Source organism: Gracilinanus agilis, chromosome 3 (genome assembly GCF_016433145.1).
Source record: "Gracilinanus agilis isolate LMUSP501 chromosome 3, AgileGrace, whole genome shotgun sequence".
NCBI classification, from domain to species: Eukaryota; Metazoa; Chordata; class Mammalia; order Didelphimorphia; family Didelphidae; genus Gracilinanus; species Gracilinanus agilis.
In genome coordinates, this window is record NC_058132.1 from 58,128,955 (window position 1) to 58,243,109 (window position 114,155).

Genomic DNA, 114,155 nt, shown 5'->3' on the forward strand with positions numbered 1-114,155 from the left:
AAAGAAAGAAAGAAAGAAAGAAAGAAAGAAAGAAAGAAAGAAAGAAAGAAAGAAAGAAAGAAAGAAAGAAAGAAAGAAGGCTTAGTGGATAGAGCACCAAGCCTGGAGTCAAAAGGATTTGGGTTCAAATTTGGCCTCAGATACTTCCTAGTTGTGTGACCCCATCTTGCCTAGTCCCAACTGCTCTTCTACCTTAGAACAGAAGGGTTTGGGTTTTTTTGTTTTTGCTTTGTTTTTAAGGGAGAGAAAGTGCTGAGAACTAAAGGATCAGGAAGGTGTTGGAGGTAGTATCTGAGGTGTGCTTTGTTAGGACTCTAGGAAGCAGGAATGAAGAAGGGGTGCATTCCAAATATGAGGCACCAGTTGGGCAAAATGAGAGATGAAATGTTGTCTAAGGAGATTAGTTACTAGGTCTATTAGATATGAATAAAGAGTGAAGGAAAATGATGAGAGAACAAGAAATGTCTGTAAAGGTAGGTGTGGAGGGCTTTAAATCCAGGCTGAGGGCTTTGGATTTTTCCCTAGAAGCAATAGTGAGACATTGAAGTAGTTTGAGTGAGGGGGGAAAAGACTCATTCAGATCTGTGTTTTAGGAATTACAGTCTGACAACAATGGGGAGGATAGAAGGAAGAGACTGGAGGTGGGGGACCAATTAGGAGGCTATTGCAATAGCCTAGCTGAAAAATGGCTCTGACAATAATCCAACTGAGATGTGATGAAGATGGCAACAGGGAGGATGGGGACTGAACCCCTTGTCCAAACCTTTTATGTGACAGATGGGAAAACTGAGGTCCAGAGGGGAACATTCTTCATCTCTGAGTTGCCCAAGGAACAAGGGACTCAACCCCCCCCCCCATCTCCTGCCTTTCCAGTGATTCCTTGTGGTTGTTTTCAGTATCTAAAGAGCTCAGCAGAACCCTGGGGAACCTGCTAATCTGAGGGAGTTCTCGGATACCAGCCCTGAAGGGTGTGAAAACAGTTGAGGCCCAGATAAGGGAAGGAGGGAACCTAGCTAGAGAGAGAACAGGCTTGCCTACGCCCTGCTCTCCCAGGGGAGCATCTAAGTGCATCGATGCAGAAGGAGGGGGTGGGGTAGAGCAGAAACTCTCCTTGGGGTCCCCTCTCCATGGGGCTCCTTCTGTTATTCTCCTTGACCTCCCTTCTCCCTCTCCCTCTCTGTGCCTCCTGGGCTCCAGCCTCCCTGGAAGTCTCCAGTGACTTCAGGAGATTCGGGAAATTCTCCCAAGATTCATTTTAACTCACTCTTTCCCTGCCCTAAATTCTCATCACACTTTCTTTGTGCCTCTCCAATAGCACTTATCACATTTTAATTTGTCTTGCAGTTATAATAGGAGCTTGTTTTGATCTCACCCAAAAGCTACAAGGTCCACAGTGAAAGGATTAACTCCCAGTAATGGGCTGAGCGAGGGTGGATGGCAGGGAGTGACTTGTCCTGGGTCACAAGGCCAGTAAGTGCAAGAACTCCGAGTGGACCTAGGACGTGGGATCTGAAAGTTGGAAGGGGCCTTAGAAACCCTCTCATCCAACTCAATTTTACAACAGAGGAGACTGAAACTCAGGAAAGGGAAGTGACTTACTTAAGGTCACACAGGTAGTAAAACAAAATGGCAGGATGTAGTGTTTTGGGGAAAGCATTGGTTTTAGACTCAAAAGACATGGAGGTCCTGGCTCTCCCCTTCTATGATCCTGGGGAAAATCACTTCCTCTCTCTCCCTCTCAGTTTCCAAACCTGTAAAGTGACTTTTTTTAAATTTTCTAATGCAATTTTGAAATTATAATATACTATACAAATATACAAAGACTGGTGGGGCAAAGAGGGAACAAGTGGCCTGCTACTTGTCAAGCCCTGTGCTTAGCATGTAAAGTGATTTCTAAGATCATTCCCAGCTCTAAATACGCATAAGGAATAAGGAGCCTTTCGTTCTGGTCCTGGCTCTGACAGTGGCTCATTGGATGACCTTGAGCAAGTCATTTACAAATCATGATCACCGTGAAAGTTTTATGTTGCTTTCAGGTTTATACATCTATATCTACTGATTCTCCCAATGGAATGTACTACACATTTTATTATCTCCATCTTGTAGATGAGAAAACTACAGAGACTCAGAGAGCTTAAGTTATCCTTGGCTGAAAAGCTAGTTAAGTGGCAGGGAAAAAAAGATTGAGATTCAGGACTATTCTTTTTTTTTTTTAAACCTTTATCTTCCACCTTAAAGTAAATACTGAGTATTGATTCCAAGGCAGAAGAGTGGTAAGGGCTAGGCAATGGCAGTTAAATGACTAGGCTAAGGTCACACCACTAGGAAGTGTCTGAGGTCAGATTTGAACCTAGGACTTCCAAGGTCTAGACCTGGCTCTCAATCCACTGAACTACCCAGCTGCCCCCTCAGGACTACTCTTGACCACAGGTCTGGCATTTACTCCATGATATCCAGTACCTTCTGCCCACCTTGCTCAGCTCTCAAATGAGAGAGCTGGGCATGCATTGGATTGAAGGTTCAAGTGACCCAGGTTATGAGTTCCTGAACTCTCCCAGAGATTTTGTGTGACCTTAGTCAAGTCACATGTTGGAGGAAATGTGCTATAATGAAGACATCTAGAATCTACTCTGAGCCTCATCTTCATTATCTTGCAACATGCACTAATTGAGTTCAGAAAAGCCATCCAGCTCTACCCTTCTGATGTCCTAACATTGTCCACCTTATAAAACCTTGAGTTCTAATGCTATGTTCTGTGTCCTAATATTCTGTTGTTCTAAGGCTCCTTCCTGCTCTGAATTTCTTTGTTCTCAAAAGTCCTTACTCCCTCTAACATCCTATGCTCTAGGTCTCCTCCAGCTGATATCTGCCTTCTAAGGTCCCTTCCTGTTCCAACATTCTATGATCTAAAGCCCCTTGGAGGTCTGATGTTTTCTATTCTAAGCTCCCTGGCAGCTCTGACAATTCTGGGTTCTAAGAACCCTCCCAGCTCTGACATTCTGGATTTTCAGGGATCTTCCAGATATGAAATTCTCTGTTCTAAGCTCCCTCCCAGTTCTGACATTCTAGATTATCAGGGGTCTTCTAGATCTGACATTATTTGTTCTAAGCTCCCTCCTAATTCTGACATTCTGGGTTCTAAGGGCCCTCCCAGCTCAGACATTCTGGGTTCTCATGGATCTTCCAGATCTGACATTCTCTGTTCTAAGGCCCTTTCCTTCTCTCACTTTCTTTGTTCCCAAACATCCCTCTTCCCTCTAACTTTGTAGGCTTGAGAGCCTCCTCCAGCTGATGTTCTACATTCTAAGGTCCCTTCCAGTTCCAAAATTCTATGTTCTAAGACCTTGTTGATGAAGACATAGCCCAAGTGCAAAGCATGCATGGCATTCGGGGAGTTGCCCTGTACCTCCTTTTCCCAGGGATTGAAGATACTTTTTGTATGCCCCAACTCTCAGTCTAGCCGCCCAAAGTAAACACTTTCTCCCTCAGCTCTCTCTGGTAATGCTGTGGCTCACAGACAGCTTGAATTTGCCCTCTGGGCACTCGAACTTGTTAAAGGTTCACCATCACTGTTCTAAGGTCTTTCCCGGTCTTAACATTCTTATATTCTAAGGCCTTTCCCTGGTCTGACATTTGATGTTCTATGGCACCTTGAAGCTTTGGCATTCTATGTTCTAATAGTTGATAAATAGATTGGTTTTTCCTTGGGGACCCTCATTTCCCCTTTCTTGACTCCCCCCACTCTCCTTGAAATGCCTCCTTCCCCACTCTGTTCTCTCAAGTCTACGCCTTCTCTGAGAGATCTGGGAAATGAAATTGTTCAATATTTAACAAGTTCTTCCTCTTTGGTGGCTTTGCCTTTTCCACGAAAGGAGGAGGTGTTCACCTGGAAGGCATGAAGAGTCTTCTTTTAAGCTTCAGAGGTAAGGATCTGCAGAATAATGAGGCTTATTCCTCCAAAGCACCACTAGCTTTTGGGTAAAGGCCAGTCCAGGCTGGAGGCTGCCAGAGACTCAGGCTCTCCTGCCCACCTCCAGGCAGGTTTCCAATGAGGAGCAGAGGCAGAAATGAGCCACAGAGACAGAAAGATGCACAGCCAGCCCTTAAGTGTCTAGTGTCTAGCAGCAGAGGCCCCACATCTACTCACTGCATCCGGCTTGTTAAGGAAAAGACAGTAGGGGTTTGGGGGCAAGAGGTGGCCATTAGGAAGGAGGAAATGCATTAGTGGCTAGAGTAAGGTCTGCAGGGAGGGAGGAGATGCTTCTTTTCCGTTTTTTTCTGAGTCAGGATTCCAGAAGCCCATCATTCACAAGTGCTCCATCTCCCTGATCAAGGCCTCTGAAATTTCAGATCATAACCTCCCATCATTCCATCTCTTCCCATGCCTCCAAAACCCATTCCTCATCTTCAGGTGATTTCCTAGCTTTCCACCCCTGAGTGACTGTCCAGACTAGCATTTGGTCCAACCTAGTCCCCCAAAGCTCTTTCCAGCCAGAGCAAGAAGAGTCTGATGGCTACAAAAAGCAGCTCAGAATTGAGGAGGGAGAAAGCTATTTTACATCATGTAAACCAATGGGAACAGCTAACCACAAATGTGTTACCTGAATGGAACGGAAGGTTACCATGCTATAAGAAATAAGGAATGTGATAAATAGAGAGGCATGGAAAGGTTTACATGAACGGATGCCAAGTGGAGTCCGCAGAGCCAAGAAAACACTCTCCAGAATGACTACAACAATAAAAATAGAAAGAAGCACCACAAAATAATCCAAAATGAATATTGTAAAAAATACATAGAACAAGCTTGGCCTCAAAGAAAGGCTAGGAAAAGAGTAGGACTACCTCCACTACTCTCCAGAGCAGGGGGAAGGAAGTCCACAAGCATGGAACTTTACATTTATTTAAAGATTTTTTTTCCCATGAATTGGTTATTTTGCTGAGTGTTTTTTTTTTCTCTTGTTTTGAAATTTTTCTTTTTTCATACAGGATGGCTATCTGGGAGTGTAAAGGGGAAAAGAAAGGTATGCAAGGGGAAATTTAGGCAATATATAAAAAAAAGATACAATTACAAAAAAATAATTTTATGAATTGAATAAAATGTTCATTTAAGAAAAGAAGGTGGAGGCAGCTGGATAGCTCAGTGGATTGAGAGCCAGGCCTAGAGCTGGGAAGTTCTGGGTTCAAATATGGCCTCAAACAATTCCTAGCTGTGTGACCCTGGGCAAGTCACTTAACCCGCTTGCCTAGCCCTTACCACTCCTCTGCCTTGGAACCAACTCGTAATATTGATTCTAAGGTAGAAGATAAGGGTTTAAAAAAAAAAGAGGTAGTATTTAATAAACTATTGTCCAGGACTATAAAAAGAAAAAACATTGGGACATGGGTTCAAGTCCCACAAAGAAAGTAGGATTTAATAAACTATTTCTCCAGGATTATAAAAAAAGAAAGAAAAATTGGGACATGGGTTCAAGTCCCAGATCTATTACTTTCTGTAACCTTTAGCAAGTCACTTCCTCTATGTGAGCTTTATTTTTCTTATCTAATCCAATCCAACAAGCATTTATTTAGCATCTACTTAACATTCTCTTAAAAATAAGGGGTTGGCCTAAATAGATAATAAGGAGAAAGACTTATACAAAAATATTTATTGCCACGCTCTTTGTGGTGGCAAAAAATTGGAAAATGAGAGAATGTCCTTTCATTGAGGAATGGCTGAACAAATTGTGGTATCTGCTGGTGATGGAATACTATTGTGCTCAAAGAAATAATGAACTGGAGGAATTCCATGTGAACTAGAACGACCTCCAGGAACTGATGCAGAGTGAAAGGAGCAGAACCAGGAGAACATTATACACAGAGACAGGTACACTGTGGCACAATCTAACATAAAGGGCTTCTCTTATTAGCAGCAATGCAAGGATCCAGAGCAAGGCTGAGGGACTTATGAGAAAGAAAACCAGCCCCATTCAGAGGAAGACCTGTGGGAGGAGAAACACAGAAGAAAAACAACTGCTTGAACACATGGGTTGATGGGGATACAATTGGAGATGTAGACACTAAACGATAACTCTAGTCCAACTATCAATAATATGGAATTAGGTCTTACTCAATGATACATGTAAAACCCAGTGGAATTGTGCATCGACTAAGGGGGGTTAGGGGGGTTTGGGGGAGAGGGAAAGAACGTGAAACATGTAACTATGGGAAAATATTCAAAATAAAAATTTAAAAATAAAAATAAAAAATTTACGGGGTTGGACTAGATGATATCTAAGATCCCTCCAGGTTCTAAGTCCTATGATCTGAAGAATTCTAACACAATGCCTGTAAGCAACTTGATGACACTACCTGTTGTTTTTCATTTTTATATCTCTAGTTTCTTTCATATTTGTTCAGTTGTTTTCAATCAAATCCAACTCTTCATGACCCTATTTGAGATTTTCTTGGCAAAGACACTGGAATATCTTGCCATTTCCTTCTCTAGTTCATTTGACAGATGAGGAAACTGAGGCAAACAGGGCTAAATGACTTGCCCAGGGTCATACAGATAATAAGTATCTGAGGTCAGATTTGCACTCAAAAAGTTAAGTCTTTCTAACTTCAAGTCAGCCATTCTATCCATCTAGCTGCCCTTCTCACATATATTAAATCATAAATAAATGTTTATTAAATAAATGAATGAATGAGAAGATGAGCGATTAAGTCTATAGAGTTGCTGTCACCTCTAGCACTGATATTCTGGATTCTAAGATCCTTCCCATCTTTGATATTCTGGATTCTACATTCTGGATGCCCTGAGAGGGAGAGAAGTAACATGTGTCAGGCAAATCAAATCACCGCTGGCCACCATCTCCTTTCAAACGTTGAACCCAAGGACCTCAGGAATAGCAATATCCCCCACACCACCAGACCTGCTTCCAACTCAGGTCCTGAAGCCACATTTAAGGAGAGAAATCTTTGGGGTTAACAGAGCCCACTTTCCTTATCAGCACTAGCAACAAGTGCTAACCAACCACCCCTAATGGACAGACAGACACAAGAGCCCTGGTAATGGCAGCACCTCTCAGACAACTGGATCTTTTTCTAGCCCACTCCCCACAGCCATCATCTGGGGATGTGGAGAAAGAGCCATTTCTTCCCACTAAATGTCATTATTCACAAATAAGGGGCAGGTAGGTTGGCCTAGCTAAGTACCTTGGGAGGAAGACCAGAGGCAGATCAGATCAGTACCACCATGGCCACCGACTCTCTTCAGGCTCCGATTGGGGGCAGCCTGGGATCCTGAACCCACAAACCTTGGGAACATCAATGCTTCCAGCCCAGGCCCTCAGCCATCATGGGAAACTACCCTTATGGAGGTCCTACTGGTACTGAAGACCCAGAAAAAAAAATTTCTCATCATGGAAATCCTTGGGACTGTCACATATGTTGACATCAGAAACTGATATAATTTTATTAGTGGAAACAGTATTAAAGGAGAAGGATAACTTCCTGCTTTGCCACTGATCGCTAAAGACCAATAGACTTTCCAGCTGAAATCTTACATAAATGTTGTCTTGTCCATGTGATCTCCTGGAGAGCAGAAGCTGTCTAACTTTTCTGTGTGTGTGCCCATTGCTTAGGACATAGTAAGCACTTACTAAATGTTCTTTTTATTCCTTCATTGCTCTGACATTCTGTGTTCTAAGGTCTCTCCCAGCTCTGACACTCTCTGTTCTAAGCTCTCCCCCAGCTCTGACATTCTGGGTTCTAAGCTCTCTCCCAGCTCTAACATTCTCTGTTCTAAGGTCTCTCCCAGTTCTGACATTCTGGGTTCTAAGGTCTCTCCCAGCTGTGACATTCTCTGTTCTAAGATCTCTCCCAGCTCTGACATTCTCTGTTCTAAGGTCTCTCCCAGCTCTGGCATTCTCTGTTCTAAGCTCTCTCCCAGCTCTGACATTCTCTGTTCTAAGCTCTCTCCCAGCTCTGACATTCTCTGTTCTAAGGTCTCTCCTAGCTCTGACATTCTGGGTTCTAAGCTCTCTCCCAGCTCTGACATTGTATGAATCTAGATGCTCCCAGAAGTCAGATATGAGCACCAATGTCAGAGTATTCATAAGAGCTCAGAAAGTGCTAACCATGAATTGCCCTTGCACATGGTTCCATGCTCTAGACAAAAAGGGGGAGCTTTGGGGATGTTGTCATCGTCTCCTTCCAGGCCTGGGACAAGATGTTCTGTTCAAGGTCATTCTTCTCTTTCCCTCTAAGGAAAGTTCTCTTGGTCCAGTAGACACACACAAGCTCCTTCCCACCCCAGGAGGCGGCGTGTTTAGAATGGTCCAGCCCCCAAGGAAAAGGCGAACCCAGGCAAACACTGACATGGCCTGCTGATGGAAAGACAGGACAAAGGCCCTGGAGGCCTCGCTTGCCCTGCCCTATTTCCATCCAAACCACTTAGTAAATAAGTACTCAAGTTCAACTGCCTCTGGAAAAAGAAAGGCCTTTCCTTCCACTCTTTTCTTCTTCTTTGCCTCTCAAAAATACTTAATTCATTGTGGCTGCTGCTCAAAACTCCCCAGAATGGCCAAACTAGCTTTATAAGACCAGCATATAGCAAAGAGGATGACAAACATGCTGATGATGGCCCGACACTGTAGGGAGGTAGAGAGTGAGGGCAGCAGAAGGGAAAAGACTTCTGTGGGTTCAGTGATGGATGAGAGTGTTGGAGCTAATCAGAGGGCCTGGATTCAAATCCCAGCTCTGTCACTTACTAGCTCTGTGGCCTCAGGCAAATCAATTCCCCAGTCTGAGACTCAGCTTCCTAATCTATAAAACAAGGGAGCTCAGCTCCAAATCTCTGACTCTACTATCCCTCTGACAAAGTCCCGAACTCCAGCTTGCCATTTACAAGGCAACTTTGGCCATGTGCCTCACCCCATCTAGATTTCGGTTTCTTCACCTATAAATGATAAGAGGTAGTAGACTAGATGGTCTCTAAAATCTCTTCCAGTTCCAAATACCAGAATCCTATGATTTTTTTTGAAGGGTGGGAGGAGATAAAATTCTACAGGAAAAAAATCCATTCTCTAGTTATTGCCACCTTGGTCATTTTCCATTCTATCAGAGAGAAGGTGGTGACACCTATGACAAGGTGGGGAAAAAAGATGGGGTCAGCTAATCTGCTTGAGAGTGCCACCTTCAGTTTATTAACTGCGTGATTTCTCTGCCCTCAATTTGCTTCCTACTCTGAGAAATGGGATTGTTAGCCCAATAAAAGCCTTAAAAAAACATTTCCTATAGTACTTTAAAGCTTATGAAATGCTTTATCTCATTTGATCCCAACAAACATTGCACAGCCTCACCACAGGGTCTGTGAAGGAAAATGCTTTGTAAACTTTAAGACTGTAGTAAAAATCTAATGTATTAATTAGAATCTTGAGCCCTTGGATTCCATCTCCCAAAATTCCTTTTCTCTTTCGTGTACCTGCGTCATTACGTTGTTTGTATATAGTTTATATAGTATATAGTTGTATATAGTTTCAGGGGTCTCCTCCCCCTTGCTCTCTCTTCCACATGAGTGGTTTGTGGGAGCTCCCTCTGGATTCTAGCCTTTTTAGTTGTCCCTTTTGCTTTAAGTTAAATTTAATAAATCTTATTAAATATAATACTTGAAGTACTGGATATTAATTTTAAAATCTACATTTGGCAATGCTATTGCTTTTGTTACAAGTTTTTTTTTCCTGAGAGATGTAAGCTCCTTGAGGGCAAGACTTTTATTCTTGCCTTTGTGTTCCCCAGCACCCAGGACATTACCTGGCACCTACTTCTTAATAATGCTATGCTGTGATAAAATCTACCTTGTCCATCCTTAATCTAATCACCAAAGGTGAGAACATCCCCACTTAATTCACAAGTTGGGAGGTCTGTGACCCACCTGTACTAGAGTGAGTGAAGAATCAGAATTGACTGACTACCCCCTAGGCAGTCCTAAGAAAAGTGTCTGTTGTGATTGGACACATAAACTAAGAAGAAGGCATAGGAAATGACAAAAGAAATGGCCTGGATAAATTAAAAGAACTTCAGGGGCTCAGCCCTTTTTACCTCTTCTTGTTCCTGACTTTGACCTTCTACTTGGTGAGATTGTTCTTAAATCTCTTTCTTAGACATAGTCTAGTTCTTTAAACTAGATCTCTTACTCTACCCTCTTCTCATCTCTCTCTACTTCTACTCTCTCCTATATTTTATAAATAAATTACTAAAATCACTTTAAGAATTAGTATTTATTCAGTTCCTTGGTGACCACACCTTTAAATATTAATATATCAAACAAAAAACCCCTTTTTCCCCTCTTACAATGCCCAGGGTCAAATAACTGACATGTGTCTAAGGTAGGACTTAAACTCAGATTATCCTGACTCTGAACCCCCTTTCTCTATCCCCAATCCCTACATGTATCATCCATTTATTTATTTGTTCATTCATTCCTTTATGCATTTGTTCATTTATTATTATTACTAGCAATAATAATAATAATAATAATAAACTTTCTTGTAAAGGGAGCCTCCAAACCAGAAGGCTATAGCAAGAAGTTTTTGAACCAGCAATACTTCAAGGTATTAATTCCTAAGGCTTGGCCCATGAATCACCATTAAGACCAAATGATTCTTTTGTTGTTGTTTTTTTCCCAATTTAAAAAAAATTTTTTTTCAGTTACATATAGAAACAATTTTTGACAATTGCTTTTTGACATTTTAAAAATCAATTTTTTTTCTTTTCTTACCCTACAAAGCAGTGAATACTCTGATATGGGTGATATCCATAATCTCAAGTCATACATATTTCCATATTCCTCATGGTGTGATAAAAAAAAACCATGGATCACACATACAATAGAAATCTTATCAAGGAAATATAGTGGGAGATGGCATGCTTAGATGTGCACTCAGACTCTAAGAGTTGGCAGTGAGAACATTTTCATCATGAGGCCCTGGTGGTTATTTTGAAGACTTGCTTTGTTGATAATGGTTTAGTTCTTCAGAACTGATCACCATACAATATTTCTATTACTCTACACCAGTGATTATCAAAGTGGGTGCCACCACCCTCTGGTGGGTGCTGCAGTGATCCAGCGGAGCAGTCATGGCCACAGGTGCATTTATCTTTCCTATTAATTGCTATTAAAATTTTTTTTAAAAATTAATTTCCAGAGCCACTAAGTAATATTTTTTCTGGAAAGGGGGCAGTAGGCCAAAAAAGTTTGGGAACCACTGTTCTACACATTGTTCTCCTGGTTCTTCTCACTGCACTTTACATCAGTTCAGATAAGCCTTTTCAGGTTTTTCTGAACTCATCCTCTTCATCATTCCTCATGGTAAAATAGTATTCCATTACAACCATTTACCACAATGTGTTCATCTGTTCCCCAAGTGATGGAAAACCTCTCAGTTTCCAATTCTTTGCCACTACAAAAAGAGCTGCTAAAAATATTTTGGAACAGGTAAATCTTTTCCTCTTATCTCTGACCTCTTTGAGATCAGACCCAGTAGTGGTATTGCTGGGTCAAAGAAAGGGGATGCATATTTTTGTGGCCCTTTGAGCCTGGTTCCATATTGCTCTCTAGAACTGTTGTATCAGTTCACACTTCCACCAACAGTGTATTACTATCCCAAGTTTCCCACATCCCTTCCAACAGTTATTTTCCCTTTTGGTCACGTTGGCCGATCTGAGAGGTGTGAGCTGGTATCTCAGAATTGGTTTAATTTGCATTTCTCTAATTAATAATGATTAGGAGCATTTTTTCATGGCTATGGATAGTTTTAATTTCTTCCTCTAAGATCTGCTTGACCATTTTTTGATTGGGAAATGCTTTGTATTCTTATAAATTTGACTGTTTTCTATATATCTGAGAAGTGAAGCTTTCTCCAGAGACATTTGCTATAAAAATTTTTCCCCAAACTTGTTTTTTCCCCTTCAAATCTTGGTTGCATTGATTTTATTTGTACAAACCTTTTTTATTTGAATGTAATAAAAATAAACTCTTTCATTTTTTGTAATGTTCATTATCTCTTGTTTGGACCTAAATTCTTCCCTTATCCATAAAGACCAAAGGACTGGACCCATGAACCACCAGTGAGATCAAATGTTTTTTTTTTTAACCCTTAACTTGTGTCTCAGGATCAATACTGAGCATCAGTTCCAAGGCAGAAGAGGTGTAAGGGCTAGGCAATTGGGATTAAGTGACCTGCCCATGAACTGAGATAATCCTGAAAGACTTATGGTGGGGAATGTTATCCACCTTGAGTGAAAGAACTGTTGGGGTCATCTTTCACATCAGTGTACTTTTTATTTTATTTAGTAGTTTTGGTTACAGATGACTTTGCTCTTGCAACAATGACCAATATGAAAGTGTTTTGCATGACAATAAAAATAAATTAAGTGACATACCCAGGGTCACACAGCTGGGAAATGTCTGAGGCTAGATTTGAGTCTAGGATCTCCTGTCTTCAGGCCTGGTATTCTATACACTAAGTTATCTAGCTACCCTAAGATCAGAGAATTCTTAAGAATTGGTATAGGAGCCAGAAAAGACTGTTGGAGCACATTCAGGTGCATTGGAGAGTTAGTCAAGTCTTAGGTCCATAGCCAGAACAAAATAAGATGGAGATGAAAGTCTTCTGGCAGAAGGATCCTCAAAGTCCTCAATTACCTACTTCCATCTGCCTGGACTCATCTCTAATGGTTAGTGAATTCCCATTCCCTCTTCCTCTCCTAGTTCCACAATAGTGAATCCCAGCTGCTTTTCTCACCCTTTCCTGTTTTTTCACCCCTTCCCTCCTTAACTTTACTGCTCCAACATTAACTCTATTTACCCTCTCTGGAATATTCCATGTTGAACAAAATTCCCTTATTTTTAAACTCTTCTTTTCCTGTTCTTGACAAGTTCAAGAACTTTTCAGAGACCCTGCGCCTTCTGGATGACACTCTATCCCTGGCCATTCTATCCAGTAATGCTTGTACCTTTCCTCGGACCACCCTCTTCCCACTCACTGGTCTAGGAGGGGACATCAGAATGTTCCTTGAACCTTACATTGCTACTTCTGTGTTCTGTTGAAATTACTTGGCAAACTCTCTTCCTCTGAGTTTATATTTCACTGAATGGCTTTTCTAATTCAACATTTCAAACTCAGGGGGACAGCTGGGTAACTCAGTGGATTGAGAGTCAGACCTAGAGACCGGAGGTCCTAGGTTCAAATCTGGCCTCAGACACTTCCCAGCTGTGTGACCTTGGGCAAGTCACTTGACCCCCATTGCCTACCCTTACCACTCTTCTGTCTTGAAGACAATACACAGTATTGACTCCAAGACTGAAGGTAAGGGTTTAAAAAAAAAATCAACATTTCAAACTCATCATCAATCTCTTCTCTACTGCAGACTGATCATGAGCTGGCCCTTCTTGTCAAGACCAACATAGGCCCTTGAGCCAATTCCCTCCTATATTCTCCAGCTAATTGTCTCCACATTCATTCCTTTTATCTCTAATTTCCATTTAAAAAAATCTGTTGGTCCCTACAAACACACTCAAGTCTCCATCATCTTTAAAAATCTCCATTAAGTATCCATCTCTCAAGTTACCATTCTGTCTCCTTTTCTCAGGGAAACTAGAAAGAAATGTGCCTATTTCTCCTTTCATTCATTTCTCAACCTTTGCATGCTATCTGGCTTTAGACATCATAACTAAACGGAGGTATCCTCCCTCAGAAGTTATGAATGATATCTTCATTGCAAATCTAACAGTCTTTCCCCAATTCTTATCCCTCTTGCTGATCACTTTCTTCTCTTGGATACTCTTCTCTGGGCCTTCGTGCCATTGGTTCTCTAGGTTCCCCTCCCATCTTTCTAACCACTTATCTGTCTTCATGGCTGGAACATCATCATCATCCTATTATGATGTCTAATTATCTACTCCCCAAACTCTGACCTGGATCATCTTTTCTTCCCATACAGTCTCTCTGTGACTTTATCAGCTCTCATAAGCTTAATTATCATCTTTATTTCCCTACTGACATCCATCCCTGCACCATTTCTAATAGACATTTTGAACTATATGGTTCATCAGTATCTCAAACTCAACCTGTCTAAAACAGAATTCATCATCTTTGCTTGCTCCCTTCCAAACTTCTCAAATGTCAAGGGCACAGCCATCCTTCCAGTCCCCCAGACACACAATGTGGATGCCACCCTCAACTCCTCCCCTCTCCCTCACCACATACTGTCCAATCTTGTCATTTTGACTTCCATGATATGTCTTACCTGCTCTCCACGTGAGATGTCACACAGACACCTCTCTCCTCCGGACTCTCATCGACTCTCCTGGACTCCTGCCTTCTAACTGCCTTCTAATAGATTTCTGTCTCAAATCTCGCCCCATTCCTACTCAACAAACCTCAGGGGCTGGCTCCCTACTATCTCCGGGATCAAACATAAGCCTTTTGAAGCAGTCAAAGCTTCCCCCAACCTAACCCATAATGCCTTTCCAACCTTATTTCTTAAAACTCTCCTTCCTGTGCTCTACAATCCAAACTGGATTTCTTACTGAACTTCTTGGAAAGCATTCCATCTCCCTGCCTTTTCCCTGGCTTTTCCCATGCCTGAACATTCCTCCCTCCCCACAGTCTGACTCTTAAAACCTCGGGCTTCCTCGAAAGCTTAGCTCAAACGGAACCTTTCACAGGAAACCTTTCCTGATCTCACCACCCACTAGTGCCCTCTTTCTCCACATTTTATAGACATACACAATATATAAAATGTGCGTATATATATTTTTTGTTTTCTAAATATATATTTTTCCATTTCGTTTCCTCAAATGTAAAAATGGTATATATGTATGTATGTATGCATACATATATAAATGTGTATATAATATTGTTTCTATCACATATATATATAGATATCATTCTCCAAAATATCATATAGGTATATAATAATCTGTGTGACTATTAAAAGCAGGTATTTATTATAGTTATATTATACTTCTATGTAGCATTTTTATGCCTATATATGCATACACACACATATATATAAATATATATATACATCACTAAGCATCTATCTGCACTAAGGCATTCGGAACACTTTGTATCTGTATTTGTATCCAAGAAAACGTTGGCTCTCTGAGGGCATTCCCGATGCCTAGTACAATGACTATTGATTAAGGAGTCACAGGATCATAGAATTAAAGCTGGAAGGGACTTGAGTCATGAACTATTTTTTCTCTTTCACCCCCCATTTTACATAGGACGAAACTGGGGTCCAAGGGAACAAATATGTTAAGTACGAGGAGTGAAAAGAACAAGGGTACATTTGCGGGAGGCTACCCACTGAACCTCGTTTTCCATGCTCCTTGCCCTCTGCCAAGGGGCTCGGCATGCTCTCATCCACCATGTTCCATGTCTGTCACCCAAGTTTCTGAAGAATCAATTCATACTAAGGTGTTTGTGTAGCGCAGTGGATAAAGCGCTGTACCCAGAGACAGGGAGATGTGAGTTCAGATGCTGCCTTACAAGATAGTTGGGTGAACCTGGCCAAGTCACTTAACCTCTGCCTCTGTTTCCTCAAATGTAAAATGGAGATAAAGATACTTGACTAGGCTGTGAGGATCAAATGAGATCGGATTTGTAAAGCACGTAGCACCATTCCTGGCACATAGTAGGTCTTTCATAAATGCAGTTGCCTTGCCCTCCCCTCCAAAGGGTCTTGGTATTTTTTAAAAGGATCGAGTAATATGGGAGAGTTTTAGGATATGCTTTTTTGGTTAGAGCCCCCATGAGAGGAAGCATACTGTCAGTCAATGTGGCATTCATCTCTTCCCGAATTATTGAATATAACAACACATAGCAGAAAGAGCTCTGATGTTGCCAGAGGACCTGGATCCCAGTAATTGTGTGACATTGAGCAAGTCCCTTCCTTTCTCTAAATCGGAGTTTTCTTACCTGTAAAATGAATGAGTAGGAATTTCTTCCAAAACTAAATCCTCTGTAATGGAACCATCAGTCAACACTTTTCCCTATGACTAGCTCAATCCTTGTACCCATTTGCCTAGATTCACAGAATGATAATACAATCTGCCATTCTCTCCTTGCATAAGATTTGTCCTAATTTGCTTTCTTTTTTAAACACTTACCTATCCATCTTAGTAACACAGAAGGGCAAGGGCTCTGCAAATGAGGTTAAATAACTTGCCCAGGGTCACACAGGTACGAAGCATCTAAGGCCAGATTTGAACCCAAGTTGTCTTCTCTCCAGGCAAGTCACCTAGGTGCCCCTTCCCAAGTTTTCCTCATAGTCCAACACACACACACACACACACACACACATACACACACACACGTGCACACACACAAAAGAAGGCAGCAGCCTCTGCAATAATAGACTAAATAACTTGGACTCTGTGGGTGCCATCTTTTGGGTCTATTTCCAGAGTCTCTTTTGCCCTAGGTATAAATATGCAAAATGGCAGCCAAGCTCCAAGCTCTTCAGTCTCAGAATGGGAAGGGATCTCAGAGATCACCTCTCCAAACTGGTCCCCCCACCCCAATACCCACCCCCATTTTGGGTTATCTACAAATCTGATAAGCAAGCTTCCAAGCCAATCTGCAGTAAAGATGTCCAATGGGGCCACTTTACTAGAGCTCTTCCTTTCGGTTCCTATCAGTCCATTAAATCCATTTTGGGGGCTCCGGCCTTTCAACCTTCAAGGCAGGGATAGACTTTATTTTGGGGAGGATTGTCTTTAACTTACTTTGTACCCCCTAGCCTGGCACAGAAAAAGAATGATCACCTATTCCTAAATCCCCACCAACTCTACCTTCCATCTCCCCCTCTTATCCACTAAGAGAAAGATTTTGTCTAAGAGTTTACTGGAATCTTGGCATGCTAGGAAGCTCTCCAGCACCTGCCTGCCTTGCCAGCCTCGGAAGCTTGTCAAAGAGGGAAATGAGGTGACTTTGGTCTGACCTCTTTTTAATGCAGCTGTATCAGCAATTTGGAATCCCAACTCCCTTTCTAAAAGCTCACCAACCACCACTACTCTAAATGATGCTTTTGATTATTTTGCTATGGGTCAAAGCCAAACTCACTGGACTGTGATGTCCATTCTCTTCCCTTTTGGGAGAATCAAAATATTTGGAGCATGGAAAGAATCATGTCTCCCTGTTTCTATTTGTATGCCTGGTACAGTGCACAGTACTTGGCACATAGTAGGCATTTAATAGAATATTTTTCATTCATTCTATCTGAGCCTAATAGCTTTAATTCCTTGAGGGAAGCTAGCCACTCTTTTTTTTTTTTTAAACCTTTACCTTCTACCTTAAAATCAATATTGTGTATTAGTTCTAAGGCAAAAGAGAGTGAGGCATACTTTTTATTTTCTATCCTAGAATCTATTGCAATGGTTCTAAGGCAGAAGAGCAGTAAGGGCTAGGCAATGGGGGCTAAGAGACTTGCCCAGGGTCACACAGCTAGGAAGTGTCTGAGGTCACATTTGAACTCAGGTCCTCCCATCTCTCAGCCTGGCTCTCAATCCACTGAGCCACCCAGCTGCCCCTACCTAGGTACTTTCTGACTACTTCCTTACTTATCTTGGGCTAAACATTTGCATTCTACCTTTCCTAGGCTGAAAATTGTTCTCTTTACTTGGGAAGCAGATATCCAAAGCCAAGCTTCTTCTGAGGGGAGAACACAAAAGTGTATCTAGGGGGCATCCCCTGTGATCCTGACTGGATGCAGTTTACTATTTTCCTCAGTTCCTCCAAAGGCAATTCCTCCCACCCAGGACAGGAGTTTATAAGACTTGATGGGTAAACTACTTCCCTTGATGAATTGTCTGTTAATGTGCTGCAAATTTTGGTACCCCAGATTGTGGGAAGCCAATAAGAGAATAGATAAAAATCTGAGACTCCTCTTTTGACCCCTTTTGTGATCCTTGTGATTTCTTCTTGAAATGTATTGTGACCTTACTGAAAAGCTTTAAGTTCCTATCAAACCTGAATTTAAAGGGTTAACACTGTTAACACAGCAGAATGCTGCTGCCTGTTATAGCTAAGGCCAAAATACTCCCCAACTTGGCTTTCTGATAAGAACCTAGTCAAAACTCAGCCTTGGCCTTGGTCTATTCTGAAGCCAATGTTTTGTGTTTTGATGTGACATAATTTGTAACTTCTGCACATCTGCAAAGTTTTGGGGGGGGGTTCTTTTGTGTGAAATGAGTCTTGAAATATATATAATAAACTCCATGCTCCTGGAGCCAGAGCTGGAAGCATGAAGTAAAAGGCATTTCCCTTGTCCTGTCCTTATTTCCTTATCAACTAAACTGTCATAAGCTTTATCAGAGATGATAAAGAGATCTCCACATTTGGCGCCTGAACAGGTACCTTGGATCACTGGATTCAGGTAAATATTTGCTCTTCCCCTCAGACAACTCCCAAATTATTGCATTTTAGTTTCTGCCCAAAGAAGGGCAAGAAATCCAGAGTTTTCAGAACTCTCCCCTTAAGGGAAGACACTAGAAGTAAAAGAATAGATTAACAGGATGGGACACAGTGAATGAAAGGAAAGAACTCTTTTAATTGATATAACTAAGCACATCCTCAGAAAATGGGGAGTAAAAGTTAGTAAAAAAACAGCTCACTAAATTTCTTGATCTTATTCAAAATTGTAACCTGATTCCCTTAGAATTCTGGCAAAAAGTTGCCAATAACTTGAAAAATTATTATACTGAGCACGGATCAGGACAAATGTCAGAAAAAATTTCATCAGCTGCTGAAAAAACAACTATGTTATCTGGTCAGAATGAAGAGAATGAAATCTTTAAGGTTTCAGTGTTAGAATCAGAGGAAGAGGAAAAAGCTCATAGTAAATCAAAACGGAGCTTTAAAATTCAAATGAAAAAGTCACTAGCAGGAGACCTTCCCCCACCTAAAAACCTCTCTTCAAAAGAGGAAAGAGAGATAAAAGCAGAGGAGCCTCTGCCGCTTGAAGCTCCAACTCCGCTGCCACAGCCCCCAAATATAGGGTTTAAAGGAGCCCTAAAAAATGCTCAAAAGGATGGAGACATATCATTCTGTTTCCCAGTTATTTTTTAGAGCAGATGAATTGGATGATGATGAAGAAGTAGCTCCTACATGGGAGCCTCTTCCCTACAAAGTGTTAAAAGAAATTAAGACAGCTTGTGCTTCATATGGTCCTGCTTCTCCATACACTTTAAATTTGGTGGAAACTTTGGGGGCAATTTGGATGACCCCCTTTGATTGGATTCAGACCTCAAGATATTCCCTTGCTGCAGGGGACTACCTCTTTTGGAAATCATAATTTGATGAATTGGCAAAACAGAAGGCAGCCATTAATAAGAAACAGGGCATCAGAGTTACTAAAGAAATGTTACTTGGAATAGATGAATGGGAATTACATGCTGATCAGATTAATTTACCTAGAGAAGCTCTAGTTCAATGTACGAAGTGTGCCTTAGAGGCTTGGAAAAGGATCCCAGTAACTAAGAAACTGTCCATAGGTTTGGCCAAGATTAGACAAGGAGCAGAGGAAAGATACTCAGATTTTGTAGAAAGGTTAAATCAGGAGGTAAAAAAAATATACAATTGATGAATATGCAATTTGGATAATAGTCAAAAAGTTTGCCTATGACAATGCCAATAATGTGTGTCAGAGCATGCTTCAAAATGTTAAAGAATCTGGGACTATTAGTGACTATGTGAAAGCTTGTGAGAACTTTACTCCAGCATATATGCAGGGTATAGCCATCGCGGCAGCCCTGAAAGGAAAAACATATTCTGAAATAATTAAGGGCTCAAAGGCAGTAAAAAGCTCTTGTTCCAATGCCCCTAACTCTTTGTGTCCCAGATGTGAGAAAGGTTACCACTGGAAGAAAAATTGTAATTCCAAATTCCATCGAAATGGTTACAGATTACCGGATAAGAGATTTCAGGGAAGATGGAAAGGAGGCCAAACACCAGCCCCACCAATGACTAAATTTAATCCAAGAATTCATCCTTGCTAGAGTTAACCCATTTTATGAATACTAACCTTTCTTTTTTCTCCAGATTTCATTAGCAATGAAAGATATGATTTATTGATCTTTGATAGGATGTCTTATATTTGTTAGAGTACGCATGAAATGCCCGGGAAATATGTCCTTGATCAATCTGTGTGCCTATATGTTGTGTCTATGTGTCTCTGATCAATTTGAATCTTAAGTTTTATTGTTGTGTTTGTCTATGATCACAATGGAATTTTGAAGAAAATAAATCTCTCTCTTTCTCATTCATTCCAGAGGAATGGGAAAGACAGACAGAGGAGTTTGAGAAATTCAGAAAAATAACATCTCCAATGGATTTCTGAGTGTTTTAAACTCTAAGAGAATTTAATTGATTAAAAGAAATCATATTCTCTGCTCTCATTAAGGCGAGAATCAACAAGATAATTTGTCTACATTTCTTCTTCCATATCTTACTGGCCATAAGAAAGGGAACAAAAAAATCATAAGACAATAACAAGGGACAGATTTGATCCCACCACCAAATTATATCAACAGGTTAAATACTGAGATGTATATTTAATCAAATTTACCAAGGATTCTAAATGCAATCTAAGAAAAAATTTTATTCATACAGAAAAAGCAATGATTCTGAACTGTGTACTGAGGTACAGAAGTGCAATTTAAAACTTTCTTAGCTAATCAGAATCTGATTAAAAGATTAAAAGTCCAAAAAGAGCACTTTTTGGACTGCCACAAGTTTAATCTACCATTAATCACACAGATGTTAGTGAAAATCTTAACTTATAAATTATTGGAACAATACCATTGGCTTATATTTTTAATTATACCCCTTTAAACAGAGAATGGTTCATGAGAAAATTTTAAGCCAAAATTGAATCACCCATGCTGCCTCAGTTTAGCAAAAAATAATTTTGGAAAGTCAAAAAACATAGTTCCTTTTTCTCGAAACTCACAGCCCTTTCTCTAATTCATTAGGATACACGTTTGCTAAGAATTTGAATAGATACTGATGGTATAGTATAAATCTATTGACTACCAGTTAGAAAATGGAATTTCAGTTAATTTTAAATGTGCACAAACTTTATATTAGAAAAGTTATCTGTTAAGACTTGCAGTGTGTAAAATATGGATTAAAATAATCAAATTTGCCAAAAATGCTTATCAAACTGAATGAGGATTGCAAATGACAAGTGCAAATTATATAAGGATACTAGTTCATGATTTAAAAGAAATATTTAAACAGGTATGTAGATTTGTCCTAAGGTATGGAGAGGCCAGACTACAGGTTTTATTCTTTTTTAAGCAGAGGTCTGAAAGAATAACTGGTATATGTAGGAAACCTTGTTAAGAAGTTTTAATCAGGAACAATTTGGATATAGTGAAGTTTAAATTAATATTCATCTGGAAGTGATAAATCATCAAGGTTTTAAAATAATGAGGCAAATTTTATAAATGCAGTAACTAAAGAGTTAAAGAGCACATGCAGCCTTGGACATGTACCAAAAATAATTTAACCCCTTCTACAAATAGGAGGGAGAGTCTCTGACTATAAATATTTTCAGCAACAGTTTTTTACTAACTCAAACTCAGTAAAGTGAAACAATTAGTAAGAAGCTAATGTTAATTTTGTAACTTTCTGAAATCTGGTTCAATTTAAGTAGTTATCTCTATTTCAAATAATATTACAAAATGCAAAAATAATTATTGTGACAACTTAAATTTATGCTTTAAGTTACTAGATCCTAGTCAAATTATGTTTCCTATGTTCACTATTTCACTAGTATTTAAAGGGTAATTGAATAGATTGTATTCTTATATTTGTGATTTGTAGTAATGCATTCAAATCCAGAATATAAAATTATAACAAAATGCATAACCCTTATAATAATTTGATATCATCGTTAATATGTACTTGATTGTGATGGCATTAATATTATAATGTCTTTTACTTTGTAGTGATTTTGATGCAATTAAAACTAATTAACAAACTTGTCTATTATAACATATAATGAAGAATGCAATTAACTAAAAATATTGATCATCTCAGTAATCCTAAGGGACCTGAAATAAGACTATTATTTGTAAAAGAGGTACCTGGTTGAAAATTTTGAAGTTTTAAATCAATAACCTTTGAAGAGTAATTTTGTATCAAGATCAAAACATGTAAATCTTACAAGTACAATAATTTAATTAGTCATAGAGGATAAAAAAAAAACTGCTACAGAGAAAAGGAATTTTCCTTACTTTTTCAAAACTTAGAACTTCTAACAAACTTATTAACCCCTTCCTTACAATAAATTTAGAACCTAAAGGGGTAATAAGCAGTCTCATTGAATTTTGAGGTTATGTGGACAATAATTTTGCAAGCAACACTGATACAAATATTGGGTTTTAACAAAATTGTTATTGAATGTTATCAAAACTTATACTTTTGCTTTGTGAAAACTGAAAGCATATGTTCAAATGTAAAATTGATCATGCCTATTTGCAATAATATATTATTTGTATTGTGAATTAAAGTTTAAAGTAAACTATCGCAATAAGTTAAGAGAATAACCAGCCCCTGCCTTAACCTTCTCTAATCAAGATAACAGTAATGAAAACTTAATTCCAAGCAAAGCTGTTAACTCTTTTCTATATTACAGAAAAGAATTATCAGATAATTTATACATTGAGAAATTTGTTGAAAAGAAAATTTGTTTATCATATTTTGTAACATTATAATTTTTCATTGTGTATGTAAATCTTGGAAAACTTTCAAATGCTATTGGTAACAATTACTATTTAAGGTAAAAGTCATTGGATTTGCAACTGATATTACTCATTTATAGATTATTGATTTGGATTCACCATTCAAAAGAAAGATATCATTGATAAATAATCCTTGACTCTTACCTCAAGTCAAACAATATTATACTCCCTTCCCTCTTTTTCCCATATTCAAAGCAAAGTAACATAATAATTGAAGCCCCAGAAATTTGAATATGTAAAGCAAGCCAATATGTTCCACTGTTTACTAAAGAAACTGTACCCATCCCAACTGTTTCAATGAAAGTTAGTTTGAACTTCTTGTAAATTAATTTATTTGTATAATTTCTGACCATCAATTGGAATAACTAATTACAAATACAAAGAAACAAACAATACCCCAGAATTATAATATGGGGATCGAGGATTTATCTTATTCATACAGAAAATGGATCTGATTTTTTGGGTAAAAGACATTTTACTAAATCTAAACAATATATATAATTTTGATCTTTAAACATTTTTTACTTAATAAAACGTATTTTTCCCTGAATTTTTGATTTTTTTATTACTTTCTTTTAATTTTTTTAATATATAGAATTGACTTTTTTCACTTTTTCTCATTTCTTGCACTTAAATTACATAGTTTCAATATTAATCCTTTTTGATTTTACAGTAATATAAACTTAATATTAATGCATACCCACAAAGCCTTAATCTATGGAAACCTGCCATGAATTGGTAAATATTATGGGACTATAATTAATGATTCTGTCTGATTCCAGGAGACGGGAACAAAAGAGACACAAGGTCAAGGAGACCACCCAGTCCAATGGGATTGGTGAGAAACTGCACAATGCCTAGCACCACAAGGTCAAAAAATACCATATCAATCCAAGAATTGACAAAACTTTCTCATGCCAATACTGAAGGACTTAAACTTAGCGATTGGGTTCGGGGTTGCAGCTTTTCTGACATATGTTAGAGGCTGGACTTCCTTGAGCTTCATCCCAGTTAAGTACCAAAGGTTGGCCATCATCCTGGCTCAAGTACAGGCAATTCAGACCAGGGAAAGACACTTCCCTTTCTCACAAAAAATTTGGTCCTTTTTTTTCTCTTATAAGTGTGGTAACTTTCTATAGTCCTGGCTTCTAAATGGGTAATTGCACCATTGCTAAAATCACTTTACTTGGGCCTTGATTCAAGGACCAGCTATAAGTTTATTTTTCCTTATATTTTTGCACATAAGACTTTGATATTTTACATTTCATTCGCAACTTATTTTTTCTCTTTTATTTGGATTTTTTTTTTATTTTTTAAATTTCTTTTGACAATTGATTCACACAACCCAAAAACTCAGCTATGTATCCTTAACTGATCTGGATGTTTGCCTTAACCCTCTTCAGAAAAGAATGTATGTTTTATAATCTATAATGTAAAGTTGAAATTCTTTTGACAGTAATTTCAGGACAAGAAATTTGCCACCTCCCCAGAATCCAGATGATGAACCTGTTTGAAAGAAGACATCATGTAGATGCCTGCAGAGACCTACACTGCATCAAGAAGATCCAAAAATAAACTTTGGGGTGCAGTTGATTTAACTACGGGGAATTGAATGCATTTGTTTTGAATGTACACTCTTGGGCCAAAGGGGACTGCCCCCTAATTGGCTTTTTGTCAATGCACCTAGCAATCATTGGATCATTGTTTTTTGTCCTCTTTTCTTTTAAAGTAACTTTTCTTTTAGAGTAAGTTTCCCTTGGCCCTCATAAGAGAAATTCACACAGCCCAACAGGTGGATACCCTTTTCAATTTAAAAGAAAATGGAGAATATGTGGGAAGCCAATAAGAGAATAGATAAAAATCTGAGACTCCTCTTTTGACCCCTTTTGTGATCCTTGTGATTTCTTCTTGAAAAGTATTATGGCCTTACTGAAAAGCTTTAAGTTCCTATCAAACCTGAATTTAAAGGGTTAACACTGTTAACACAGCAAGAAATGCTGCTGCCTGTTATAGCTAAGGCCAAGATACTCCCCAACTTGGTTTTCTGATAAGAACCTAGTCAAAACTCAGCCTTGGCCTTGGTCTATTCTGAAGCCAATGTTTTGTGTTTTGATGTGACATAATTTGTAACTTCTGCACATCTGCAAAGTTTTGGGGGGGGGTTCTTTTGTGTGAAATGAGTCTTGAAATATATATAATAAACTCCATGCTCCTGGAGCCAGAGCTGGAAGCATGAAGTAAAAGACATTTCCCTTGTCCTGTCCTTATTTCCTTATCAACTAAACTGTCATAAGATTATCAGATTATCAGAGATGATAAAGAGATCTCCACACCAGATCAATGAACTCAAGAATAAGGACAAATGTATGGGGCGAGAATTGATGGTAAATACGGGGGTATCTAGACTCCCCACTTTGTTAGCTTCTAATGGGCTAGATCAGCTAGTCACTCACCCACTTCAAATATGGCCTCAGATACCTGCTGGCTATGTGACTCTGGTCAAGTCATTTAACCCCCACTGCCTAGTCCTTCTTGCTCTTCTGCCTTAGAATCACTGCAGATTCTAGGATGGAAAATAAAAAGCATGCCTGGTTCTAAACAAAAACATGGAGATACCTGTAAGAGCATCACAGAAATCTAGGGGAATAACAGGAAATGAGAACTACAGGAGACAGAAAAGAGAGCCTAAGGCTCTTAGAATTGAATAAACTAGACCCAAAAGGATCTGCTGGGATATGGAATAGAACTGTTGTCTGAAAGGAGTCTGGGTGGCAGTTTGCAAGGGGCAGCCTGATTTTGGATAAAGCCCTGGAAAGCACAGCAAGAGACCTACCTTGCTACCCTGCTGTCTGACCATAGGCATTTGGTTAAAGATCAAGGGAGTGAGAGACAGCAGCAATCCAGGCCTGCATTCTAATGACTCCTGGACAGAAAGATGTCACAGAGAACTGGGGACAGAGGAGTCTCGAGTTTCCTGGACATTTGCAGGAGCTCACCTTCTGCCAACGGAAGGATCCCAGCATCTGGCTTGCCAATGAGAAACCATGGGAAAACCCTATTTTGGATTTGATTTTTCCCAAATAGGAAGAACCAGTTGAGAGTGGAAACAATGGAAACTTTGGGAGGAAGAGACCAGGGCCATCTGAGAATCTAGGTAGAGAGGAAATCTGGGGGTGATCTGACATGCAGCCTAGGCTTTGGGAGGAAAGATTTCAAAGGGTTCATAGAAAGGCAAATCCATCCTTTAAATTTCTACAGAAGTCAGTTCGGGAGGAATGAGAAGCTCTTAAAAACGAAATTCAAAAGATACAAAGAGGAAGAAAATGGGGACTAATTGAATGAGAGCAATATGGATTTACGGGGAATTCACCAACAAACAGTTTTCTAAAAGACATGTACAGAAGATGAAAGCAAGGGCAGGCGACGGGATGAATACAAAAGCGTGGCACTGTCTGGGAAGGGCAGTGTCAGGAATGATCAATCTCAGAGTGAGCTGAAGCTGGCAAGGAAAGCTAAGGACAACAAAAAGTGATGTGTGTGTGCCGCTTATGTGTGGGTTTTAAAGCTATAGTGCGGAAAATAAAGAGCAAAAGAAAAGGACAGCTGCTTAGGGTAGATGGGACAGTGAACAGTAAAGAAGCCACAGCTGTACAGTATTTTGTTTTCTTTTTCTTCATCAAGGAGAGAATGATTTTCAGACTACAAAGGACAGGAAAAAAGTGGATAACAGGGGCAGCTAGGTGGATAGTGGAACAAAAGCCAGGTCTAGAGATGTGGGGGTGCTGGGTCCAAATGTGATGTCATAGACACTTCCTAGCTGGGTGACCCTGGGCAAGTCTCTTGACCCCCATTGCCTAACCCTGACCACTCTCTTCTGCCTTGGAGCCTATGCATGGTATTAATTCTAAGACAGAAGGTAAGAGTTTAAAACAAAAAACAAAAACAAGGAAATGTAGCCTAAGAGAAATCACATGCATAGAAAGCTTGACAAGGGCCAAGAAGGGTTCTGGATCCTGTTTTTACTTTATCCATTACAAACAACATTCTTAGGACAGTTCACAGAGCTAAAAGTGCCCATGGAGGTCACCTGGTCCAAACTTTTCGTTTTATGAATAGGTTAACAAGGTAAATTTATTTCCTGAAGCCATATATAGAATCGCACAACCTTCCTATAGTTTAAAGGGACGTTGGGAGCCATCTAATAATACAACCACTTCATTTTACAGATGAGGAAACTAGGTGGTTTGGTAGTAGCTTGACTGTCAACTAGATATTGACAGGATGGCCCAGTTGGTACCAAAGCCAGGCCGTCTGCCCCTAGAACCGGCAGGCATTCTTCCCATTGGGCCTTGCCATGCCTGCAGGACACACAAAGGCTAGAGAGGCCCAGCACTTGCCAGGAGAGGGAGGGTCCCTAGAGTTCACATCTGTCACTCTCTATAAAACTGGTTATCCTTTAGCACAAATCTCCTTCCCTTATTTCTCTGGCTCTCAGGATTTATGTCCAAATTCATGAGTTCAAATGGCAGAACCTGCTCGAATTTGACCCAGGGGATTCTCCTGGCTGCCCTGCTTTAAAGCCTAGGCTCATTTTTTAATCAGGGAGTACTTTCATCTCAAATGCACTGGCACAGACTTCCTTGAATGAAAGGAAAGCTGGTGGGCTTTTTTCCCCTTTCCCCTCCTGGGGAAATTAGACCTCTCTCTCTATTTGAGATCAATACCATAATTATGCTGGACAAGCACTTAGTGCTCATTTCTAAGAACAAGTGGGCAGGAAAAAAGCAGGAGGCTTCCTTTGTAGAAGGTGCAGGGAGGTACAGTTTGGGGAGGGCAAACATGCCAGAATTCAGATGCAGTCCCGTAGGGTGGTAATCCATTTTTCCAATGTTGCCAAGCCTTTGTTCAGCCTCCACTGGACATGAGCTGTGAGAGGCTGGACTGAATGACTGGCTGGCTCTCTGAAAATCCCAACTGTACCATGCCTAACTGGGAAAGGGGACATTCAGATGTCAATCAACTGGAGAGATTGGAATTCAAATCACCACCAAATGTGAACACAGGGACCTCCAGCGTCCCCCCTTTAGTGTGTCCGAATGGGAGGCTCATTTCCAGTTGATAGAAACTATGTGGAGGGAAACCAACTCTGAACCCATGAAAAACATTTCAAATAAATTTCTTTCCAATAGGCTCCTATGCAAATTGCATTTCTAAAGCAAAGTGAAGAAACGTTGATGCTTTCCTTAGGATTCAGTAGGGATCATGATCCTTTATGACGAAATTATAAAGATCAAAAAATTTTAGTGACCAGATCTAGCTGCGAAGGTGAGCTTAGATCTCCATTCCAGCTTCTGCAAAAGAAACAGTAACCAGTGTTGAAGGAATAGTAGTGACCAATGGGCCACTTAGAATACCATGGCATTAAGCCTTAACTTTGTGGGTTCACAGAGAATGCAGATATTACCATGTTAGGCAGCCAAAACCCAAACTTGCAAAGGAAGAGTTCTGTTAACTAGTGCTAGGCTGCATCAATAGCAATAGAAATTTAGATCCTTGTACTGCTTGCCCTGTGAGACTTAGTTTTTAGCATAAATTGTCATTTCAGGTTTTCATTCTGTTTAGAAGTTTGCTTATAATGCCATATAGAGACTGAAGCATAGAGCCAGTGGTTTAGCTTTGTGGCCATGAGGTCCAAAGGAGTGATTTTTCTGGCTGCTTACCAAAAAAATACATCCCTAGCTAGAAATAATTTTCTCTCCCTTGCCCAATTTTCAGTTTAGAATTTTCTAACTAATCAAGGTCTGAATTTTTTGTTTTCAGGGACCTATTCCAGAAAAATATAGGTGAAACCTCTGAAGAGAAACCAAAGGTACAGAATAAGGTACCTATTATCAACAGAGGTTCTCATTAGAAAAAGGAATTCTTATTAAAACACCATGCCTCAGGGGGAAGCCGGGTAGCTCAGTGGAGTGAGTCGGGCCCAGAGACAGGTGGTCCTAGGTTCAAATCCGGCCTCAGCCACCTCCCAGCTGTGTGACCCTGGGCAAGTCACTTGACCCCCATTGCCCACCCTTACCAATCTTCCACCTATGAGACAATACACTGAAGTACAAGGGTTAAAAAAACAATACACACCATGCCTCTTTTTGTATTTCCTAGTTGACCTCTTTGAAGGAAACAAGTACTTGGCAAACCTACCATGAAGCCCAAACAAGTGCCAACACCTCTAAGAATCTTTGGTGTCCTCAGGTAAAGACTAGGATAGTTCTTGATTTATTATTACACAAAAGCTTGGTTTAAGTGTCCCAAATGAGGTCAGATTATCATGAGATTTGCTCAAGGGCTTTGCCTACAAATGAGGGAAATGGGCTTGTTTTCCTCATCTTTTACTTGGCAGACTTCATGCTCAGTAGGATCTCCAGGACAATGAGAAACTGTAACTTTACCATTGCAGGTCTGGCCAGATGATGGACAAAAGGTTGCAGGCAGCACAGTAGTGACAGAAGTCAAAGGATATCGTTTAGACCCGAGGTAGCAAAGTTCTAATATGACCAGGTCACCTTACAGAGCAAGAAGCTGAAGTAGAGTGACTTGCCTTAGGGAAAAGGCCCAATTAATAGATCAGTCCCTTGTATCCAAATGTCCAGAATTCTAGTCCTTGCCCATAACACTTCTGGTGTGAAAACAAGTGATCTCCCCTTTTCAGCATTTTTTTTTAAAAAGGTAGGAAGAGTCTGGACAATATCTAAAGTCCCTTGCACGCTAAGAGCTCTCTGATATATGCTATAAGATGGGAGAAGCTAGAAGAAAAGGGTTGCTCTGGCAAACCATGTGCCTCTTCTCTTCCTATAAAATTAACCAGGTACAAATGCTAGGGCTATAATTATTAAAGCTTGAATTAGCCAGAAGCACTACCAAGGCAACATTTAAGGGCAAAGATGCTGATCTGAAATTCATTTATATATTCACAAATGCCAACTTGTTGGTAAAAACGACCCACAATTATTCGGGACATTTTCCCCCAAAATATTGCTGTTTTCAAAGTAGACGAAAAATCTATTACCCAGAAGGCAGAATATCACTGTCTGCAGGGGAGTAACCTGGTGCTCATATAACTAAGGAGGATTTGAAGAAGGTACAAGGAAGGGAACAAGGATTAACCCGGCACTTAAGTTTTTACAAACATTATCTCATTTCGACCTGAACCCTGGAAAGTAGGTGCTATTTACAACCTCATTTTATAGACGAGCAGACATAAATGAAGTGACTTGCCAAGGATCACACAGCCGGTAAACATGTGAAGCGACATTTGAACTCGGGTCTTTCACTGGGCCATGCTGTGTGTGGGTGTTCTGCCGCTGAAGTTACAGCACCATGTTGTTACTCTATTTCATTTCAGGCTATTTAAAACCTGAAGTAAGAGGGGCAGGTCCAATCATGCCCAAGATTGGCTCTTGTCTTCAGTTTGGGAAACTAGGAATAATAGCACTTATCACAATAATTTCTTCATAACATAGTTACAGGGATCAAAGTATTATTTCATAAATATTGTCTTGTTCCCCAGGAAAAACACATAAAGACTCAAAACTGCATAGATCCTGGTGATATTATATTTTTAGATTTTCTAGAATGTGTATATGTTAGTTGCAGAATGAACTACTGGAACTTAGGAGAAAACTATTGGAAAGCCTACAGGTGCCTTTCTACAATCCAATATAAAAGCCTACACACATACAATGCATATGAAGAACATGAGGGAAAAATAGACAATGCTGTGTACTTTAATAAGGTATCCACAATTCAGATGACAATTTAGTCCAATATATTTGCAAATACAGACAGAACAGTAAATGGACCTTCAATCACATCTTGTACCTCTTTTCCCTATACACGATATCAAGGCCATTAGATACAACCATACAGTTTTTGCAAATTGTTAACTGCTTATACATCCCAGTTTACAGTACTTGGCCTACATAATTTAGAGGCTGTGTTTGCAAGGAAAAAGACCCTAGTTAAAAAAAATGCTATCAACAGCAAATTGAGAAAAATATATCAACTTTCTGGGGGCTATGTACAGGAGTGAGGGTGTCGATCCTGAGACCAAGGCTCTTGCTGCAGCCCCAGAACTGTCTGCAGGATAAGGAAGGCAGCTGTTTCATCAAGCACTAAACCAGAGAGCATTGTGAATGTATGCTGAAATCTTTACCTTGGGAAAGAATATGATGCTCAGGGATCATGATTTTTAAGACCCAGCTCCCTCTTCCTGGTACAAAACAAAAGGTTGGAAGCCAGCATCAAGATGAGCTTGTCACAACCCCAGTTTTTAAGTCCCTTTCCTGTGCTCATTTCAAAGCCACCATCAAGAGCTCTCCAGCTGCTCTTCATGGGATGGTTTTTTATCAATTCTTTGTGTAAACTCTCACTACCCCACACATGCTAATTAAATATTCCCCTGCCTACTCGGGGAGCACAGATTGAATATATTACAAACAGAGACAGAAAAAAACAAACAAGGAGTGATAATTTTACAGTACAGTCATAATTATTCTGACAAAAAGAGTTCCGAAGGGACACCATCAAGGTTAGTGCCCCAGTCCCCAACATGAAGATATGCTTTTCTTCATGAAATCAATTTTCTGAGTTTAATTCTTAGTAATGTTTCTTTAAAAAAAAACAAAACACAAGTCTTAAAAACAGAACCACGACAAAACTGAGTGCCAGCATCCCAGCCCACCTCAGCATCCCTGCCATAAGAGAACTTATAGAAACACACAATGGAAGAAATATTGTTAAAGAGGGGGACTCTGGTCTAGTTACATAAATGTTATTCTTCGGGGTGCTCAAGAAAACCTCCTGGCTTCCAGTGGCTCCTGACAACCTGACTAGTTAGTAGCAAGCTTTATAAAATATCATTGTAGCCATATATATTTTCCACAGAGAAAAACAACATTAAGTTATAAAATGACATACTTCCTAGGAACAGGAACACAAAATGAATTCATGGAGAATAATGGACGAAAAGGAACTGTAGAGTCGAGAGGGAAGGGGAAGAGAGAAGAATCTGCTGTTATGAAGAGCCACATACTGTCCAAATTCTCTTTCAGGTCCATCAATCTTCCTGATATGGACGTCACTTTAAGTAAGGTCAAGTGGGTGCTTCCAACCTGACGAGTAGGCAGGATGTGCTGGGTATGGCTCTCACTCTGGGCAATGGCATCCTGAAGTTGCTACCCAATGATAGTGGTTACAATTTCCCATCATTTCTAAAATTCACTCAATGCAAAGGACCCCTGAGGCTGAAGATTCTCATTTAAAAGAAATATTCCAAATGGCCAATTTAACTAACCCTGGAGACCAATCACTGGATAGCTTTGGTGGGTAGGCTGCAATTAGCATATTGGTGCAGATTACCTCTGAAAAAGCTAGACATTTTATCACAATTAACAAGTGTTAACTTTCATGCTTTATTGAAAGTATAACAGTGGATTAAAGACAGGTATTTGTAAGCAGATCTATAAAGAATTACTTCTGAGGACAGAACTCTGTTTATCTACCGCAATACAAATCCTTTATGGACAAATGCCGGTGGTATGAAATTGAGCAAGGAAATACAACTGGATTTCATTCCTTCCCTCTATAAATTTTTGTATGTAAACATGATATATTGTTACTGCTACTAAAATTGTTCAGCCTTAATCGAGCCCCACCCTTTGCCCCAAATTCCCCTCCCCCCTTAAATATAAAATGGGAAACATGTCCTTGAAGTCTGATGTCCTTCAGTGCAATCTGCTTTATTTGACATAAGGCATTTGGGACAGTCACTTTTGAATGGATTCCTGCCTTTTGGAAGAGTCAAGAGACCATTGATTCTTAAATTCACTTTTGAAATAATGCCCTAGAATGTCAAACTCCTCCTCTCCTCACGGTCACTTTAAGCAGTCAGCAGATTTTCAGATTATTAATGTCCAAGGAGACCAGTCCCTGAGAAAGATGGAAGGGGGAAAAAGTTAGTTCATTAAGAGAATTTTCTGCGATTTTGTTGAAAATAAACAAGCCCCTAGGAAATGGGGGGAGGGGAGGTGGGTGGCGGCGTGGCAGGGGCCGCAGCCTACTCTTAGAAGCACAGCAGTTAGTATGATCCTTGACTCCTCTACCAGAAACACTGATGTCTCTTATAGAGGAAAGCATGTCACCTGACTGTATTATCTCCCATTGAGATCACACTAGGGTGTATTCTGAAGAAAGGAATTGATGAAGGGCAGCTAGGTGGTTCAGTAGATTGAGAGCTGGGTCTAGTGATGGGAGGTCATCAGTTCAAATTTGGCCTCAGACATTTCCCTAGCTGATGTGACCTGGGCAAGTCACTAAACCCATTGCCCTAACCTTAGGCCTCTTTTGCCTTAGAACCAATACAAAATATTGATTCTAAGATGGAAGGGAAGGAAAAAGGAAAGACTTGACCAGAGGCTGATCTAGCATCTATCCTTGTAGGGCCCAGCTGAAATATATTCATGGTACCCCAATGAGGAAAGCTATGGGATGGATTGAGGGAATAGATTTCTAAAGTTTGGGGACAATGGGACATATCTGTAAGGCAGATGGGGATTTTGATGATCATATAAAAGATCAATTACAGGAACAAACTGATAGAAAAAAACAGGAGGGGATGAAATCAAGAGTGCATGTCCATCCTTGTCAAAGGTGAAGGCCATCTAAGGGAGAAATGGAGGGGGTATCATGGGGGAATAAGATGTATAGAAAGGAGCTCTTGGTAAATGGCAAAATATTCATCTGTGAAAGAGGAAATGCACAAGAAGCCAGGTTTTCCAAAAGGAACTAACATTTCATAGAAAATCTTAATAATTGAAAATGGAGGCCTACAAAACTGGCAATAGCAATTCCTCTGTAAAATGGTAGACTAAATTAAATAGATTAAATTAAATCTAGAATGATTAGAATAAATTGAGAAAAGGTAAAATGTAAATCAGGAATTCCAAAGGTTAAGAACTACACTCTATTTCGCTTCCCTGGTCTGTTTACTTCCTCTATGGAATGAGAATGCACTAACTCAGTGCTGACTTCCGCAATGGGTGCTTCCAAGATACAGGCTCTCTATGATGAGTGTGTATGATGAGAAACCAGAGATAGGAATTTTTAAAAATGCATTTCACTAAAATGAATTGCAGGGATAGGCACTTGATGAAACTTATAATCAAATTAAAGCATGGCCCTGGCATTCATGAACAAAATATGACAAATGCATCTTACCTTTAAATCCCTCTTCAGGCATACATACTGAAAAAGAAGAAGGTCAAATTGAAAAACTTGTCCAGAATAGTGAGTAAAGCAATAAGATGTTCAGCAACCATATTAGACAGTGTTAAAACTTTTGTCTTTGGTGAGCCTGGTGACCTACAATTGGATCCTTGGTGACTAACAATTCATTTCCCAGCTGGGTTTTTGGAGTCAAAAGAACAGATATGTTGGCATATGTTGGCATTTCAATGAACTTTAATTTAAAACACCTTAGTTTTGAAGCATGGACAAAAACAAGAACTGATACATACAGAAAGAAGAAAGCAGAGCCACAAGAAAACAAGAAGCACAATGACTCTAACAAGGCAAAAGGAAAGAAAATATACATGCTTCCACACTTGCCACAATGCAAACTAGGGGTGAAAACTATGCGTGAACCAGTGCAAATCACCAAGCCCCCATTGCCTAGCCCTTACCACCACTCTTCTACCTTGGAACCAATTCACACAGAATGATAGATAAGGGTTAAAAAAAGCAGGGGAGGGAGGGAGGGGGAGAGTAAGACAGAGAGAACAAAGCGAAATCATCATCGCTCAAGATGACATGTCTTGTAAATAATATAAATGTTTTTAAGCACTGCAATAAAATGTAGCTTTAAATCTTCAGATCCAAAACTATGTAGCCATTAGAAAAAACCTCTCCTTACCTTGCATAACATCATCCATTGCTGCATAATCTGCTATTGGTTCATCTGCCTAGAAAACAAATCAAAACCAACTCAAAGATAAAAAAAAATTAGAAAAGTGCCTATAAAAGAGAAAAACCCAATGATGTTCCCAAACATCAGATTAATCCCTCATTCAATTGCAAGCATAGCAATAAATGCATTCTACCTAGCCAGAAGAAAGGTGGATTCCCCAAGGAGCTGGTGTCAACAGTTGCCCTCCTCCCCCATTTATCTTCCTCTGAAAGAGGTTCCTGACTTAGCATGAACTGTAGGTTGCTTTGGAGGTTGTAGCGGAGGACAGAACCCTGCTTCAGGATGTGTTGGCTTAACTTGCTGTGGACTACTGAAACAGGTCCATGAGGAAAGGAGGCATATTTTTTCCGATGTCACTATGGCAACTCACAAATCCATTTTAAGGGTGAGTTGGGTACAAGCAGGTTCTCATAAATAACAAGTATCTGGAAAATTGTACCTAAACCCCTGGAAGAGGTTCCTTCTTGGAGGATGGCCTTTCAGCTTTACAGGACCACACATTTTTTTGAATGGCACAGAGGTATGTGTGCTTAAAAGGGAGGAGAAATGTATTCTAGGGGTCAGTAAATAGATTTGAGGTGCCTTTATGAACTTAGATGAGTAAAAAAAATTATGTCCTTATTTCAATTTAATTTCCTTTGTAATCATAGTTATTTCATTGTATGAGGTATTATTCTAAGAAGGAAACATACTTTATTGGAATGCCAAAAAGCATAAGATACAAAAAGGCAAAGAAATTAAATTTTTAAAAATTAAACTCTTAAAAATTCTTAAAAATATTCTAACATGCCATATTTAGAGAAACTTTAGTAAGTAAATTACAACCAAAAATATGACTTAATGAAATGAACAGCATTTCCCAACATGCAGTTTTTTCTGGGAATTAGTAGATGGGAGTCATTCCTTATTGCAGTACAGGAAAAAAAGCTGATTTGAAAATTCTCAAGCATCTCCTCTACCCACATAATTTTAAAATCTGAAGGAAATAAAAAGGTACATGTTTCAGAGTAAAGACGTGATATGCCGGCCAGATCCAGGAAGTAGTTTGCCCATCACTGCCTTAAGCAATCCCCTAATACTACATCTGGGTGTGGGGGTGTAGATCAAAAGGAACAAAAGATTTAAAACTAAAACCTACTTTCCAGCTCCTCAAATTAGAGGATGAAACTAAGTGACCTGTCCAAAGACACACTAAGCTGACAGTAAACAAAGATGTGGCTCAGTTTCTAATCTCACTGCACCACTATGTTTTCCTCCCATGCCTTAGGTCTAATGGCATTGGCAATAGGTATTCAATAAGATGAAAAGAGTCACATTTAGATTTAGAACAAGAACAATGTCTGCTCTGGCGACAAGGACAGGTGTTAAGATGGTATGAAGGGCCTCTCAGAGCCCGATTAGGACACTTCAGCATATAACCTGAGGACCAAACCACAAACTACACTTTGGTAACCTTCTACCACACTGTCAAGGAGGAATCTCTACTATCAATAAGAACTTGGTGACAATGTGCCCTACTGATCACCATACCATCCTAGGAATGATACAATAAATTTCATATATAATAAAAGGCAATAAAGATATGGGTTATCTTTATCAAGTTATCTAGATGCTTCCATTCTAAGTAGTTGTTCATTACCTTTAACAAAATAACCGATTCAGGAATAACGCCAAGGGTACCCAGGGTGGCGGTGTCATCATTTAGGACTTTCCCATCAATTGAGAGATTCTGGTCAAAAGGAGCTACAGAAAAGGCATGCATGATCTGTGCCAATACAAAACAGAATTTGTTTGTTGACAAGGGAAAAACATACTCCTCTCAAGAGGAGACTAACACCCAATGCAGGCAATCTATAAAGAGAACAGGCAGCTCCACAGAGTACAAAAGGCTGGAAAGTATTTAAAGTCAACCCACTTGTTACATTTCTATTGAGACGCAGATCCTAATATATCTTGGGAACATACTTAGGAGGCCTGGTAGGCAGGGGAGATGGAAGAATGAAATAACTATTGTTTCAGTAGTCTATTTTATTAAAGTTCATGGTTTCTTTTGTTCCCCAGCCCCAGAAGAGTAGCACTGTGAAGGAGGATGATAAGAGAGGAAGGCACAAAGGGACGGCTGAGTCTCAGAGCATACTGTTCAAATGCATTCGTGCTTTTGCACATATCCAAATCCTACCTATACTTGAAAGGCAGATTTAGGCCCACAGTTCTCATTTGTTTACATCTTGAGAAAGAAATCATAGCCTCAAATAACAATTCTGCTGCTGACTCCTTGTAAGCAGTTAACCAATGCATCATTTAATAAAAAGGAAACTGGCCCAGAAGCAGCTCTCCAAGATTTCATTACGCTATAAAGAATTAAATTAAGATTAAGAGCTAGGTTCAAATGTTGGCACTTGTCCGTTTATTACCTGTTACCCCTCTCCAGAAAGGCAGGGGTTTGCCTAAGAATTCTCTTTTTATATAAAAATATCAAAGTGATGTTTAGGGGAAGATTCTCTACTCTGGTGGATCTTTTCTGCTAATGCAAAAAGCCAAGTCAATGCCTTTTTTATATATGCTTTTTGAATAGAAAAGAGCCATGAAACATGGAATGGCAAAGTTAAAGGAAGCTGACTGGCCAAAAAGAAAACTGCTAAGTATTTCTGAAGTACAAATGCAGCCTTGCCCATGGCAAGACAACACTCTGTACCGTGCATCAAAATTATTGGTGGGCAATAAATATTAACAAGAACATTCATACAGGAAATGAAAAATAACTAACTTAAAAAATAAAAACTAGCTTAATTCATCAAAAATTTTTATATATTTATATTTATATATTTGAGATGAAGACAAGTTGCATGACTTCTAGAAAACTGGCTGGTGTCTCCCTAAATAATCACACCTTCTGTTTCTATTACTTGGTTTGTTCAAGGGATCATTTGCTCCTTGAGGAATTTGTACTGTAGCAGGGATCAAAGAACAGAGGGGAGACAAATACAAGATAGTGTACACAAAAAAGTATCAAGTACCACACAGTACAAATTTATCATTGGCCTCAGAGAAATCTATTCTACCAGTTGGAAAAATGAGGCAAGTTATACTTATTTATTCTGAACCCCTTAACAGAAAAGGAAAAGATAAATAAAAATAAAATGACACACTAAAACCCTAGGATCTTTTTTCAAAGTATCATAACTGGCTGAATGGATTAAATCATTAAATAGGTCAACAACAATCCCTTTGGGTACTAAGTAATTAGGATTTTTCTCCTTGTCAGTTTCTCACAGTAGGATCCTTTGTAGCAACAGTGCAGGATATGCTACACCACAACACCTGACAAATCACAGCATTTCGTCTCAAATGGTAGCATAACATAACAGATATTGTCCACCATTATCTGCTGCAATAGAGCAATTTTTTTCCAAAAGAAAGGTTCCAAAATAAATCTCATATGGTTTCACTATCACTTAGATAACAATAATGAAAGATACCATGATTACCAGAAGTTCCAATTTTAGTCACATAGCTAAAGAGTAGCAGTGTTGCCAAATGGGCCCATGGTCCTTTGTTTGGACCCCTGGGATCCCAGAAAGGGAGATGAAAAAAGAAATCTGAAAAGGAATTGTCCAAGAGATCAGTATGCTTTCATTCCAACAGCTGTTGTCTGCAATCTTTCAGCAGCTCCTCTGAATGGCTGACAGGGAGTGGTTATTTTAAAAAAAAATGAAAGGAATACAGAATCCTTACTATTTCTTCACCTGCAAGGTTTGCTTATCAACATAAAGTTGCTGAGGTCATGAAAAAAGAAGGGTTATCTAAATGTTAACTACTGGAGAAATTCCACATGATATCCTGATTCCATGAAACAATGGATTCCATGTCTATACAGGAACAGAAAGGAAGAAAATGAGATTCATATGAACCAAATGTTAGCCTAGAGATCTATAATATTAGAAGGGACAAATTAAGATGTGGGGGAGGGGGCACAGATTCAAACCATCTCATGGTATTCAACCACAAGGATTTGAAAATTAGAACAGAATCTTATCACTTAAACCTTTAAAGTTAGATGGCAAGATAGATAATGCCATCACCATCTCTAACTGATTTTCACTTGGGAAATGCCTTTATTTTATGCAGAAGGCAAAAAGCATTTTATTTTATGCCCATTTTAGACAGGAGTAAACTGAAGCATTAAGTAGATAATTTAGAATATTATCTCTTTTATACTGTTTCTCAGACATCTGAAAATCCTATTGCAGATAAGATTTCGTCCTACTGACGAAAAAAATAACTGTACTTTGACAATGGGCACCAAGAACACTCAAAGGCAGTGTGTGCCACAATAGCATTAGAATTCTATTTCTGATGCAAAATACAAGCAAGTGTATTATTCAAGAAATAAAGACTTTTTAAATAGGACACAATTATTAATATTCTCCATGAAGAGAATATTAAACAACAACAACAACAACAACAACAACAAAAAAAAAAAGCATGGTACAAAAGAACTAAGAACTTTGGAAATCAAGGAAGACAGATATATGAGGAAACTGAAGCTTTGAGAAACAAGTCACCTGCCAATATCACAAAGCAACTCAGTCTCTAGGGTGGATGGGAACTCTAAATTTCAAGTAGTTTCAATTCCAAACCAAGTTCATCAAGTTGCTTTCTGCCTGGTAGAAGTAAAGGGGACACTTAATACATAAAACCTCACTTAGAATAAGGAAATTATACAACGGAATGTCTAATTTTGACAAAGGCTACTCAGTCAAAACTGCTGAGAGAGAAACCCTTATGACCTAGGGAAAGAAAGGTATTCTGGAAGAATGTCAGCATGTTATCTTATAAAGGCAGCACAACTGATAAATTAAGACATTCTTAATTTTATTAATAAAGATATTTTGTTTAAGAATAATAATTTGAAGTCAAATCTCTAATCATATAGCCATCAAAATAGGGAAAATAGATTTTGAACAATGATACATGTATAACCCAGTGGAATTGCTTATCAGCTCCAGGGGAGGGGGGAAGGAGGGGAGAGAAAGAATAAGAATCATGTGACTGCAGGAAAATATTTTAATTGATTTTTAAAAAATTAAATTTAGATTGACAATAGGAACAGTATAACTTCCAAGATTTAGTGTTTACTTCAAAAAGTCAAGAGGAAAACTAAGGCAAACAACCGTTCAGATAGCTAAATATCCCAAATGACTGAGTGATTCCCATTTCTAAACTACAAAGTAGAACCTCACAAAATTCATGTACAGATTCATAGATCTCAAACTGATTAATTCACAAACTTGAGAAAAATTCTAGTTGTGAAATATCAAGCCTTTTAAAAAGTGAGTGCTTTTTCTTTGTGATTCAACAGAATTAATTTGTTACTGATGTGGTACTTGAATGACTAGTAAATGGGGTTCTAAGAAGGAAGCAACATATACCTTTATATATTCATTTGAGAACTACTAAAAACCACCTGAATCTTAAATTGCATGATAAAACATGAGATGAAGAAGTTGTCCATTCACCAATAATGCTTTTCTCACCTGGATTTTTAGTTCTTTTAATGTCTGATTAGCTGAAACAAGTAGTGCCTTTTCTCCCCGAACTTTCCGGTGCCTCATGCTCCGTCGAATAACCTGCTTCTGATAAACAATATAATTCTGGTGGGATATTTTTTGCCTCTTTGTTCCACCATTGGTCTAAGAGGAGAAAAAAGGGAAAAAAAAACACACACACACATACAAGTTAAATAGGTTTTAACTTAAAATTTTTAATTTTAAACAGGCCTTAAGTACAAATATTCTAACAGCTTGAAGAGTTAGCAAGCACCAACCCCATTTTTACCTATAAAAAATTAAAAAGCCCATTTCATTTATTTACCATGTTAGAGAAAGAAGGACCAGTACATTCACTGAAGATGAAAAGAAAAAGGGCTAAATGTAAAGCAGTGGGATGAGGAGAAAGCTGTTGCCCAAGGAAAGTCTGCCTCTTCTTACATCATACTTAAAGATGATAAACCCCAAACCCTTGTGAACAAGGCAGGGACCACCAAATATGTGGAAAATAATGGAAAACTACACCACAAATGGAAGCAGAGGTCCTCACTACCTATAATTCCTCTAATAATCAGCTAGCAACCCTAGAGAAATCACCAGTCTCTGTTACATTCCAGAAACAGTTCAATCCAATATGCATTTGTTATGATTAAAAATGATGAGGGCCAAGATCAAAAGGGAGAATAGTATTTTAATAAAAGCCATGCTGATAGAGATAAACTGACCACGCGACTGTAAGAAACCTATTCCAACCTCACCTCAGCCATTTCCCTTCCTCTCTCCTCCAGCTCAGGTAACTAAAGAGGAAGTTCCAAGTCACTACCCCCTACTTAAAACAGTCCCTCACCACATCAAAAACAGGAAACCCATGAAACCCATTGGACCACGGGAAATGTAGTTTTAAGTACCCCCACAGGTTCACAGAAGTTTGTCAAACACTATATTGAGGTTCAATCCTTCCAAATAGAACCCCAGGTGATTTTAACTAACACAAACTTCAGTGTCAAAGACAGGAACGTCACTAAGCATGACATCTAAAATGGGAATATAGGGCATACAAATACACAAGGGGCAAAAAAAGAAGCATCAAGTGCCACGAGGAGAATGTTCATGCATTCAATAATTGGAGGACGAGAGAAGAAGCATCTTAGTGTCAGGAACAACCTCTAACAGCCTTGAAATGCTGCAATCCAATTTGGAAAGAGAAGAAAGGAAGTCTAGCACAATAAAGGCAGGGAGGGTTTTACAGAACCAACCTCTACTTGAGAATTCTGCAAAAAGCAGAGAAGCAGCACAATACAGAGAGAAGGGGGATGGTAAGATGTGTGTAATAGCTCCAGATTCCCATCCAGAATAACATAGGACAGAGGAGAAAGGAAAAAGGGCCAGATGACCCCCATGGAGTCTAAAACAAGGGGAGAAGCTGGTCACAGATAAATTCAGAAAATAATGGGGAAAGATATGGCGAAAAAGGACCTCAGCATTGTAGCTGAAGATAGTCTAGTAGATTAGTAGAATGTTACAGACATTAGATTTCTAACTATATTGCATGTGTGCACATAAGCATTTTCTTAAAATGCATGTGTTAGTTGTTCAATAGCCAGATGGCGGAAAGCTTGAAGGGTCCAAGGAGGGTCCATACACTAAGGTGAGAGATAGCAACAGGGACATGAGAGGGATAACACTTAGCTCTGCTGATAAGAATCCTAGGAGACTCTGACAAGCCTCTGAAAAATCCTACCACATATCTAGGGAACAAGAACAGTGAAATTAAAAGAGGTGATTAATGAAAGCCAGCAAGATTTTTCTTTTTCTACAAAAAGATAGAGGGGGAACAATTTTTCTGGATTGGCAGAGAGAAATACCTAAGTATGCACACACCAAATCTAAAAGCTTCTCACATTAACATGTCTTTCCCCCTTATAACAAGCCATATTCTTAAAGGAATGATTACTTCATCTGACTTTTAACGCCAAATTTAAAATGAAGGAGACCAAATCCAAAAAAATAAACATACAGGCTCTAATTCTGAGATTCCTGATGAGAATTTCCTGAAAATCCACAGAATAATAACCAAAGCCTAATGGCTACTCTTTGAGAGGTTTGCAACTTCATGGAGCTATCTCTCATAATGTTATCTCTCACATTATTACCTAATTTCATGTGACTTTTCAGTATTAATGATACAGTATTGCCTATATAAAGCAAAAAAGGGCTCAAATCATCTGAGAAAATGATTATTTAAAATAAAACTGGAAAATTTTACAGACTAAATAATTAAAATAGAAAATGCTTTTTAGAGTCAGCTAAAACCGGGAACTGAATTCAAAATTAAAATGTCAAATTAATTCTGGCATTTCGTTACCATCTTCACTCTGAACACCTCACCTCTTAATTGACATTGTTTAACCCATTTTTGAAATGGGGAGCACTTTAAAAATAAAAACTTTTCCAAGAAAGACATTTCCCAAATTCCAGCCTGTGAGATTCATTAACAAAATTAGCACTCAATATTTTAAATGAATTATTTTTACATCTTGAATTTTATCCTGACATTTTAATAATGTCCTCTCCAATTCAATCCCAATTGGTGGGCGCCTAGTACTTTAAGAGATCTGCTGTCACTGTTTGCACAAAAGGCACTCCCTTTCACTGAGTGCCTCAGATAAATGTGAGAGGCCTTTTCACATTTAAGATTTGTTAATATTTACTTCTAAACAATTTATTTCAGGAGCCAATAATATAATTCTCTTGACATGAGGCAATAAAGATGGTGATGGGATTCCAGCAGTCATACAGCTAATAAATGAGGGCCAGAGCCCTCTTTCTCATGGTACAACTCTTTATTCTTCGGCAGGGGTTTGCCTGGGTGGAGTGCTTTGGTTTGTGAGGTTAAGTGTCAGGGTGCAATAAGCTTCAGTGTCTCAAATTCTTGCCCTATACAATATAAATCCTTCAGAGCAGTGAAGACTGCCTTCTTATCTATTTCTCCCATAATGGAAATTCCCACTGAAGGTATGCTCAAAGTATGACCTCTACTAGATAAGTCAGTCTTTAAGGGCTTTTCATAACTATTCCAACGGACAACTTTCTGATTTTTAATAGGATCAAAAATGGAGGGCAGCTGGGTAGCTCAGTGGAGTGAGAGTCAGGCCTAGAGACAGGAGGTCCTAGGTTCAAACCCGGCCTCAGCCACTTCCCAGCTGTGTGACCCTGGGCAAGTCACTTGACCCCCATTGCCCACCCTTACCAATCTTCCACCTATGAGACAATACACCGAAGTACAAGGGTTAAAAAAAAAAAATGGACTTGTACTACAGAAAACCTTAAACATCATCAAGGAGGATTAAATCTAAAGACAAAATGCAATTAAGAATGAAAAATGACATCTGATACCTGATTAAAGTCCGGGTCTTTTTCCCCTTCTGGCCTGGTCTCCTCCCTGTCCTCTTCAGTTTCTGAACTACTAACATTCAATTCTGGAGCTGCATCCTTCATTACCTAAAGAGTACAGTAAGAGAACCAGAATTAAGAGTGGGGAAGAGACTTGTACTACTGAGCAACAATACAGCAATAGATCCTTATAAAAAGACATACTACTGATGGTTTGGGGAACTTAACTAGTCTAGAAGACAAGAAGCCTTGCCTCAAAAAGACCATGGTTCCCTAAGTCAAGGGCAATTAAGTTTCTTTCTATAGGTAATACTCAGATCTAAGTATGAACATTTCATTAACAGTTATAAAGTGATCTTACACAGGATGCTGGTGTTATTGTGGATAATAATGGAACTGGAATTGGGGATGGCAATGGACTAATAACAAATTATCTACTAAAGTCCAAATTTAACACTTTATAACATAGCATGTAATGAACTTTGCAGACAATGTTGGTGGGGAGTCATAGTATCACATTACAGATGAAGTTGTTATATTACAGATGAGGAAAGGATAACAACCTGACCAAGGTCCCAGAGTACTTAGGCAGGCTTGATCACAGATCTGACTTCAAAGCCTGGGTTCTATCTACTGTGCAGGGCTGGATGTCCTACTTGAAGGCAATGTAATGAGCAATCTAAAGGGGCTAATGCTAAGCTGCAAAGTTTTAAATAAAAGTGTGTCAAAAGAACTCTAGGGTGAGACTGTCCAGAGAACAGGGCACAAGATCATTTATTGCACTGGATCATATTAACTCACAAAATCTCTATCACATACTAAATGAATGTGACCCAGGGCTACTAGATGTTATGTCCTCAAAAAAAATTCTACTAAAAAGCATCTACTACTAGAATCTTTTTAGTAATCTAAGAGACATTGAATTTTTACTTCTTATCCCTTCCACTTACTATGACAAGCTCTAAATTCCCACGTCCAGATGCCTTTAAATGAATAAATCAAATAAATTAAATGAATATAACTACTCTAATTAGAATATCTAATGCTGACCACATGAATATACCAACATATATGAGAAATCTTTGAAAGGGCCTAAATAGTAAATAATATCGCACTCATTAATTACCCAGAAAGTTAAAAGGTGTACATGTACATTAATTACAATGTAGAGTCCAGATTGCCTCAAGGACTTTAAGGAAGAAAGTAAATACATAGTTGGACCTTAAGATTATGGGGGAGTATTACTAATGGGAAGTAGAAATACCAGGTTTTCAATAGGTACACATTAGGTGTTTTTATTTTCTTGCTTATTGATCAAGAAGCACCTGATCCCACTTTACAGCATCCACCCTTCCCTTTCTCCCCTATTCCCATTATCTTTACATATCTCCTAAAGTTATAATATATATAAGCTTAGAAGAATGACCCCTGAATTACTCATTTCTCAGCCCCAAAATTTAAGGATTAACCTCTACAAACTAGTTCTAAGTCCAAGATATGTGTAATACCTGATCCCATCCACAAGTCAGTACCTTTTTATTATCCACAACTTTATGTACATATATAGTGGCTTGAGTATATTCCCGCAGATCCCGCTGCTGCTGACACAATAACCCTTCTCTGCATTCTGGACAAAGACCTAAAATATTTTGAAAAAGACAAAAAGCTTGAGAATTATAGTGAAAAATGACAAAAATGGAACAATTTACAAGTCCCCAGGGATTTACAAGTTATAATGGATTCTCCTTACACGACACCTTTGAAACAAAAGTATAACTACAAATGACCTCCATTGTCCCAGTGAGTTTCTTTGTGGCTCCTTGAAGTCTAGCTTGAGGTAGGGGAAAGGAACCCTAGCATTTAGGTGAAAGTGGAGGCTAAACTTAGCTGGCACACAACATAAAACATAAACATATACGTAAAATATTACCCATTGTATACAAATGCTATCATGAAAATAAGGCTGCTACCTATAAGAGCCACCATGATCAATCAATGATGCAGAAAACACAGGGGTTGCTACAGACGAAGCATTTAAAATACTTGAGGGCCACTGTTGGGTGGTTACACTAAAAAATTTAATTATTCAAATTTGAAATAAACAGATTTCTTCATATCCCATCCCAACAAAAACAATGAAGGAACAAACTCACTTACTAGGCTCAGAAGTATACAGTATCTGTGAAGGATTTGCATCATCTGTTTCAGTTTTGATAATTTTGATTACATGATCCACGACGAATAGCTTTTGTATCATCTCCCACTCATTGGGCCATATGAGAGCTATACTGTGCAAAGAAACACACCATTCCTTATGACATAAGAAAGTCAGACACCAACGCTTTTAACTAAAAACAAATAATCTGGGGGTAGCTACATGGGTCATTGGATTGAGAATCAGTCCTAGAGACAGGAGGTTCCCTGGCCCTAGATGGGAGGTTCTGGGATCAAATCTGGCCTCAGATTCTTCCTAGCTGGACAAGTCACTTAACCTCCATTGCCTAGCCTTTTACCCCCCCATTGTGGAACCAATACACAGTATTCATTCTAAGACAAAAGGCTAGGGCTCAAAAAAAATTATTCCATTGAGATCTAGTTTGTTAAACATGAAGGGCAGCACATTCTGAAAATTTTATTCAGTATTCTAATTCCATTAATAATAAGTCAACATGAAAATCAAACTTGTACCATATTTAAGAGGCTGAAAATCGAACCTATAACTTAAAAAGGGTCACTTCCCTCTAGAGGTATTGCTAACATCAACTGTATTATCATCATTAAAATATTAAATGTATGACTTTAAGGTTATGGGTTGTACTAGTAATATTCTTAATATTGCTTAACATGAGCACCAAGGTATCTTAAAGATGATTTTAAAAGTAGTTTAGAATAAAATGACAACATTAATTTATTTAATGCTTAATTTAATATCTATTTTTATATAATTAATTTATTATTTGTAATTACTAGGGAGGCTAGGTAACTCAGTGGATGGAGATAAGTCTGGAGATAAGAAGTCCTGGATTCACTTCCTGTATAATCCTGGGCAATTAACTTAGAACCCATTGCCTAGCCCTTATTGCTCCTCTGCCTTGGAACTGATATTTAATATTACTTCTAACTTGGAAGGTAAGGCTTTAAATATAGTTTTAATTTCCATCATATTTACATACTGAAGATGAAATGCTATTTAAGAATTGGTCTCAGATGTATTTAACAAACTATTAAGCCCAGAAGAAAGCTGGAAGATCTGATTCCCAGTCCTAGCTATGACAACTATGAATTGAATGATCCAAACAAATTCCTCTTTGGCCTTCGACTTCCTCACCTATAAAATAAGTGAGCAATATTAGATGGTGTCCTCTAAGGTCCAGGCCAGCAAAAACAGTATATGAATTGACCATATGTTTGAGGCTTTGACTTTGTATAACTGATAGATCATCACCCAAAAGTTATTTCTGGCCTATACTGTTGGGTTTCTGAGTCAATCAAGTAATTCTTTAAAAGCATCTCTGCAGCAAACCAATATAAATTAAAAACCACCACCATCCAATGAGCAGTATTTCTCTTTTCAGAACTTCACCCATTTCTGTACAGGGAACCTATCATCTTCTTTAGCCACCTGTACTTTCGAGCTGACTCCTTTCTCATATCACCCATTTCTAATCTGTCTCTGAGGTCTCCAAAAATCTCTGACATATATCACCATTTTATCTCTTACACATGGTATGACCTTCTCAGGTCACACAGATATAAAAAGTAATCTCTCTTCCAAAGAACCCATTACACAACTGTCAAATTTTATCTTCCCAAAGTATAGGCCTGACCACATCACACAATAGAATAATAAATAATAAATTGTATGCAGTTGCTCCCTATAATATTTATATAATTCTGTTTGGAACCTATCCCCTCCTTTCTACTTTTCTAAGCTGCTGCTTCTACTTTGCTCACCCACATGAAATTTATCAATCCAGTGACAAGAAAAACCATAGTATCAACTATCTCCCATGTCCAGAATTCCTTTCTTCAACTCTATCTATAAACTTCCTGTAAGACTTAGCTTACTAAAATCTATATTCCATAAGAAGTCATTCCTCGTGCTGCTAAATAGTCATTCCTCTGTTGATTCTTGCCAACTTATCCTGTACTGGGTATAAATCTCAGTCCATATCGTCTATGTACATATCTGCTTACATGATTTCCTTTCTGCGTGTCCATGGAGCCCTAACACTTTATAGGGCAAGATCCACATAAGAAAGGTGAAGGAAATACCGACAGATACTATACAAGCTATTGGATTTGGTGGGCATGCTAATAAATTCTGTTAAAACAACTTTATATCCTTTAGTGTTTAACATGGCCTGGCACATAGCAAATTCTACATAAATGATCAATTTTCTTAAATCCACAAGGATGAACAGAACACAATTATAAAATTGAAAAGGGACAAAAAATTCTACTTCAGGCTTTCTATTTAGGAAAGAAAGCCTAAGTTCAGAGAAGGTGACAGGAAGGTTTGATGAGCATAACCTATTCAAATTGAAATTACTACTGCTTCTTTTAAAGAGATCCATTGTTTCTTAGAATTTAAGTACAAGCCTGCAATCTGAACCACAGGGCCACTTATATTTCTTGACTAAGTGGAAGACAAGTACTTTTCTCAATAGTAAATTCAAGGGTCATTTAGATGGCTCAGTGAACAGGGCACCAAACCTGGAGACAAGAGGCCTTGGGTTCAAATGTGGCCTCAGACACTTTCTAGGAGTGTGATCCTGTGCAAGTCACTCAATTCCATTGCCTAACACTTACCATTCTTCCACCTTGGAACCAATACACGGTATTGATTCTAAAACAGATGGTTATGGTGCTTTTTCTACTCTGCTAGTACCTAGGAGGAAAGGATCTGTCTCTCCCAAGAAAAACAAAGAATCAAATTCTAATCAGGGGCATAATGACAAAATGGTTCTAAAAAAGGATAAGGATAACATACATTATCTATTATTAACTTTACAAATCACTTAAAGAGAAAAACATACATGAACAGAACAAACTCACAGTTTAGAATCTTCTTTGGTCATGGAAGCAAATGTAAACATAAGTCCACCATGAGGACAGAGAAGAGCGCTGTTTCCTACTGATGATACAGGGCTACATCTTGTAGGTCGCCTATACCAGAGGACAATAAAAATGAACAAAATGCTGATGTGAATGAATAAAAGGAGGGAAAAAAACATAATAACTAGGTGGCAATACATGAAGAATCTTCTTCTAACAAGGAGACAGATGTAGCCCTGTCATTAATTGAACATGTAAAAAAATAATAGGGGGTAGGTAGGATACCTGAGGATTTTGCAGAATTATGAGGGTTCAGCTATCCCATAGTAAGCAAAAGGGACAATGTTATCCAGCCTATATTCCTGCTAAAAGTAAGTCCAGTATGTTGTTTTTAAAAATAGAATTAAAATGTGAAATAGAAGATAATCTAGTCTAATTATTTATTAGGTTATTCATTATGGAAAGAGGAGTAAACTTATGGGCCTGGTAATGTGAAGTCTGTGCTAACTTTTAAAAAAATTTAGAAGAGTAATGATTGGTTAAAACAAAGATGATGGGGAAGCACTCGTATCTTATGGTGACAGAATTGAAAGTAGAAGTGGGTGGAAGAAGGTAGGGAGACAGATAATGAAAATAAATTATTTTAAAATACCTCACAAATTTCCGCCATTCTTCTACAAAAAATTGGGATACAATGTAAAGCACATCCGTCTCCTGAAAAAGTATTTCACAGGGGAGGAAAAATCCAGTTTATACCTAGTAACAGTATATGCTTCACACATCAGATTTTTCAATTAACTTATTTAAAAATAAAATGTTATCAAAATTACTAAGACACCATTAAATCACAAGACAAAAGTCATAAATTTAATAAATCTTCATAAAAATCCACTTTCGTTTGTTGTTACTAAGAAAATTATAAATTTTAACAATTACATGTTAGCAGGGCCTCTATTAAATTAATGCCAAGAAATGCAGATAAAAGAGGGAATCCCTATAATTGGAAGCTCACATGGGTCATTAGGCAACACCCTTTTTTAAAAAAGATTATCTTGGTGGTTTCTTCAACTCTGCATACCTGAGGCCAGTTACTAAGACAGGGTCTATTTTTGTCTTGGAACAAGTTCGGGAGAGAAGTTTTTTGTTCATTTGCAATCATCTTATGTAAGGCTTCATTTTCTTCTCCTTCTCTTTCCAGGATCTACATGAGAACAAAATACATTAATTCTTCCCTTGTACTTTCCCTCTAAAAAAACTATTATGATAATATGCTGGGGTAGTTGGCCCAAGCCAACCGAAATAACAGGGAAGGTATACACACCTTACATTGGGAACAGCATTCTTTGTAACTTGCAAATTCTGGAGCTTTTGGAAAGTATTGCTGCAGTTTTCCCCAAGCCTCTTTAGAAACAAGCCGCCTCTCATTTTCTGTTATACATAAATTACCTGTAAAAAACCATCTTGCTTGGTTTTGAAAGAGGAAAAAGCAAAAAATACAGTAGCCCTCCTTAAAGGGTATAAAGAAAAGCATAAATGAACACTTCTTCCACAAATCTTCATTCTCACTTCCTACCTGCCTAAAGAAATTGTGAATTTTCCAAGTACTACAATCAATTTCAACTGTAAAATCAAAGTCCATAAAGCCTCATAAGCTGTCACATGTAACCCACTAGTCTTTCCATTTCTGCAAAGCAGCAGCCGTAAAAGGAGCTAAAATCTTTCACTATGAAATGCTATACACCTTCAAAGAAAATGTAATCCTCCCCCCCCCAAAAAAATCCTTTAAATTAATATGGAAATCATGTGCCCTAGTCAAACAGGTTAGCAAACTTGGTGCATCTGTTCTGTGTACAAAGGAGTAACTACACCTGGCAATCTAATACATTATACTGCCAGTTTATTAGTGCCAAAAAGGTCAAAAGCAAGTTTTGCTGTAGTGAAAACATCTAGCAAAAAATGCCAAAACATTTAGAATTCATGAAAACTGGTATCTTGACTGAATGATTTATGTGTATTGCTCATGTGACTCAAACTCCCATGTTTTACAAACGAGTTAGCATAGGACTGAGCCTCAAGTCACAAACCTGGGTCTGACATCAAATCCTTTATGTCATATCATTAATCAAAGAAGTTCTTAAAAAAATTTTTTTGGCACAGTCTTTCTGGCCAAACTATACTTCCTACTAATTTTTATCCAAATGAAGCCAACAACCAATTAATTAAATTACCTAAATCAAGTTATTTAAGCCATCCAAGGAAATGTACAACTGGAAAATGTAAACATTGTTTGTGGACATTTGAAATTCCTATGCAGTAACCACCAAAGCTACCATTCTAGCCTTCTATAAATAATTCTCCTTTGTGTCCTTCTTGCTATTTCTCATAGCCCCCAAATAAGCAGAACAAAGAATAAGCTAAAGAGGGTACTACTCTTATATAGGTATAACAATTAAGGGGTCCTAAAGAGACATAATCTTATAATTTAAAATTTTATTGTGTGGTTATCTCACAACAGATATCCAGCTCTCTGCAACATGCTTATCTTAAAAAGGTGATCGCTCAAATAGATGCTATTGCTGGTCACACCATACACCTGGTATTCCAGAATGAATGATATTGGACATAAAAAGAACCCCAGGGTAGGAGGGAAAATCCAACTGGCTGCCTAACACATTCATCAACTCTGACATAGTACTTAACATTAGAGGTTTATACTCTTGACCCACTTCTACTTTTCCTGCCATTAGAAAGGAAGAAGTTAGAAGGCAGCTGGTTCCTTAATTGCTTAAGATTTCCTGTGCACCAAATTAAAGATAGTATTCTCATGAGTTATTATTAAGGGAATATACTTATCATTAAAAGATAAACCTAATGTACTTCACTTTTTAAAAATTGAATTTATTTTAGGTTCTGAATCCTTTCCTCTATACCCTTCTCCCACAGCATTGGAAAAAGAAAAAACAAATTACTTACAAATATGTGTAATCATGCAAAACAAAGTCAAGCATTAGCCATGCAGAAAAACAAAAAACAACCAAAAGACAAAAAACTATGTACAGCTCACTGGAGGATTGAAAGTAGTTATCAGTTGAAGACTAAAACATTGGGAGAGGTCTTTGTCATTCAACAAACTGACATAAAGGAAGTCACCATCTTTACTCATGACTTAGTTTAGTTTAAGTTAAAATGAGAACACTACTCTGGTAACCCTTTCAAAGCAAAATGTAAGCTATTATCATAGGGAAAAGCATGAAAAAACTTTTAAGTATAAACCCTACACAGGGTTTTCACTATTAAGACAAAACTACCAGTAATCTCTTGTAATTAAACTTTATAAGGATTTTCTGTCCTTCTAAAAACCTCTTTGTCACCCAAATTCTCTCCTCTTGGTCACAGGTGGGACTTGGTCACTTGGTGGTACTCCAGACTCATATTTCTTCACCAGTGCCTGGCACAGAGTAGGCAATTATTATACCACCACTACATGAAAAGAACTGTATTTGCCCATTGACGGTCCTCTTTACATTCAACTAGGAAAAGAAATGACAGTGGGTAGCAAGACAGTAAAAGGGACAGATGTGGAAATGGAATAAAGGGGTGAGAGTATAAAGGGAAGAAAGAAAATTTTTAACTAAAAAACTTTAAGAAGAAAAATTAAAGGGGGCAGCTGGGTAGCTCAGTGGATTGAGAGCCAGACCTAGAGACAGAAGGTCCTAGGATCAAATCTGACCTCAGCCACTTCTCAGCTGTATGACCCTGGGCAAGTCACTTGACTCCCATTGCCTACCCTTACCACTCTTCTACCTTGGAGCCAATACACAGTATTGCCTCCAAGATGGAAGGTAAGGGTTTTAAAAAAGAAAACTCACACAACATTGAAAACAATTATTTTAAAAAAAAAATTTAAAGGTATGTGGGACTCAGCGTTTATTTTCATATAGGTTAATTTAAACAAAATTAACATAGTTCCCTTGCCCAGGAATGGGCCTGCCATTAAGCACTAGGAAAGTGCTTAATCCTTTACTTAATGCTGATCTTGTGTTAAATATATTCTAAAAGATAATATGATTCATTTATTTTTCTCTTCCCTAACCATTTTCAAATCACTGCTGGCTTTCCCCCTAGCAACAGCCAAGGGAAGACAGCAACCAACTTTAGAGCAAAGTAATGAAATGTTGGCTTACTTTTGACTAGTGGACCAATGAGAATTCTGAATGTCACAGAATGTTAACACATTAGGGAAATGGATGAGAGCTGGTCTACTATTGCAAAGCTATGATGACTGTGCCTTAGCTCTGAATAGTTTAGATTTCTAAGAACATCAATAAAAACCTGAATACAAATAGTAAAAGCAATAAGAAGAGAAGGATATTCATATAGTTTGGACTAGATTGTATATGATCTTTAAAATACTAATCCTGACATCTAAAACTAATTGTCATTAACATTAGAAGTCACCCACTGGGACAGATAAAAAAGGATACAAATGTGACCTGAATGAGAAAATAGTGCAGTGACAGAGTTTCAAGAACCAAAAGCATAAGAGTGCTATTAATGTAACGTGACCAGCCAGCTGCCACAATGTCATGGGCATGAATATACCTGTATTGAGAGAAAGGACATGGATCTATCTACTTAGTAATTATGTCACCAGAACCAAATCTCTCCATCTCTTTGGTTTTCTCACAGCTGCTTACTATGTGAGGTTAAGATTTCTAAGTGCTTGTTCAGCTCTGTTCATTAACAGACATTTAGACAAAAATATAGTCCCTCAAAAATAAAAAATCCAACAAGAGAATTTAACTAGGAAATTTAATTTTAAAAAATTTAATATAATACAAAAAAGGTAAGCAATAGAGAGTATGAGAGAAGAGGAAACGTGAGGAGGGGACAATTTGTAAACCAACCCATTCTATGGAGTAGAAAGGAAAGAGTAATTAACACAATTACTCACCATGTGGGCACAGGATGTCTTCATTAAAACTTAATTCCTCTTCCTCATCTTTTTTATCATCCTTGGCATCATCTGATCAAAAGACAAACAAGTATTGCAGTAAATATCACAATTACTGATTGTTTTAGTAAAAGCTCTCAGAAGATCCAGGCTTTACAATCTCAAACCAAGAAATAACCCCTAAACATGGTAGGACAGCCATTTCAGATATAGCTTCTACTCCTTTTAAAAGGCAGAGTAGCTCACGGTGTCTACTTCATCAGGGCCAGTAGGTGAGCTGTTCCCACCTGCCTGGGAAACACACTGCTGACTGCGGATAGCAAAAGCTCTTATAACAGCTATTCTGACACTCATTTTTTTCTTCAATGCAATTGGACAAAACTGAGTCCAATTCAAAGCAAGCCAGAAAGAGAAGCAGTGGCACAGACTTAAAAGATGTTCCAAACATAGGTTAGGTGACACTATGTGGTACTACAAGGTCATGAGACTATTATTCAAAAGTAATCACATTTAGGAAAATGGATAAAGTAATAAAGATACATGAAGACCAAATCTAACTACTTCTCCTAAGGTATCCTGTCCAAATATTAACTTACAAAAGTAACAAGAACTATTCACAGAAGCAGCTCAAACATGTAAGCTCTTGTGCATTAACAATGTTTACTAAAGACAAACTTAAAACACTGATAACTGAATTGGGCTGACAGGCAGAAGAAATCCGTGCTGAGAATGTTTCAGCAACTTCAGAGTATCAAAGTGTTTCCTAAGAGTAGGTATTAAGGAGAATTTAACAAAGACTTTTTAGGGGGGGGGGGGGGGGGAGAGAATTTGACAATGTCAGGAAAATTCAAAATGGAGGGAACATTTCACACTTGCCAAGTAATCCTGAATAACCCTGAATAAACCTAACATGGAAAAACCTTCAAAATCTCTAAATACAAACATTTTATCACTGGCAAATTAGTAATTCTAATTCTGTGAATCATCTCCACAAAACATAATCAGAACCATATAAAGAGAAAAGATTTAGAATAGTCTCCCTGTCCAAAAAAAAAAAAAAAAAAAAAAAACATCAAATCATGGGAACATTGAGTTTTCAAATGAATTATAGACAACTATGGTATTTTTTCATCATTTCAGATTAATAAGTATTTTACTCATACTTGTCATCTTATTTTTGGGTTGAAACATTAACAAAAATCACATTAGTTTAATCAAGTGTATTGATATGTCTGTGGAACTAAGAATATAATTAAGTCAACAAGTATTTATTAGTGCCTACCATGTGCCAGACATTTACCAAAGGCAGGGCCACAAAAAATAAAAAATAAAAAATAAAAATAAAAAAACTGATCAGACCTGCTCTAAAGGTGCTCACAGTCTAGTTTGGGGAGATGGGATGAGGGTCATGCAATCACCCAGATACACATAAGACATCTACAAAGTTAAACTGGAGATAATGAACAGAAGAAAATAGTAACAGTAAGGAGGAACAAGAAGGGCTTCTTGTAGAAAATGAGACTTTAGCTGAAACTCTGCCAGGAGTCAGAGACAAATGAAGAGGGAGAAATGCAGTGAAAATGTGCAGGGTCAGAGACTCACTGGAGAAATGTAGAATTTACAAACAGCAATGGACCAGGTGATAGGGGTGGGTGGTAAGGTGTTAGGGTTAGACCAATTTTATTGGTCTAGTAAAGGAGTAAAGAAGAGACTAGAGTAGAATGATAAGACAGACATACCAACAGGCTATATAGATTTGACAAGAAAGGAAAGAGTGAAGAATTAAGGATGACCCTTAGGCTATAAAATTCAGGAGACAAGAGGATGGTGATCAATAACAAGGAACTTTGGGAGACAAGAGGATTTCTCCAGCTTTCATGTCTTATCGCTTGCAATGATACTCATTAGCTGTTTTAGTGATGCTTACTGAGCACTTGCATTTATGGAAGGGAGGATAATAATATACCAAAAGCCATTAGCTTTTTTTGAAGGAACTACTTTTGTAGCACTCTTCTTAATACAACGGTCTGTATTCACTGCTAAAAGAGACAAATAACTGAGGATACTTTTTCTCAGTGAAGCGATCCCTAGATTTATTAGATGTATTATAAATAACCCATGTGCATGAATAAAATTGTCACATATAGAAATCAACATGAAGTTTGTGACATATTTTAAGAGTTCTTAAAGGGCATTTTCTTGAGTTTTGTTTTATTCTTAATGAAAATGTTAGAAAATAGAAAAGTTAATCTTTGATTTGAAATATCCCCTATATACTATGTAACAAAGTAGCGAATGCAATTTGAGAATCATATTACCTTTATTTAAGGTATCACCATTCATTTTCCCATTACTTTGGTCTGTATCAATATCTTGCTCATCTAATTGCTCCATGGCTAGTTGTCGCCAACTTCTCAAGGAAGATTTTCCTACCCAAAAGCCTTCAGTACTGGGTGAAACAAAAGGAGATAGTAAACAAATTAATGTATAAGATGTGCAATAAAGCTAGTTAAGAGACTGGCTCCTTATTCTCCTTTCACCAGTCTTACTGCATAGACGAAAACAATGAAAAAACAAAAAACTTCATTCCTATCCCAGTTCACTAATTTTTTCTAACCCCATTCCCATCTTCCTCACTTTTTTTTTAACCCTTATCTTCCATCTATCAATATTGGCTCCAAGGCAGAAGAGTGGTAAGAGTAGGGAATGGGAGTCAAGTGATTTGCCCAGGGTCACACAATTGGGAAGTGTCTAAGGCCAGATTTGAAACTAGGGCCTCCCATCTCTAGGCCTGGCTCTCAACCCACTGAGCTACACAGCTGCCCCCTCCCAATCAACAATCAGGAAAAGATTCTTCAATGTGGAATTTTCCTTCTTTACACCACTGCCTGCTGTGGTGTAATCTGCATCATCACCACTCTATGAATTTTTTATCTTCTGCAATCTCAGTGACTTCCTTTAGTTCCTCCTTCATTTTCCAAATTGTTTCAGATGTTAACCATGTTGACTCCTGGTCTAATGACAAGTTTCAAATTTTATTAGCTAAATTTCTAAGAATCATTTTCTTCCTCTACCCAGTGGTTTTGGCCTACCGCACCCTTTCCAGAAAAAATATTACTTAGCCCCCTAGAAATCAATTTCTTTTCATTTTAATAGCAATTTATAGGAAAGATAAATGTACCTGTGGCCATCACCGCTCCCCTGGATAGCTGCAGCACCCACCAGGGGGCAGTGGTGACCACTTTGGAAATCACTGCTCTACAGAAAAGAAATAGTTCACAAAGTGAGAGAACTAACAAAATTTTAAAAACCATAAGGAGATGTATTTTAAACACCCAGAAACTAGAGATTCAGTATTTAAGGCACTGTGCCTGGAGTTCAAATCCAATCTCACACACTTAATTAGCTGTGTGACCCAGGAGAAGTAACTTAGAACTTTTGTCTAAATCAGATTCATGAACTGTAAAAAAGGGGTATATAATAACACCATCTACCTCAGAGGCTGGTACATACTAGCTGTTCTTATACATGTTCTCTTTCCAACCTGGCCTTCAACTACTGATATTAATCCATCTTAAGTGCACACACTTAGGAAGGACAAAGAGAGGAAGTGAAATTTCTCAAAGCACCTTTGAAGGCAAAAGATGTTTTCCTCCTCTAGCTTAGCTTCTAGGGTGAATTGAGTTTCTTGTATTCATGCTCTATCTTCCCAGCTCCCGTTAAAGGAGAAGTTTCTTTTGGATTGGAATGTGCTTCATGCATGTATTACAGAAAGTTATGAGGGAGGCAGTTAATGTCAGAAATATTATCTATTTCTCCAACCACAGAGCTGGGAAAAAGCATAGACTTGATTCTTCCCATACAGAAAGGCCCTATCCTGGGAGAATTTCTCAGAATACCTGCTTACAGCAACAGTGATTCCCTTAAGGCTGTAATATTTACAAAAAACTAGGTTTCTAGTGTTTCTCTTGCTACTTCATGACAACCCTGCGGTAGTAGTATTCCTTAAGTGTTCTCCAAAATCCAAGAAAAAGGGGGGAAAGACACCAAATATAAGTACCAAAGGGTGATTCAAATGGTGTCATGGAGACTGCAACAAAATAGCCTCCTCCATTTTTACTGAATATTCTAGAACGATGTATGCTTAAAGAAGGGTTATGCTACTTGTTTTCTCCCAATATTACTGAATGACTGACCCTTACCAAAAAATTATAGATGATAACAGGTGGCCTGGGAAATATCTTTCACAGAGATTCTGTGATTAGTCTTGCATCAATTCCAATTAGAATGGTTTAAACAGAAACCTTCTCTCCCCCACTCAATGTAATTCACAATGCCAATTTCCCATCTACACAACAGGAGAGTGTAGTTAGAATGTTCTAACCCGGGACTAGGTACCCCAGAATTCCTCTAGCATCCTTACATGATTGTTTGGTGTAGCTCCATCTCTCGGATCTTTTTGCATGTGCACAGCTGGGAAAGCTGGCTTTATTCAGGTTTTTGCTTTTGGCTTTTCTTCCATTACTTCAAGTTGTCGTTATTAATAAACTTATATTTTATAAATACTTGCGGTATTTAGATATTAATTCTTAATCTTACAGGAGCTTAATATATTGGTCAGATGAACACAAAATTCTAATGCATAATATAGGCACTACTTGTCTTTTGTTCTAACTACTGTATTTTACATGTTAATATGGTTCAGGTAATTTCTAAAGTTGGTATCACCTATTTAACAAATTTTATTAAGTCATGACTTTTAATTTTTTTAACTTACCATAGTTTTAAACCTAAGAGATCAAACATGTCAGATCACCACTTCATAATCTTAAATAAGAGTTCCCAAAATTGGCACTTAAAAATCCCTGTTCACTCCCTAAATTCAGAAATTTACTTTATAAAAATGACCCATTCCACACACATTCTGGAATACCTACGAATTAAGCCAGAAAAGAGATGCTATTCTTAACATGTTGTTTTGGAAAAATTAACAATTACCTACCCTTTCACATTAGCTTTCAGCAAATTTGTAACAATCTTGTAGTCTTCATTTAGTTGGTTCTTCAATCGCAACACTCGACAGCGTTCTACCACACAATCTTTGCAAAGGGCTTTAACTATAGGTCCAAAAACAACAACGACAAAAAGTCAAAAACAAATGTTCCCTACTAGTTTACTAGTACAATGCAAGAATTCTTAGCCCTCAGGATAAATTTCAAGGTGTCTATAAACCTAAATTTGTGTGTGTGAGTGAGTGTGTGTGTGTGTGTGTGTGAGAGAGAGAGAGAGAGAGAGAGAGAGAGAGAGAGAGAGAGAGTGTGAGAGTGAGTGTTGGGGGAGGGGGAAGAGGTTTCTTCATTTTAATGTAATTGGTTCCTTTGTAATCCTTTGCATTTTAGTTGATGTACTTTAAACACACTGAATGTGCTTTTCATTTTAATGAGGAGGGAAGGAGAGGAGAATGGCCTGGTGAAGCAATTCCTAGCTCTGGCTGTAAAGGAAAAACAAACAAACAAGACCTAGAATCAAGACCTAGAATCAAGAAGAATTTATGTCAGTCATGAACATATGATATCCAAAAATGTCTATTTTGTTCGAAAATATACCTACAATCACATGCTTCATCATGCCATAAAGGTTATCACAAGATGTGTGCGATGTGCATGGAGGTTCATACCATAAGACAGAAATGTAGAGTCTTACCAAAAGACTTTTATAGAAGCCCTGTTAAAAAGTGTATAGAAGGTCACCACCAAATAGTTGGTCATGGGAGGAAAAAATATGGGATTATAAAGAACCAAATAATTGAGGAAGGTTTTCTACCAGTCTAGTAGGAGTTGAGATCATCACCAATGATGAAAGGTTAAGCACTATTTAAATCACAGATATGAGAAATATGACAGTATTTTATGTTGGTTTTTTTAAAGTTATTTCAAACTAACTAATGGGTCCTTTGCTAACAATCTTCAATACAAAGAGAATGACCTCAGGAAGGAAAATAAATAATGGAGCTATATAATATATACAACCATTAAAATTTAGACTGGCTGTTTCAAATGAAAATAAGAGTACAAAATCCAGGATATCTGCAGTTCAAAATAGATCCCCAAATTAAAACAGACAGAAAACTGTGGAGAATGTCTATGACCCTTTGAAATGCAATAAAAGTTCCAGAACTGAAGATAATCTTAATTAGAAATGAAAGCCAGGTCTGAATGACAGTGATGGAGAAATTCAGTTTTTCTGTTTTCAAGAATGCTATCTCCAGTAGCTATCATGAGAAACTACCAATATTCTTCCCAATAAAAACCAGGATGACTATACAAGCAGATGAGGGGAAAAAAACTCCTAACAAACCCATGTTTATAAATAGCAACATCTGCATATAGACAGTTACTGTGCTCTAAGTCCTTAAAAATAACTGTCTTCTTACATGGATTAAACTCCTCTTTCCTCTTCTCCACCCTAATCTTCTATCAGTAATTTGCTTGGCAACCTCTTTTCTCATAGATGGTGCAATGGAAAATTTCAGACGGCCCCACATCAATTCTAACAATCACAAATGAAAAAACGAGGCAGAGGCTGAATTAGTACGGCTTTACTGTCCCCCACACCCTTTCTGACGGAGACCATACACTATCAGATTACCATTAAGCCGGGGTCCCCCTCCATAGCGACTGTAGAAAATGTCAGCTGCATATTCAGAGATTCTCTTCATGATTGATATTTTGTCAGGATGCAGCTTGTCATGGGCGCACAGACAGGCATGGTTATCAATGGGCTTTGTAGGGGTTGATTCGTCTAACCACTTCTGCAGCCATTCAAGTGAGACAAATTCATATGGCTCTGAGGGAAAAGGACACAAGAAACAGCCTATGTATTTTACTACTCCCATAACATGTACAGCATTCAGATAAACTTTCAAATGACAAAGTTCCCATTAGAGCTGGACAACAGTTCTTCTGTGACATTAGATCTCCTCAACTTTAATTCAGAGAGCTTAATGCACGTTAGAACAAAATCCTCGCAGCACCCGAGGAGATGGGCTGGTATTATTAACCCCATTGCATAGAAGATACACCATCAGAGAGAAGTGTCTTGCTTATTGCCAAAAGAGAGCTCAGATCAGAACTCCAATTTTAGGTCAATAGAGTGCTCCAATCATAAAACCATGCTAACTTGCCCAACGCTAAGCCCCATTTACTGAACAGTCTAAGAACGTGAATTAAAGTATCCATTTTATAGTAGAGATGCCACCCATCAAGAATTTGGGAAGGCTTTGCAATTGAATTTAGAATTTAGGCAACCAGTTATCTTTTCTGCCCACTTTTCATTTACCCAATAGGATCTTTACCTTCCCCATTGAACCGCATGAGAAACCAATTTCGGGTAAAGTGAACCAAGGGTATACTTTTTTCCTACAATAACTCAAGTGGCCAACAAATAGCAAATTGGACTTCACTAATTTATTTTTCATTAAGCTAATGAAATTTTAAAGCACTGGCCAATCTATCAAAAACAAGGACATGAATCAAGAAGCTGCAGAATTTCTATTACAGGATGAAAACAATTCATGAAGCAAAAATTAAAGGTTCATTTCTAAGGAACTAAAAATGAAAAATTATAAAATTTAAATGACTGGTTCATTATTTTAAGGAAGGCATACATCCAGTTTTTTACATATAGAACTTAAAAGACTGAGAAATCCAAGTATAATAAATACTTATAGGAAATCCTATATGAAGTCCTAGCATGATATATATACGTGTGTGTATGTATGTATGGTGTGAATGGGACTGAGTTTTACATGAAGGGACACATACTGAGAACAGAACTCTGTTCTGATTTGGTCTTCATTTGGTTGGCACAATCACTTCTATTTAAAAAAAAACACTTCCCATTTTAAAAAAAAATCTTCCCATTTAAATTTTAGTTATAATATAGCACATCCACAAATTTTGTTTCCAAAAACAAAATTTAGGATTTCAAGATGCACTGTTAATTGAACAGGTAACATACTAATTTTGAGCATATAAAGTATAAAGTATTCTGTTCCTGGGGGAACCCCATTTCCTAAAACCTATTAAAAGAATGGTAAGAGCTAAGGTAAGAGCACTGCACAGGGGAGCTTCTAGAATAGACAAGGCATTCCCCCAGCCAAGCCATGACCCTGATGAGCAAGTCACTTAAACTCGAGGTGCTCCGGGATATTTGTAAAATGAAGATAATAATACCTGCCCACTACCTACCTCACAGGGATGCTGCTGAGTATAAGAGATAAGATATGGGAAGCATTTTGAGCTTTTTGGAAGAAAAGAGATATAGAAAAGTTAATATTTATACATTCCACAAAATATATAAAAAGGAGACCTCTCAAGATGCAACATTGGTATCATTAGTATGACTGGTCTTTTTAAAAAACAGCATGGTCTGTATAAATTAGGTACAAAAACCTATTACTTTAGGTACTTATTATTACCCAGCTTATACCAATTGTAGGGTGCAAGACCAAGACAGGTGTGAAAAGGATTTATTTAATAAGGAGTCTACAAAATGTCCACCTGAGGCATTAGAAGTTGTTCTCACCTCTCCCCATGTATGTTTCAGAAGAGGGCCATACTATATCAAACAAAAGAGAGAAAACAGGGGCCTAAAAATTCCTTTAGAACCACCAAACATTTCCGCACATTTGAGGAGGGAAGGAGGGATGAAGAAAAGGAAACCTTAAGTTATGTAATATCTGAAGAAAAGGTATAGATACTGCACAGCACCAGGAGATTATGGATTTCCTCCAAATCTCTATGATCTTGGGAAAAATTCCCACATAGTCATCAGATTTCTTGGCAATCTTTGGTGGTTTCCAAAATCTAACGGAATGGAAACAGAATCCTTCCAAAGATCTATAATAGCAGTTTTAGGCAGGTGATCCAATTATGTGCCCCAATCATAAAATTACTTTGCATTTTTGGTTTGCAAGCATAGACTACCTTTCTGGTTTAGGTTTAACAACAAAAACAAGAAAATAGTTTTGTGGTTAATTGTATTATATTATGAACACAGTAGGAACTCTTGGAGATGAGACAAACAAAAGAAGAGTAGAAGGAACGGAGCACTATTCATTTTCATTTGATTTGTAGCTTCAACCCATTGTTTCTGCAGGTTATGAGACTTAGCAGAAATCTTAGGAACTGGTGTACTTAAAAAATGAACAACACTAGGTTATGGCTTTTATCTAGAAGATATAGTGCTACTTTTCCCCCTTTCAAACTTAATCTAAGGGTTTTTTCTTCCCATAAATTAGCCCAAAGGTTAAATCCTGAGGTGTTAAGTCCTTCCCGGATCTCACAAACACACACATACACACAAAATGAGAAATGCCCAAAAGGAATGGCTGACAGAGAAACAGGTTCTGAGAAGGTATTTGACACTATATGCAGTTCTCAGGGACCCCAGCCAAAATTCCCATGGGTGTGTAACTCAGTAGTTAACAATTTTTCATAGGTAGAGTAAAAAGCACAAAACAATAGAAAACTTGAATAGAAACTTGAATAAGGCTCAATATTTATGTTAGGAGAAAAAAACAAAATGGGTGAGGTTTTTGCAAGACACAGTAGCAGATACATTTTGGTTTAAAGTTATCTCTGCTTTATGCAATTATTTAACACAAACTGGTTATTTTTCAAAAATAAAATTAGTTTCTTTAGTAACCATTCAGTCTAAAAGGATGCTAGGGTCAAAGATATACATTAGTGTTCAAGGGTCAAGTTGGGGACTGGCAGGACTTAAAAAAATACCTGAGATACATAGGCAAGAATCAGGTCTAAGGATACTATTAGACAATTTGATTGCTGAACTAAACTTAAAATTTTTAAAACACGTGGTTAATTATTTCCAAGATACAATTCAGGAGGGATTCTCCATGTGATGGAGGAAGATTTTTACCAAAAGAGCCTGTTTAGAGGGTTTTTCCTCAATTTTTTTCTACCTAGTGAGGCATCTAAAATGATATAAATAGCTCATTAACTTGGTTCCATTGTGCTATGCTTATCTGCTAAGAATGTCTATGCAATACATTTCTGTGAATTGAAAATGAAACTCAAGAAAAGCACATAATTCATTTAATATACACAGTTTCTCATGAGTGAATCAAGAGATTCACTAATGGGTCTCTAAAAGATTGAGAAATAAAAATGACTTATGTCCAAAGTTATGTTGCTTGCCATTAATGCAATTTAATGGACAAAACTGAAACTGGAATATTTGAGAACACTGACTCTTCCCAACTAAAGTACAGATTAAAACACAATTTTATTGGCTGAAAAAGTTATTTCATATACACAAGATATTAAAAGGGGTCAAAGGTCAGATCATAGTTGTCAGTTTGATTTCACTAAGGCACATTTTTACAAAAAAGAAAATTTTGCACACTTTGCCCCAGAGTTTCCAAGGAAGCAAAAGAGAAGAGTCAGCAATAGAACACAAGTCCTCCAAACTCCAAATCCAGCATTCTCCTACTCTGAATGGAATAAATATGCATCATCTGAAAAAAAGATTACAGTAACATAGAAAGAGCCTTGAACCTGACAATCACAAGACCTGGACTTGAACCCAGAATTGCTATTGGAAGATCACAGGCAAATACTTTAACTATCAAGCCTTAGTTTCCTTATCTAACATGGACTCATCTCGCCAGAATTGCTTTTTTGAAATCTCTGTAGGCATTCAGAGAAAATGCTATTACCAGGATGCCTAATAACACTTAGGCAGAAGCAGCATGAGAACAGGATGCACAGAGCTGTTTCTCTTCTCCTCTAGAAGCTCATCTGTAGCTAAGCTAGGTAACACTAGGATCACGACTGTGTATACACCTGGGAAAACTGAAGATCTAAAGCAAAATTGAAATATTCACTGTCCTCGAGTATGCATTAATATGTTTTCGAAAACCTCTGTGGATTTAATCTAATATGCTAAATCTATACACTGTTTAAATGAAGAATTTCCTCCTCTTGGTGTAAAAACATTTCACCATGTTCTAATGCATAAAGTATGCATTCCAGACCACTCACCTATGAATCCCCATCTCAATTCTGAATTTTTTACAGATATCAAAAATGACATCTGGGGATGTCTTTTTTAAAAGGTTAATGTCATTTAGTGGAAGAAAAAATATCTACATGACTAAAGTTTTAGTGTGCTGGCCTAAATCTGACTCCAGATAGGTTGCGATTATACACTTAGGCAGACTGTGATAAAGGGCAACATCTATAAGACAGCAGTTCTCATCTTAACACTCAGCAATGAATGACTACAGGGCACTACCAGAAGATCTTACAGACCAGCTCCAGCAGGTAACCTTTGGTAGAGTTCCTTCACCTCTTCGTGTTTGGCTTTGCCTTTGTCCACACTTTGTTTACGCATTTCGGCCATTTCAACACACCACTCCTCAAACTTGGAGTTATCACGGTCTACCAGCTCTTGTAGAAAAGCTATTCAAAAGAAAAGGCAAAATTATGATTTACCACATACCAAGACTACTTCCAGTAAAAAAACTCTTCTTACTAAAAAGGCATTGAAAATGTTTCAACAAGAGATTACCTACCCATATCATTATTTTACTGCCTTGTAACAACTGGGCTATACTTGGCCAAATCTTCCTACTCTGTGTCTTCTCTCTTAATCAAGATATCTAGAACTAGGAACAGATGCTAGGTGGGATACGTACATGCACAAAGAGGTCAAACTTCCTTTATCAGCAACAACTACATAAGCAGCACCTGCAACTACTTGCTGACTCACCCCCTCTTACAGGATTCCCCTCACCCCCAACCACATGAAGGAAGAAAAACAAGAGCAACAAGAGTATGATCCTCTATTGTCCGACAAGCTGTATATTTTGCAGCCACAAAGACCCATGAAGTGGCTAATAGACTGTCTTTCTCAAAGGGATGTGGTAGAACATCTCACCTTAGTAAACACCTTCCTATTATCTAGAAGGACAGATATTTTCACTTTTTTCTTCATCCCGTCCTTAAAGGTAAATTCATACTAGGTCAATAATTTCATCAATATAAGTACATATTAAGTTCAACACACCAATCTAAGAGGGGGAAAGAGGGGGAATTACACTTTGGTGAAGTTACATTTGTTCCAATGAAAATACATCTTTGAATGTGAACCTTTCACACTTGGGAAGGAAAAAGTATTATTCAAGGCGCTGAATATATAATATATAACAATGATGAAAATTTATTTCACACCTTGAAATGTACAACTGGGACTTCAAAGATCATCTATTAACAATTCTGTTAAGATGATGATGATAATAGTAAGTAGCGTACAGGACTTAAGGTCTACAAAATGATTTAGATACAAGTGCTATTATCATTCCCTTTTACAGAAAGAAAGGCTGAGGGTCAGTTCTCATAGTGTCTCAGCAGAAATTTGAATTCAGGCATAGCATTATCTACTATGCCATCCAGATGTCTCTATGGAAGCCAGTAACACTGACTACTCTATGTTATGTGTGTCTCTTTGTTAAAGGGGAACATAAAATATTAAAAATCAAGATCAGAAGGTGCCCATGGATGACTTCAATTCAGTCTTGCCAGCTCATTTCCAAGTATCTTTGCCATGATACTTCACTGAAATAAGCTTTTCATAAGAGCTCTTCATTCTTCTTAGGCTGATGGGTATGTTTTAATTCTCATTTTGGTAAGACTTAAGTTTATCAAGTCCTCTCATCACAATACCCCCATGACCATTATCAAGACATAGCGTCGATGAGGTTCAGAGGGACAAGGTAGCAGAACTCAAAACCAGATGGTCCTGCAACTTCTAGGATTCTTGAGACTTCACCTCGCTGATACTGACCACACATGGAAGCAAACTGTTACTTCAATTCTCTTTGAGAATAACATTCTGAAGCCTCCCCTTCTGAATGTCATACTACTTGCTTACCTGGTACTTGAACCGTCAGAGAAGATTTCTCTTGAGTCTGTAATCTATACACCAACATGTATGCATTTCTAGAGCAGTGAGTTCCTTTCCCACATTTAGGCTTACGAGTCTGTGACTTGGAAGGCTCTGCTAAGGTAAATAAAAAACAAGGACAACAAGATTAAATAGAAACATCTATACTTTGGAGAAAGGGTGAGGCACTAATGGGAATATAATTTATAAGCAATGGTCTAAGTAACAATCCAGCATGGTTACAATACAATTGAGGTAAAGAATATAGATGTTGATTATACATGCAAAACAATTTTAAAAGATTTAATTTATTACTGACCTGAAACTAAGCCAATCAAAGGAGGCTAAAACAGAAAATTTTGTAAAAAACAAGTCTAAAATTAATTTTATGTTTTTTTAAACCCTTACCTTCTGTCTTGGAGTTAATACTGTGTCCTGGGGTTCCAAGGCAGAAGAGTGGTCAGGGTAGGCAATGGGGGTCAAGTGATTTGCCCAGAGTCACCCAGCTAGGAAGTGTCTGAGGCCAGATTTGAACCTAGGACCTCCCATCTCTAGGCCTGGCTCTCAATTCACTGAGCTACCCAGCCGCCCAATAAAATTAATTTTAAAGAAAACAGGGAAAATACCCATTGAGCTCTTCTAAATTTACAAGACACTTCACTTTTTCATTCAAAAAGGATAATTTCAGTTAGCAAACAATTAAGAACCTATCTACTATATGCACCGTGTTTGGTGCAAGGCTTATTAATACCAGGGCCCCAAAACAGTCTCTATTCTCAAAAGCTTTCCTTCTATTGTAACTACGTAAATACATATACAAATTTATTTGAGAGAGAAAGCAATGGCAAATCAAAGGTACGAAAGTAAGAAAGGATTCCGATAGGTGGTAGCTAGACCTGAACAGGGGCTTAAGGAAAATAAGGGAATATAAGATTTGAAATTAAGAAGGGAGTGAACACATTTCAAGCCATTGTCGGCAGAGATATTGAGGTAAGAAATGAAAAATCAGAAAACTAGTAGACTTCACTGACACATAAGAAAGAATGCAAAAAGGGAAATGTTTGGAAAAGATCACACTTTTCACTGTCTATGGGTAAATTCCAGACATTGGATGTAAGCAATCAAAAAAGACAAAATACATAACTATTTACATGAAACTGACTATTTTACACACAGAAAATGGAAGAGAAATAAGCTTTGCATCAAATTTTTCTGATTTTTTAATGAGAAATCACTAACAGATCCATTCATCTGGTGTATGCACATATACATTTCTACACAAAAAGGGTTTATGTAGACTGAAAAACACCAAAAACCTTCCACATTTTTCAACACATAAACATTCTAAGATAGGAAGAGTTCTCAAAAAACCATTAAAGACCATATATGAATGCTCCAAATCAGTGAGAAAAACCTCACATCATGCAAGCAAACTTAAAAAGATGACAAAATAATCTTCTGTGTTGGAGGAGTCATGGGAAGCTAGCTATCTTATAAAATAACTGGAAATTATGCTGATAAAGCGCCTAAATGCCCATATCCTTTAACTGTTCTAGTGGAACTATTCTAGTAGGTTTGTATGTGAAGGCCACAAGAATTAAAGTATGGCAGGCAGGGTTAGCTTAGTGGATTGAGAGGCAGACTTAGAGATAGGAGGCCCTAGGTTTAAATCTGGCCTCAGAAACTTCCTGTGTGACCTTGAGCAAGTAACTAAAACCCCATTGCTCTAACCTTAGGGTTCTTCTGCCTTGGAGGCAATACAGAGTACTGATTCTGTGTACTGAATTTTAAAAATATGTGTGTATAGACCATAATGTTTATGGTATCATTTTCTGTGGTAGCAAAAGAACAGTAGACAAAGTAGATGCCAAAATCTTAAAAAATTGTGGCACACAAATGTCATATTACTACAATAAATGACAAATATGGTGACTACAGAGAATCATAAATATATACAAACTAATAGGGTGAAGTAAAATAAAAGCAAAAAACCCCACACAAAATGCATATTAAGGGGGGGGGGGGGGGAGAGAAACCACCCCAGTAAAGCCAAGTAAATGATGTGGAATCTCTAGATCAAAGGGGGCTCAATTTTTAAGGCTTTTTTTTTTCCTTCAATTTATTGACATAGCTATACTAGAACTCTTTTCAGAAAATAATGAAGACTGGATCCACTAGGAAAGTTTCTAATGGATCTTCATTTTGTATAATGCTTACTTTTTTATTGGATACTGCAAAGTGATAAAGAAGAAATGTGGAGTGGCTGGAAAATCCACAGGCTGATACACTGCATGTTGATTTTCCCTTTTAAAATGTTTGTTACAAGAGATGGTGTTCTAGGAAGGAGAAGGAAAAATGTTTGGGGTAAAGGCAGTGGTTTTACTTTCTTTTCACCCCAGCACTGTCTGCTTGCTGATCACTCAAGAGAAATTATCAGTGCATGCAATGTGGGAAGATGAAAAGTACGCAGAAAGCTGAAAAGATTAGTCAATTTCTTTTTTTTTTTTAAATCTTTCCTAAATTACAAGCCCAAAATTGTCAACTCCCATTTATTTGCAAGTTAGGTCATCCACTTGTTGGAAATGTCTAAACTGCCATCAAACTGTGTGAAGAGGGCCTCAGTGGAGTTTACAAAAAGCAGCCAATGGGCTCCACGCAAGTTAGAGCAAAGGTCTGTCCCAGCCCAGTAGCAGAGGACACTAATTTGCTCTCAAGGTCTTCATGCTGAGCCTCGTAATAGATAGAGAAGGAAACATAGCTCAACTCGTATTTTTTGTACAAATTCTTAGGTTATAGGTCCAAGTCAGTGAATATTAACTTCAAGTCCTCCACATTTATGTCCTTACCACATTCAAATTTTAAGGATAAATAGTACTAATTATACTTGGTTACACAATCTAACTCTCAATGCTACCTTGGTTAGTACTGATTATGAACATTTCAGTGGAAAAAAGGTGTATTGTAAAAGAGCACTCACAACTTAAAGGTTTTACCTAGATCTTCCTCAATCCCTAGTTGTAATTTCTTTCCCTCCATCTTTTCTATGTCTTCATCGTTGAACTTATACCATTCTCCAGTCTGAGGGTCCTTCACATGAGCAATGTAGTGACCAGAATATGCACTTACTCCTCGGTGTATGAGAACAGCACTGAGTTCATAAACGTAGATACCTTCTAAAAATAAACAGAAAATATATTGTGACAACAACTTTGCTTCATTGTACCCATTCTTGCATTTGTAATTTCAATCCTGGGATAATAAGGAATGTTTCTTTATATACACCGGAAACTGACAATTCTCTAAAAATGCTATAAAATTTTCAGATTTAAGATGAGACAACTCAATTTAACTAAGCTATAAAAGGGATACTTTTGAAGATTAATGATACTTAAGGCTACCAATCAATGCAATAAATACAGTAAAAAAAGGATTGCTAGAGCAGAGAAAAACACTAAAATAATTTGAAATAAAATGGAAATTGGGTTTCTTAAAAATACAATATATGTGAATTTATAGAGTAGGGAGAATATCTCACATGAAAATGCTATGTGCAAAGTAAAAACTATGGGCACGTGGATGAGAATGGTTACACAGACATCAAATCTGCCATGTTCCACTCAGCGGAAGCTGGCTAGCTGGCTAAGTAAATACTTTTGTTCTCAGTATGTAAACTCCTACCCCCCAAAATAGATCGAAATGAGATGGACTTTCTTTTGGAGGTTTTGGGATATTAAAAAGTCACAGTCCTGGCCTTGGTTTTAAAATTTTATGCAGCACTTTCCTCATAACTGTTAGCTAGGAAGATGAAACTGAAGCACAAAATGTGGATCAGAGTAACTTTCAGGGCGAATACTTAAGGCCTTTTTTTACCCAAAACTTGTAAAATCTATGCCTTCCAAAGAGGGCCCTACACAAAACTAAACAAATATTAACTATATTACATCAATATCATAAATATTAAAATTAAATAGGTTACATTGATCAATTCTGCCTATTAAGTAGGAAGATATCAAAAGGCTGAATTTCTAACTTTTCTTTACACTAAGACATTGATGTTAAGAAATTCTGTGGAAGTTTTAACAAAGCACTGTATCAAAATTCACCTAATCCATAAAACCTTAGTTTACAGTTCCACCCACACAAACAAAAAACTAAATACTAGAGTGGAAATGATCGCTCTTTGACACAGAAATTCCATTGATAAAAATATAATCAAAAGGAAATCATCAATCCTTTTCAATATAGAACCTGATCTGTCAAAAAGAGTGGACCTATCTCTCTCTTGGCATTCTTTTTTTTTTTTTTTTTTTTTTTTTTTTTTGCTTAGTATCAATTCCAAGGCAGAGGGAGGAAGGGATAGGGTATCAGGGTTAAGTGACTTGCACAGGGACAGAGCTGGAACATGTCTCCTAGCTCTATGACCTGGGCAAGTCACTTAACTAACTCTGTTTGCCTAAACCATACCACTCTTCTGCCTTGGAACCAAGTCACAATATTTATTCTAAGATGGAAGGTAAGAGTTTATGAAAATAAAGAAAAGTTTGAGGCAAAATTTGAACTAGAGTCCTACTGACTCCAAGCCTGTCACTCTAGCCACTATGCTACTCAGCTGTCCCTTGTCTTTTACAAAAGTCCAAAGTAGTTATAAAACTTTTTATCGTGTATATATAGTTCCACTTTGCTATGTAGTAAAAAGTATGATGAAAAGATCCTAAAGTCAGAAGCATTAAGTTAAAATATTGGTCCAAAAAGTTGTTGTTTTTTACTGTTTCCTTTCCTATAAAATTAAAAAGCTAATGCTATTAAAAGAGTGAAGGTGCTGATGGAATTAAATATCTGGAGAAATCCCCATTATAATAAGGCTACAAAAATCTAATGGATACACATCCAGATTTATGAGGGAAACTCCCTCAAAAAACATAAAATTGGCACTTGTCCTACAATTTCAAGGGCACTAATCCGTGTTCAAGTTGAGACCATCATCTTATCTCTAATGGCCAACTCTACTCTTAATCAACTATCTACTGCATCTTTTTTTCCTAAAAGTTTTCATTTATTTCCAGGTATCTTACTCAGCCTCTCCCTCTCCTCCCGGTACCATAAAAGGCATCATCTTGCAAACAGATAAATGTGTATAAACAAATTGATGGTCTAAGGATATACAGTTTTATAACTTTATAATTATAACATAATTTCTCTCCAAAATTTCTGTTCTCCAAAATCCACTATAATTTTAGGCTTTGGGGTGTTTGCCTGGAAAAATCTACAGTGCTTACAGAAAGATTGAGAGAAAATTCTCATCATTCTAATTAACAGAACAGAGTGAATATGAAAATTACCTTTATGCTCCATGTAAGGTTCCATATCCAAAAGTTCTGAGAAGCCAATGTAGGTATTCAGCTTTTTCTTATGTCCAGTTTGTCTATTCACAAAGAAATCAATAACAGTTTTACTTAACTTTACATGAGAAACAATGCACACTGCCCTTTAATATTTTCCTACACCGAGTCAATTCCAATTTCATTTGTCAAGTTCTCTTAAAAACAAGAAGTAGGGGCAGCTGGATAGCTTAGTCGATATTGAGAGCCAGGCCTAGAGACCTAAGATCCTAGGTTCAAATCTGACACTTCCTAGAGCTGGGTGATCCTGGGCAAGTCACTTAAACCCCACTGCCTAGTCCTTACCAGTCTTCTGCCTTGGAACCAATACACAGTATTGAGTCTAAGACAGAAGATAAGAGGCTTAACCCCTGCCCCCAAACAAACAAAAAACCAAAACCAAAAACAAAAACAAAACAAAAAAAAAAAAGCACTAGACAAATCTCTGGGTTAGAAGCAGAGCTCACCTAACATATCCCAATGTACCCTAAGGAGAAATCCTCCCTCCAAATTCACCCAAGGAGTGGCAATCCAAGGTCCCTTTATACATCTCCACTAATGAGGAACTATTTGATGGGGACCATTCTCACCCTCAGATATGGCTCCTAACAGAGTTGAAATCTGCCTCCCAATGATGCCATTACAACACTAAACTACGTCAAAAATACTAACAACATTAAATTGTATAATTTCCTTAGGATAAAGATTGCAAAATGTGCTCCAGTAAAAAACATGCATTATTATTTCAGCATTATAGGATAGATGGGAGTCCAGAAGGTAATTACAAGTAAACTTTCAAATGCTATTGTCCCGAATGTGAGGGAAAGGAAGAAATAATCACATAGAGTATAATTAGGTTTGAGTTTGAGAAGAAAATAGTCATAATTTCATTAGTGGAACCCTACCCGGTGTGGGTGGTGTTAGTATTTGGCTAAGTTCCCATTTTTCTTCCTAACACACTTCTTTTTGGATTTTGGTATCTTATGCCTCGTCTCTTCCTCTGACTGTGGACAATTCGACAATAAGGTCATGCAATATTTGATAGTCCAAAGACTTTTACATCCTGGGATGTAAAACCATAATTTATCAAGGTGCTAATGTTTAAAAACTTGTATCAGTCTGAAAATTGCATTATATTCAAACATTGAAATTGTAGAAGTCATTTCCTTATATCTCAATGGTCTCAATTTTAAATCTGCCTATCTATATAAGAAAATCACGTGTTGGTACTGACCTGTCAAATACAAAACGCATTAGCTGTAAATTAAGTGTACAAGGAAGACTGAGTAGTCGTATCTTCCTGGTTGCATTCTGTTTACTCTGGCAGTTTTCACAGAAGTATCGATTGTCTCCTTCTAATTTTTCTTCCTGATCAGAATATAAAAAATTACCAAACAAAAATAATGAAGATGAAAGTTAGATAATTCCAAGTGAAATCAAATAATGCAAACACAGAAGCTTAATAGAATTAGTTCTCCAACAATATCTTTCACTTAAGCTATCTGACAAATGCAACTGAGAAAAACAGGAGTAAAGATAACCACTAAAGCTCAGCAATAAGCTGTGTAGTATAAGAATGCACTGAGATTCAAAGTGTTTCATCTCCAAAGCTACTCTATACATCAAAACTCAGGGGGAAATGTTTTTAAAGATACTTTCAAAAATATGCATGCAAAAACCTCAAGCTTAGCTCTTTCTAGATCTGCCATTCAAAAAAGATGAAGCAATGAGAAGCAAATCTGGTAGAAATACACAAAAATGGGACTAGAAAATCCAATAACTGAGCCAGATTCCCTTCATTTCAATAGTCAAAGAACAGTCTGCTTCTCCATTACATTTTCACACTTTTTGCCCTTTTGGCTATTGTGAAGCAGTTTTTCTTCTAAGGCATATAAATACATCAGTTGACAATCTGCCACAATCAATTCTCCCTTATATTTCAGACAAACTCAATATGAAACAGGATTGAAATCAGGGATAAGGAAAGAGGATTTGAATTTATTTCAGTTCTCTTGACTTTTCAGAAAGGCAAACAGAGGAAAGTAAATCGATTCAATAAAAATTAGATAGCCTCTAACCACCTAAGTTGGCAATTTAACTGCAGGGTTATTTATCAGTTCATCTGAACAGTCTGTTCTCTATGGTAATAAACACTGAACCTAAAATCCCTTGTTTCTTTCATTCAAGACATTTCATTACTAAGCAGTGCATGGAAATATATCACAATCATCTCCTTTATTACCATTAACGAAGTTAATATTCCAATATCAACCTAAATCCCTAACTTAGCAAAAAAGCTGTTTTCAATTATAAAATCTATTCAGAGCAGCCATGTTGGTAAAGTCTTGATTAAGTCAGGCGGTTGATTTTTTTGTTTTATTGATTGTTTATTCTTAATTCAGTGAAGGAGAAAATGTTTGTGTAGATCATTGATTCCCCAAGTGGTAGCCAACGCCCCCTGATGGGAGCTGCAGAGATGGGGGGGGGGGGTGAGGTGAGATTGGCTACAGGTGCATTTGGGGGTGGTGATAGTATGTGACAGGGGGCACTAAGTAATATTTTTTTCTGGAAAGGGGATGGTAGGCCAAAAAAGTTTGGGAACCATTGATTTAAGTCAAACAACGCAAGTCACTGTCATTTAAAAAAGAAAGCTATTTCTTGACACTGTTGCTGAAGGAAAAAATCCAATAAATAACAAATTAAAAATAAATCTAATGCTAGAAATAGCATATGTCAGCTTTGCTTTTAAAATGACTACATAATTTGATCAGTTTTAGTACCTTGAGAAATTCGGTGATGCAATCTGTTAACTGCTTGTGCCCTTGGATATTTAACTCCAGTTCATAAAATTTTGATAAAAGTTTAGATTCACGGCCACACTGGTTGCAGCTATAGTAATTAAAGAGAACAAAAATTAACAGAAATAGCTAACAAGTCTAAAAGGACCACCTATATCCTTAACACAAACGCACAGAATTTCTTCCAATTTCCGTTTACACTATATAATGGTTAATAATGGAAATGTTTTGCATGACTTCACATATATAATAGTTATGTTGCTTGCCTTCTCAATGTGGGGTTAGGAGAGAGCCAAAGAGAAACAAATTTGGAACAAAATTTAAAAGAAAAAATAAATGGAATAAAATTCCGCGGTGGGTAGGGGACATAATACTTTACAAATGTTGCATACATGTAGACAAATATAAGTGAAAATACACATTTAAAAAGTAGATGACGGGGGGGGGGGGGGGCAGCTCAGTGGATTGGGAGTCAGGCCTAGAGACAGGAGGTCTTGGGTTCAAATCTTCCCATGTGTGACCCTGGGCAGGTCACTTGACCCCCATTGCCTAGCCCTTACCACTCTTCTGCCTTGGAACCAATACATAGTATTGATTCCAAGACCCAAGGTAAGGGCTTAAAAAATAAATGAATCAATGAAATAAAAAGTAGATGGGGGCACTGAAAATTTAATGGGCAAACCTGGCTAGAGGAATTAATAGAAAATGTACTGTCTTCTCTCATAGGTTTGGAGAATTGCATATATTGCATATATGTCAATGTGTTGGTCTAGTTCTACTTAATTCACTTTTTACCTATCTCTACAAAACTGACTAATGCTATCTTCATAGGAAGATATACTGAGAAATAAAAAAGGATGTAAAACCAAAACACATCAAATCCTAAAATATTTTAATTTAAATATAAAAAATAGACACCTCAAGGTGTCTATAATAGACACCTCAACAAAAAATTGATTTGTGAGGAGTAGCTCCACACAACTATTGGGCTATTCTCTTCTCAGCCCTAAGTAATGACAATCCTCAATTTGATTGGATTATATTTTCTGATGTTCCTGTAAATTCAGCTGAACATTTTTCAGACAAAAAAATCTATTACATGACAACTATGTTCAAAGGATTATCATTAAATATTAAAAATCATGCAAATCCTATCATTTCATTCATGAGAATTCCCTCCACCAACCTGTCTATCATTAAGTTGTCTTGGAGGACTGCCCATTGTTAAGAAGTTTTAGTGACTTGCCTAAGGACACACAGCTAAAGTATGAGTTGGGGTTTAAATCTAAGTTTTTCTGATAAACCAGGTTGCTTTAAGTCAATCCACAAGAACTGGAGGCAATAGTACCATCAAGTCCTAAAAATCAAGCTCTGTGAGGAACAGCTTCCCTGGAAGCACTGCTCTTATTAGAAGGGATGTGATTGAAATGATTATCCAAATGCACAATTCATTCATTAGCCAAGGACTCAAAAATTCAGGGGCTGTCCCTACAAATCAAATTAGATTCAGAGGTTCTTTTTATTGCTTTGTACACCTTGACATTATAGTTTAGGTAGGATTCTTAATTGTTAAATTTAAAACTCGGGTGCTTAAAGATGAAGATTTCTCAGTTCCACAAAGAGTCCTCCCAAAAAAAGATCAACAACCAGAAAAAAAATCTCTCATGTATCTGAAATATCAAAATGATCCATGAAACTTACACAGTGACATATGCATATTCCCCACAAAACTGCTGTTGGACAATGTTCCGTACATCTGGGTTCTTCTGCTTAGACAAAGTATCCTCCAATAAAGACATAAATAGCTTTGAAAACTCTTGGGCATCCTAAGATATTTTGTTTAAAGAAATAGAAAGAAAAATCAAATCTGGCCCTCCTTAACTTGAATACATATAACAAGAAATTAAATCACTATGTAGCTACATATATTCTGAATGTGAGAACAATGAATTGTAGATAAAATTTAAAGCCAGCATATAAATACTTATGAATGTGATTGGTTCCAGAAGCTTGCTGTGAACAGCTATATATACACATTCTATAGACTATGTTCATAGGCCTACCCATTTAAGTCTCCTAAATAAGAAAGTGACTAAAATAGCACTAATAACCTTTTACACTTAGATTAAAATCCTTGTATGCCTGCATTTGCCAAGTGGATATTGGGAACATCTGGCATACAAAGCCACCGGATGGCATTCACAGAAGTGGGGGGAAATGTTTTTTAAAAAGTGACTTCATGAGGCAAAAAATTCATCACTTCAAACTTAAGTCCTCTGGGCAAAAAATGCTACAGGTCCTTCTGGCTTGGAGGTTGCGAACAGAGCTCTGAGAACTTTGCCCACCCACCCATTCATACAGAACACCTCTAGTCTATAACTGTTTTAGGCCTTAAACAAATAGCCATGAAAACAATTTTAGGATGAAATATAAATCCAGGTATTACTCACTCCAAAGCTAATGCTCTATCCTTCTGAAGTTTTGAAAAAAAACTTTAAAATTAGATAAAGTATAACACAAAATAAAAGATAAAATAAATGCTCTATCCTATAGACATTTATTTAGGCAAGCATAAAAATTACACTTTAATCTGTATGATCTCATAGACTAAGACAATATGCATTACAATAGCATGAAACACTCAAAAGATATCAGAGTTCCAATTATATATAAATGACCAAGGCTGGCCCCAAGAGCATAGATGATGAAACATTTTCTTCCTTTTAAATAGTGGGGTAGAAGACTCTTCAAATATGCTATCAAATGAGGTCAATTTCTCAGGTTTAACTATTTTTCATAGGGAGGCATAGCCCAGTAATGACCAAAAGTCAAAAGTAATTTAAATTTAATAAAAAAGTTAACTCTCTGGTTCACAACACCCCCAAAAATTACATAAGAGTAATCTGCTACAACTCTTCCAACACTGACAGCCTTTGTCATCTTTGCCAACTTGCTGGATATGGAATGAAATGTCAAAGGCTGTTTCTCTTTTATTAGTAGTGAATAATGCACTGTTGATAGAACTGTGAATACATACAACCATTATGGGGAAAAATTCAGAACTATAAAAGTAGTTAATATATCTAGTATGATTGAATTTTTATATAAACTCCTATATATATAAAGTCCTTTTAAACTTAAGCACCAATAAACAACACTTTTGATTTCCTCCTAAGGCCAACATTACCTGTTGTTGTCCTGTGTCCAAGCCTAAGGCTTTAACAAATCCTGATGGATCGATGTACCTTCTGTTACTGTTCTGGAGCAAAGCAAATAGGTACTGGAGATGTTCACAAATGGTCTGAGGTTCATAATCTATAAATAGAAAGGTTTTATTATATGTAAAAATATAATTTCCTTTGCACTGACCAATAATTATTCTTATAAGATATTAGGAAGTCATAATTGTTTATCTTACCCTATCTATAATGTGATGGATTTTAAAGAAAACAAATTAGTGGTCTTAAGTTTTTTAAAAATAATTTATGAGGGGCAGCTGGATAGCTGAGGGGATGGAGATCCAGGTCTAGAGATGGGAGGTCCTAGGTTCAAATCTGGCCTCGGACACTTCCCATCTGTGTGACCCTGGGCAAGTCACTTAACCCCCATTGCCTAGCCCTTACCACTCTTTGGTCTTGGAGCCAATATACAGAAGTTAAGGGTTTAAAAAAAAGAAAAAGAAAAAGAAATAATTTATGAGTTTCTTGTGTTTCCTTATGCCAGCACCCCTTTCAGAAGAAATGTAGTGCAATCATGGCAGTGGCTGGAGTTGTTTATACCAAATAAACCAAACAAAAGGATTATGGAAGAAAAATTAAAGTTTATGCCAGGCACAAAACAAAGTCCTTGCTAAGCATTCAATCAACTATGAAGAGAATAGATCTTATTTTAGAATGAGTTTGCATTGCTCAGATGTCTCCTTGGAGGAAAAATTTAAGTTATACATAAATAAGGAAAATGAGGTTGCCTCGGGAAGTTTGTCTTAATTTTAATAAGTGGTGGGTATAGATGGCTACTTGTCATAGATGCCACAGATATCTGTTTAGAAGCAGATTGATTAGCTTATAATTTTTTTAAACTGAATTCCCTTCCAAATTTCAAAATTAGATGTAATGACCTTTCTTAATTATGGCTAAGGTATCTGTGAGAGCCTTAAGGAAATACAAAATCTTATGGTTTGTAAACAAAAGAACCAAGCATCTGTAATTTAAATTTTTTTCACATCAAATTATCCATTAAAAAGACCAGGAAATCGCTTTGTTTACTATTCCTCCCAACACAAGCTCTAAGTCCCACTGTCTTGCAATTGCTAAGGATAATACAAAGTAAAACATCCTATTTCTAGGCAGTCTCCTTTTAAATAGATTGCAAATTAAAACAGATCACAAGTATAAAAATGCATTTCAATAAACTAGGAAAAGCATGAACTACTTAAAAGCAAGATCTTTTTCTGCATAGTCTTAAAAGACTGAAATTGTTAGAACTCCATTTGCAGATCAAATGTGGATGGGTGTGTGCATGTGTGCCTTGGTATAGACATAAAGAAAAAGCACAAGCATGATCAAATATTCCTTTCACCAACCTTTCTCTTCCTGTATACCATCTCCCATCATATGGTCACCACAGGTACTTGGACATAAATACAAAGCCTGCCTAAGCTCCAGGTTAAGAAACCAAACTTGAAGAAAAGTGTTCACATAGCAGGTTGCTCCAAGGTTTGTTAGACCCACAAATGAGTTCTACAAATGAAAAAACAAAAAGCATTAGTGTGCAAGTGGTTTTCCCTTCCTTTAAAAAAAAACCTTCAATAATTTGATCAAACCCAATATTATTTTAAGAATTTGAAATTCTGATTAAGTTTCATATCAAAAGACATTCAATTGGCACACCAAAACTCTAATACCTTTTAATAAGCTGAAATGTATGGTGTCTTCAAAATATTCACTCTTTCTTATACTTTTACATTAAAAAATCTTTTAATAATTCATTATATAAACACCTTTGAAAGACTTTGGAAATTCTGAATACAAACCAGGATTCCAGAGTGCCCGTGGTGAAAACCTATCCATCCAGCTCCTAATAGAGGACTCAGGCCACATGTAGATTGAGAAACATCTCCTGGTCAATATAGGGATTCATTGTTTGACAATGCAGCAAAGGATTTTTAGTGGTTGGGTTATTTTTTGTTTGGTTTTTTTTTTTAAGTGGGTGTTGGGAAAGAGAAAGTATTTTTAATTTTTAAAAAAGATGCTTTTGCCTGGATTATTTATTCTATTACTAGACAATGGCAGATTTGGGATACTTCATTTCTGATGTCACAGTTTAATCTTTAGTTATTTCAGATTTGAAGGAATTACCTAGAGTCTAATAAGTTCAAACATTAACCTTAGACTCAGCTGACAGATAAGCATATATTCCCAAAGAAGTCACTTAAAAAAGGAAAGGCCCAAATAAAGCAAAAAACTGATAGCTGTTCTCTTTTGTAATAACAAAGATCTGAAAACAATGCAGATCAACCTTTTTTAGCTTTGTTTCTTTTGTTGGTGGTGGTGCAAAAGTAAGTCTGAATATGGACATTTCAAATAAAGATAAGCAATCATTATTCTCTTTGTTATTCTAGACCAGTGATTCCCAAAGTGGGAGCCAATGCCCCCTGGTGGGGGCTGCAGAGATCCAGGGAGCACTTTTTCTGGAAAGGGGATGGTAGGCCAAAAAAGTTTGGGGATCACTGTTCTAGACCTTTTATCTGCTTCCAAAGGAGTTTGTTATTTCCTGTAGCTTCCAGAGTATCTCCTTGGGAAGTCAAGTGGGCCATCTGTATTTATACTGATAATCAGTTCAAGAGTTTGCTTCTATGACTCAAGGGTGCTTTGGTAGAACAGATGCTAGAACACTAGTGACCTCTGGGACCAGGACCAGACTTCCAGGTTTAGGTTTGATGCCCCTCCAATTTCATTTTCTCTTTTGTTATGAAGGACAGGAAGGGAGAACAATTATCAAGCAAACCAAATGACAGAAAAATGAGAGATCGATTTCTTTGGGTATGTGTGTGAGAACTTTTAGGATATAGAGTGAACCTTACAAATGGGAAAGGGAGGAGGCATGAAGAGAAGGGGTAAAGTGTTATCAAAACCCCAAGTTAAATGTATGGAATTGTCTGTGTACTCATCACCTTTGTAATACAAACAAGAAACTGACTATTAAAAATAGCTTATTGAAGGTGCATACTAATACCAGAATGACCTATGCTAGAGCCAGAAAACCATCATTCCATTATAGTACTTGACACATTATAGTACTTGAGGTGAGGAAGAACAATATAAGTCCATGATAGTAGCTGGCACAGTGACCTCTCTGTAGGCCTTGTGCACTGCTGCCTGCCAGAATTACTTACTAGAAAGGGAAAGACTCTAGAGAAGCTGCTCTCTTCAGGGCCTCCACCCAGTCTTCCTGCCCAGCAGCCCAATGGAAACACACCCTCCTGGAGTGGAGAGCTGGGGTCATGCCCCTCCCCCTCTTCCCTCTCCTCTCCCCAGCAGTTCAGTGGAAATGCTTCCTGAGTGGAGCACCTGGGCCATACCCTCTCCCCCTTCTCAGCAGGTCTGAGATAAAGGGGGTGCATTTAATCCCTGGGGAGGCTGAGGATGTGTGTGGTGACTAAAATCTGGCTAAAGGAAATCTAGACTACTTTGCCTTTAGGAAGGCAAGGTAAATGCTTCCTTCCAAAGAAATCTTACCAGGGAAAGGGTCCAGCACTAAAACAGCCTTTAGATAATCTAATCCTGTGGTTCTCAAAGTATGGATACCAAGGACCAGTCAGGATGGGTCTCTGATACCTTTCTAAGGAGTGAACAAGGTCAGAACTATTTTTAGAACATACTAAAACATTTTAACTTCTAGTAAATATCAATCAATATAATCTACATAAGCTAAAGCTCTTTGAAGAGTCCTCAATAATTAGAGTGGACCAATAACTGAAAATACTGATCTAACTCAGGCCCCTCATGTTATAGATGAGGCAGATGAAACCAAGAGGAGATAAGAAATGAGACTACTTGCTCCCAAGTTCACAAAAGTAACATGTCAGTAAAGGGAGTTGTATTCAAGTCTTCAGAATTCAAATATATTTTGGCAATGATAAGTGTATCACTAGTCTCACTAGTAAAGGGAGTTGTATTCAATTCTTCAGGATTCAAATATATTTTGGCAATGATAAGTGTATCACTAGTCTCATCAATGCTTTAGGAAAAGTCTAAGGAGAATCTTGCAATGTCTACTTATGTGAATTTAAAATATTTCCTTTAAGAATGGTAGAGATTTGGGTCACAGACCATAATTAAATCTACCTGGAAAACTACAAAAGGCTTATTTGGGTCTGACATTGATAGCAAATTCATCATATTGTGGCAATTAAGATTGAAGTCTCAGTATACAGCATGGAAATCAGTTTGCTCTGGGTTGCTGCTGAGGCTCCACTTACCTTTCAGATTGAAGTTTAAAATTTTTTTTTAATTTAATAAGAAATCTAAAGCTTGAGGAAGTTGACTTGCCTGGATCACACAATAAGCTAAGCAGTATCATAAGAACTTGAACTCAGGTCTTCCATTTCTGAACCCCCTGTTCTATTATACCAGGATCCCTGTCCAAAGTACCACCACATTTTATGAGTTCTCTTACATAAATGACAAACATAGAAATGTTTTGCATGATAATGTACGCATAACAGATCAAATTGCTTATCATCTCAAAGAGGAAGTAGGGAGACAATTTGGATCTTCATTTCAAAATACGCATGCTGATTGGTTATTATTACATGTAATTGGGAAAATAAAATATTTTTGAATTTTAAAGATAACCATAGTGCCACCTAGTGGGGTGAACTCTAACAATAACATATGGCAGGATTTCAAGGTTCCCAAACAAGAAATTGTTACTCCAGCTACTTAAAACACAAAAATGCACCTAAATGAAATTTTTCATCTCCTTTTCTCTAAACAGCCTGCTAGTCAATTAAAAAAATCCATCTTTGTCCTCCAGCTTTGTCACAGCATAAGTTATGGTATTTCTGGAAAATATAATATTAGTATCTTGATGGTCCTATCAATTCCTAAAATTCTCTAAGTTCCTTTTAAGAAATGGAAAATATTGGAATACTTGAAATCCATCAAGCCTGTTGTGCCCAAAATGAAACTGTTACAGACAAAAATGTCAATCCTTCACAGAAGAAAAACTTTCACAAGAAGGGTGATATGCCATTCAGCAAGCCTCTGTCTTCATGTCACCCCTGTGGTACAGTAATAAAATGCTCAAAATTAAACAAGACAAAACACGCAGAGATAAGAGAGACTAAAACAATTCCAAAGAAAACTGCAGTGTGAGATATACCAATTGTATGATGTATCACACATGTAGCATTTTTATCTTAGAAAAGTACTACTTTACCTTTTTCCTTCTTTCAGAGTTTGGATCATCAATGTTGTGAAAGCTGTTTTCATCAATTTCCCCTAGCCAGACATGTTCTCCAATTCCAACCAAGCAATTTGGGTTCCCTTTGCAGTTTCTTCTACAAAGTCAAAAGATTAATAGAATTAAATCAACAGTAACAGTTAACTACCTGGTCCCATCAATTTTTTGCAGAGAATAAAAAGAAGGAAATTATGCTTTTGTTGCCTGTTTTAAATAAATGACAATAGTTCTCTTATGAACTAATCCAATAATTGGGCTCAATGTGAATAGATGAAAAACACTATACCTAACTTGATAAGTTTAAGATAAAAAAGAGCAGCACCTAACAAAATCTTTTCTTAATTAGTCTAGGTATCTTCAGAATATAGTTCAAACAAATGGCCTCTCAAAGTTGTTATTTTCAGGAACACATGCATATGAATTTAATGGAATCATGCTTGCACCAAAGAGAATGGAGGAAAGTCAACAAACCAGGAAAACTAAAGATTGTATGAACTCACACTATTAATTAAATGATTAAAAGAAAACTAAATTACCAGCATCAAAAATGAAAAGGCAAAAACATAAGCAATGACAAATAAGCCAACAAAAAAGGAAAAGAAGTTGTGTTCAAGTTCCCTGTATCCCAAAGGATATATTTTGGAGAATGTTTTTCTTTATAATACTTTGTATAAATCAATCTTGAAAGCCTCAAAAATTCTCTTCAATGAAATGGCAAAACACAACTCCAAGAAGAACAATAGTGAAGCAAGCTATCAGACAGGGAAGTGATTGATAAGATGGTACAGAATGACTGGGGCTTTGAGAAACTTAAGGTTGGGTTTGTTTTGCTTCATTCAGATTTGCTTTGTTAGAAAGGTTGCTTTTCTTTTTGAGCTGATGAAATAGTATATAGCTCTTTCTCCTCACCTTTATGCTCTCCTAAATATGCTCATGGAATTTTTCTTGTGTGTCCCCCATCCAAGAAGTGAAGAAAAGAGAAAAAGTTCAGAAAGAAATAGAAAAACAGGACAGCTTTAAAAGCAGGATGTGTTCAATTCAGAAATGTTCTTGCATCTTTTATATATGGGTTTGGTTTTTCTTCTTTTTCCTTTCAGTTGAATCGAGTGAAAAATACATAGTATACCTGCTTTGTTTCTTTTCTTCCCCCTACTGCTAGTTCCATCTTTTCCCAAAATGAATCCTGTGATTGTAATGCCTCAGACCAAACCTTTTCTATCCCATGTTTCATCAACTCCTAAAATCCAACTTCACCCATAACTTTCCCAAAATGAAAGTGAGATTAGTTTTCCCCAATTTTATTCTGGCACAAGTAGTTCCAAAAATCTTTTTTTCCTCTTATTACCACTTATTACCATAGAAGGTAAAGCACTGTTTAAACTCAGGGGACCTAGGATAGTATCTCTCCTGTGACACTTGTTTAGCAATGGAATCTGCAAAGCATGTTTGTACAAGCACAAAATAAAAGGAATTGGGCTAAGATGTCTAAAGTTATATCTGGCTTTAACATATTATTCTATGAATGTATGAAAAAATATATATCCTTTGGGATACAGGGAACTTGAACTTTTCTTCAGGTATGTCGCCCTCTATATAATGGCCCAAAAGTACTTACTATGTGCTGGGCACATTGACATGCACTAGGGACAGAAAGGTAAAAAACAGTCCTTGATCTAAGGGCTCAGTCTAAACATGCAAATGACTACATATAAACAATATATTTAGAGGGCAACTTCAGAGAGAGGTCACTCTGACAAGAAACCACCAGAAGAGGTCAGAAGAGTTGACCTGTAAACAACCCAACAAATTTTCAGGGAGATTTACTTGAGTAAGGCTTTGTGCTTCTGGCACTAACTTAATTACCCTTCCAATTTTCTCCTCTGGAGAGCTTCTCATTTCCAGTTAAAGGAAATCTAGAAAAAAAACTCCTGAGCTCTCATTTATAATAGAACTTTTAAACTTTTGTTTCACTTCATCCAAAAATTCTAAGCTCAATTTTTTTTGTTGTGGCCATGTTCTTTGCATTTGTGTGGGGGAATCCCTATACCCATAATAGTCTTTTTTTCACATAGTACTCATTTTTCCAACTTCATTTCCAGAATTGGAATTTTGTGTCAAGTCAGGTCCCAGATACTGCTGAAATTTGGAATAATGAGCCTTTGTTCGGTTGGGTTCTCTATTATCCTGTCACTGTTTCATGTAGATATGAAATGATATTCTTCCAGTACCATGGCTGATCAACATTGGGTCAGGAATATGAAATACTTCAGAAACCCAAGGCCTGAGTTGATCTCTACACCTTCATGGTCTCAATCTCTGTAGGGCACTATCTAGAGTCAAAATAAACACAGCTACACCAAGTTTAAAGTAAACTCCCTTCCATGATCCATAGGCTATGGTTACACATGCACCTTAAATCCAGCTAAAAATTGTACTACACAACACACTAATCCCAAAGATTATTTACCAATTCCCACCAAGAAGGGGCAGGTAGATGATGAAATGGTTAACACTCATATTCATGATTTCAATCAAGCCCCAGACGCTAGCTATGTGACCCTGGACAAGTCACTTCACCTTGTCTGCCTCAGTTTCCTAATCTACAAAATGAGCTAAGGAAAATGGCAAACTATCCCAGTATCTTTGCCAAGACCCCAAATGGGATCATGAAGAGTTGAGCATGACTGAAATCATCTAACACTAACAAGAAAGCAAAAAACTCCTCAATCAACTGATTACTTATCTAGACAAAGATATACACAAAGCTGCTCTGAACTTCTAACCAGTCAAAAACCTGTAGCTTCCTAAGATTCTATAAAAAGAGGGAATTGGACCATGTGATATTTTAGCTTCTCTCCCACTTTTAAAACTTTATAAGAAAATCCTTAAAGTTTTTCCTGATAAAAGACTAATATCCAAAATATAGAAGGATTTCATCAAATCTGTCATTCCCAAATAGATCAAAGGATATAAGAAATACAAGAGACAGTTCTAAAAGACACATCAGATGGGGAAAATGACAAAAAAGGGGGAAAGTGGCAAATATTGGTGGGGCTATAAAAATCTGCAAATTCACTGATTTCTACCTCCCATTTGCCCCAGTAATAGTACTACTTAAACATATACCCCCAAAAGGAGAGGCTTTTTCTCTCTTTAATCTTAAGTATGACTTCATAACTACAAGATATGGAAAACATGAGTAAAGAGCAGTTTGACTGAGAAAGAAAGAACTGGGAGTTTTTAGAGAACTATAAGATCAATTGAGTCCATAGGGTGACAAGGAGGTCCTTGCCAATAAAGTCCAAGAGATCCAAGAGCATTCAAAGTTGTACATTTCTCAGAATACAGAAATGAAAAATCCCTCCAATCCACAGTATGCCCTCTCATCATGAGCCATGGTCAGTGACACACCTTATGAAGCACTTATGCTCTACATTCTCCTCCTCAAGAAGCTTATATTCTGAAAGGGAAAGCCAATTCAGAGTAAGGAAGATGAATGGGACTACTGGAATCACAGGGTGAATGAACTACTTGCTTGTTGTATTTTGACTTGCCATCTCTTCTTTAGGAAAAGTATTTCATTACATTCCTAATCAAAAGCATGCCCCTTTCTAGTTCTTAAAAAGGCTTTTCTTTTCCAATAGGACAGGGTTTTAGGAAGAACTGCACAAGGATTCTTCAAAGGACCAAAAAAAAAAAATGTAAAGGCTAGCCCAGGCCACTAGAAATCATTTTCTATGGCAGCAACTTTGATCTGGGAAGGCCTGCCTTAGCTCAACTAATCCAAGAAAATAAGCCTCAGGAAGGTGAGTTGCCCAAAGTCACTGCAGGATGTTTCCATTCTATCTCTTCATCCCTCTACCCCCATTTATGCCTTACGTGGCAATCTCCACATTAAGTTCTTTATCCTTCCCAATGAAAGCCCTCAGCCTCTGCAGGGTTTTCTCTATTACAAAGATGAAGAGCAACAGGTGGACACAAATAGTTCACCATGTGTTCTGGTTACTTCTCTTTCAAAAGCAGAGGGCCTCAAATCACAAATTTGTCAACTGATCATGTCTAGGAGACATAAAAAAAAATACCATCTCAATAACCAGAATTGGGGTGTTTTTGAATGATCATAAATACTGGGAAATGTTAATTATATTTATCTCATGCAGATATCTCTGTAGTTGTAAATAACTACAATTTCCCCCTAGATTACAAACACTGTGCTTCTTTATATTTTAGCCACTGTCCAAAGGGTGGTACCATTAGCAATTTATGTCTGTTGGCCTTATAAATACCAAATCACAGCACCTTTTTTACTTACATGTAGTAAGAAATCTAACTATTAACTGAACTGAGGGGGGGGAAATGTAATTCGACCTCCACTTGTGCAGAGGTCATTCATTGAAGACAGATGTTATCCCTTTTTCTAGTTTCCAACCTATCAATGAATTGTTTTGCAGCAGGCAACTAGGAAAAGAATCAATGACAGATTTCTTGCGTATGCTTCCAATGAAGCTCTTTAATCACACCAGTTTGGTCTAATATGGGCTGCTACAATACAGTCTTCTTCATGCTTATTGACTGTGCTGACTTGGCAAAGCAATTAAAATAGCTTCTTCAGCATATAGTAATTTCCAGATAGCTGCTTCTAGTTCTTTTGTTAGGTTGGAAACCTGATAAGAGAAAAGCTCCCCAGATAATCAGAACTATGTTCTGATGCATCATTAAGGTTACTCACTGCAATCTCAAAAAGAATGTCTCCTTATTTTATTGTTAATGGTAAATAAACTGACTTTGTTTAACAATAAATAATTAACAAAACATTCAAGGAACAGCAATCAGTGGAGTGCAGAGTCCTTGGAGATGATACATGGTCTACAAAGACTACAGAGGAAGGAAGGAGACATAGTTTTAGAAGCCAAAAAAAGATTTTAATATATTTCATCTCAGAGGATAATAGGGAACCACCGAGTTGAGGGTGATTACATAGAGCTGGACTTCAGGAAGATAATGTTGACAGCTGAGTAGTGCAGTGGATGAAGTGAAATGGAGAGAGCTGAGTCAGAAAGACCATTAATTAGCAGGCTATTTATTACAGTAATACAGGTATGAGGTGATGAAGGTCTGAAGCAGGATGGTAGCAAAGATAAGGGAGTATATTGGAGAAACTTGACAGCTGACTAATGAGAGATGAGTGTGAGTTGTACAAGACAACTACTTTGCAAGTCTGGGTGGCTAAGAAGAATGGTGGCATACCTGACAACAAAAAACAGGCTTTATGCTCCTAAATACAATATTAATTAAGCCTGAACTTAAAATGAAATTTAAAAATGTAACCCACTATTTAAAATGCCAAAATTTTGACCTGGAAAGGTACTTGAGATCATTTAATCCAAATCCTTCATTTTCAGAAGAAAGCTAAGGCCCAGCTTCAGGGAACTGCTCAAAAAACACAAAGATCCTATAGAAATGCAAATAGAGTAACTAGAGATAGCACTCTTTCCTATATCTACCACCAATTTATACTCAACCACCTCAAATGGATACTCCTAATATAATTCACCTAAGTTACATGATGTACATCATCTTCCCAAATCTGGCCTCAGACACTTACTTTGGGGCAAAGTCACTTCACTCTAAGTTTCCTCATGTGTAAAATCAGCTGGTCAAGAAAATAGTCAACCATCCCAGTATCTTTGCCAAGAAAACCCCACAAGGAGTTCTGTAGTCTTGGATTTGAAAAATGGCTTAATGGCCCATTCTAAGCACTGTGCTAACTTAACTAACCTCTCTTAAGGAGTAAAAGAAAAGTCTCTGCCTTCAAGGAGCACTTACAACCTTAACAGGGAAACAGGAAGCAAAATATCTTGGGAAGCTTGGTCAATAGTCAGAATGGAAGTGTTTTAGGCATGCAGGGCAACTAGAGAAAATGTCAAGTCAAGAGATGGAATATCTTGTTTGTGGAACAGAAAGGAGGTCTGAGTCATTGGATCATCCTGGGGAAGAAAAGTGTAATGGACTGGAAAGGTAAGAAAGGGCTAGGTTATGAAAAGCTTTGAGTGACAAAGATTCTTGTATCTGATCCTTAAGATGATAAATAAGAAGCCACTGGAGTTTGAGTAGGGAAATGACATGGGTGGAGGACCTGTGCTTTAGGAAAACTACTTTGATGGCAGAATGAAGGATAAAAGGAATAGAAAAGGCTTGAGGCAGGCCAATTTACCAACAACTATTATAGTCCAGGTGGGAGTAGCAGCAATAAGGAGAGAAGGGGGTAGATTCCAGAATGCTGCAAAGGGAAAAATCAACAGGTGTTGGCAATAGCTTGGATATGGGAGATGAGAGATTGAGTTCAGGTTGTGAGTTTGAGGGATAGGGAGGATGGTGCTGACCTCTACAATAATAGAGAATGGTGGAAGGAGGAGGATGTCAGTTGAGAGGGGAGGGTTGAGGGGAAAGATAATGAGTTTTGCACTTTCCACAAAAAATAAATACCCAGAATATGGACAAAAAGATTAAAATTCTTAAGGAAAGAATTAGAAGAATATCAAATTGGTAAAACCTACCCAAATGACAGATTCCCTGAAACCAAGGAAAGGCCAAACAGAAACCAACGCTCTCATGAGACAGCAAGAATATTAAAATGGGGAAAAAAAGTTAACATAAACGGTTTGAAAATTGACCTGGAAAACAAGTAAAGGCAAAATTAATAATCATTGGACTCTGAAGGCAGCTAAATGACTCAATGGGCCAGGCCAAAGACAGGAGATCCTGGGTTCAAATCTGATCTCAGGACACTTCCTAGCTGTGTAATCCAGGGCAAATCACTTAACCTCCAGTGCCTACCCCCCCTTAGCACTTTGTCACTCTTAGTACCAAATATGTAGTTATTGATTCTAAGATGGCAGGTAGGGTTTAAAATACTGGGTATTCCTTGAAAATAAGGACTGAAACTAGTCTATTGAGAGAAGTAAAAATAGAATTAATCAATGCCCTCCTGAAAGAATGTCAAAAAGTCCAAAGAACATGAGGTGAAACTTCAATAGCTTCAACATCCCCAAACAAAACACAACCTATACACATCCAGAAAGAAGCAATTCAAATATCAATACCATAGACAGGATTTACACAAGCCCTAAAAGCTTCTATCATAAAACAGTGATTCTGGAATATGCCAAAAAGTTATATAAAACCTCAACTGGACCCCCTCATCAATTTATCAATTCACTATCCCCACTCTCCAGTGACTATTCCAGAAATCCCTCAAGCTTCCCAGAGCTCCTCCTCCCTTCACCCTCAACTGAAACCCTTGCTTCATATAGGAAAAAAATAATTGAAGTCATTCTCAGTGAGCTCTTTTCCTGAAACTGCTCTCCTTCAGATGCCTTCTGTCCACATCTCCTTCACCCTTGTCAATCCTTATTTATTTATTTTCACCTCTGTAGCCTGACAGAATTACCCATTCTCCTTTCTACTCTCCTAGTTCTCAGTTCTCCTCCTACCTATCCTACCACTCTTTCCCATGCTTTTCTGCTGGATCCTTCCTCCAGATTATGCCCTCATATAACCATAGCTGTCCCTCAGGATTCAATCCTGGGTCTTTTCTCTTCTTCTATTCTAATACTACTAATTCCCTTGACGATCTCATCAGCTCCCATATTTTAATAACCATGTTTATACTGATGACTCTCAAACCTACCTATAATCTGTCCCAACATCTCAGCCGATCTCTGAAGATTTTCATGCGAAACTTTTCAACTTTCGGACATCTCGGTCTAAATATTTTAAAACTCAGCACATCCAAATACAACTCAGTATTTTCCCCCCTAAAGTTCCTCAGGCTCACAACCTAGTAATCAAAAGTGTTGTGAAAGCTGTTCATTTTACTTTTGTACATCTTCTCTCAAATACAACCCCTTTTCTCTGCTGACACTGCTCCAACCCTTGGAAGGGAGGAGAGGGGCTACAAATTCTCACCTGGATTATTGCAATAACATGCTGGCTGGTCTGTTTGCCTCTCAAGCCTCTTCCCCATTCCTGTCCATCCAACCTCAATTCAGTCAGTAAATCAATTTTGGTCCAGGTCCAGGTCCAGCCATGTCACACACACACACACACACACACACACACACACACACACACACACACACACACACACACACNAGATTCTTTACACACACACACACACACACACACACACACACACACACACACACACACCCCTATCCCAATAAACTAGTGGCTCCCTACTGCCTCCAGTAGCAAATACAAAATGCTATTTGGCATTCATTCAAAGTCCTAATCTCCTCCTACCTTTCCATGAGCATCTTTTTAATATGTTAACTTATCCCAACCCCTCTTACCTGCTGTAAATAGAATTAGCTGGAGCCCATTAATAGTCAAAAATCCACTCAACCTAGGCGTGCTAATGATGTCACTCTCACCTCCCTTAGTGGGGAGGAGTTACCCACACGTGACAATAAGTAACAAATCAATAAGGGACTGCGCTTTGGGCAGTCCAAATCAATGTAGAAACTGCCATTTGTCCATTTGAATTAGAGGTGGACCACCGGGGAAGTGATGAAAGACACTATCTCTTTAAGTAAGTTAGAGAACTTCCTGTGGGGGCAGTTGCCATCTGGAACTGGAAGCAGAAGCATCTCCTGAGACCACAGAGAGCTTACACTCTATATTGTCACTGACTTCCTTGGCCTAGCTGGGCCAATTCTAAACTCTGCCTATCTGGTTGTTGGGCCTTGTGGCTTACGGCTTCATTTATTAAGCTTTATAACCTTCTCTCTCCCTTTCTCTTTATTCCTACTTTTTACCTACCAGATTGTAAATAAACTCCTCAACCTGATGCTGACTTGGGTCTGATTTAATTATGGAATCAACCTGAATTGTTGATTCCTGGTGGCCACATATTTTAATATATATCTATAAATACCTAAATTTTTCTTTCTTACATACCTCCCTGGCTTCCTTTAAGTCCCAACTTAAATCCAACTACCTAAAAGGAAGGCTTCTCCAACCACTCTTAATTCTAGTGCCTTCTTTATTCATTATCTCCCATTTCTCTTGTATATACCTTTTTTGGTATAATTCATTTCCTTGTCTCCTTCAGTAAGCTCCTTTAAAGCAGAAACTGTCAACCCACTCACCCCAACCACCCAGCATACTGCCTGGCATATAGAATGTCCTTAATGTTTGATATAAGCTTATAATAATTTATTTTGCAAAACTTAGTATATTATTAGAGAGGACGGGAGGTAGGGAATGGACCTTTAATGGAATGAATATTTCTGGTAAAAAAATAAAAGCAGAGTAGGAACTTGGAAATAGAAGCTCAAGAGTTCAGAGAAACCTAGAAGGGTAAGTTTGAACAAATGGAAGAAACTATATAGTGATACAGTGCTAACACTGTAATAAGGAGAACCAAGTATCCCTGACAGAAACTTAGCTGAATTATGTAAGAAAATCGGAGGACCTGGGCATGGATTGTTTCTATACTGGGGATTGAACTGGGGAAAGAGAGTGGGCAAAAGGAATACTAGTGTAGAAAGGAGGAAGAAGGGATGAAACTTGGTTATCATTCATGACTGAACATGTAAAAAGCATGGAAACACTGAAAAAGTAGTCAGGACACTGAGCATTAGATGAACCCTGATCTTATTTATCTGAAACAGATAAAGGATGGTCCAAGAGTTTGGAATAGAATACATTCCACTCAACAGAGGCCTATGGAGACACTATCTAGGAAGGGAAAGCTGCAACTAAAACAAACTTCCTTACTTGGGGAGCAGAGAAGGGAGAGATACAAAAACTGAACTGGAAGATGGCTAAACAATCTGGGAACTACAGTATATAAATATAAGGGAATAGTATTGTGCCCTAAGAAATTATGAAAGCAATGACTTAGTGTGAACTAACTCAGGAAAATTAGCTGAACCAAACCAGTTTGCAGAAGGATAACATTTTTAAAATCTATGAAGATTTTAAGATCTATGAAGATCCAGAACCTATGAAGAAAGCATGTCACACACCACTTGACCGAGACAAAGGCAGTGAAAAAAATATGGTTTTGAACAAGGCCACTCTATGGATTCATCTTATTTGACCTTGCTCATTTGTTTCAAGGGTTTATTTTTCTCTTTCTCTTTCTCTCTAAATAGGGGAGAAAAGGGGAAGCATTCTGACATTTCCTCCATCACCACAGAAGTACAAAACAGGAGTAAGACAGTTTTGAAAATAATGTATGGGGGGGGGGGGCAGCTGGGTAGCTCAGTGGATTGAGAGTCAGGCCTAGAGACAGGAGGTCCTAGGTTCAAATCTGGCCTCAGACACTTCCAGCTGTGTGACCCTGGGCAAGTCACTTGATCCCCATTGCCCACCCTTACCACTCTTCCACCTATGGGCCAATACACAGAAGTTAAGGGTTTAAAAAAAAATAATGTATGGGGCAGCAAGGTAATACAGAAGAGAAAGGTCAAAGTCTGGAGTTGGGAGGACCTAGTTTAAATATGGCCATTTCATTTCTTAGGCTGTGTGACCCAGGCTAACTCATTTAATCCCAACTGCCTAGCCTTTGCCACTCTTGTCTTAGAATTGACATGAGGGGAAGGTAAGGGTTAAAAAAAGGAAAAAATAATGTATAGAATTATATACCTTTTTCTTAAGCAAGCTAGAGTGAAATGGGAGATTCAGTTTCACTGAACCTTGCATATGGAAATGATTTTTGGTGTTTTAAAAGTTAATAAAATTAAATTAATTAAATTAAAAAGAAGCCAGTTTGGCCAGACTGTAGAGTTGCAGGAAGGAGAGTAATGTACAATAAAGATGGATAAGTGGGTTGGGATCAGATTTTTAAAGGTTTTAAAAGCCAAACAGGAAAGCTGTATTGCAAAGCAAACAATCTCAATTTATCTGTTCTACAAGTTTGTATGTCTGACTTTTTTATGCAAATACTAAAGTTTAAACCTTTTGTTTAAAATTTCAATTAAGTGGCATTAATAATAACTCTGTGATGCTATTTTGGGGTTTTCTTGGAAAAGATACTGGAGTAGTTTGCCATTTCTTTTTCTATCTCATTTTGCAAATGAGTAAATAGGCAAATGAGGTTAAGTGACTTGGCCAGGGTTGCTCAGCTGAGGTTAGTTTGAACTCATGTCTTCCCAACTCCAGGTCTGGTGCCACCTAGCTGACTCAACAAAGTTAACTTTTTTCAAGCAAGGCAAACTCATGATGTTACCATACATAATAATTGTTTCCGATAAAGGCCATTTCAATGCCTCACAAAGTCAAGACAATGGGTGGCCCATGTTTCTCAGATTATGCTAACAAAACACAATCTCTGCCAGATCTAACAAAATTAGAAAGGCTTTCAATATGGGATTGGTGAGAAACCTGGTATATCCTAGAGGGACCACTAACAATCTAGAAGAGTTTGTTAAGAGAAGAATGGCCACTAGAGAGCTAATATTTTTGCCATAGCAACCTCTAATGTGGTGTGGTTAAGACTTTTTCTTTAGAGTATCCATGCTGACAAATGACAAATCTACTTGGTAATCCTATGCTTCCCCCACATCTCCAGGTCCTTTAAAAAAATATTTCTTCTTTAGCTAACTACTATTTTGTGTCTGCTTTCTTATCTACAGAAAAATTTTCAATCTAAAAGCAACTGATAAGCAGAAATCCCTTGCAGCACCCCAAAGGAAAAATGAGAAACTGTTTCAGCCAGATACAAAAAATATTTCAGTGCACTCTTGGTCCATCTAAAAATCCTCCCAGATTATTGCACACATTAACAGCAATATTGTGTGATGAATAACTGAAAACTTGGCTACTCAGCAATGCAATGGTCTGGGTCAGTGATGGGCAAACTTTTTAAAGAGGGGGCCAAAGGAAAGGAAATGCTTATCTATCAGTCTGTTTCTGAGGCAACTCTTTCAAAGTTTCTTTGTATTGTATCCTACTCATTGTATTTGTCAGCTTAGGAATGTGGCTTGGGTACATTTCAGGGTGCCCCCCCCCATCTAGTGCAAAGGCCATAGTTTGCCCACCACTGGCCTAGGGCAATCCTGAAAGACAGGCAAAGCTACCCACCTCCAGAAAGAACTGTTGGGAATCTTCTTTCACTTCAGTCTATGGTTTTATTTTGAAGTTTTGGTTATGTAGGAGTATGCTCTTATAAAAATGACCAATATGGAAGTGTTTTTGCATGATAAAAATAAAAAGTCCTCCCAATAGAAAGAAGAGTGATCAGGTACCAAATGAAGTTTAACTCCTCTAAGACTACTTTCATATGGAGTGTGTAAGTGGAAATTTTATATCCTTTAGTCTGCATCTCCCAGAATTCTTAACTACCCCCCAAACTTCCCTTTTCCTTTCTGTTTGTCTTTTATGTGATTGCATGTAAGTTCTGGGTAACACCCTCTCCCTCTCTTTTCCATGTGAGTGGTGAGCCCTCCCTGTGTTCTCTAGCTCTCTAGTTAAATATTAATAAACTTTTATAAATATACTTTTGTAGATTTTAAAATTAATATTCAATATCTCCAGAGTCAGAAGAATCACAGGACCCTCTCTGGGTGTCTTTCCTCCTTGACTTTGTGTCATGTATTCCCACAGCAAAGAGTACTGCTTTGGGAATAAAAGTTTTTAATTGACATGGATCTCTCAAGCTTTTGTTTCCTTTGAGCCCTGAAGTCCTTCTATAGTCCCTTCCTTGAGATTGGAGGCAGCTTAACCTATCTCTTATTTGTACAGTTTTTTGCACAATGTCTCCCCCATTAAATTGGGAGCTCCTCCAGGACAAGAGCTGTTCTGCTTTTTTTTCCCTTCCCTTTGCTTGCCTGTATCATAGCAAGTGCTTAATTAATGCCTGCAGACTTACTTGACTGGTATTTTCTACTACAGCCATATTTCAATCTCTATGAGATTCTAAAAGACAGACATAGCCAAAAGTAAAATAGATTGATTTGAAAACCAGTGGCTTTTCTGCCAGGTCTAGGAAACTTTTATAGAAGTTCCTATAGATATTCAGATATATACATTCGGATACTTCCCTCAAGTCTCTTCCAACTTTTTTCAAGATTCTCTGGTTCCATCTTACTCATATGTTGCTTTGTGTGCTCCCTCTAGTCGTATAGGTAGTTTTGTCTCCCCCACTAAAGGCAGTATACACTCTAAGGAAAAGGGCATCATCTTTTCCTGAAGAGAAATTCTGAATACAATGCTCATTTCGAAGCAGATATCCATTTAATGAACTGTCTGGTGAACAATGCTGAACAGAACACCACCATGAATTGCAATTACTGTAACTACATCCAAGAGCAGATGCTCCAGCTGCTGGTTTTCATATAAACAGAGATATATAGAGAAAACAGAGATATATAGAGAAATCAAGAATTAAGTCAGAAAGGGCTCAGTGTATTGAGAGCCAGGCCTAGAGAGTCCTAGGTTCAAATCCGACCTCAGACAATAACTAGCTGTGTGACCCTGGGCAAGTCACTTAACCCCCAATGCCTAGCCTTTACTATTCTTCTGCCTGAGAACCAATACACAGTATTGATTCTAAAGACAGAAGATAAGAATTATTAAAAAAAAAAAAAAAGAAGAAGTCTGAAATTGGCCAGGAGTACTGCCCCCCTATAATATTTAAAGGGGTAGTAAGGGAACCACTAAGTTGATGCTCTACTAAAATCAGCCTAGAGCAGTGATGGGCAAACTACAGCCCGTAGGCCAGATATGGCACTGAAATATTCTATCAGGCTGTGGGACACTATTCCTAATCTGACCATACAGTGAGTAGGATACAATACAATGAAACTTCCAAAGAGTTGCCTTAGAAACAGACTGACAGATGAGCATTTCCTTTCCTTTTGACCTAGATTGGTCTAGATTAATAATGCTCCTTTCCAGGAGTGGAGAGATCAACTCCCACAGCCCACACCTCCCCCTCCCACACAATTACCCTCCTCTACAATTACAAACATAAAAACAACTTTCAGGTTTGCAAAAGGGCTTTCCTGGCAATCAGCCTTAACTTGCCTGAATATGGGCACATAACCACTAGTTTCCTCATTTGTAAATTGAAGTTGGACCAGATAATCTCTAGTCACTTTTAGCTCTAAAAATACTGTACTTAGGGTAGGCTTCATTCAAGAATTACCTATCCCCATTTTACAGAAAATAAAACAGAGGTCTATAAAAGGAAAGCCCATGGTCCAACTTCCAATTTCCCCACATTTACAGAACTTTTCAACCTAGCCAGCGCCAAGGCCAATATTTTTTCCCCTACACTTAAAACATTATCAACCTGACACTTGGGACAAGGAGAATGTCTTTCTCTTTATAAATTCAGGGTATAACAAAGCCCTAATACAGTTCGTTTGAATTAAATTTGCCCCAAAAAGTGAATCAAGTCATTTGAGGTTTTAAATACTCTAAAAGAGAACTTTTTAATCTTAGTAGTTAAAGAAACTGCTCCCAAATAGTTCCAAAGTTTTCATCTTACATTTAATCATGTCCAGGGAAAAGGTAAATCCTGACCCAGGTGAACAGGAATGAAAAAGAAACCAAGAAAAATGGAAGCCTAAAGTCATGTTAAGTTTATACTTAACATGTGACTTTGGGCAAGTCTCTTTTCCTCTGAACCCATTTTTATCAGTAAAGTGGAGCTGAAGTACATGATTTCCCACTGCTAACTCCTACAATCCTAGAAATTGTGCCTTCCAGTTTTTTAAATCTCACAAAAGAAAAGAACTCATTCTTCCCTTGTCTATTGTAGCTCTACCTAACTAGCATTTAGGAGGAAGGCCTATCAACTTCTTTCAGCATACACTTTGGCATTTTAAAGGAAAAAGCTTCATTTCTCTCCCTCAAAAAATAAAAACCACAAATGTCACTGGACCTGGATTTTCATCCCAGTTCTGGTTATTTTTCAAATGAGATGACATTTGAAAGACCTAGCACATCAGAAATAATAAGAATTTATTCCTTTTCCAAGTCTGGCTCTCGAGTTTCCTCCTCTGTAAAACTAATGGGGTTGAACTATATTGGACTCTCCCAGTTCTAAACCTAGTAATCAAATGCATAAAAAACCTTGGAAGGAATACAAGACAAAAATTTTTTTAATTGAAAATCCTTACCCCTAAAGTGCCTGAATTCTAACGTCTCTTCCCCACTACAAAAACCGAAGTTGGGGGTTGCTGTGTCCAAATAGTGGGGTAAGTTGCTTACACTCAGATCCTCAGTACCCTTTAAATTGAATTCAATAAACATTAAGTGTCTACTACCTGCGAAACAAGGCAAAAAGGTCCCTTCCGTCTAAAATAGGAGAAAACAAGCAAAAGAAAACCTACAAAGCAAGCTATATTAGGGCTAAGTAGATTGGCACGCTGGAAAGAACACTAGTTTGGAAACGCTAGGTAGCAGCTTGGAACCAATGCACAAACACTGATTCTAAGATGGAAGGTAAGGGGTAAAAAAAAAGGGGGGGGATGCCCACTCTTTGAGAAATAATTGAAAAAGTGGCGTTATGAGTGCCTGGCAAACAGCAGGTGCGTAATGAGTATTTATAAAATGATTAGCTTACAGTGTCAAATCTGGAGTCGGGAGGACCTGGGTTCAAATTTCATCTCAAACACTTCCTGGCGGGGACGCTGAGCAAGTCACTTAACCCTGATAGCCTAGACCTCAGCCGGCAAGTAAGGTAGATAAAGATGTCTGGGCCATAATTCTTCAACGAAAATATCTAACTATTTTGTGGATAAATAGTTTATGTCTCAGCCCTATGCCTATTACAGTTAACTTACTATCTGCGACTAACTTCTAAAATCATAGTTACTTTTACTACCTAAAGGATTAACGTGATCATTTGGTTTATGATTAAGGATATAAAAACATTAAGGAAGAAAGAAGAGGTCAGGAACTGAAGGATATGGATAACAAATACTGCCTCTAATACATCCTACTCTAAACTCTAACCCTAAACTACTAAACTTTGGAGCAGTCCCTAAGTGGTTCTTGTCCTCAGTTTTCTCAGGTGTAAAAGAGCTTGAAGTGTCTGTCAGAAGTGTCTTCTTGCTCCAAATCTGATCCTAAACTAAACCAGCTCTCCCGGCCCTTGTAGCTGTAAAATCTTTCCCCAATGTAGTTAGCCAACACTTCTTAATTAAACGTCTACTAGGAGACCTAGAGTGTGATCCCGCAAAGGCTCAAGTTTTCTCATTGGTAAAATGGGGATGCTGAAGAGATTAACAGCGCCTAGCTCCCTGGGTGAAGGCGGAGATCGAGTGAGTTCCTATTCCCAAGGCGCTTTCGGGTCAAACTTCGAAGCGCGGCTCCCCGTCTCCCCAGGGGGCTCCCTGTCTCCCCTGGGGGACGGGCTCCCAGAGGCATTTAACTAGCGCCGGTTGCCTTGGCTCCTCCTGGGGGAATTCGAAAGGTGCGCGCCAGGCTCAGCCCCCGTGCCTGCAGGGAAGTCGCTGTTTGGGCGGCGGCAGCGGCAGCCCCCGACTAGCGGCAGGACCGTGGACAAGACCCCCGACACCCCACACCCCCACCGGCCCTTGGAGGGAGCCTCACCTGCACACGCCCCGGATGCAGGGCTCCAGCCAGATGCGGTAGGCCGCCTCGATGTGCTCCTGCGACACCTCCTCGGGCCGCACCGTCTCCGCCCATCGCCAGGCGGCCTTCTCCAGCTGCAGCCGCGGGGCCATGGCTTCCCCGCGACCGTCGTCGCCCGTCGGCGAGGAAGGACAGGCCGCTGCTTCAGCCTGCTCACGCCCGCACGCACACTGCCCAACCCCTCAGTCACCGCCACCGCCGCCGCCGCCACCGCCGCCGCCGCCGCCTGCACAGCCCGGGCCCAGCCCAGCCCTGCACCCACCGCGACGCGACGCGACGCAACCCGACACCCCCCGCGCACGGACGTTGGACGTTTACTCCCCGCCGAGGCGCGTGCGCGCTCCCGAAGCGTCCAGCGCGCGCCTGCGCAGAGAGACCCGTCCCAAGCCCCGCCACGTCCCCATGGGCTAGGGAATCCTAAAAGCTGCGGGGCGGAGGTCTGCTCCGCCCAGATCGTGTTTCTTCTCCTCCCTCGGAAAGGAGGAGATAGGGGAAGAGGAGGTTCTCTCCCTACTTTCGGGAGCAGGTGGACGTGCGGGGCGGGGCGGGGCGGGGCGGGAAAATAGCTGCGGTTGGTTTTTGATCCTTTACCTTCCCCATACTTTCCCTTTAAGGCTTTGAAGTCTACGGGGTGCGCACCCGCGGAGGTTCGGGGGAGGGTCTGAGGGGAAGAACCGCCCATAAACTTGGAGCTGCAACTCTAGGGTCGAGAATTTGTAGCCCTTCTTCATCCCGATCTTTCGAATGAGCGCACCTGGGGAGGGGGGAGGGAAGAGATGGACTACAGGTCCCAAGGGTCTTTGCTTCAGAACCCAACTCCTCCATTCTCCTTCCCCAGGGCATAGTGCAGGCTGGGAAGTGTAGTCTCAGGGCTCTTTTGGCCTATTTCCTATCCCGTGTCTTTTCTCTTCATGATTTGAGCACCAGCGAATGATAGAATTACATCGACTACTTCTCCTTGGTGCATCTTCCCAGAGAAGTGCAAATCCCCTTATAACATCCCCAGACGACTGTTTGAAGGCTTAATCCCCTTTCTACCCTTTCCCTCTTTCCACCCTCCTTCTTAGTTTTGTCCTTCACCCCCTGCCCTTCTGTTGTTCTCTGGGAAAGCTCGTTCATCACAGTCTCATTTAATGCTCTCTTGGGAAAGGCACCTTAGAGACCCACTAATTTCAAACTCCTCATTTTACAAATAAGGAAACTGAGGCTCAAAGAGGGTGACGCCATTTGTGGTGGTTATTCCTAGCTCTCCAGCTATCGTCCCTCCCCCCCCACCCAGCTTTTTGATTTATCTGGCATCACGGCTCTACTCCACCCCTAACTAGTAGTATCTGATTCACTCAGATATTCAAATGGAGATTCCTGGGGGTTAGCTGCTAATGACCCATCAAGGTCAGCCCATCCTCCCAAACTCTTATCCTTAGGTTCCACCAAACAGCTGAGGACCTTTCTACTTTTTTTTTCTAGACCGGAGACAATCAAGGAAGCATAATGCATAATCACCTGGCTCACTGGCCCAAATTCTTTTTTCTCTTTTTTCCCCCCCAAATCATTACCAACCAACTTCTTTTTACCCAAGTTCACCTCTTTGTAATTCCCTTTTGTAATGTCCCTCTACCTACTCCACCCACCTAGTGGGAGTGTTTCTCCGCGCCTCCAGGGAATACTTATTTTAAACTCTTTCTAGACTATGGCAATTGTCATAGTCTAGAAAGGGTTTAAAATTGGGCTATAGTCCTCCTGCCCCAGGCCTTCCCCCTGACTCCAATTTATCTTTGACATAATGGCCAAAGTAATTTTCTCTAAGAAAAGGTCTATACTGACCTCCTACTCAGTAAACTCCCAAGTAGTTTGATATCTAAAATGAAATACAAAGTCCTGTTCACACCTTGGTCCAGTTCTCCCTTTTCAGGGACTCCTCCCTGAACTACACCTTCTATTTGTCGGCCTGTTCAATTTCTTATCTCTCTGGCTTTGTACTGGCCATACTCCTTGCCTAAAATACACTCCCTCTCTTTCTCAGTCTAGGAATCCTTGGTTTCCTCCAACATTCAACTATATCAAATGTTTCCTGATTACCCCACCATCCACCCCTTTCCAACTACTAGTAGCCTCCCTACCATCCGGGTTCTCTTGTATCTTTCCTTAGGTGCATGTGGTCTTCAGGGTTAGAATATAAACAACTTGAGGACTGAAAATTTGCTTGTATTTCCATTTCCTAGTTAGTACAGAACTTAGCATATAGTCAAGGTTTAACAAATACTTGCCCATTAATTGCTTGATATAAAAATTTATTGAGAATGCTCTAACTAAATATACACACACAGCCTCCTTAATGAAAACAATATATGGGAATAAGCAATTTTTAATTGTTTTATTAATAATTTTAAATTAATTTTCAAATATATCAGTCACTTCAGCATTTATCACTAATCTTACACATGCACATTCCACTGATGAATCTCATTTTGTAACAGAAAAACTCTTTAAGTACAGAAATACTACAACCATGTCTGACCCTGTATGCAAATTTCTATATTCATATTCTTCAACTCTACAAGTGCATTTTTTATCCATTCTTCTGGGGCAAAAATGGTTCTTGGTATTTGGGGGGTTATTTACATTATTGTAGTCATTGTACCCTAGTCATATTACCAGCTGCCAGAACCAGAAACTACACTAGATTGATTTACTCCTATAATCTTTATATCACTTGCCACTCCAACCCTCCTACCTTCCCCTACTGTCTGATTCCCCAGAGGAGTCTTCAGAGCCCATTATTTCAAGTGGGCCCCAACCATATTTTATTCCCTGGTCCTCTCACCCTGACCCCCTTTCCAGTTCGGTATAATCAAATCAATAGTTATTACTCCTAGAACAGGTATGTGAATCTTATGACTCCATTCATCATCCCAGTAACTTTCTAAACCAAAATATCTTTCCCAGGTTCCCATTCTTCTCCATGTGTTGTCTTCTTCATAAAATGTAATTACCTTGAAAGCAGAGACTTTCTTAGTTTTTGTATTCCAGCCAAATGTTCTTTCCCTTTTTTTTAAACTCTTAACTTTCAGCCTTAGAATTTATATCTCCTCCAGGCAGAAGAGAAGTAAGACTTAGAAAATTGGACTTACCCAGGGACACACAGCTAGGAAATATTTGGGGCCAAATTTGAACCCAGGTCCTCCAGACTCCAGGCCCGGCTCTTTAAACACTGTGCTAACCCAGCTGTTCCCAAATGTTCTTTCCTTAATTCTGTGTATTGCCTTTCAGATTTTTCTTAACTTTCTCAGATTCAGTTCATAGGAATCTTCAGACAATTCTCCGAAATCCTCCTTTTCCCTTCTTTTTTTTTTACAACACAAGAATATTTCATTACATTCATATACCTGCCACATTTGGTTCAGCCCATCCCAAATTAATGGAAATCTCATTTTGTTACTTTTTTTTTTTTTTGCCACCACAGCACTAAATAGTTTACTTGTGGCATTTTCCTGAACTTGACCCCTAGAATTCTAGGTCTAGCAGTCAGATATCAGGGGGAAAGATCAGGAAATCTTTGACCATGTTTCTATATCACAGAATATTTTTTCTTTTTTCTTTTGTATTTTATTTCTTTTTTTCTTCACAGAATATATTTTCAGGGGCACATATTTGGCTGAGAAGTATCCAGGCTGCAATGGATCCCTTTATTTACTATTTGTTGGTAAAAAATTTAAAAGTTAGGTAAAAGTATTTGGGTTGGAGTGCAAAACAGGTTAAAACTCTTCCTAAAAGAAGTGACCTCACTGGTCACTCCCAAAAATCATTGCTTGAGTTGACTTGAATAAAACAAAACTACAAAGAAATAATAATTTTTTAAGTCTTTACAGGAAGCTAGAAAATTACAACTTGGACTCCCTCAGGGCACCTTAGGACAGGAAAGAATAAGGATGTTTAAATACATTTAGTTGTCACCAGCAAAAGAAGGGATTACATACATAAATGGTTGTACATTCCTAAACAAGGAAAGGTGAGTCTGTGGCTCTGGGAGGTGGGGCAGTGGCCTATGCCCTCAGGCAATACTTGACTCTAAGAAAGAACAATATAGACCACAAGGTCAACTGATGATCTGTAGCAAAGTTGGCTGTTGGTCAACTGCTGCATTCAACCCTCCCAACCTACCAGAGACAAGTTTGCTCAGTGATTCTTCAACTCTCAATACTGGGAGACAAATGCTTCTCCAAATTGTTCACTATTGTCATGACTGATCAAAGTCCTTAGCCCAGAGTAAATGAAAGAGGATTCTCTTCTTCTGGGGAGATGGTCTAGATGTTCCTATTTGCCAATGGCATTGCATTGATTGTCTCAAGTCCCCTGTTAACTTATAAAAAACGCAGAACTATTAAATAGTCATAAAATCACTCTTTAATCAAGGGAAAGGGGGATGAGGGCTACTTGGCCTCTTATGCAGAGCTGCGCCTTGTGCAGAGTCTAAGAAATGAACACTGGGAGTGACACCGCGCTAGAGCTAGATGACGACTCCCAAAAACAAAGGAAATTGGGGAACCCATATACCACTTGGGAAGATCCTGGGGCTGGGTGAGATGATTGGCATTATACAGACAGGATTTTGGGGAAAGGAATCATAGCTAGAGGCTAGGGTGTAAGGGAAGGGGCTGCTTACACAAAGGACACCAAAGGACGATCCCTGCCCTGGTGTGTCGTCCTGGATAAGGGTCCCCTATACAATGGGGAAGACCACCCCAGACAAAAGGGTATTTAGCCTTCACCCTGGGGTCCATTATTCAGTCTGCTACTGCCAGCCAGAGATTCCCTTCAGGGTAGATTCTCAAGGGAACAGGGAACAAGCACAAGCCTTGGAATCTCCAACCTACAAGCCACTTCCAAAACCTGGGGTTCATCAGATCTCACTAAGCCACAAGCCTGGGGACTCTAGATTCCATGTCGACACCCCAAACTCTAGGTATTGGTCCTGGAGTCAAGAAAACGTAAATTTATGGGGACACTCTAGGTAGTCCAGTGGATTGAGAGCCAGGTTTGGAGATTGGGAGGTCCTGGGTTTAAATTTGGCCTCAGACACTTTCTAGCTGGGTGACCCTGGGCAAGTCACTTAACCCCCATGGCCTAGAGCTTACCTTTCTTCTGTCTTAGCAATTCAGAAGGTAAGGGTTTTGGGGAGGCGGGGTTTGTCTTTTAAAAAAAAACAAACCCAAATTCAAATCCATCCTTGTGCACCAACAGTGTGACTCTTGGCTTCTCAAGTCACGGCTTCTATCTCAGTTTCTTCATCTGTGGACGTGAGAATCAAAATGGCAACCACCTGATATGTTTGACCACAACATTCTTGAGTAGTGCCCCTTCCTAGACCCAACTGCAAGTCGTTATCGCCTCTTGTCTAGATTATTCAATAGCCAGTTAATTGATCTGGCCATAAATTCCCAGTCCGGTCTATTCTCCACTTGATTGTCAAAGGGCAAATCTGTCCACATCACTCTCCCTACACCCTTCTTTTTCTGAATGTGCTTTCTTAATGACTGTACCCACAGTGATATGATTCTGATTTCAGCTGGCTCTCGGAGCAAAGTCCTACATCCATCCTTCCTGAGCCACCTGCTTAAGTGACTCAAGCATTTCTCTGCTGGTGCCCACTCCCATTGTCCTAAAGGACAACCTTACTTCCTCTAAGGTGGCCAGTTCCAACAGAGAGTTATCTAGTGACCAAGGTGGCTCCCTATCACCTCCAGGATCAAATAAAAATCCTCTGAAATTCAAAGCCCCTCTTCCCATCCTATTCCAGTCTATTCACACTTTCCCCTTGACCAAGTGATCCTGAACTTCTGGTAGTCACCTAAACTGGGCATTCCATCTAACAGCCTGGTTTTAAGACACCCCAGATTTACCCCAGTCCCAGAAGAACTTGCCTTTAAGAAATCCCCAGGCTAGTCCCAGCCTGAACTATAATAATCCATCCTACACCCCCTGAGCCCCCTGGATAGGAGTGGCAGATGTAGTCAAATCTTAAGTGCTTATAGACTGGTTACCTAAAGCCCTTTGCAGCAATAATGTTTATTATTATTATTATTATTATTATTATTATCCTTCCCACTCACTAGGCTTTTACCTATAGGGAATCCCTCATCTTTTCACCTGCACTATTGTCTACAATGGTTTTTCTTCCCCAGTTTCTTTCCTCTCCATTCCTTCCTCCAGACCTTTTTCAAATTGATATTCCTAAAATACAACTGTGACCTTGCCTGCTCCCAAGGTTCCCTCTTGCCTCTAAGATAAAATGCAAACTCCTCTCCCTCAGTCTAACCTTTAGGGCCTCTTTTACCCTGTCTCCTCTCTCCCTTTCCAAGCTTTAATAATATTCTCACATTTGTGGTTTCAGCCTAAACTGCCTTAATTGCTGTTGCCCCAACACTCATTCCACCTTCTAGAGTACCAGCTCTCCCCCTGGTTTGGGATGCTCCTCTTCTTGCCCCCACCACTCAGAATGCCTAGCACCCTTCAAGATTCACTGAGTCTTCCACAGGAAAAAGCCTTTCTTTTCTAACCTTCCAGCCCCATCCCAAAAATTCCTTTATTTACTTTTTCTATATGGAGTTTAGTTGAGTATCATGTAAGAGTGCCCTTATAGAAATCTGTTTGGGAATTTAAGGTTGCATTTGCATGTAAAGAATAAAAGGGAAGGGGCATATAGGTGGCACAGTGGATTGAATGCCAGGCCTAGAGTCAAGAGGACCAGTGTTCAAATTTGGTCTCAGAAACTTCCTAGCTGTGTGACTCTGGACAAGTCACTTAACCCCCTTTGCCTAGCCCTTTCCTTTCTGCCTTAAGAGTTGTTACTAGGACAAGAGGGTAAGAGTTTGTAATTTTTTCCCCATGGTTACATAATTCTTGATGTCTCCCTCCCCTCTGATCTCCCCCCTCCTGGAGTTGACAAGCTATTTCACTGGGTTATAAGTGTATTATCACTCAAATCTTATTTCTATAAGAGTAAGATTTAAAAAAAAATACTAAAAGTAGAAATAAAGATGAGCATGATGCTAATAGTGACTATCAGTAAACTAATAGGTTTAATAGGAAGGTAAGTACAGATAAAGAATCCAAAAGGGATCCAAGCATAGGGTATATCTGGTAATAAGTATTGGTTATAAAAAATCATTGGACCCACATATATACCCTACCAATCGAGGGCTTATAATTTTTTTTTTAATCTTCATGTGGGGAATACGATAGCATGGACTTCTCAGGTGTAGGGAGTGAGAAATTAGTGTGTTATTCTCAAATTATTAAAAGAACACTATTCACATCCAGAGAAAGAACTGTGGGAGTAGAAACACAGAAGAAAAACAACTGCTTGATCAAATGGGTTGATGAGGATATGATTGTGGATGTAGACACTAAAGGATCACCCTAGTGCAAATATCAAAAATATGGAAATAGGTCTTGATCAATGACACATGTAAAACCCAGTGGAATTGCTCCTGGGCTACAAGAGGGGAGGCAAAGAACATGAATCTTGGAACCATGGAAAAAGATTCTAAATTAATTAATTAACTTTTTTTTTTTAGTTGTAAAAACTGGTTAGGCCTCTCCCTGCCCTGCCCTTCCCCCCATTTCCTTCCAGGCTCCCTTCTAGACAAGATTATTCCACCCAATATTCTCTCCCTATAGGTTGAATGGAGTCCTTTGAGTTTGTTTGGGAATTTGCCTGGGGCTGGTGTCCCAGACTGACCCAAAGATCAAATCTTAAGTACCAATCTTGAGTACCTTTTTGTCATAAAAGTCTCTTCCATTATACCTTAGATTTCTTCCTGGTAGTCCAACCCAATGGCCTGATGTCAGCCCCACCTAGAGAACCTAGTCCTGATTTCCTCTTCTCTTTGTACAATATTCCTGCCCTTTCATTTCTGGTTTAAAACCTTTGTCTCCAACCCTTGACCATTTCTTTAAAATATTAATTTGTTTGAATGTAGCCATTGTAAAGCCATTGTAAAGCTATTAAACATTCTGTCTCCAACTTCTTTGTTTTTTTTAAATTTTAAATAAAACCCTTACTTTCTGTCTTGGAGTCAATACTCCAAAGACAATATTGGTTCCAAAACAGAAGAGTGGTCAGGGCTAGGTAATGGGGGTTAAGTGGCTTAACCAGGGTCACACAGCTGGGAAGTATCTGAGGCCAGATTTGAACCTAGGAACTTCCCTCTCTAGGCCTGACTTAATCCACTGAGCCACCCATAGGCCCCCCCAGTCTCCAACCTCTTGAAATTGTAATCCTTATAAATTGGGAGGGTCTTTGGAAACCAGAAGACATTTTGGTATCAGGAAGATTGTATCAAGCACTAGTCAATCTGTACCCTGCCAAATCCCTACCTCTTTTTCTCTCTCTCATTCTCACTATTTAATAAATAATAAAATAAATAAAATTATATACAATCATGTGTAATATAATAGATAAAATTAATGAACTAAATTATAGTTTTCAAAGAAGACCCTCCCTCCCTCCCTCTCTCTGTCTCTCTCATTCTCAATAAAGCATTACATTTTAAGTGATGGTTTTCCAGTCATATTGTAAAAGTGGTTAAAAAGGGAGTACTTTGAAATTTTCAAGATCCCCTCAATTTGTACTCCACACACAGGGAAGTATCTCATCTGGCTGATGACATAAATAAGCCAAGTTTTGTTCCCCCCTCCCTGCCCCTGAAGAACCTTCTCTTTGAATAATCTTCTCTTTGGTTAAAAAACTATGGGATCAGGGCAGCTGGGTAGCTCAGTGGATTGAGAGTCAGGCCTAGAGACAGGAGGTACTAGTTTCAAATCCGGCCTCAGACACTTCCCAGCTGTGTGACCCTGGGCAAGTCACTTGACCCCCATTGCCCACTCTTACCCCTCTTCCTCCAAGGAGCCAATACACAGAAGTTAAGGGTTTAAAAAAAAATTATTAAAAAACAAAACAAAACTGGGGTTTCAGAGAGAAAGACTTGAAACAGTCCTTATTTTGATTGGTTAAACCTTCCTTGAATAATTAGGATAATTGAGTTTCTAAATTGCACATTCCAATTAGCTAGCTTTCCAGTTAAGATTGTGGGGACCAGGATAAAAAACCCGACTTATTATGTACTCACTGGCTGTAACACTTGTAATATTGGTTTCTCTCAAGAATAAACAGAAAAGGGGGCAGCTGGGTAGCTCAGTGGATTGAGAGCTAGGCCCAGAGATGGGAGGTCCTAGGTTCAACTCTGGCCTCAGACACTTCCCAGCTGTGTGACCCTGGGCAAGTCACTTGACCCCCATTGCCTACCCTTACCAATCTTCCACCTATAAGTCAATACACAGAAGTTAAGGGTTTAAAATTAAAAAAAAAAAAAAAAAAGAATAAACAGAAAAGCTGGCACCTAAAAGAACTTCTGTCATAATGGGAGTGTCCAAAGATTTTCAGTCATTACCCTACTTGCCTTCCATCTTAAAATCAATATTGTGTATTGGTTCCAAGTCAGAAGAGCAGTAAGGGTTGGCAATTAGGGTTAAGTGACTTGCTGGGGTCATATACCTAGGAAGTGTCTTGAGAATTTGAACCCAGGATCTTCTATCTCTGGGCCTGTCTAGCTGTCCCTAAAGGTTTATAATTTTTTGTGTGTTTCATGAGGTCAGTCTACCTGTGAGAAATTAATCTTTCTCCAGTCATTCAGATCTCTGTGTGGAATGACTTGACAATCTAGAGCAAGGGTCGGCAACCTTTTTGGCCGTGAGAGCCATAAACGCCACATTTTTTAAAATGTAATTTCATGAGAGCCGTACAGTGCTCACAGTAACAGCACCTGAAAAAAAATGGACTTTATGGATCCTGCAGAAAGAGCCATACGTTGCCAACCCCAATCCAGTGGTTTGCCACTGCACCACTGCAGTAAAACTTATGGACCCCTTCTCAGAATCATATTTTAAAATTAATAATCCAAAAGACATAAGATGACAAAAGAAAGCAATTGTATTGGAATAATTATCAAAATTTCATGGGCCTCCTCCATAACTCAGAAACAAAGAAATCTTTGTATTTTTTTTCTTTTTCTAGGAATCATTTTGCATATGTAACTCAAGACTCAAAGTCCTTTTCTATGGGATTCTCCTCATTGGTGGAAACTTGATTGCCCTGTGTTCCCCATCCACCTGAGTGGCAAAGATGGTAAAAACCATTTCCCAGCGTTTTTCCTAATTTTAGATTCGTTGGTATGGTCTGTGCAAAAATTCTTTAAATTTTATGTAATCAAAATGATCTATTTTTTGTTCTAGGAACTTCTCCATTTTATGTTCAGATGAGAACTCTTCCACATCTATAGATAAGAAATTTCTTCCCTGCTCCCCTAATGTACTTATATTGCCCTCCATATCTAAATCGGTTTTGTTTTGAGCTTATGTTGGTATACAATGTGAAGTGCTGGTCTATGACTACTTTCTGCCAGAATACTTTCCAATTTTCCCAGCAGATTTTGTTGAATAATGAGTTCTTGCCCTGATAGCTGTGATCTTTGGGTCATTTGTTTCTGTATATTGTGTACATAATCTGTTTCACTGATGAACCTTTCTATTTCTTACCCATGTCAACCTGGGAAAAACACAGAATTGCTAACGTAATCAGAAAAAAAAACAACCACAATTTTGAATTAGGAAAGAGATATGTCCAATAATCAGCCCCACTATCAAAGAGCCAAGAGTCACAAATTACAGAGTCGACACCTCAGGGCTCTGGGGGCATATCCCTGGGAGAATGCACCCCCTTAGATGATTCTCCAGAGCATAATAGAATTTGAGGAACTTATATACCATTTAGGGAACCAAGGATGGGGAAGTATGATTGATGGGAAACAAAAGGGAAAGATCCAGCTGAGGGCTGGGCTACCTGGGAGAGGACTTAGAAACTACTTGGACAAAAAGGAACTAACATTTGGTTTAGGTCTACCTTAAGGTCTTTTGTTCTGTCTGAAATGGGCCAGTCTGGAACTTCCCTTGGGGTGAGTTCTCTGAGGACTGGAGCAGATTTGGGATCTCCAGATTTCAAGTTGACACCCAGGATCAAATTGTTTTTGTTGGTTATCTCATTGTAGAACAGTAGTACAATCTAGTACTGCTAGATTTCTTTTTTCCTATTAATTCCTTGGATAATCTTGACCCTTTGTTCCTCGAAAAGAATTTTGCCATTTGTTCCCTAACTCTATAAAAAAACTCTTTAGTAATTTAATTTGTATGACACTAAAAAGTAAGCTAATTTAGGCAGCATTGTCATTTTTATTATTTTATCTCAGTCTATCCATGAGAAATTAATATTTCTCCAGTTATTCAGGTCTCTATTTGCATGAAGAATGGTTTGTAATTATGTTCATGTAGTTCCTGGGTATGTCTTGGCAGATAGACTTCCAAATATTTTATACTATCTATAATTTTCTCAAATAGAATTTCTCCTTCTTATTCCTCTTATTGAGTAACATACAAAAATGTTAAGTGATTTGTGTATTTTTATCTTATATCCTGCAACTTTGCTGAAATTGTTAATTGTTTTTATTAGTTTTTTAGTTGACTATTTTTGTTCAGTCATTTTTCAATTGTGTCTGACTCTTTGGGAAACATTTGGAATTTTCTTGGCAGAAATACTGGAGTGGTTTGCCATTTTCTGCCCCTCTCATTTTGCAAATGAGGAACTGAGGCAAACAGGGATAAGTGACTTGTCTAGGGTCACATAACTAGTGTCTGAGGTCAGATTGATAATGAGTTTTCCTAACTCCAAATCTGGTATTCTATCCACTTGTGGCCCATGTTTCCTCTCTAGAAGTCTCTAAATAAACCATCCTATCACCTGCAAAAAAGTGATACTTTGCTTATGCTGATTGCTTCAATTTCTTTTTCTTGTTTTATTGCTATAACCAGTATTTCTGCCATACATATTGAATAGTAATGGTGATAATGGGCATACTTGTTTTATCCCCAATCTAATTATAAAGACTTCTAGTGTTACAGGAGTGCAAATGGTGAACCCCCAGGTTCAGGAAGGAAACCTTTCTCAAGAATGAGGAGACTCCAAACTTAGCTTAAAAGTAAAAAAGAAAGATTTATTAGTAAGATAGGATTAATGGCCAGCAAGAGGACATGAGTGGAACAACCCTGGGGGGGTTGCCCTCCAAGACATGGCACAGCAGCATGAGTGGAGCAACTATCGGGGTTGCACCCCGGTGCCCCAGTTCCGGGGTTTCTGTATCCTTTACCATAGTGTGGACATGACTTACTCATAGGCATTCCTTGGGTGGGAGGGTCTGTCTGAGACCCTCAGGGTTTAGGCTATCAAGGTGTGGCCTGGAGGGGTATCTCTTTTGTCTATCTCTATTGAAGGATGTCCAAGGATAAAGGTTTTTGCCTCTGGAGTCACAAGGACAGGAAGGGGGAAGGGAATTTCCCTGTTCACAGCCTGCCTGAGTTAAGGGGTTCAGGGTCTCTGCCATCTCTGCACAATGCCCAGGTCATGAGCTTATTACTATTACAGATAATGCTTGTCCTTGATTTGAGATAGATACTGCTTATCATTTTAAGGAAAGCTTTCTAGTGTGCTTTTAATAGGAATGGGTATTGTATTATGTCAAAAGGTTTTTTCTTCTTCTATTGAAGAAATTAAGATAATTTTTGTTAACATTGAAGTTAATTATGCTTATAGTTTCCCTAATATTTAACCAGTCCTACATTCCTCATTTAATATAGCCTGTCATATATATCTTTATGAAATAATAATAAAATGTTCTTGCTAGTGTTTTATTGAAAATATTTTCTTCAATATCTATTAGGGAAATTGGTCTTTATCATTCTTTCTTTCTTTTGACTTTCCCTGGTTTATGTATTAAATCCATATTTGTTTCATAAAAAGAATTTCTTAGGATTCCTTCTTTACCTTTTTTTTTTTTTCAGGAAGTTTATGTAGTATCAGAAATATTGTTCTTTAACTGTCTAGTAGAATTTGCTTGTAAATCAGTCTAGTCCTAGTTTGTTTTATTTAATGCTTGTTCAATTTCTTTTATTTAGAATAGAATTATTTAGACATTCTATTTCCTGTTCTGTTAATCTGGGCAATTTATATTTTTGTAAACATTTATCCATTTCATTTAGATTATCATTTTTATTGACATATTGTTAGATAAAATAACTTCTGGTAATTGCTTTTATTTCTGCTTTCTTGATTATGAATTCATCTTTTTTGATACTCGAAATTTGGTTTCTTTTTTTTATTCAGATTAACCAATGGCTTGTCAATTTTATTGTTTTCTACTTTCAATTTTGTTCACTTCTCCTTTGATTTTCATGATTTCTATTTTTTGTAGGTAATTGGAACTTTTAAATTTATTGATTTTTCTATTTTTTTTTAGTCAAAACCAAAATTTGTTGACCTGCTCTTTGTCTCTTTTGATGATATAAGCTCTTAGAGATATACATTTCCCCCTAAGTACTGCTTTTGGCTATATTCTACAAATTGTATTATTATCTTATTGTCATCATTATCTTTAATGAAATTATTATTTCTAGAATTTATTCTTTGGTCCACCAGCATTTAGGAAGAGTTTATTTAGTTCCTAATTAATTTTTAATCTAGTTCAAAGGCTTTTTATTGCATATAATTTTATTATAGTATTGATCAGAAAAAAGATACACTTAATATTTTTACTTTTCTGCATTTGTTTCTGAAGTTTTTAATCTAATACACAGACAATTTTTAATAGCTCCCTGCATGATTGAGAAATAGGTATAATTTTTATTCCCATTCATTATTCTCTAGAGATCTATCATATCTAATTTTTCTAAAACTATATTAATTTCCATAACTTATTTCTTGTTTAGTTTAAGGTTAGATTTATCTAGGTCTTAAAAGAGTAATCTCCTTCATCCTACCCACAGGGGATGGAATCAACTCTCTTTAATTTTCCAGCTTCTCTGAGCTTTACCTCTTTCCCTTCCCCCCTGCACCTTCCCACTAGGGTTTATTAAGTGGGAAAGTGGCATAGTCAGACCTGAGCTTTACAAAAAAATCACCATATTAGTTGTTTGAAGGATATTTTGAAGAGGAGAGAAAACTGAGGCTGCAAGATCAGTTAAAAGGCTATGGCGGGGGGGGGGGGGGGGGG

The 114,155-nt window shown here is 38.2% G+C and overlaps 1 protein-coding gene across 4 annotated transcripts; it reads right to left on the reverse strand.

Moving 5' to 3' along the window:
- Positions 1-30,563: 30,563 nt before the first annotated feature.
- Positions 30,564-100,177, reverse strand: USP48 (ubiquitin specific peptidase 48). Of its 4 annotated transcripts, none has more exons than XM_044667840.1 (27): positions 99,958-100,177; positions 83,359-83,479; positions 79,499-79,655; positions 78,104-78,231; positions 76,618-76,742; positions 74,899-75,007; positions 73,353-73,486; positions 72,080-72,162; positions 69,734-69,913; positions 66,729-66,854; positions 65,108-65,257; positions 60,420-60,617; positions 58,774-58,888; positions 56,090-56,220; positions 53,772-53,843; positions 50,139-50,263; positions 49,896-50,018; positions 49,470-49,531; positions 48,818-48,928; positions 45,917-46,047; positions 45,292-45,398; positions 43,763-43,867; positions 40,355-40,510; positions 36,457-36,582; positions 34,764-34,812; positions 34,070-34,096; positions 30,564-32,782 (listed from the first exon to the last, which is right to left on the reverse strand). In XM_044667840.1, the coding sequence occupies exons 1-27, from the start codon at positions 100,089-100,091 to the stop codon at positions 32,760-32,762; spliced, it is 3,108 nt and encodes a 1,035-aa protein (XP_044523775.1). In that variant the 5' UTR covers positions 100,092-100,177; the 3' UTR covers positions 30,564-32,759. The 4 variants fall into 4 exon arrangements, with proteins under 4 accessions (XP_044523775.1, XP_044523774.1, XP_044523778.1 ...); XM_044667839.1 differs by having other exon boundaries at positions 66,729-66,857; XM_044667843.1 differs by lacking the exon at positions 60,420-60,617.
- Between the last annotated feature and the right edge of the window lie 13,978 nt (positions 100,178-114,155).

What these genes read in the sequence shown, in the direction of transcription:
- USP48 (XM_044667839.1), bottom strand. Translation starts at nt 100,091, where the DNA reads ATGGCCCCGCGGCTGCAGCTGGAGAAGGCCGCCTGGCGATGGGCGGAG. An exon ending in TGCATCCGGGGCGTGTGCAG is followed by an intron (nt 83,480 to 99,957) that starts GTGAGGCTCCCT and finishes TTGACTTTGTAG; the next exon opens with AAGAAACTGCAAAGGGAACC. An exon ending in AGACATCCTGTGCCCACATG is followed by an intron (nt 50,264 to 53,771) that starts GTGAGTAATTGT and finishes GGTTTTTTACAG; the next exon opens with GTAATTTATGTATAACAGAA.